This window comes from Podarcis pityusensis (genome assembly GCF_964106645.2).
Source record: "Podarcis pityusensis genome assembly, chromosome: 2".
Classification (NCBI taxonomy): domain Eukaryota; kingdom Metazoa; phylum Chordata; class Lepidosauria; order Squamata; family Lacertidae; genus Podarcis; species Podarcis pityusensis.
In genome coordinates this window covers 122,681,688-122,825,866 of record NC_138029.1, presented here as the reverse complement: position 1 = coordinate 122,825,866, position 144,179 = coordinate 122,681,688, and the positions used below count along the sequence as shown (strand labels likewise).

General features: G+C 42.3%; 7 protein-coding genes across 7 annotated transcripts in view; 1 reads left to right on the top strand and 6 right to left on the bottom strand.

Annotated features, from left to right (window-relative positions):
• Window positions 1–10,588: 10,588 nt before the first annotated feature.
• LOC308469369 (uncharacterized protein) lies at window positions 10,589–17,585 on the bottom strand (the record flags this gene model as incomplete). The annotated part of the gene is made up of 6 exons (XM_080991706.1): window positions 10,589–12,238; window positions 13,186–13,269; window positions 14,609–14,735; window positions 14,844–14,947; window positions 15,067–15,193; window positions 15,963–17,585. The coding sequence occupies 6 exons, from the start codon at window positions 17,583–17,585 to the stop codon at window positions 11,661–11,663; spliced, it is 2,643 nt and encodes an 880-aa protein (XP_080847832.1). The 3' UTR covers window positions 10,589–11,660.
• Window positions 17,586–33,441: 15,856 nt separating this feature from the next.
• LOC308465398 (vomeronasal type-2 receptor 26-like) lies at window positions 33,442–82,051 on the bottom strand (the record flags this gene model as incomplete). Its single annotated transcript, XM_080985383.1, has 5 exons — window positions 33,442–34,340; window positions 34,916–35,042; window positions 35,649–35,876; window positions 81,033–81,324; window positions 81,717–82,051. 5 exons carry the CDS (start codon window positions 82,049–82,051, stop codon window positions 33,442–33,444), a joined length of 1,881 nt encoding a protein of 626 aa, XP_080841509.1.
• LOC308471928 (vomeronasal type-2 receptor 26-like) lies at window positions 66,832–70,490 on the bottom strand (the record flags this gene model as incomplete). Its single annotated transcript, XM_080996240.1, has 4 exons — window positions 66,832–67,730; window positions 68,307–68,433; window positions 69,030–69,257; window positions 69,741–70,490. 4 exons carry the CDS (start codon window positions 70,488–70,490, stop codon window positions 66,832–66,834), a joined length of 2,004 nt encoding a protein of 667 aa, XP_080852366.1.
• An 8,615-nt stretch (window positions 82,052–90,666) lies between the features above and the next one.
• LOC308465390 (vomeronasal type-2 receptor 26-like) lies at window positions 90,667–96,857 on the bottom strand (the record flags this gene model as incomplete). Its single annotated transcript, XM_080985370.1, has 5 exons — window positions 90,667–91,565; window positions 92,400–92,526; window positions 93,093–93,320; window positions 95,959–96,250; window positions 96,634–96,857. The coding sequence occupies 5 exons, from the start codon at window positions 96,855–96,857 to the stop codon at window positions 90,667–90,669; spliced, it is 1,770 nt and encodes a 589-aa protein (XP_080841496.1).
• Window positions 96,858–99,817: 2,960 nt separating this feature from the next.
• On the bottom strand, window positions 99,818–108,107 carry LOC308465385 (vomeronasal type-2 receptor 26-like; the record flags this gene model as incomplete). Its single annotated transcript, XM_080985357.1, has 4 exons — window positions 99,818–100,716; window positions 101,293–101,419; window positions 102,025–102,252; window positions 107,817–108,107. 4 exons carry the CDS (start codon window positions 108,105–108,107, stop codon window positions 99,818–99,820), a joined length of 1,545 nt encoding a protein of 514 aa, XP_080841483.1.
• A 12,461-nt stretch (window positions 108,108–120,568) lies between these two features.
• LOC308465383 (vomeronasal type-2 receptor 26-like) lies at window positions 120,569–127,453 on the top strand (the record flags this gene model as incomplete). The annotated part of the gene is made up of 6 exons (XM_080985354.1): window positions 120,569–120,903; window positions 121,303–121,594; window positions 123,704–124,516; window positions 124,909–125,136; window positions 125,721–125,847; window positions 126,432–127,453. 6 exons carry the CDS (start codon window positions 120,569–120,571, stop codon window positions 127,328–127,330), a joined length of 2,694 nt encoding a protein of 897 aa, XP_080841480.1. The 3' UTR covers window positions 127,331–127,453.
• Window positions 127,454–136,943: 9,490 nt separating this feature from the next.
• LOC308465382 (vomeronasal type-2 receptor 26-like) overlaps window positions 136,944–144,179 on the bottom strand; it is a gene marked incomplete at its 3' end in the record, with an annotated part of 9,232 nt that continues 1,996 nt past the window's right edge. The window contains exons 3-5 of the mRNA XM_080985353.1: window positions 143,068–143,295; window positions 138,422–138,548; window positions 136,944–137,842 (exon numbers count right to left, since the gene is read on the bottom strand). Of these exons, the coding sequence (XP_080841479.1) occupies window positions 136,944–137,842; window positions 138,422–138,548; window positions 143,068–143,295 (1,254 nt within the window). The remainder of the gene's footprint in view (window positions 137,843–138,421; window positions 138,549–143,067; window positions 143,296–144,179) is intronic.

Sequence of the window (144,179 nt, the reverse complement as noted above, 5' to 3'; positions counted from 1 at the left end):
CCTGACGTTGTGCTTTTAGTATCTCCCTCTTAACAAACTCCCAGCCATCATGAACTCCCTTTCCTTTTAGTATTACTGTCCATGGGATCTCACCCAGCACTTCCCTAAGTTTTATGAAGTCGGCTTTCTTAAAGTCAAGAAATTGAGTCCTAGTATGCTTGGCTGCTCCTTTCCGCTGTATAGTAAACTTCAGAAGAGCATGATCACTCGCGCCTAATGATCCTTCCACTTCTACCCCACTAACCAGGTCATCAACATTGGTTAGGACCAGATCTAAAATGGCTGTTCCTCTTGTTGCTTCTCCCACTTTCTGGACAATGAAGTTGTCTGCAAGGCCAGTGAGGAATCTGTTTGACCTTATGCTCTTGGCTGAGTTTGACATCCAACAAATATCCGGGTAATTGAAGTCCCCCATTACTACTATCTCCCTTCCTTTTGCATGCTTGGCCATCTGTTCCAGGAAGGCATCATCTATGTCCTCCGTTTGGCTTGGGGATCTATAGTAAACTCCCACAATGAGGTCACTGTTATTCTTCTCTCCCTTAATTTTGACCCAAATGCTCTCACTTTGGCTTTGAGGTTCTAAATCTTGGATCTCTTCACAGGTATACACATCCCTGACATATAACGCCACTCGTCCTCCTTTCTTGTCTGGTCTGTTTCTCTGAAATAGATTGTATCCCCCCATTATTACATTCCAATCATGGGACTTATCCCACCAGGTTTCAGTGATGCCTATTATGTCATATTTAGTTTGCTGTACCAAGAGCTCAAGCTCATCTTGTTTATTTCCCATGCTTTGCGCATTAGTGTACAGACATTGAAGTCCATTAATCATTCCCCCGTGACTCTTATTTAAGGATTTTTTCCTCCCACCACTAGGTCTGCGTGCTGTTTGCTCCATTTGGTCTATGACATTTGGATGATCATCTTCATCAATTGATAGACTCCTACCTTCAGGAGCACTGTCTCCCTCCCCCACATTAGTCAGTTTAAAGCCCTCCTGATGAGGTTTCTGAGATTTTTGGCAAAAACATTTCTCCCAACCGTTGTGAGGTGCAGCCCATCGCTTGCCAGAAGTCCATCTTCAAGAAACTGCAGTCCGTGATCTAAGAATCCAAACCGTTCCTGTTTACACCATTTGCGAAGCCAGCTGTTCACTTCCACTATTTTCCCCTCTCTCCCTGGGCCACGTCGTTCAACTGGGAGGACAGATGAGATCACAATTTGTGCATTTAATTGCTTCAATTTCCTGCCCAGAGCCTCGTAGTCTCTTTTGATCTTCTGGAGGCTATTGCTTGCAGTGTCATTGGTTCCCACATGAACCAAGAGGAAGGGGAGCACCCCAGAGTTAGTGTGCTGTGTGGGCCTTGCCCGCCTAGGAAAGTGGAGAGCTTAAAAGCTCTTTACGTACCTGGTGGATCTGGTGCAGAAAGCGCTTTTTAGCTCTCCGTCTTGCTTGCATTTAACGCATGCAATTTCAGCTAGCTCGCCTACAATTGCATATAACTGAAATCACGCAAGTTAAATGTGCATGTTCATCTCCACGTTATTTGCCAATGGATTTTTTCTGCCATGGAAACAAAGAACATGGATTTGAGCGCTGAACTTGTGCTATATTCCCATATATTTCCAGAGGTGGTTTTTTACGTCGTGAGGAAGTTCAAATATAGGATGGAAATTACCGGTAACTGTGAGCAAAAAGTTGAGAAAACAGATTTAGCTGCTGTGTGAATGCAAGCCTGAGTGATGAAACCAACAAGCTTGAGATTGTGGGACTTGACTTTGCCAGAGAAATGTCCCATCCTTTGACCACAAGGTTTTGCAAATGCTCTGAATGGACTTCCCCATCAGTATTTCCTGGCAATGGCCACCTCTGGTTGAGGATGCTTGTGCGACCAATAGACTAAATTTGACGAGGCTAAATAATTTCCACAGCATTAATTCAATAGAAGTAGCCATTGTGTATGCCCCTGCTTTGTTCAATTAATTACCCAATTAATTAATTAAATCTATATCCTGCCCTTCCTCCCAAAGGAGCCCAAAGCAGTAAACAAATATATTCATCATCATCATACGTAACACATTTTACATTTTATAAAAACGGTCAAGCAACAAAAATGAAATTTAAGAGCAGGTGTTGTTGGAGAAATTAAAAGGGGGTTCCTAGACTTGGGGTATCCTTCCCAGAAACCCAAAAGGTGCATAGAGACAGCCTCAAAAATAAGGAGGAGGCTGTAAAGAATCCCATTCAAAGCAATGTTTTTACACACACGTGATTACTATTCACCAATCAAAGGATTCTTAACAGATGCAACACAGCATTCTTAACAGATGCAACCCAATGTCATCACCTTGAACCAACCAAAATCACCTGGCTCTTTAGATCAGCCCTTACCATAATATCATGCGATGACATATAACCATTTATTCTTTCTTTCTTTAGACTTTGACTAATTTTCCTATTCATTAAATGCCTCCCAATATCCTCTTTCATGTGTCTACAAAACAATTCAAGATGAATCACAATTGCCATGCCTAGCCGATTCTCCTTCCATGCAAACAGCGGTCACCATAGATCCCAACAGATTGTTCTTTTCAGTGTTCTGGAACGGACATTCGCTATGTGCAGTACCTAAAAGCAGCTAGTTCTGAAAGCAGGCAGGAATGCGCCAGGCTTTTCAGTTTAGCTAGGCCATAGGCTCAAAAGAAAATGGAATAATCAAAATGGTTGTTGTTGTTTAGTCATTTAGTCGTGTCCGACTCTTCGTGACCCCATGAACCAGAGCACGCCGAAGAATTGATGCTTTTGAATTCTGGTGCTGGAGGAGACTCTTGAGAGCCCCATGGACTGCAAGAAGATCAAACCCATCCATTCTTAAGGAAATCAGCCCTGAGTGCTCACTGGAAGGACAGATTGTGAAGCTGAGGCTCCAAATACTTTGGCCACCTCATGAGAAGAGAAGACTCCCTGGAAAGGACCCTGATGTTGGGAAAGATGGAGGGCACAAGGAGAAGGGGACGACAGAGGACAAGACGGTTGGACAGTATTCTCGAAGCTACCAACATGAGTTTGATCAAAATGGTACAGTTTGTGAAATTCTTATTTTCTCCATCAGGGTAACCAAATCATGTGTCTGGGCAGACCTGCCAAAGGAGAAACGCTTTCAGGAGGCGTCTAAAACAGTACAATGATTCTAGTCCAACCCCCTTCAATCACAGAATAGAGATAAGGAGAGGTGCAAGTTCTGCAGACTGAAGTGATCAAGTTGGTACATAAGGGGTAAGGCGATCTCTTAAGTAAATAAACTCCAGCCTGATTCTAGCCTGATGAAGAGATTTGGTGCAACCTAAAGCTTGCATACTTTTTAGTAACACTTTAGTTGTTCTGAAAAAGTATATATATATTTCAAAGTATTCATTTAAACAACCTTAAATCAATGACTTCCCTTCTTCCCTTTCCGTGGTTCATTTTGCATACCATACATCCCTGCATATTTTACATGAACTAAACCATTGTTATATCCATCAAAACTTATTTACACTGTTGAACTTATCTTAATGCTACCAGCGTTTTTAAATAAACACAATTTTCACCCATATATTCAGGAAACATTTTCCAGTCTTCTTTTTGTTAGGAGTCTTTTTTGTTAGGGATAATTCAGAGGGAAATTCCCAGGTTTCAAAAAAGACTATTTATGTATGCTACTACTGTGGCCCGTGTTTTGTTAGCCCCAGAATGGAAAACGAGTGAGGTCCCAGCTAAAGAAGAATGGCAACTTAAACTGATGGAATACGTGCAGCTCACAGATTTAACTTACAGAATAAGAGAACAAGAAGAATATACGTTTAAAGAAGACTGGTCGTTTTGAAAAAGTTGATGCCCTGATAATAATGGATTTTGGAAACTTACGTTTTCTGTAATGTGTGTATGCTGATGCTTTTCAGCTAAACAAACCCTGGAATTCTTCAAGTGCAATCCTATGCAGAATACTTGATTAGGTTGTGTTGAATTTGAAGGGTAAGTAGGTCTTGCAAAACAATTTTAAAATGCATATATTAGACTTATTACAAAAGCTCCTTACCAGCCTCAGGAGGAAGGGAAGGGCAAGAAATGCTTTAAACATAAACTGCTTAATGCCTTAGTGACAGATACAAGGGAGTTAACTGGCTCTGACTTCATCCTTCCTGGCATTTGTGGGGAAAGGTCACTGAGTCAGCCAGGTACGTGCCTTTTCTTGGGCATCACCTGAGGATGAAGATGCAGCTTTCGCTAAGAGGTGGGTTGTGAAAGAGAGAGGGGCAAGGAAGGAGAAAGGAAAAAGGATAGCAGAACTGAAAGCAAATGAAAGATCGGGATACAAGAATTAAAAACTAAAACCCTGCCAAACAGCAACAGCTGCATGGCTGAAATGGGCCCAGCACTGGAGATATAATTCATTGCACTCTAAAGGGATGGTGGAATAAGGAATGGCAAGTGTAAAGGTAAAGGTAAAGGACCCCTGACTGTTAGGTCCAGTCGCAGACGACTCTGGGGTTGTGTGCTCATCTCGCTCTTTAGGCCGAGGGAGCCGGCATTTGTCCACAGACAGCTTCCGGGTCCTGTGGCCAGCATGATGAAGCCTCTTCTGGCGAACCAGAGCAGCGCATGGAAATGCCGTTTACCTTCCTGCTGGAGTGGTACCTATTTATCTACTTGCACTTTGACGTGCTTTCGAACTGCTAGGTGGGCAGGAGCTGGGACAGAACAATGGGAGCTCGCTTCGTTGCAGGGATTCGAACCGCCAACCTTCTGATTGGCAAGCCCTAGGCTCAGTGGTTTAGACCAGTCGCAGTAAAAGTCATGGAGTATAACAGACAATTTAGATCTAAAGTGTCATTTTCAGTTATTTGGTTTTCATTTGTTGCATTTGTTTTGTGACAACAGGGAGCTGTCCTATCTTGCCCCATCCTGAATCTCCACCCTCCATTATGAACTGATATTGCTGAATAGTGGGTAGACAATTTTTGGCATTTAGCGTGAAAAGGTATAAATTATCTGGAGACAAATGGTTATAAGAAATTGTAACTATAGTCACAGGTCTGTAAATCTACCCACATGTGCATTGTAATGGTTAACTAAACACATCTATTAGGTTTGTTATTGCATAAGAATTTTAAAAATCTCTTGGTTTAGCCTTGGTTTTCCTGCATATTGTGATTTACTGGTTCTAAAAGTATACATTGCTGTCCTCTTTATTCCTAGGCTTTGTTCTTAAGATTTAACTCTCAGCATTTAAAGTTATTGCTAAATTAGTTCTGTCTGACAAAGTTTGAAAACTTTTAGCAGACGTAAAATGATTTAGTGGGTATTTTTAGCTATTGCATGTAAAAACTATGGTGAAGGTTGCACAAAGAGTCCTTGCAATTTAATTTTCTGCAAGGTATCTCGGATGCAAAAAGAAGTATTTGTATTATTATTTACATCTTAAACTGGTTTATGCATTCTTAAAAAGAAATATATATATAAATTATATTTATTGGCCTTTCCTATTGGTGTTTCTACATCTTCTCCATTATTATTTGTGCCCCCACCCTTCTTTCTGTGTGTTTACAATTGGCACTGGGATTACGTTCATGGTCAGGTTTCGTTATCTGTGTCTCATCTGTTATTATGTATGCTTTCGTTTATCTGAAAATTTCAATTAAATTAAAAAAAATTAATAAAGTGGAAACACTAGACGTTCACTATTCCTCAATGCTGAGGTTTTAGGACTTTGGATAGATACTGTATTTTTTGCTCTATAAGACGCACCAGACCACAAGACGCACCTAGTTTTAGGAGGAGGAAAACAAGGAAAAAAATATTCTGAATCTCAGAAGCCAGAACAGCAAGAGGAATTGCTGCGCAGTGAAAGCAGCAATCCCTCTTGCTGTTCTGGCTTCTGTGATAGCTGCGCAGCCTGCATTCGCTCCATAAGATGCACACACATTTCCCCTTACTTTTTAGGAGGTAAAAAGTGAGTCTCATAGAGCAAAAAATACGGTAATTCCAATCTGCTGTGGCGACACTGGACCCAGCAGTCAGTCACATCAGGCACCCCACCCTGTAACTTCCCAGAGTTCAGGTAGACAGGACTACATGGAGAAAGGAGTAGGAAAACGACAAAAGTCCAGTTGTGTGAGCAAAATTAGCCTACAGACAGCAGCTTGGGTGATTTCTGCCCTTCAGCTGCCATTGGGGTTATCTTTATACCATTCTACCTGGAGACATTCCAAATTTCAGAGAGCTAATATCACATTGCTGGGAACAACCAAAGTCCTCTTACCATCGCCAGTGTTGTGATGCTCAAAATGTTCATGCCTGTGTGCACTTTGCTACAACTCTGCTCTATGAGCCAGAGAAGCAAATTGGCTAATGGCACCGGATGTGTACAGGATGTGCATGCGTCAGAGAGGATTGGGGTCAGCTAGGGGTCCCTGCTGTGCTCCAAGGTGGAGCGGGGAATGGAGGACATACGAACTCTACTTCTCTCTATGATCCATGGTGAGAAAATGCAAATTACTTCTGGAGCCTCTCCAGCTTCCTTAAGTCTCCACTGACGGCTTACACTGCATTGACTCCTGGCAACCACCCAAGACAGATCAGGAGTGGCTGAAAGGAGAAATAATTCAGCCAATAGGAAAATGTGCTCTGGTCCATACTGCCTGTTGTTGTTGAGTAGGTCCAGGGCTTTTTTCCCGGGGGAAACCCACCAGAACTAAGTTCCGGCGCCTCTCAGGTAGGTTCTGGAACCTCTCAGGTGAGTTCCAGCACCTCTTATGTGGGTGCCATTGCCATTCTAAGACAAAAAGGGAGGCGTTCATGGTGAGTTCTGGCACCAGTGTGGTGTAGTGGTTAAGAGCAGTAGACCCGTAATCTGGTGAACCGGGTTCGCGTCTCCACTCCTCCACATGCAGCTGCTGGGTGACCTTGGGCCAGTCACACTTCTCTGAAGTCTCTCAGCCTCACTTACCTCACAGAGTGTTTGTTGTGGGGGAGGAAGGGAAAGGAGAATGTTAGCCGCTTTGAGACTCCTTCGGGTAGTGATAAAGCGGGATATCAAATCCAAACTCTTCTTCTTCTTCTACCTCTTTTTCTGGAAAAATAGGGTAGGTCTCTGATCCGATCTGGGAAGTCAAATCTTTGCTCAGTCTTCTGAGCAGTTTTGACTGGGAGTGGCCACCAAGACCATATAACAACGGTCCTGAAACACCTTCATTGGCTCCCAGTACGTTTCCAAGCACAATTCAATGTGTTGGTGCTGACCTTTAAAGCCCTAAACTGCCTCGGCCCAGTGTACCTGAAGGAGCATCTCCACCCCCATTGTTCAACCTGGACACTGAGGTCCAGCTCCGAGGGCCTTCTGGCGATTCCCTCACTGCAAGAGGTGAGGTAACAGGGAACCAGGCAGAGGGCCTTTTTGGTAGTAGCACCCTCCCTGTGGAATGCCCTCCCATCAGATGTCAATGAAGTAAACAACTATCTGTCTTTTAGAAGACATCTGAAAGCAGGTGTGTTTAGGAAAGTTTTTAATGTTTGATGTTTTATTGTGCTTTTAATATTCTGTTAGGAGCCAGCCAGAGTGGCTAGGGAAACCCAGCTAGATGGGTGGGGTATAAATATATTATTATTATTATTATTATTATTATTATTATTATTATTATTATTTTAGCAGCAGTTTCAGCTGATGGGTGGTGGGAGAAATGCAACCATCAGGGACTCAATTTAAGCTCTTGGTTGTTTCTTTGAAGCCCTGCCCTGCCCACATGAGATGTTTTGTGACTTGCCCAAAATGGACTTGTGGCCCACAGGAGAAGGCCTGGCAAACCAAGTCTGGCTCACCGGCCAGAGGCTTCCAACCCCTGGTCTATGCAGAAGTGGGGACCATGCCAAAACAGATGCCCAGGCACTGAGCTTTGGCCCTCTGCTTTAATAGGAACATAGCAAAGTGCCTTATACTATCCATCTGTCCAGCTCAGTATTTTCTGGACTGACTGGCAGTGGCTGTCTAGAGCTGGAACTACACTCACCTTTTAAAAGTTATTAGAACGATATTAGAAATATCATTGTAACAAAGACTTATTAGAAAACAAGACCCCAAGGTGGTTGTCACCAATGGAAGCTAAGGCCCGGAAAAGACTCAATATGGAGGCCAAATGGCCGAAATATTGGGAAATATTAGAAAAAGATGGAGATACTTGGAGATTGCAGAGTTTGGAGAAATTAAAGGATAAAGTGCGAGATTGGTTACACTATGCTCAGATTAAGGAGGTTTTTAATTCGGACAAAAAGATAGGATTCCAGGTGGAAAAATCGAAACTAGAAACAGAACTGTTAGAACCTAAGACTAAGGTACTTTCAAAAATGTACAACTTGCTGTTAAAATGGAATACACAAGATGAAACGGTTAAATCAGCTATGATAAAATGGGCACAGGACATTGGGTACAATATTATGTTTGCTGACTGGGAAAGGTTATGGACCACCGGTGTGAAGTTCACGGCATGTAATGCCTTGAAAGAAAATGTTATGAAAATGATATATAGGTGGTACATGACCCCAGTCAAGCTTGCAAAAATATATCACCTGCCTGATAACAAATGTTGGAAATGTAAGGAAACTGAAGGAACATTCTTTCACCTCTGGTGGACTTGCCCTAGGGTTAAGGCTTTCTGGGAAATGATATATAATGAATTGGAAAAGGTATTTAAGTATACCTTCTCTAAGAAACCAGAGGCCTTCCTTTTGGGTATTGTTGGTCAGAGGGTGTTAAAGAAGGATCGAACTTTCTTTATGTATGCAACAACAGCAGCAAGAATACTTATCGCAAAATATTGGAAGACCCAAGATTTGCCCACCGTGGAAGAATGGCAGACGCAACTGATAGACTACATGGAACTGGCAGAAATGACTGACAGAATCCGAGACCTGGGAGAAGAGGCAGTGGAAGAGGACTGGAAAAAGTTTAAAGACTATTTACAAAACATTGTAAATTGTATGAGTGTTAAGAAGGATGCAGGACTGAAAACAACACGGCACCAGCAATTTAGTTGAAAGAAATATGAGAATAAGTGAGATCTGAGAAAAAGATAAATTTTGGAATAACATTATGTCTAAATTAAGTATTTAAGTATTTGATAAAAATATTTAAAGTCGGAGACATAATATTTGAAAATTACAAAATAGGAGTTGAAACAAGGTGATAAATTGCTGTTTATAATTTTATAATTGGGAACGCAGGAATGGGAGATGTGAGGAAGTCCAAAAGGCTAAGAAAATATGGTTGTTGGATATTTGATTTTGTTGTATGTTTTCTATTATATGTTAATCTCTTTGCTTTTTTCTGTTTTTCTTTGTTTGTTGTATTTGGGTGATGGTTTTATATGTGTTTGGTGAACTTAATGTTTAAAATCCTTAATAAATATCTTTAAAAAAAATAAAATAGAAATATCATTGTAAAAAGTCAAGGCAGCAAAAGTCCCCTTTGGTTTCGCTTTCCCTCCCTGGTTTCTGGTTGCTCTGCAGCGCCCTCTGGTGTCACATTTTAATAATGCATTATGAATCGTTTTTTAAAAAGTCGTGTGGTTATATGATTGTCAGAATAATTCCTTAACTCCTTTTTAGCGTTAAAAACCTTAAGTGTAGATCTACACCAGGATTTCAGGCCAGGAACATCCATAGCCCTACCAATTTCCTATGACTGTAAGAGGTGTAAAGACTCTCTCAAGGCAAATCTTTAAAAAAATGTAGTATAAACACCAACAATTGTGAAATACTGGCCTTCGAGCACACCAATTGGAGAACAGCCTTTACCAAAGGTGTCCTGGACTTTGAAGATGCTCAAACTCAGGACGCAAGGGAGAAACGTGCTAAGAGGAAGGCACGCTTGGCAAACCCTCACCATGATCAACTCCCACCCGGAAACCTATGTCCCCACTGTGGAAGGACGTGTGGATCCAGAATTGGCCTCCACAGTCACTTACAGACCCACTGTTAGAACCGTGTTTATGGAAGACAATCTTACTCAACTATGAGTGCTCACCAAAGCAGCAGCAGCAGCAGCAGCAGCTTTCACTTTTAAAGAAGTACAGTGGTACCTCAGGTTACAAACGCTTCAGGTTACAGACTCCGCTAACCCAGAAATATTACCTCGGGTTAAGAACTTTGCCCCAGGATGAGGCAAAGAAATGGTAGCGCAGCAGCAGCAGGAGGCCCCATTAGCTAAAGTGGTGCTTCAAGTTAAGAACAGTTTCAGGTTAAGAATGGACCTCCGGAACGAATTAAGTACTGAACCTGAGGTACCACTGTAGTAAGGTCCTATGTCCTCTAGGAGAAACCATATAAGCCTACATTGATTCCTGCACATTTGTTTAAAGCAATGTGAAGTAAAGGAGTCTGAACTAAAGAGTTCTGTCATGGATGCTGGGGTCCCTTCCAACTTTGTAATAGTGTTTTAAAGGTATGGTGTGAATGGGAGCTATCCCTTTAATGGGAAGCCCACTGCAGGACCTGAATGCAAGAACAACCCTCCCCAAAATTTTGTTTCATTAAAAAAAACGTTTATTTGCAAATTCAACAGATAAAAAAATCTTATATAACAAATACAAATAGTAACAAAATAAGAATACACACAACACATTATATACATAGTGCTCATCACATTAAGGACCCTGCTAGGCTGATAAAGAAAGTGTTGTGTGTGCAATATAACACTGTGCCACCAGATGGCGCTGTGAAGTCCCATTTTTCCCTCCCGGATTTCCCTGTTTAAATTTACAACACGTTTAACTGAAACTCTTCTTTGATGTGTTCCAAATCCAGTCTAGATATCCAAAAGGCACCAGCACAAAACTGGCATCTCCAAGACATATTTTCAAATGTCGCCAAGGCAAGGCAAAAGGTCGTTATTTATCAAAACATGTGTGCTGTGTACAAAACTAAGCAGAAATAGCTCATTGCATTGAATTTGTAGTTTAGTATGCTCGCCTTTCTGCACTGCTACATATAAGGCAGCCCAGTAGCCACAGAAACAATGAAAAACCTCACATCCTACCGCAATGCAATGCCAGTAAGTCATAATGAGGGGAAAACGTGACTCTAGAAATAAACAAGTCAATCAAAGTGCTGTCCAGTAGCTCCTTTCAAACACAACAGGACAGTGATAAATGAATATTCAAAAGTATCGAAGCTCCAGGCTGGTGCAAATCCTATGTGGCTGTTCTGTATTTTGGTGGGAAGGTGGATTTTTGCTACAAAATACAAAACACCACCCATGTTCTTTGGGGGAACCCAGTGGCTGTGATGCACGCGGCCGATGAGAAGTGTAGTCCAAAACATTTGGAGGGCACCAGATTGTGAAGGTTGCTGTTAATTGTTCATGTGCTTTCTCCTGAAGGGATACCAGAATATCCATGCTCCACTATCCAGGCATAGGCAAACTTGGCCCCCCAGGTATTTTGGAACTACAACTCCCATCATCCCTAGTTAACAGGACCAGCGGTCAGGGATGATGGGAAGTGTAGCCCCAAAACAGGTGGAGGGCCGAGTCTGCCTATGCCTGCTCTTAGCCGTTGAGTTTCTCCCAAGTGCAAGTTTTGTAATGCGAATTAACGTATGTATTCCACAAAAAGCTCGATGTTTATAAAGTGCGTTCACCTCCGTGCATTCTCTGGTGAAGTTTAAGGCTTGATCCGTGACGGAAACTCTTCTGACACTGGGAACATTGATACGGCTTCTCCCCTGTGTGGATTCTGTGGTGCCTGTTCAGGTTTCCACTCCAGCCGAAGCTCTTTCCGCACTCGAAGCATTTGTACGGCTTCTCCCCTGTGTGAATTCTTTTATGCACTCTCAGGTACGTGCTCTGAACGAAGCTCTTTCCACACTCTGAGCATTTATAGGGCTTTGTGCCAACATGGAATCTCTGGTCTGAGCTCCGAGAGAATGGCTTCCTGTTCTCTGAATATTCATGTGGTTTTTCTCCCATGTGGATTCTCTGATGTTTAGTAAGGTTCATCCAGCCAATAAAACCCTTTCCACACTCTGAGCACATCAACAGTCTCTCTCCATTCTCAATATTCCTTTTGTTTCCTGCATGACGTTCTGCCAGTATTGGAACTTCACGGAAGCCAGCCCCTACAGAAGTCAAGCGCTGCTTCTGCTTTTGTTCAGTTTTCTTTCTTTGGGGACTGTTTTCTTCATCACTATCACTCCCATCACCTGAAAGAATCGAGAGAGAAATCAGAACAGGTCCTCAAATCAGGAAGGAAACTCAATGAAAACAAAGAAAGCAGAAAATACGGTAAGTGGGGAGGCAGATGCCTTTCAATTCCATCAAACAGCCTCTGATGGTGAAAAGGAAATAATAACTGATACTGTTGCACATGCCACATAATATGTTCCGCATTTTTGGGAAATTGATATTTTAGTATGGCAGTCTCTATACTTCGGAACTCCCTGCATATTGTGCCTTCACTGTACTCTTTTTGGTGCCTGCTAAAAACGTTTTTGCTCAGGCAAGTCTACCCAGATATCTAGAATACTGATGTGTTTGCAGTTTATTACCATTTTTAATTATTTGAATTTACCCTTGATTTCTGTTTTAACTCTGAAGCACAACCCAAATCCTGCAAGGAAATAGCTGTAGTTCGATGATACAACATGTGCCTTGCTTTGAGGTTTTTCTATAATCAAGTGCTAAGTATTTTTGTGTGTGAAATAAGAAGCATAAATTATTAGCATTAGTAAATCCATTACGCACCCTCTGCCAAGCAGGTCCTGGGGTGGTTTACAACAATCTAAAATTTGTAATTTTAAAAAGAATTTTAAAAATTACAGTCCTGGGAAAGGGGCAGGCTCTTAAAACATGTCTCAGGTCTCAAGGCCAGGGTAGAGAGCTACCTCTTCAGCATTCAGTTACAGGTAAGAGAAAACAGGTAAGCTTTTATAAAGACTTTCTTAAACTGAGGGGAGCTCCCGTTGTATATCTTTCAGAAGTGAATTCCAGAGTGCAGGAGACACTACCAAAAAGGTCCTGCCTGCCTCTGGTGCCCACCAGTTGAATAAAGGAGGGCACGGGAGTCTGGCCACACAGAAATCAAAATGTCTGCCAGGTGTCTGCATAGCTTGCTAGGCCGAAATGCAGGAGTCCCATGTCAATTACCTACCTGCTAATTTCTCTTCAGAGCCCTCAGTGAATGCATTTTCCCATTCTTTCTGCAAAGCGATGTCAGATCTGGAAATTGGTAGTCCTTTTTTGAGAGAAAGAAGATGTTATTATTTATTAAATTTATATACTGCCCTTTATCAGGGCGTCGTACAACGTTAAAACACATTACACAGCATCAATGACACAAACATAGTAAAGAGCATACCGACAGACAACCTAATTAGAATAATAGTCCCCACACTTTTACAGGTCATAGATTGATTAATTAATAGCCACAGGCCTGGGTAATGTTATAATGCTGCCTTAAATGTATAGCTTGGATGGGGCCAGAGCTTATTTAACTGACTATTTATTTATTTGAATTTTTTTGATTTGCACTTTCATAGCATATATCAAGGCAGCTCGTGGCATAAATACAATTAAATCAGTCAATAAATATCTGTAAAATGGTAAGCCAGTAAGCTTACTGGGAAATGATAAATAATGAATTGAAAAGGATGTTCAAAATAATCTTAGTTTAAAAAAAAAACCCAGAAACTTTTCTTTGGGGAATTTAGGGACAGAACTACCTAAATTGTATAGAAATTTATTTATGTATGCGACTACAACAGCAAGCATGTTACTCGCCCCAAAAATGGAAAGAAGCAGAAGTCCCAGCAAAGGGAGAATGGATGCAAAAACTTATGGAATATGCAGAAATGGCAAAATTTACCGGAAGAATAAGAAATCAAGATAAACTTTTTATAAAAGAATGGAAATGGTCTAGTGAATATTTACAGATAAATTGCAAACAGATAAAAACATTGGCAGGATTACTGCAATAACCTGCAGTTTCATACGAGTTTATATTTAACGTAGATAATTAAATGAGCAAATTAAATGAATTTGGATATGCAGAAGATATTAAAAAATAAATTTAAGGAACGGCAGAAGGGGGGGGGGGGCGGAGGAAGCCAAACTTTGAAATGTTAAAATTATTGTGAAATTAATGAAATGTATGAATTTGAAAAGTATAAATAAACTTTAAAATAATGAAAATAAATATCTGTAAAACGTGTTTACAAACATCAGTAAAACAGCAACAGATACTAGCTGGCTGAAGGGTGGGGGGAATCCATATTGTAAAGATGTAACTAAAAAGTAAAGTTTTTAAGAGAGACATAGCTGTCATCGTTTCCCTTTTTTAAAGGGAAATTCCCTTATTCCGAATAGGATTCCTCGCAATAAAAAGGAAATGTTGACAGCTATGTAGACGTCTGAAAGAAGGCAGGGAGTTCCACAGGGTGGAGCCTGCCACACTAAAGGCCCTGTCAGCTACTGTCACACGCCGTGACGTTTCCCACAATGCACTGCCGCATACAAAGAGCAGCAACTATTCCTGCTTTCAGGATCTATTGGCCAAAACCAAGGAGGAGCCTTACCTAGAGATACCAGACTCGCATAATTCTCCTCCATGACTTCTTTGTGCAGCGCTCTCTGGTCCGGATCCAGCAGAGCCCATTCATCCTCTTTGAAACGCACTGCCACCTCCTCAAGGGACACGGGAGCCTGAAAGAAGGATGGCCGCCCATCAAATCCCACACCTCTCGCTGGGTCTGAAAAAGGAACCTGGGTGGTCCCTTGCCCGTCTCCCCAACAATTCCGCCCACCCCGTACCTGTTCCAACTGGGCAGAAGCCATTCCCAGTCCACCACAAAGAGGAGGAGGCCTAGAAGGAACCTCCGGGGCCATCTCGCGGTCTCCAAACGTTGTTCGACATCCTATGGGGAAGACAAAGAAAACGGGGAGGCATTTTAGGCTCCGTAATTTAACCACAGGATCCAGGCATATTCAAGAGAAGGAGAGACTATGTTGAAGCCTGCTCCGTTATGGTCCTTACCCAGAGAGGTGGTGCCCATGTCAGCCTCCTGCTTGATCTCCCTGAACAGTGGCCTCTCGGTGGCATCTGGCAGGGTGCTCTCTGCCTCTATGAAATGCGAGGTTGCTTTGGATGACATCTCCTGCGCCTGAGATAGGAACCCATGCAAGAAAGTGGAGGGGGGGGGGGAGACAGGAAACAGGTCAGGCAAAGGCCAGGGGTGCCATTAAATAACGCAAGATGAATAAATGTTCAAGTATTAAGTTATTATTACCGTATTGGCCCGTATATAAGCCGCACTTTCCCCCCAAATTCCGACCGTGAAAAGTTAAAGTGCAGCTTATATTCACGACCTTACAAAAATTATCCAGTATGCAGCCAGGAGCACAGCAAAGTGGTGCCTGTCCCACACGTAGTCCCCCGTCCTCTCCCCCAAGGCCGGGAAGGGAGAAAGCGGGGAAGGGAGCAGCTTATATTCGGGCCAATACGGTATCATCATCATTATTAATACCCTCCCTTTCACTCTAAGGTCCCAGGGCAGGTTGCAGCATTAAAACACAATACTAAAAACAATTCAAAAATTGGATTCATAGAAGTAAGGAGAGTCCTAAAAGCATACACCTCAAAAGCCAGGGTAAAAATGAGCGCCATCAGCATTCGCTGGAAGCCGTATAATGTAGGTACCAGATGTACCTCTGTGGGGAAGGAGTGTCACAGCTTAGGGGCCACCACAGAGAAGGCCTTCTGCCACCCACCAAATCTCTGAGGGTGCAGGAACTACCAAGAGGGGCCCATATCAGCACCTGAGAGGGTCTAATTTATCAGCTAGAAGATTGGTCAGCACTTCCTGAGGCAGTGAATCCAAATGCAACCAAGGATTGGGGCCTTGGAATTACCAAAGCAAAACAGTCTCTCACCTCAGCCTCCTTCTGGTCTTCCGCTTGGCTCATGAGAAAACCTTCAGCCAGGGCCACTGCCTCGGCGCAGGTCTCCGGCCCACAATCTCTGACCCAGCTTTGCATCTCTGGGGGGAGGGCAGCCAGGAACTGCTCCAGGATCACCAGGTCCAGCATCTGAGCCTTGGTGCGTCTCTTCGGCTTCAGCCACTGTTGGCAGAGGCGGTGGAATTGGCTGCAAACCTCTCGGGGCCCCTCGGCCTCCTGGTAGCGGAAATGCCTGAAACGTTGGCGCCGAGTGTCAGAGCCAAGGACGTCCTCCTCACCCAGGATCTCCTGTGCGGTTCTCTTTGAGGCTGTCACGCTGCCCCTCGCCTGGACGAAGTGAGGAGATACCCCTGCTCTTTTCCCTGCGTCAGTCGCCACAGAGTCTAGCTCTTCCATCTTTCCTCCACAGAGCCGGTCATTTGCCTTTTCTTTCTGCCTAGGAGGGAAGGAGCGTGTTGTACTGCTGCTTCTTTCGGCCTTGTCAGCCACATCTCTGTGCCATTTCATGAGGTGACTGTGCATTGTGGTGGTTCCCACCTGCTGGCAGCCGCTGGGCTTCCCAAGACTAACAGTTTGACTGGAACGGGCCGCAAATTTGCTATTGGCATCCTTGGCGAAGAGTTTCCACACAAAAGACTTTTCCCCACGATGGGCTGATGGTTCCATGTTGGCGGCAACCTTTTGAAGTGGGTTCTTTCGGGGCCTTTTGATGCCAGAGGCTCCTCCTTCCTTGAGTCCTGGTAGTGCCCTTTCCTTTGCACAGTCCTCCTGTACCAGCACAGCGTTGCCATCTCTGGACTCAAAATCTTGGCTGCTGTTGCTCTCTAGCAAAGTGAATTCCATTGGCTGGCATGCCACACAGGTCAGCGGAGTGGACTGCAATCTAGAACTGCCTGACATGGACCGAGTGTGAGGCCTGGAGGGTGTCATCTGGCCACTTCCTGCTACCTCGTTAAGAGCGGAGTGAGACCCCAAGGTGCCTGAGACAGACCGGGTTCGAGGCCTAGAAGATGCAGTCTTGCCACTTTCTGACGCCTTGTCAAGGACGTCTCTGTGCTTTCTCATCATGTGACTGTGCATTGCAGTGGTTCCCACCAGCTGGCAACCATCAGGCCTCCCAAGGCGAACGGCCCTATGGCAGACACGGCACTGGACCACAAATTTGCTTGTTGTCGTGAAGTACCTCCACACGAATGAGACCCTCTGCCTTTTTGCTGGTGGCTCCATAGTGGTGGTGTCCTCTGGCTCAAGGGACGTGGAGGAGGACTGTCTTAGGAGGCGCCTGCTTCTACGCAGCTTTGGGGCCTCGCCTGGGGTGCTGTTCAGGGGAACTTGGACACAATGTGCTTCTGCTTGCGCTGGAAGGGGCAAGTTCAGCACGTCAGAACTGGACGCTTCCTTCTCTTCCTCCATGCTGCTCTCCAATGCCAGAACGAAATTCTCATCATCCAACTCGAAAAGATCCTCTTGGGAAGGCTCCAGTGGAGATTCTTCCATAGGGTTTTGGGAACCACTCCATGCCTCTTTTACGCTGAACTGTGGTCCCAACCAGTTCCTTTCGTTTGTCCTCTCCATCTTATTCTGCAGGTTGCCCATTGTGCAAGAGGCAGTCACTGCGAAGCAATCCAGCAGAGTCTAGTTTTTTCTGGTGGGAGAGAAAGAGAGAGAAAATCAATCACTGCTTTTCAATAGAAGCACCCATTGAAATTTAATGGAAGGCAATTTGTATGAGCTTAAATGTGCACTGTAGTTTTTGGATTCATCCAAGTTGCTGGAAGCTCCTTATTTCCCAAGTCAGAACCTGCAGGTTCTGTACTGATCCCCAAGGTCTTTTGGACCTCATAGTGATTGCAACTCACAACAAGGTGCAGATGATTTGCAGAAAAGTTGATTTTATTCTCTGCAAGTTTGTCACTTACTCTTCTCCAAACCATGTGTTCCCCCCCCCCCACAAATTTTTCCCTTAGCCTGCACTGTTGCTGCACTTTCTTCCACAAGCAAAAGCCTCACATCAGAAATAGGAAACATGTGTGGTCATGGCACTGTTTCAGAAACTATTGGAAATATAGCATTAATTTATTTCATAGAATTTCTATACTGCTTGGGTTTTTTTGTGTGTGCTTTTTAAAAGCCTCAAATCAATTAAAAAAAGATAATACTGTAATATCAAGGGAGGGAACCCCATTGTATTTTGAAACATTTTTTTGAAAAAACTAAAACTTATTAAAATTCCCTCAACTTCTAAGCCGTAATAGCGCTTTATCAGAAGGCAAGTAGAGTAGGTGCTGCAACAATAAACAAGGCAGGATCTACATTTCTAACCTTCCTTTCACATTACAGAACAGGCAACTGTGGTGTGATTGAAATTTAGAATGGTGTAACATTATTAAATGTCTGGATGTGAAAAAAGAACATTTTTAAAAAACACAGAACTTATAACTCCCATGATCCCTAGTTAGCAGGACCAGTGGTCAGGGATGATGGCTATAATCTGTAAATCTAACCAAATAAACCCGATGTCCAAAACATCTGGAGGGCTGAGTTTGCCTATGCCTGTTCTAGGGATCCCAGTTTGATGTATTACTATGAACCAGGGGCAAGTCAATTACACGGTTCAGGGGCAGTGCGAAAGGATTGCAAAACTTTGGCACCAGTTTGGAGGGGCCCCAAAATTTCAGGGTTTGCGGTTAATGAAGCTCCAGAGCATGTTTTGCAGTGAGTCTGCGTATAAGCACCTATTTAGCTACTAAGAGGACAAATAGCACCAGCACTTTGCAGTGGTGAGGCAGAAGTCGCTTTTGGGGTGCTGGGGTTCCTAGGATGCTGTCTTGGGGACCCTGCTCCCCAAAACCTAATGGGTCTACCACCCACTCGCCCCCTGCAACCCCAGACAACTGCACCCCAGATGAGACTGACCAATGGCCCCTCCCAAAAATATACATAGAACAATTTAAATATGGGTGAGCTAAATTGATGAAGCGTGTGGCAACACCTAAACTTTGGAACTGCCTGTCTATTGACATCAAACAGGCATCCTTGCTGTATTATTTTCAGCACCCACTTAAAACATTTTTGTTTAGGCAAGCCTATCCAGACATTTATTTTTTTTAATAAAGAAAGATAAAAATGACTGGTTTTTTGCAGTACATTTCTAGAGCTAATTTAAATTTACCTCAGAGGAAAACCATTTGTTGAACATCTTTTTTTCACCCTTAACTTTATGTGTAATGCATTCAGCAGGGAAAAAACCAACAAATTTTTAGAAATTTTCCATTAATTTCTGTAACACACCATGTAATACTGACATGTATAAGTGTTTTCTTTCTTACTAACTGCCCTGGATTTTAATCTTCTGAATGTTTTCAATATTTGCTTTTAACTACAGTGGTACCTGGGTTTGCAAACAGTCTGGTTTGCATACGTTTTGGATTATAAACACATCAAACCCAGAAGTGTGTGTCCCAGTTTGCAACCTTTTTTTGGATTACAACCCTTTTTTTATTATTACGAGGAAAAAAATTTGGAGGCCCCATTGGCGAAAGCATGCCTTGGGTTACAACCTGTTTTGGTTTACAAACAGACCTCCGGAACAGATTATGGTTGTAAACCAAGATACCACTACAAGTTTGTTTGTTTTACACACTCGAGCTGTGTATACATTTTGTATTTACACTTACACACAAAGGCACACATAACCTCCATTACACAATAAATAATAATAGTGCCAAAGCAATTAGCAACTAACTTAAAAATATGGCGTTGTGCCCAATGCTAGTCCTACTCAGAGTAGGCCCCACAGAAGTTCATAGGTTTCTTAATTTCAGCAGGTTTACTCAGAGGAGACCTGCTGAAATTAAGAATCCTATGAACTACTTGTTCTTAGTTGGATACAAACTGGAGTAATAAAAATGGACACTAGCATGTTTAAAAGTCAGGATGGGAATATAATATCATGAGAAGGGTTCACGCCTTTGATCGAGGGGGAGCTGACTATGAAATAGCTCTAAAGGGGGGGGGGGGGGAGCAAAGATCTTTCCTGCTTCTAATTGAAAGCTGCCCATTCAGTTTTCTCCCAACGGGATGCAAAAGGGGTTTCTCAGTGTTCAAGGGCAGAACATCTTAAGAGAGGCGTCAGCAAACCTTTTCAGCCGGGGATCGGTCCACTGTCCCTCAGACCTTATGGGGGGCTGGACTATATTTTTTGGGAGGGGGGATGAACGAATTCCTGTACCCCACAAATAACCCAGAGATGCATTTTAAATAAAACTGCACATTCTACTCATGTAAAAATACGCCGATTCCGGGACCGTCCGCGGGCCGCATTTAGAAGGCAACTGGGCCTTAAGTTTGCCTACCCATGTCTTAAGATGTCAAAGAGCGAGAAACAGAGCCTAGATAGGTCGCGTGCATGAGCGAGGGGGGCCGAAGGGCTGTCGTTATGCAGAAGTTTCCCTGAAGCATTTCCTTTTCAACCCTACAATCTGTTGCATTTGCATGCATGGGCGCAGCCGGCGTGGGGGGGCAGCTGCCCGAACCCAAGCAATAAAAATGCATAGCAAACAAAAATCCTGACTACGCCCATGATTGCAGACAGTTTTTCCCAGGGCTTTCGCATTTGTGTGCACGCACACACAAAACCTCCCCGCTTTCCAAACACACATTTTTACAGCTTCTTGCTGCTGTGCCGCTTTGCCCGTCTCCTTCCCGTCCTCTCCCCTGCTTGCTTGCTTGCCTGCCTTCTCCAACCGGGAGCGCGCAGCAGCAGCTCTCGCCTTCCCCTGACTGTAGGCGCGGGAGTCACGGGCAGGCGGTGCGCAATTGCCCCGCGCTCAGGGCTGGAGGAGGCAAGCAAGCAAGCAAGCAAACAGGGAAGGAAGCCGGATCGGTGGGTGCGCGCGCGCGCGCGCGGCTATCCCGCGCCTGGGAGCGCACTCTCCGCGCCCCTCGGAGCGCGCACCCCGCGCCCCTTGGGAACGCGCCTGCCCTGGGCAGCGACGGCATATGCTGCGCCACTGACCCTTCTTGCAGTGCAGTCCGCCCCTGATTCCCCAACGTGCAAAAGATCCCTTTTTGGCGACGGCGGTGTCGGGAGAGAGAGAGAAAAGAGTTTCTGGTTGCCGGCAAAAGTTTTCAGAAAACTCCCCTCTCTGTCCAGGCCCGCTCTGGACCCCCAATCCCGCTACTCCCATCTCTATTTGATTTTTAAAGATCGGATCTATCAATTGGGACAGAGCCACACACACTCCGCTTTTCCCGGGAGCAAATCCCTGCTTCCACGGGAGCGCACACCAAGTTGCTAGACCTCTGGAGGTTTCGCATTAGGAAAGGTACTGTAGTCGCAATCATCGAAAGGGCAAGCCGATGCTGTTATTGCAGAACATAATTTCAAATAACTGCATCGGCTTGCCCTCTGGATGTTTTGGACTACCTTTCGTAATGCGAAAAAATATAACATTTTACTAGGTTTTATACAAATATCACAAGAATAAAAACACACAGTAACAAAAATGAAAAATACAAAAATATACTAAAGCAATATTAAACTGCCCGCCCCCCGGGATTCCCTGAATCCCGTGACTTTCCTCCACCCCCTCTCCTGGTTGCTTTACCATATTTTTTTCTACTGCATATCTTATTTTTCCTTCAGTTTTTCTATAGTGTCCCTAAAATTACAAGTTACAGGTAGGTAGCCGTGTTGGTCTGCCGTAGTCGAAGCAAAATAATAACAAAAAAATCCTTTCAGAAGTAGCACCTTAGAGACCAACTAAATTTGTTATTACTAAAATTACAAGTGTTCTTAAAATCCTGCCAATGCGTTAACGTGTTTACAGTGCGCAATTGTGTTTCTCAAATCGCCGCTGCAGCCATGTCTCGCTTAAACCCAGCACAACCAAGCGGTTTAAGCTAAATCTGGCTGCGTGGGCAATTTGAAAAAAAAAAGACTTCATAGCAATAGTAAAAAGGAACCAACCTCAGGGTTTTAGGCAGACGATCCTACTCTCTGTAGCCAAAGGGGCGCTGCTGGAAGCTGGACGAAAGATGATTTCCAGTACAGTAATCCACACGTTCCCCAGAGGAGAAAAGACAGCGATCTCTCCACGACCCTGCAAACGCGTGTGAGAAAGCTTTGCAAACTAAGGGTATAAATAGTCACGGCTGCGGAAAAGAAGGGTGGGGTCGTGCAGGGCAGGGCAGGAGGCGTGGCGACCTCCCAAGTCGTCGTCCCCTCTCCTGCCCCCACCCAACCACAGGATGGAGAGCTTTGACCTTGTTCGGATCAAAGCGGGAGAATTGAGAGAGTTTAACGCCTCCGGCTAGTTTTCAGATCCTGAGCACGCTTTTTGAAAAATAGGGGTACTGCTTGTTTATTGCATTTCTCTAATTCACTTCTCTCTTTTTTTTCCATCCAAGGAGCTTCTTGTAGGTGAATTAAATGAGCCTTTGGTTCCAACGCTGCAATCCGATGATTCTGTGAATATCAGTTGCCAGGAATTGCAGATGGGGAGAGGGGTGTTGGGCTCAGGAACCATTTGCAGACAGCACTGGGGGGGGGGAGTCTTTATTTATTTACTTATTGTATTTATTTCCTGCCTTTTCCTCCAAGAAGCAAAAAAGTTGGCATGCAGGCAGTGGCTCTTTCAATCATAGAATCATAGAGTTCTAAGGGGTCACCAAGGGTCATCTAGTCCAACCCACTGCAATGTAGGAATCTCAGCTGTGGTCTAAAAACCACTGAGGCCAAGGCTTGCCGATCAGAAGGTTGGCAGTTCGAATCCCCGCGATGTGGTGAGGTCCTGTTGCTCGGTCCCTGCTCCTGCCAACCTAGCAGTTTGAAAGCACGCCAGTGCAAGTAGATCAATAGGTACCACTCTGGCGGGAAGGTAAACGGCGTTTCCGTGCGCTGCTCTGGCTCGCCAGAAGCGGCTTAGTCATGCTGGCCACATGACCCGGAAGCTGTACGCCAGCTCCCTCGGCCTGTAAAGCGAGATGAACGCCGCAACCCCAGAGTCGGTCACGACTGGACCTAACGGTCAGGGGTCCCTTTACCCTTTACCTTTACAGCTGAAGCATCCATGACAGAGGGCCATCCAGCCTCTCCTTGTAAACCTCCATGGAAGCAATCCACAACCTTCCGAGGTAGTCCACTGCTGAACTGCTCTTACTAAGAATTGCAGAGTTGGAAGGGACCATGAGGGTCATCTAGTCCAACCCACTGCAATGCAGGAATCTTTTGCCCAAGATGGAGCTTGAACCCAAAACCCTGAGATTAAGAGTCTAGAGCATGGGTAGGCAAACTAAGGCCCGGGGGCTGGATCAGGCCCCATCGCCTTCTAAATCCGGCCTGGGAATCAGCATGTTTTTACATGAGTAGAATGTGTGCTTTTATTTAAAATGCATCTCTGGGTTATTTGTGGGGCATAGGAATTTATTCATATTTTTTTTCCAAAATATAGTCCGGCCCCCCACATGGTCTGAGGGACAGTGGACCGGACCCCTGCTGGAAAAGTTTGCTGACGCCTGGAGCTCTACCAACCAGTGGCGTAGCGTGGGGGGTGCAGGGGGGGCGGCCGCACCGGGCGCAACATCTGGGGCTCTCTGCCCCCTGCTAAAATCGCACTCGCAGCTCTCTGCCCCCTGCTAAAATCCACGGGTTAGGGGGCGCAAATTACTTGCCTTGCCCCGGGTGCTGACAACCCACGCTACGCCACTGCTACCAACTAAGCTGAAGTTTAAGTCAGAAGCTTCAGGCACAGTGACTCTGTCACTAAGCATAAAATAGCTCACACGGTGAACAAAGCTTAGAATCATAGAATCATATTGTTATTATAGTCATACCTCGGGTTACAGCCGCTTCAGGTTGCGTTTTTTCGGGTTGCGGACCACCGAAACCTGGAAGTACCGGAACGGGTTACTTCCGGGTTTCGGCGGTCGTGCATGCACAGAAACGCTAAATCGCACTTTGCGCATGCGCAGAAGCGCAAAATCATATGTGCACAGATGCACATATGCGGGTTGCGAACGCGCATGGATCATGTTCGCAACCCGAGCGTCCGCTATATTCTTCTGCTTTGGGAGGTCACTTCAGTACTGCTATTGCAGCAGTTTGACTTCAGCCCTGCAAGCACACTCCATTGTCTTTCGAGTTAGACGGATGCCAATGACAAACAAACTTAGTTCCTGGTTGCGGGCTTCCACCGTGAAAACTAGATGGGCCACTGGCCTGATCCAGCAGGCATTCCAGCCTTTCACTGGCCTGATCCAGCAGGCATTCCTGCATTGCAGGGGGTTGGACTAGATGACCCCCTGGGGTCTCTTCCAACTCTACAATTCTATGATTCTTCCTACCTTCTTATGTGTGTTTGTGCTTCTGGTGTTTGTTTGTATATTTATTGCCTCTGTTCATACAACTTCTCAGGAAGGTGATTTATTTGCATGAAAAATAAATAATTGCAAATTCCACAAAGAAATAATAATGCTACATGAGTAATGGAATGTCACCATCAGTTCACATTATGGATACAGTAAGCATAAATACAAGCCCTTTAATCTGCCCAAATATGCACCTACATGAAATTGACCTCGATATTAAATATTTCCAAATGCAGCCAGGTCAGTGAAAAATGCCATTGCTTATTTAATGTGTGTGTTGAATAAATATTCTCTGTTAACATTCCTTTACAAAACTAAAAGGAAATATTTCATTTCATTTTTAATTTGTATACTTCTACGCTGATGTATGAAAGGCAGTCTATAAGCCCCAGAAATGGCAAAATTTATATACCACTTGTTTGACACAAAAACCTCACAGAGTGGTTTACAAGAAGAATAAAATAATGTTCTGATGACCTGTAGCCCAATAACACCTGGAATGTTGAAACGTCTTTTTTTATATAAAATTTTTTTATTCATTTTTCTTTTTCATTCAAATTCTTTACATTTACTATGTATTCCTTCCTCCCTCCCCTCCAGGGCTTCCCCCAACTTCCGCTTCTGGTTTGCTTCTCCTTTCACCCACTTTGCTACCTCCTTACGGAAAAAGTTATTAATAACATAACATCAAACCTAAAAACATAAAAGTAAAAGTAAATACACCATAATATTTCTCTATCTTCTACACGTTTTCTAACACTAATAGTGTGAATGTTTAAATCCTGCCATCAAGTCTTTCGACTTTCTTTGTTTCTGCAAGTATAATATAAATGGTTCCCATTCTTTTTCATAGTCTCTGTTGTCTTTTTCTCTTAATCTATCTGTTGTTTTTGCCAGTTCTGCATAGTTCATCAACTTCTCTTGCCATTGTTCTTTAGTTGGTATTTCTCCAGTCTTCCAGTTTTGTACAATCAACATTCTTGCTGCTGTAGTGGCATACATAAATAAAGTCCTCTTTTCTTTTGGTATGTCTTGGCCAAAAATACGTAGTAAGAAAGCTTCTGGGGTTTTTTACAAAAGTTATTTTCAATATTTTCATCAGTTCATTATATATCATTTCCCAATAGGAAATATTTCATTTCATTTTTAATTTGTATACCTCTACACTGATGTATGAAAGGCAGTCTATAAGCCCCAGAAATGGCAAAATGATTCATTTCTCAAAATTTATATACTGCTTGTTTGACACAAAAACCTCACAGAGTGGTTTACAAGAAGAATAAAATAATGTTCTTATGACCTGTAACACCTGGAGTGTTGAAACTTCAAACATATCCTGCCTTGCAGAGGGTAGAAAGAATCTTCAGTTATATCCAGACACACTCCTGACTAAACTTAAAAGGACATCCCAGGTTGGCAAAAGCTATGAGGGTGTAGCTGTGAAACTGAACTAATCCAATTAATCACTAACTTGACACCTGGGGGTCTGGATGGCAACAAGTCTTGAGGGCAGAAAAGTAGGTCACCAGCCTCACCTTAATCTGCTTAACAATGGGGAATACCCTGGGCAATTACCTGGCTTGATGGGCTTCATTTGCAAATGTAAAAGGCGTGGGGTGGGGAAAGGAAAGAAGCCAAGGCTGGCAAATCCTATGCAATCTATATGCATGTATCTACAGTAGCAATTGAAATTATTCAACCACCCACTGAAAATCAAGTTGATTATCAACATTTACAGACTTTCAGCTGTTTGCAATGAGCAAATAAACAAATGCAATGGAAATGTCACAACACAAGGGATGCTTCAAGTGGTTCCCCCAAATTCAGCTGAAATTGCAATGTATATATGCAATGCCATATATATATATATATATATATATATATTGCACAGAATTATAGAACTGCGGAGTTGAAAGGGCTGCAAGGGATCACGTTCTGATTCCTGCATTGCATGAAACTTTATTTCACAAATCTTATATACCGCTGGATTCTAAACAAGTTCAAAGGGGTTTACAGAGAGAATGAAACAATGAAATAATCAGTAAAAGCACTTGAAACCAGCTGTTTAAAACATTAATAAATTAATTATAAGCAACAATAAGGGGGAGACAGTTTAAAAGACACATCAACATCCTACATATTCTGGGTTGTCGTTATTTGACCCAGAGCATGCCTTGGAAACTCTTACTTTCTTCTCAAAGCTTCTCCTTTTTTATGTCCATGGAGTTTTCATGGCAAAATACTGGAGTGGGTTGTCAGTTCCTTCTCCAGGTGGATCACATTTAGTCTAAACTCTCAGCTATGACCTGTCTGTCTTGGGTGGCCCTGCACGGCATAGCTCATAGCTTCTCTGAGTTATTCAAGCCCCTTCGCCACGATGTTCTGGGTAAAGGTAAAAGGACCCCTGACCATTAGGTCCAGTCATGGCCAACTCTGGGGTTGCGGCACTCATCTCGCTTTATTGGCCGAGGGAGCCGGCATATAGCTTCCACGTCATGTGGCCAGCATGACTAAGCCGCTTCTGGCAAACCAGAGCAGCACATGGAAACGCCGTTTACCTTCCCGCCGGAGCGGTACCTATTTATCTACTTGCACTTTGACATGTTTTCGAACTCCTAGGTGGGCAGGAGCAGGGACCGAGCAACGGGAGCTCACCCCGTCGCGGGGATTCGAATCACCGACCTTCTGACTGGCAAGTGGTTTAACCCACAGCGCCACCCATGTCCCTATATACTGGGTAGGCTAGCCTAAACAAAAATGTTTCTAGCAGGCACTGAAAAGAGGAGCCTGCTGCATATACCTGGCAGTTTGGTGTAGTGGTTATAGTACTGGACTAAGACTGGGGAAGAGAGCACACCACAAATCCCAGTTTAATGACTGGGTCCCCACCCTCAAATGCGCAGCAGCAACAAAAAAGCGTATATTCCTTGAGGTGCCAGGTTGCCCGAAGGCCAGCTGGGAGGGGTTTCACAATGGTTCATTCCCCACATTTGAAAATACCCTTGGAGGAAACATTCCCATCACCTGCTAGGAAAATCTACCCAGTGTAGCATCAACCGGATTCGTTGTTAGCCAGCACACTGCCTTAGTATGGTAAGTTTCTCTCGATTCCCATTTCCACCTGTCAAGGAATCTGTACATGTTTTACCTATGAATGGAGACAGACCTGGGACACGACTGGTTGTTTTAAACAAACAATACAATGAACTACGGGCAAGGGGTGAATACCAGTTGCTGTAAACTGCAGGAGGGAAGAGTGGGGCTTGTGCATGGGCCTTGCTCCAGGGTTTCCCACAGGCATCTCAGTGGCAGCTGTGATGCTGGAATAGATTAACCCCTGGCCTGATTCAGGCTCTTATGTCCTGTGCATGCACACGAAAGCGCATACCAAAAACAAACTTGTTCTTATGTCACTAAGACAAAGGACAGTGCCAGCCCAGACCTTGTGGCCTACACCAGAGGTCCTACAGTATGTGTCTCAATTGAGGGAGATGATGAAGACAACCACATGAGAACCGACTTCCTCAGTGGTGGCCCCCTGTCTGTTGAACACATTTTTTAGGAAGGCAGGAAGCTGCCTTACACTGCCACAGTCCTGTATACCTGAAGGAGCATCTCCACCCCCATCATTCAGTCTGGACACTGAGGTCCAGCTCCGAGGGCCTTCAGGAGGTTCCCTCGCCTCAGTCTCCCCTCTCCCAAAACTGCTAACCCAAGACATCATGCGAGGGCAGGGCAACTCGGGCCCAGCAGCTATGAAACTCAGGGCTAGCCAGTGGGGCCCAATTTGAAGCTCTGGGGCCCAACTTGGAATCTTAGAGATATAAATAAAATCCATCTAGATTGCCCTGGTGTGGCCCACAGGGCGCAATTTGGCCCAATTGCTCCAATGGCCTTAAGGCCAGCTCTGATGAGACTGTGTAGGGGTTGGTCCCTGGTGTCACTATTCAGGGTACAGATTCAAGGACTTGCAATGGAAATAAAGGGGGGGGCACTTACTGGAAATCACTTTTGTCCTCTCAACACCTCTCCTCCCTCAAAACCCGGGACAATGAGCCTTTGCACTGTTGACTGTCCAGAACTACCTGTAGAAGGCAGGAGGCCAGGCTGCAGGTTGGTAACTGGACCTCATCCTGACTCTGACGTTAATGGGAAGGGAGAGACCAGGCTCTAAGCTAACAATCTTTTGCAGAAAATGGAAGAACTGGAATTTGTGTTTATGCTGCATTTTTGGACCTGTGCGCTAGGTCATTTGCACAAGGTCAGCAAAGCCCTTTGAAAATCAGACCTGTTACTGAGCTCTTGTGCAAGTTTGTACAAGTCACTTCTGGATTTTTAAAGGAAAATTAGAGGTGATTTTGATGAGCTTGAGAAACAAGCAAAAGCCACCTTGCCAAATGTCAACTACAAAACATGAAGACAAAGAGTGAGGGAAAGGCAAAGAAATGGCAGGAGTGCACCTGATGCCTTAAATGCACTTTCTACAAGTGATAGGTTTAGGATAAAATCCTATATTAGATGCACTTGAAGCCAATTTAAAAAGAAGTACTGTGTGCAGTGATGTTGCATAATTGTTTGCCATTCTTGATGATTTGACAACAACTAAGCAAGAAATTCAGCAAGGTGTTGAACTGTTGATGGAAGCATACCCAGAAGATATTGACCTGAAACTTATTGATGAACTTTTGCACTTGTTTTTGATAATTTTCCTATGAGGAAGGCTAGGAGGGGAAAACATTTTAGCCTTACTGTATTTGATGGTTGTAGTTTACTTCTTAATATGTATTTTAAAACTGACTTTTTAATGACAACGTAAAGTAAATTCTAGAAGTGCCACACTGTCAGGTAATCATGATCATATTATTTACACTTCCCGGGCAATATAATTTGTAAACTCAATGTGTGTTTTTTTAAAAAAAGAATAACATTACAACTTCATTTTCCTAAAAAATAATGCTTCTTCCACAAAAGGTGTACGAAGTTCAGTTACTGCAAAAGTTTTTCAGTGTTAATTTTATACATTATTTTAAAATCACCATGGTGTTTAACAATAACATCTTATGTCCTTTGGAGGAGAAATTGAGAATTGCAGAATTTTAAATACCCTTCAGCATCCTTGTCTTCACTCAGTTCTGTTTATAACACTCTTTCATTTTCTTTTAGCTGTGAGGGTGGGGGTGGGGAGGGGCCTCACAGGTGGAGTAGCCCAGCGCCTCTCTTCTTCTAAATCCGGCCCTGATTAACTGATTGCTTTATCTCTAGTAGCTAACCTTTCATCATGTGATGAAAGTATTTCAGCCACCAAAGGTGTTTTTTCCCCCCAAGCGGGTGCCTTCTATGGTGCTGCTCATCTTTTAATCAGGTGGGGTAGGATTTTTTTAAACCAATTTTATTTTTTATATTTTTCAATTAGATTTATATGTCATCTCTCATCAAAAGATCTCAGGGCAATTCTGGGATAAAATAAAAATAAAAGCAAACTATAAATACAAGATCCATAAAGAAGGCTGATCGCCGAAGAATTGATGCTTTTGAATTATGGTGCTGGAGGAGACTCTTGAGAGTCCCATGGACTGCAAGAAGATCAAACCTCTCCATTCTGAAGGAAATCAGCCCTGAGCGCTCACTGGAAGGACAGATCCTGAAGCTGAGGCTCCAAGACTGTGGCCACCTAATGAGAAGCGAAGACTCCCTGGAAAAGACCCTGATGTTGGGAAAGATGGAGGGCACAAGGAGAAGGGGACGACAGAGGACGAGATGGTTGGACAGTGTTCTCGAAGCTACCAGCATGAGTTTGACCAAACTGCGGGAGGCAGTGGAAGACAGGAGTGCCTGGCATGCTCTGGTCCATGGGGTCACGAAGAGTCGGACACGACTAAACGACTAAACAACAACAAAATAAATACAAGATAAAAGCATGGATGTTGCCGGATGAGCATTTTAGGTGTTTTTAATTATCTGGTTTTATCTGTTTTAGTTTATCTGGTTCGGTCGCTTTGAGACTCTTTTTTTCCACTAAGAAAAAGTGTCTGACAAATGCAGTAAATATAACAACAACCCCAAAATAGAGTGATTACATTTAAAATGGTTTTGATCCAGCAACTGAGAGATAGGAGTGTTGGTAACAGGCAATCCTGAAGACCAAGGGCAAGGTTTCCAGGAGATAAGGAAGCTCAAAGGGGAAGGGATAGAGAAGGAAGGAATGTCCTTCTCTTCTGAAGATCAAGGGCAAGAGAATGTGTTGCAAGAGAATCTAGCCTGTGGACCGTCTTGCCAGAGTGGTGCATGCTCTGGTTATCTCCAGCTTGGACTACTGCAATGCGCTCTACGTGGGGCTACATTTCAAGGTGACCCGGAAACTGCAACTAATCTAGAATGTGGCAGCTAGACTGGTGACTGGGAGTGGCTGCCAAGACCATATAACACCGGTCCTGAAAGACCTACATTGGCTCCCAGTAGGTTTCCAAGCACAACTCAAAGTGTCGGTGCTGACCTTTAAAGCCCTAAATGGCCTCGGTCCTGTATACCTGAAGAAGCATCTCCACCTCCATTGTTCTGCCCGGACACTGAGGTCCAGCTCCGAGGGCCTTCTGGTGGTTCCCTCCCTGCAAGAAGTGAGGTCACAGGAAACCAGGCAGAGGGCCTTCTCGGTAGTGGCTCCCACCCTGTGGAACGCCTTTCCATCAGATGTCAAGGAAGTAAAAAACTATCTGACTTTTAGAAGATATCTGAAAGCAGCCCTGCTTAGGGAAGTTTTTAATGTTTGATGGTTTATTGTGCTTTTAATTCTGTTGGGAGCCAGCCAGAGTGGGTCCAGTCAGTTGGGTGAGGTAATAATAATAATAATAATAATAATAATAATAATAATAATACTTTATACCCCACAAGGTAATTTTTTAATTGTGGACCGTCTCGCCAGAGTGGTGCATGCTCTGGTTATCTCCAGCTTGGACTACTGCAATGCGCTCTACGTGGGGCTACCTTTGAAGGTGACCCAGAAACTTCAACTAATCCAGAATGCGGCAGCCAGGCTGATGACTGGGAGTGGACTTGGGTGCACAAAGTCATCATTTTCTCTCACTTTAATCCTCTGTGTGTTAATGGTCCAAAGAAATGGCCTCATGTTACACCACTTCTTTGCAAAATTGAATAACGTGATATATATATTGTATATTTAATCTGCAATTGCAAGTACATTAGGGACTCAGATATACAGCAGCAAATAAAATGTTTTAAATGCAATATACAATGTGACACTAGATGGTGATGGTGAGCCTTATGGAAAATTCAATGTATTTTTAAGAACGCTTTTTAAAAAGCATTTTCAGATTGGTTTTTATATGTGTGTAGATTCCACCTAGGTTAAAACTTTTTTTAAATTTTGGTTGTTTATATTTATCTGTATTTGTTTAAAGCAAAATACAAATAATTTATTTTGCTTTAAACAAATACAGATAAATATAAACAACCAAAATTACAGAAAAAAATCCTTAATAATAATAATAATAATAATGGAAAAGGCTAAAAAACTACTAAAAATATCAAAGTATGTGGCATAGAATATAAGCCATTATGGGAAAGAAAAAGGGAAGAAGAAGGAGAAAGAAGAAAGAAGAAGAAAAAAGGGGGGAGAGGAGGGGAAAAGGGAGGAATGAGGCAAAACACAAGAAGGCTTGTCTATTTTACGCTTCCATCAAGGTCACAACAGGCCATTATTCTTATCAATTCTCTCTATCTGCATTCCATAGAATCCCTCATCCTGGTATCAGGGAACATGATGTGGTATCATTCTAAACATAACCAGGTCTTTATTGATGAACCCTTATCTCCTAGATAGTTATTTAAACATTCCCATTCTTCTTTCACCATCTTTTTAGGTTTATCTCTTATTGAATCTGTCAGCTTCGTGAGCTCCAAGTACTTGCACAATTTGACTACCCATTCATCTTTATTGGGTACATTATTATCTTTCAAGTGCTTTGCCTCTATAACGCTTGCTGCTGATGTTTCATAAGTAAATAACCTGGTTTTGTTTTGGGGAATATTATCTGAAACAATTCCTAGTAAAAATTCTTCCGGTTTCTTGCTAAATTTAATTTTTATCAGTTTCTTTATCTCTTCATAAATCATATTCCAAAATCTTTGTATTTTTAGACAGGACCACCACATATGGTAGTATTCCTATCTGTTCCTTACATCTCCATCACTTGTTATTATATGATTTATTTATTTTTGCTAGTTTTACAGGGGTCAAGTACCATCTATAGTACATTTTCATAAGATTTTCCCTTATAAGGAAGCAAGCCGTGAATTTTACATTTTTAGTCCATAATTCATTCCAAATATTGGGTTTGATCGTATGTCCCAGGTCCCTCTCCCATTTAACTGTAATTTCTTTGATATCCTCCTCCTTTCTTTGCCAATTCAAAAATAGTTTGTACATTTTTGAAAGTGTCTTTTGATTATTATATAATATATCCTTCTCCAGGTTAAAACTTAATGTTCTTTAAACTTTAAACAGAGAGTGTCCTACGTAGTTCTTATAGTTTTTATAGGAGGGAAAAAGAGAACTAATTTAGGTGTAAAATTTTCCAGAATATTTGAGGACATGACTTGTGCACCTATTGTCCATCAATTGCTATATAAATGTTTTTCACCTTGTACCATGTAAAGAGTACCCGTGGCATCAATATGCAAATTGATTCTCTTGATAAACGTATCAGGAAATAACCAATATACCAATGGGATTTTTTTTCCTTTTTTTTGAAAAAAACAAAGGGTAAGTAATTTGCAATACTAAGAAATTTTTATTTTCTTAATTAAATAGCATTCATTATTATTGAATTGTGATAAGGATTTCCTATTAGTCCTCAGAAAAGGATTCATAAATAAGGTTTAGCCAGGTGAAAAATGAACAGTGGTAAGGATGGCAGATATTTTAAATTATAATTTGGTGTTCTAATTTCCAAAACAATAGCTTTTAAAGAACTACGTTCCAGAGTCATGTATCCTGGCTTTATTGCTACCATGCTAGCTATCAATTGCAAAAACCAAAAAGATAGTTAAGGAATGAGGTGTCATGTTAAGTCTTTGTAGTCAGGTGCTCCTTTGTATTCAGACTAGGCCTGAGTACAATAATGTAGCACTTGGGAAGGAAGATGCAGCCCAGAAGCCCAGCACTGGAGGCCAACATAGAGAAGATCTGCACGGCCACCATGTACTTCCCCTTGGTGCTCAGGTAGGTGGGAACAAAGGACACCCAAACACTGCAGAAGACCAGCATGCTGAAGGTGATCAGCTTGGCCTCATTGAAGGCCCCAGGCAGCTTCCTGGCTAGGAAAGCCACTGTGAAGCAGATGGCAGCCAGGAAGCCCATGTAGCCAAGGACAGTGTAAAACATGGCAGCAGATCCTTCATTGCATTGCAGGATGATCTCTCCAGCCTGGGAGTGCATGTCAGAGTCTGAGAATGGAGGAGAAGTACCCAGCCAGATGACACAGATGAGAATTTGGATACTGGAACAGGAAATGACAATGGAATTAGCCAGACTCTTTCCCAGCCATCTCCTCACCCTGTTCCCTGGCTTAGTGGCCAGGAAGGCCAGCACAACGGTAATAGTTTTTGCTAACAAAGAAGAGACAGCAACTGAGAAGATGATGCCAAAGGCTGTCTGCCTTAGAAAGCAGGTCACTTTCCTTGGTCGGCCTATAAACAGAAAGGAGGACAAAAAGGAAAGGAGGAGGGAGACAAGGAGGATGTAGGAAAGGTCCCTGTTGTTGGCTTTGACTATGGGAGTGTCAAGATATTTAATGAATATTCCTAAAACAAGGCCTGTGATTAAGGCCAAAAACAGGGCAGTGGAAGCCAAGAGGGTCCCCAGATATTCATCATAGGACAGGAAGGTGATAATCTTGGGGATGCATTGATCTCTGTCCTTGTTAGGGTGTTGATCTTCTGGACATTTGGTGCAGTGGTCTGCATCTGGAAAAAGAAGAGTGTCTGCTTGAACATTTTCCTGCAGACTAGCAAAAAAAGCAAATTATTTTGCATCCAGCCAACCCCTACAAATGGAAACAGTGATGGGACTTGCAAGTTCTGCTAATCCACCCAAAGAGATGGTCCTTTCTGTGCAGTTCCCTATTGCAGATACCCGCTTATTTACCCCCCAAGGAAGAGCTTGGAGTGATCACAAGCTCCGAGTTGTTAATTGCAGCTACATTTGATCTCAATACCAGGTGTTGTCAGATGGGTGTAATTTACAGATAAAAAAGTTCCTTGGAGGAGCATGGACTGGAACTCTTGCCTACCAGTACAAACCAAACACCCCAACTACTTTACCATACTGACTGGTCAAGGGAGCCTACCAGATGCAGCAACACTGCCTAATTCTTACATACTCAAGGCTGTCTCAGTGGTACCTGGAAAGCTTTATTAAGACTGAGTAAATCACTGTTGAAACTTTATTAAATTCAAAATAAGATTGTTCCGGAATATTCATAAAAAAAAGGACATATATTATTGTACTTTTTGCTGTGCATTCCTCTGAAGTCTCCTACCTTCCTGAGTGGAGATCATCCCTTCTGCACATGGAGCACAACCATGGCAGCAAATCGGTTCCCCTTCCTGAACCTTCTTGGCATATCCAGGGCAACAGCTTTTGGTACACCTGGACTGAGGAAGGGTCTGACCAAAAAGAGAAAAAAACATCAACGAAAGACTGTTGCCAAGTAACTTCTGGGCCAGTGTACAGTCTCAGTCTATGTGGAATAGACACGGCTATGGTGTTTGATGCTTTTTTTGATCCATGGGACAAAATAGAGGGTCATAGTCCTTGGGACACAGTTGGGGCAGAAAGAGATAATCAAGAAGAAAGAATTACATGGAGACTGTATTGCCCTTGGATTTAGGAGTCAGAGCCGTCTGCCATTATTACAAAGGTCTAGTAAACACACTACAAATCTGCAATCATGGAAACCATTTACAAATATCAAAATCCAGAGAAAGAAACAAGCTGAAACAGAAAGGTATTTGGAGCAGCCATGTTGTGCTCAATTCTGAAGTCTGGCATGCTTCCTGACTGCTGCAAAAGCCATGCCCCAGTCATATTCTAACCTGCTTTTCCATTTTCATGTTTCTTATTTTGACTTTCCTCCATTCATCTCCTCCCCCGTGTAGTTTTAGCCCATTACTTGGATAGGTATAAGTTATATTATTGTTTCTCCCAACAGAGTATCAGAGCTCAACATATCTCTAAAAGGGAATACAATGCAATGAATGGGTTTTCCAAACCTGATTGAACAGTCTGGACCACACAAGAGCCTCTTGGTCAATGGTGAATTTTGGGCCTGAGGATCCCTGTCTGCTTATGCTCCCAAATTTCACAGCACCAAAGGACTTGTTGGGAAATGGCACCCAGTTCACAGCGTCAGATTCGACTGTCAGCTGCCCATTCTCATCCAAATAGACTCCTTCCATGGAAGTATTGTAAAACTGGGAGCTTCCCAGGAATGGGTGAAGCTAGAACAGGAAAGAAAGCATGCACATTTAGAAAAGAATAAAATTATCTAGATAACATAGCCTAATTGCTGAAGATCTTTGTACAGACTGACACTGTGTGTGTGTTTGGGCAATGGATCTTTAGCCCATTGTTTCTGCTTCAGCTTTTTGGGACAGACTAAAGCCATGAGATACATAAGCTTTATTCCGCACCCTCAGAAGAATTCTGCAAGGATTAGTTTCCTTGGCTGGTAATAGCATGAAGCCTTGCTAAGGAATCAGGTGGTAAAGTGGAGGCAGATTGTCTTCTCAGCAGCAAAATTAAGATATGGGTAACAGTACAGTACAGTGGTACCTCGGGTTACAGACGCTTCAGGTTACAGACTCCGCTAACCCAGAAATAGTACCTCGGGTTAAGAACTTTTCTTCAGGATGAGAACAGAAATCGCCCGGTGGTAGCGCGGCAGCAGCGGGAGGCCCCATTAGCTAAAGTGGTACATCAGGTTAAGAGCAGTTTCAGGTTAAGAACGGACCTCCAGAACGAATTAAGTTATTAACCAGAGGTACCACTGCAAATGGAGGCAAAGTAAAGTCAAGTCTGAATAGAATACACAGCACCCATGCCTGTTCAGCCTGTGAGGAAAACAGCAATACCTGCCAAGACTGTATCCTTTGATATTTCAGCCTCTTTTTACCCTTTGCCACCATCTGATTGGATTTGGAGGAAAGTGCAGCCCTCAAGGCCCCTGCCAGAGCAAGGACAAGATTGTAAATACTGTAACTATCCAGAGACAGGGTTTTCTCAATCACTTTGTCAGGTGGGGACTCCAGAGTGTCAACTTCCCTGCACCTTTTCCTTCCTTTTATAGACAACCTGTGCTTTGAATATGAACATTTAAATGATTTCACCCCAAAGCGTAATGCAGGATTTATAAATGTTTCAAAATCGTCATAGTTTGGCCTTTTAATATGAGTTAAGAAAGAGAAAAACCCATGGATGTGCAGGGGAGAAAGCAGATCGTAAGACAAATTCAAGGTGAGATCCCACAAAGCTGTTGTGATCCAGACTTTCCCCACAATGGGTCTTATATAGTTTTCAACCACATTTTGCAAAATATGTATTATACTAAAGAAGTAGCGCATCTCTCCATAGTAGACTAATACATTTACTTTCTTCCACATGAAAGATATTTTAGAAAGCGACTGTAATTCCGACTTCTGTATTGGGATGCTAAGAGAGAAGGCAGCACAAATTGTGTTCCTGGTTAGCAGTGGCCTCAAGGTCTTCATGAACCTCTCTCCATTGTTGGTGTCTGGAGCAACGAGGCCAGTCCAAGTCCAGTTGAAGTGCAGGAGCAGTTGGACTATCCCCAGATACTGATGTTCCTCTTTGGGGACCATTCGGTAGATAAAAGGGAACTGAGTTTTGTCATTAAGAGTGTCAGAAACAAAACCATAACTGACCTAGTAAAGAACAGAAGAGGTTAGTGTCGTCACCCCCAACAAAATCCCAAATCTAGTACTTTGTACTTGCCTTGGTTATAACTTTTCTCTGACACAGGAAACAGAGAAATGACACAGTTTCACGGGGCTAAGGAGTTTAACACTATCCCATATTTCGTTGTTTGCTTTCAAAAAATGGTGACAGAGTCTTTGGAATGGGTTGCTTATGCTTTTGCTTTAGGTTATGCCCTGATTGCATTTTTTTATTTTTTTTTTAAATAATATTTATTAAGATTTTCAAAAATACAGAAAGTAAAGATTAAAGTACATTCAAAGCCTTATTTTCATACATCCACTTTCCGGGACTCCCCCCTTCCCCCACCCCTACCATATTCCCCTTTCATATTGTTGGCTCCACAAGCTCTCAGTTCTAATTGAAACTTAATTTGTTTAGACCATTATTCGAATTTAAAATTTATACACTCCTCATCAATACCCCTAATAAAAGACAAAAATTCTCTCCCCAGGGCCCACCCCATTTTCATTCCACGATTTCCCTTTTTTTAATAATAAAGACACCCCACACAATAGAAATATAAGAAATAAGAAATAAAAAGTATAATAGATGAGAAAGAGCCAATTCAGAAAAAAAAGTTGACAAGCCTTTGGATTTTAGTTCTCCCCCCCCCTGTCCCCGGTTTAATTTCCCCCTGACCACCAAACCATGTTATCTGCCTGGAATTCTTAAAGTCCATAAATCACCTATTTCCCCCAACTCCTTGCTGGCTTTTTCTTTTTATAATTATTTTTTAAAACATTTAACTTCAAATCTTTAATAAAACTCCCCCCATTGTTCTTTCCAAGTTGTAGTCCAGTTTCCTCTTGTTCCGCTGCTGAAACGTTCTAATTCAGAAGTTTAGTAACTCTACAGGGATTATTGTTATTCAGGAACAAAAACTTGCGTTCAGTCCCTTCCTTTCTTCAATAGAAAATTCTATTGTCTCCTTTAGCTGAACACCCTGTAGACAAAATATTATTTCCGTTTTGCAGCTTTCCCAGAAGATAACCAGTCCTGTAAAATTCCAATGGTATTTTTCCACTTACGACCATCTTTGTAATGTCCCGAAATTCCTCTAGGGGGATTGTTGTAACTTTGTTTTCTCTAGTCCAAAAGTCCGATTGTTATCCATGTTTTCGCCATTTTGTATCCAAATTTTAACGAGTTATAGCAAATTGTAACAAATTTAACCAGCAAAGTTCTCATAATAAAATCCTCTCTACTTTCCGACTTTGACAGCTACTTTGACAGCTGTCAAAATCTCCGACACTTTTCACCAGGCTCTCTCTTCAATCACCCCGGTTCCCAGGGGGGGGGGGTTACGTTTCCCTTCTCCCTCAATTCTTCCTCCAGCACAGTTCTTGTAGTTCCCCATCGTGGAATTCTTAGTTTTTATCAGCAATACAAATCTTTTTGGACCTTGGTTTCCCCATCCTTGTTTTGGAAGGTTTACAGTAGGGAGGGGGACTGACTTCCTTTTTGGATCCCCCCCCGCTCGTGTCCAATCCAAAAAAAAAAAAATTCTTTTTTTTTTCTCCTTTTGAACCCGGTTTCCAAATTACTCACGGGCTGTTGTTAAGAAGTCCGAATTTTCAATGGAAGAAGTCAGCGCTCTCCGCCGGATGGCATGCGGCTTCGCTCGGCAGGGATAGCAGAGGACTCAAAGCACCACGCTTCTCCCCGGCACCCGATCCGTAGCCTTTAAAAAGGCTCCTTCACGAGTCGGGAGGGCGCTAGCGGTGCCAGCCGAGTCTCCATGTCCACGGCCCCCGTGGCCGTGGTTTTTAAGGGTCCCCGCATCGCCGGTGCGGTAGGACCCAGCCCCTGCCGAGCAGGCTCCCTCCGGAGCTCGGAGGGAGTCCGCCATTCGGCGATGGCGCCAACCCGGAAGTCTTCCTGATTGCATTTTTTTAACCGCTTTTAGAATATGTATCTTGTAGCAGTTTTATTTAATTGTATATGTTCTCATCCTTATTTATTCATTAAAGTGTCACATATAAGAAAAAAGAACAGATTTTGTTAAAAAGGAAAAAGCTCACACACAATTGCAATGAACATTTTTAGCTCACATTAGACCTATAATAGCCATCAGCTCTTCTATATAAAATTAAGCTCTAAAGTTAGTTGCTATAAACCCTACAGATGTCTAAATAGATTGCTGAGGTATTTGTAGTAGAAGAAACCTGCCCGTTGCTTGTACAGGATAAAAGATATGCTTTGTGGCATAAACTCGTATCTTGAAGATGCAATCCTTCTCCTGATATCATCCGCTCACTTTTCTTAAGTGAGAAATGTGTGCAGATTTATCCCAAATAAAAGTACAATCTTTGGAGAATAAATATAGATTGACTATAACCCCACATTTCATTTTGTGTTTATGATGGCACAATGCAAAATCATAACTATTTACTGACTTATTTCTGTGTTCCATTTTCAAATATTAGAATTATTATTAGAATATTAGAATTCATTTGGGTTCTCCTCCCATTTGTTTCTCCTCTAGTTGGTTCTGCATTTTTATACTGCATTCCCTGTATTTCATCGTGGTCTAAACCACTAACCCTCTTGGGATTTCTGATCTGAAGATCAATGGTTTGAATCCCCATGATGGAGTGAGCTCCGTTGCTCTGTCCCAGCTTCTGCCAACCTAACAGTTCAAAAGCACAGCAGTGCAAGTAGAAAAATAGGTACTGCTGCATTGGGAAGGTGCATGGAAATAGTGTTCTGTTGTGCCAGGAGTGGTTTAGTCCTGCTGGCCACATGACCCAGAAAGCTGTCTGTGGAGAAACGCCAGCCCCCTCAGCCTGAAAGTGAGATGAGTGCTGCACCCCATAGTCACCTTTGACTGGACTTCATCCAGGGGTCCTTTACCTTTACCTTCCTAGATACAATACTAGTGAATCACAGAATTGTCGCATAGGGAGGGACCACAGGGCCATCTTGTCAAACCCCCTGAAATGCAGGAATCTTATGTGGCTAGAGTTCTAATTAAGACTGAAAGCATATTACAAGAATAGATCATTTCAAGGGGTGTGTGACCCTACAAAAACACTTAGAACATAGCTCCCACTCCTGGGTGCCAAAATTTGTGAAGACGTTTAAGAATTGTTCTCCACCCTGTACTCTTCAAAACCTCACCTTCAGAAATGACCCCCCCTCCCCAGTATCTAAGCAAAACAGAAATACCAACTGTGAAGGAAGCAGAGGCAAAACATAAAGAAGGGGGAATTATGGAAGGGTCTGTTCAGATGGGGAGAGGCCACCTTTTTAAAAGTTTCTTTTCCTTTCATTTTTATTTATTTATTTTTTGAAAATATTTCAGTTAAAAAAAGTAAAATGATAAAAAGGTTCATAAAAAAGGGGAAACTATCATTTTATACATACAGTACTTATATAAGACAGTGGTATATAAATGATGATTCTAATGTATATACAATTGTTGATAGCATACTATTTTTAATGAATGCTTTCCAAACATCATAACATATGTCCATAAACAGTCAACATCTATAAGCTATCTGTTCATATATTGTATAGTGTCCAGGTCAAGGGTAATAATAGTACCACTCTATTCTATGCCTTGGTCAGACCACACCTGGAATACTTTGTTCAGATCTGGGCACCACAATTGAAGAAGCATGTTGACAAGGTGGAATGTGGGCAGAAGAGGTCAACTAGGATGATCAAGGGTCTAGGAGTCAAGCTTTATGAAGAATGGCTGAAGGAGCTGGGTGTGTCTAGCCTGTAAAAGAGGAGACTGAGAGGAGATATGATAGCTGTACTCAAATATCTTAAGGGCTGTCACATATAAGAGGGAACATGTTGCAGGGGGTTGGACTAGATGACCCTTGAGTTACTTCCAACTCTAATATTCTGTCATTCTGTGATTCTAAGAGTTGCCATGTCTTCTATTCTTTGATTAAAGGGGGCCATAGAGGGGACGCATAGAGAGAGCCTTCTATGCCATTAATTCTAAGTGATCCAGTTATTTTTCATGAAACTAATCATCTTTCATGAGTCAAGGTAGTATATGAATATGTAAATAATAAGCAGGACCACATTAAGAATGTAAGTCTCAAGCTTTTCCTTTACTGTAAATTGCTCTTACTTTTACAGGTTTGTCTAAGGTTTGCTTAGCCTGAGCTCACAGAGTTTGTTTCAAAGGATGACATTCTATTGCCTTGTCATGCACTTTTTGTATTTTGCCTCTTGTTTCTTTAATGTTTCCTTTTGCATATTTGTTCATTTGCATCTCACACAGCACTTGCTTTCATTACCTATTCCATTCTTCTGCCTTAATTTTGACAATTTCCTCAAATATCCTTCTCCATAAAACACAGCATTTGCACCTGTGGGATCTTGTAGATTTAACTAAGGGCTTATTGACACTTCCCTTATTCCATTGCTTTTCCAATTTAGAGTGGGTTTTCTGTGGGAAAGGATTAGGGTGAGGGAGAAATGGCTTGGACCCATGCCTACAAAGCACAGGTTAAATGGAAAGCCACTCAGACCCTTGCTTTCTAGCCATGGGATGGGAGGAAGTGTGGACAAACCCAGAATCCCCTTAGTCATCTTTGTTAAGAGGTGGTTGAGGCCAAATTCTCCTTCTGCCTTAGAATCATAAACGACATTTTCACATCTTTCCAAAGAAATTGCAATAACTTTCTGGGATTTTTTCCTTCCTTCCTGACGTTCATACCTGTGGGGTTTTGTAGATGCTTGACATGATTGAAATATCTTTGGATTTGTCAGAATCAGTCCCTTCAATAACGGCCAATGCTTTATTCCATGGTCCACAATAATAGTTTGGGATGTTTGCCTGCCCAGGGCAGAGCAGGTCCAGCAGGGCACCAGAAGTCATTCTGGCATCGTAATAGTTGTCATAGACGTCGTAGCCCAGGGTGAGGTTGGCGGAAAGCCTGTGGTTCCGGTTGACCTCCCGAACGGCAAACAAGAAGGAAAAGATATACCAGTATGTCTGGGGTCCCATCCTGGGGAAAAACTGTATGTCAAATTGACATCCTGTTTCTTTCCACACAGAGACAATATTGTGTCATCCTTACCTGTGATGGCCGGGGGGGGGGCAGAAATCATGAAATGGGTCTGCGCACCTGAGATCCATAGACCCCTTCCTGTCCAAATATTAGAAGAATGGGGTATTCTAATGCAAATGTCATAATAGTGTGGTGAAAGCACACAGTTTGCAGTAGATGAGTATCTAACATTCAGAATGAATCTGAACATTTTCCTCCAAAGGGAAGAAAATAGAAGACATGATTTACCAAACAAAAGTACCAGCAATGAGGAGACGTGTCTGGTAGCATGCCCTAGCCAAGGGGAGACAGGAAGGGTAGCTGCCCCCCCCCCATCAATAAAAATAGTTAACTATCTGAGCCTCTGCCCACTCAAACAAAAATCCTGGCTACACTCATGCCTGGTAGACAAGGACTTAGGTGTCCATGAGGTCTTATTCAGTTTGCATAAAGCTTTTACAACAGTAGGCGCATAAGGACTTACCCATAAATTCTGGTAAAGGGAGACTCATTGAAGATGTTTAGTTTCAATACAGGAGATGCTGCGGATATGACCCCACTAATATGGTAGTCTCCTCGCCTGTACCAATTCAAGGGTGCATTGGGATCCCTTATCAAAGTCAATGGACATTTTGAGCTCAGCATCTCTGGTGTTGCTTCAGGTAGTAGCAACAGGAACAGCAGAAGCGTACTTATTATATGCTTGCCTTTAACCCCCACCTCCTTCTTGAGTGCTATCAGCTACACAGCCAGCAGATTACCAGCAGCTAAAATCTGCTTGGAAGACCCAGGCTGTATTGACTTAATCACAGGGAACATGCCTGGCATACACGGCTTGAGAGCCAAAGAGGATTCAATTCAGCCCCACGTAGGCAGCATAACCCCACCCCACCCTCAGTGGCACAGTGGAGAAGTATTTATGTACCAGTCTCTTCTGGCTGAGTCTGATGAAGTTGCATCATGTTGTTGTTCACTGTTGAACTCAAATATGATTTTATTCCTCTTGAGCTTTGGCAAGAGGATGACAAAGAAATCACCATTATTTTTAATAATTATATTTGCCTTTGCACCATGTTGAACTCCGTTTATAGCGCCATTCCTGAAGGAATACATGTTCCATAGAATCATAGAGCCATAGAATTGTAGAATGGGAAGGGACCCTGAGGGTCATTTAGTCCAACCCCCGGCAATGCAGGAATCTCAGCTAATGCATCCATGAAAGATGGCCATCCAACCTCTAGTTAAAAACTTCCAAGGTAGAGGAGTCCACCACCTCCAGAAGGAGATTTACATTGTCAAGCAGCTGTCAGGAAGTTCTTCCTAAAGTTTAGTCTGAATCTCTTTTCTTGTCACTTGATCCACTGTTTCAGGTCCAACCCTCCAGAGCAGAAGCAAACAACCTTGCTTCATCTTCCATGTGACGATCCTTTAACTGGAACGTGTCCAGAGGAGGGCAACCAAAATGGTCAAAGGCCTGGAAACGATGCCTTATGAGGAATGGCTAAGAGAGCTGGGCATGTTTAGCCTGGAGAAGAGGGGGTTAAGGGGTGATATGATAGCCATGTTCAAATATATAAAAGGATGTCACATAGAGGAGGGAGAAAGGTTGTTTTCTGCTGCTCCAGAGAAGCGGACACGGAGCAATGGATCCAAACTACAAGAAAGAAGATTCCACCTAAACATTAGGAAGAACTTCCTGACACTAAGAGCTGTTCGACAGTGGAATTTGCTGCCAAGGAGTGTGGTGGAGTCTCCTTCTTTGGAGGTCTTTAAGCAGAGGCTTGACAACCATATGTCAGGAGTGCTCTGATGGTGTTTCCTGCTTGGCAGGGGGTTGGACTCGATGGCCCTTGTGGTCTCTTCCAACTCTATGATTCTATGATTCTTTAGATATCTCAAGAACTTCCCACTGCATTGTGGTTCTACTTGTGACATGGGTCAGAGAGGGGCACGGGAGGTTGGCATGACCTTCCCTAGCACTTCTGAAAGACTGGGCCATGGTCCAGCAGTGGGCCTCAGTGCCACAGCCCACCCAGTGCCTCCTAATTCACCCGTCCTGCCCCTGGGCCACACATAGCTCTTTGGTTGGACCAAGGGCATTACTGACAGTTTAAAGGGGCATAAAGGTGTCCAGGAGACAGAGAGGCTGAAGGAGGGCAAGGGTTTAAAGAAGGAAAGGAGATCTCTATGGTCTGAGGGAAAAGGCAAGAGGATGTGTTGTGGGAAATTAGGATGAGTGATAAAGGGTTAATATCTAGAATTACAACAACCTGGGAAAAAAGAGTAAAGGAATAAGAGAGGGGGAAAGGAAGAAAAAGAATATAAAATGAGTAGGGAAGAAAGATAAAAGTTTTTGGAGGAATATGATACAAGCTGTGAAAAGAAGACGGAAGACAAAACAAGAGTAGACAAGTAAAATGTGAGGCATGCCGGGTGATATGAAACAAGAAGCCTTTTCCGCTTAGGGCTTTTGAATGCACAGATTCTGCTTAACTTGTGGAGACTGAGTCGCAATACTGGTCCCTGACTCACTAATTGCTGCTTGATTATGCCAAACTCTGCCTCCATCTGCCACAGTTTTGTCACTGGCTCATCCGGCGGACCTGCCATTTTGTCACTAGTAGACCTCATTAAGTTTCAGCCCTGTGATTTGGCCCCTACATGAAAGTCCGGAAGGATGACTGTTTCTGGAGCTAAGCTGTGGAATGCTCCCCCTCCCCAAATGTTCTTGCTGCCATCATTCTCCATTTTAGGTGGCAGGTTAAGACACTTCCATCTATACATGCCTTTGGTAAATAAGCTGGCCGTGACCGTGGTGCTGAACTTTTAGTGGGATGGGGTAGGATTTCTTATTATTATTACTGTGCTGTTGGTTGAGCATTTTAGGAATTCTTTTTTGTCACTGGCAACAGGAGCTAACTCCATCGTGTGGATTTGAACCGCCAATGTTGCGATCGACAAGCCCAAGAGGCTCAGTGGTTTAGACCACAGCTCCATCAGCTGTTTCAGAATCCATTGGCCAGACTGATGACCAGGGCAGGGCAATCTGAGCATGTAACACCAATTCTGTCATGACTGCAATGGCTACCGAGTAGTTGACGGGCTCTATTCAAAGTGCTAGTTTTGACTTTAAAAGCCTTATGAGGCTCAGGAGTCCACCACCTCAAGAACTACCTCTCCCCACATGAATAGACCCAGGTCCCGGATCATCACCAGAGGGTCTTCTTCAAGTTTTCCCTTTGCCACTGTGGAATGCTCTCCTCAGCGAGTCTCACCTGGGGCCATATTTATTTATCTTTAGCCACCAGGAAAAGACTATTCTTCTACCTGGGCTTTTGGCCTTTGATTTGAAAGGCGGCACTGCGGCATCTTTTAGTGGGGCAGGATTTCTTAGTCCCACGTTGTAATTGGATAGCTGTGTTTTTAGGCTGTAAATTGCTTTGGTTAACTCTGTGGAAAACTCTGAAAAAAGTGAATAATAATAATAATAATAATAATAATATGCACAGCTCTCTGGTCTTCTTCTTTGGCGATCACTCATAGCCGAGTAAGATTGTCTTCCATAAACACGGTTTTAACAATGAGTCTGTAAGTGACTGTGGAGGCCAATAGCAGCCCTTTAGTTAACAGAAAGATGGAGGGCATAAGGAGAAGGGGACAACAGAGGACGAGATGGTTGGATAGTGTTCTCGAAGCTACCAGCATGAGCCTGACCAAACTGCGGGAGGCAGTGGAAGACAGAAGTGCCTGGCATTCTCTGGTCCAGGGGGTCACGAAGAGTCGGACACGACTAAACGACTAAACAACAACAACAAAGTTAACAGAACCATTGCAACACAGTGTCTTCTCCCAACTCACACAGCCTTCATAGGATTAACTACCAATAGGTCCTGGAGAATGAACAGGGCAGAACCCTCACCAGAAAATGGTGATCAAAGTGACCAGGTTTTTCCCAGTCTGCTATCCAGGCCTAAAGCCAGACTGCAATGGGTCCAGACTGGGAATGGGGAACCTTTGAACTCCCAGTCTAACTGAATGTTGGGAGATTCAGAGTAGATAAGAGAAAATATTTATCCGGGCATTGCTTAGCTAAACTATAGAACCTGCTCCCACAGGAGGCAGTGATGGCCATCAGACCAAGATGGCTTCAAAAGAAGATTAGACAATTTCATGGAGCAACAAGAAGCCTTTTTGATGGCTGCCGGTGGGTCTTCTCTGTCTCCACAGTTGAGGCAGCAATGCCTCTGAACACCAGTTGCTGGAAACCACAGGAAGGTGAGAGGCCTCTTGTGCTTGAGCCCTGCTTGTGCGTTTCCCGTAGGCTTCTGGTTGGCCACTGTGAGAACAGGATGCTGTGCTTGATGGGCCGTTGGCCTGATCCAGCAGGCTCTTCTTATGTTCAGGTGTTGCTGAACTACAACTCCCATCAGCCCCAGCAAGCATGAGCAATGGCCTGTGGATGATGGGAACTGTAGTGCAGCAACAGGTGGAGGGCCACAGGTTCCCCATGCCTGGTCTAGATAAATTTGCTTCATCCATTTGGCCACTGTGGGAAATGGGATGCTGGACCACACTGGCCTTTGGCCTTGAAGTAGAGCACCTCTGATGAGTTCTTGAGAAGTTACTTTTTCATTTAGGCCTTGGTTCTGACTTTACATTATCAGTTACAAAGGCAATCTTTGCAGAGAAATCCCTGGAGATTTGGCGAGAAGACTATAATTACATAATTAAACATCTCCTCCTGTAATCTCCTGGATTGATCAATGAGCAGGAGCAGAACTTGAGGAAAAACATGTTTGTGAGAAATCGCCACTGTGTCCCATAGCCTGACACTTGACAAAACTTGCTAAAGAAACACCTTTGTAGAGAATCCGTAGAGATATAATTTGTTAATGAATATTTGAACTATCAAATATCTGCACCCCATGGATGGCCGGATGGGGCCGCCCATCCTCCTCTCCTTTTTTTGTAGGTGACCCCACCTTCTCTGCCCTACCAGTAAACCTAAGATCATTAACTTTGATATTAGGGAGGGGCGGACTAGGATTAACAGTCACAAAATACGGATTTGTTACACCTGTACACTCGAATATTTACGCATTTTACTTTTTTTTTTTTTTTTGGCATGGATAAGGTCCCAGGTTCAATCATACATGAGTCTTCTCCTCCCAGTGTATTTTCATGGCAGCCCTGTTACACTGAGAGGCAGTGACTGCTCAAGGTTACCCAGTGAGCTTAATGGCTAAGCGGGGATTTGAACTCCAACTTGGATGACTTTAAGAGAAGAATAGACAAATTCATGGAGGAGAGGGTAGCTGTATGCCTCTGAATCCCAGTCGATGGGACTTTCAGAGTTCTCTTGTGCTCATGTCCTGCTTGCTAGTTTCCCACAGAGATCTAACTACATATTTTCCAAATCTCCCATTTTTACAGGGACAGTCTGTCAGAGCCAGCCGTTACAAGTGGCGGAGTTTAGCATAAAATAAAGACACAGAGAGCCAGCAATATTTTCATGATGGTAGGAGCAGCTCCTTTCGAACTTCCCTCTCCTCCGGTAACTTTTTTTATTATCCTTTGTCTCTCTCCAGCCGCATGGCCCTTTGCCAATGTCTCACGTTACCTCATCCGGTCAAGGCTTTAACCCACCCACAAACATTCCAATACATTGTAAAGCTCAGAGTGCTGGTCAGCCGAGGTCAGGGGGCACCCTGCAATATTACAAGCCTTTGCCGTGGCTTTATGACTCCCACATGCCCTCTTTCTTTACTTTATTAATCAGTACCAATACGGTTATATCGAGCGCAATAAGCGACTCTTTGACACCGGAAGCGGGCCGCGGACTGGAGAACCATGCAGTACATATAGAAATTAAAGAAGGAATACATTGGATACAGCAACACAAAATAATGCAAATAACTACTATAATGATCACTAAAATCAATAAATGTCGAAGCCAACTTCCATCCGGAAGCCAAGAATATAAGAATTCTGATTCCAAGCTGCATGGTAGGCTTCCTGTAAGAGAACAAGAGCTATTAAAAGTGAAATTCAATGTATATTGACAGTTTGGATATATGCCCCATGATTCTCTCCCCTCCTTAATTTGAAAACAAATGGGGGGAGGCTCATGGAGGGTCAGTTGTACTGGAGGCCAAAAAGTTTGCTTAGGGGATATAATATTAGTAAATTGAAAAGATCCATTGACAGGCACACCATGAAGCATTATGCCTGAATGACTGGCATACACACCCAACATTTAGAAGCATGCAATAAACTGGCAAACATAATCATATCTTGTACAAAAATATTATCCCTCCATATCTTATGATAATTTTCTCCCCTAAAAGTCTTATTCAACAACGCTGTTCTTCTAGTTCGAAAGCGGCTGAGCCGTGGATACTGCCAGCCAGAGTAGGAAGCTGACAACAGCTGCTTGCCAGCCGATGAGGTGAAATATGGTGGTTTCAACTGGACTGGTCGTCTGCTGGATCCTTGTATAACGGTGCAGCAAAGGATGGCAAGGCAAATGGTGAGGAAGGCAAACACTGCCAGATGCAGCTCGTGTGCAGCACCTCTAGGTGGCGCATGCGGAAAGGTTTCAATGCTTCACCCACAAAATGTTGACAAAGTGTAGTGGAGTTCCGCATGCCTTGAGGCAGGACAACCCACTGATATCGCTGGGTGGGCTGCGAATTGTTATATGCTGGCAATGTAAAAGCAAACCGTTCCCTGTCTGCTGGAGCCAGTGGGATGAAGATGGTTCAGTGTGGCCGAAAGTCAATTGTTCAGAGATAAGCTGGTCAGAGATAGCTGGTGCCGCTGCTGCGGATTTTTCTTTTGGTAGAGGCCACTGTTCTACCCCCACTGGGGTATCGGTGATCCTGGTTTGCCACACTGGAAACAAGTTGTATTGGTGGCTACAGGCTGGTTTTCATTTAGCGCTGCTGCCAGCAGATAAGCCTTGTGGCTGGCTGTTCCGACAGACTGACAAATGCGAAGCATGGCTGCTGTGTCTGTGGCAGGATTGTGTATTATCGGTCGTAACGCAAGTTTACAATCCTCATTGGCATTTTCAAAGGCCAATTGTTTGATAATTATTTGTTTGGCTTCATGATTTTCAATTTGGCGACTCACTGCTGTAAGCAGCCTATCCATAAAGGAAGAATATGATTCTCTTGCCTCTTGCCTGATTGAACCCCACCTTGATTGAATACTGGGTTCTGGGATTTTTCTCATTGCTTGTTTAGCAGCAAGAGCAGTGTCCCTCAATAAGATTTGCAGCAGTGTGGCTTGCACTGAAGCTTGAGCGAAGGGACCACGCCCCAACATGGCATCTAAGACATCTGCGAGGGTAACATTTGGATTATTTCCTCTGACTTGTTGTAACAAGGCTGGAGCATAAGCACGGCAGGCAGTTTCCCATTCGTGGGCAAACAAAAGACCAGCTGATGGGGGCAACACTGTATGGGCCAAAAGCTTGATGTCCTCTGGAACCAAGAGCTGGGCTAATGTGGCTTCTAAAAGCGCCTGCGTATATGGGGCTTGGAGTCCATTGGCCTTTACTGACCGTTGCAGCTCTTTCAAAATCTTAAAGTCAAAAGGTTGGTGTTGGGCTTGGGTGCCTGCCGGGGCACCAGCAGGGGGCACAATAACAGGGAATGCCATAGTATCCTGAATTAAGGAACAGGCAAGGACTGCACGTTGAAAAGGTTCTGGTTCTGGTTCTGCCGCTGAAAGAGCAGGATCATTGCCAGCCAGACCACAGTATTTTTGCAGGATTGGGTCCTCAGGTGAGGAACTGTAGTCCGGAGGTTTGGGGTCTGGAGCTGCTGGCAAAGCAAGTATTGGAACAGACGCTAACACAGCAGGCTGAATTAAAGAAGCTGAAGGTTGTGTTGGCAATGCAGCCATGGAGATATTTTTTGGTGATAAAGAGCCCATGGCGTAACGAACCTTGCACCATGCATTAAGAATCCGAACACTTATGCTGGGGTGCCCATGAAAATGTGCCCCAATCTTGTCCCAAAGTTTTAATTCCCAAGTCCCATCTGCAGGAAACCAGGGGGAATGCTCTTCGATGGCCAGAATGAGCTGTATTAAATCACCCTCCGGAACTTCCAATTTGTTGGAGGAGAGGAGAAATTTTAAGTCTTTTAAAAATTTCTGTTGGGGAATAGACAGAGAGCTGCCCATTTTTCTAAAATCAATATAAAAAAAAGGGGATCAAAACTCACCGGGATCTTTTTAAGATGATTTAGCGCTATGCAACCCTGGCCGGGCGTGGTGAGCAGATGATATCCTTTGCTAGGATCGATAAACCTCACACGGTTTCCTTTTAAAATCCTCTTAGTCTGCCTCAGACTGTTTTCTTTAAGTTGCCTCACACGGTTTCCTTTTAAAAGCCTCAGACGTATTCTTTTATTCAGCCTCACACGGGGCACCACTTGTCGGAGCCAGCCGTTACAAGTGGCGGAGTTTAGCATAAAATAAAGACACAGAGAGCCAGCAATATTTTCATGATGGTAGGAGCAGCTCCTTTCGAACTTCCCTCTCCTCCGGTAACTTTTTTTATTATCCTTTGTCTCTCTCCAGCCGCACGGCCCTTTGCCAATGTCTCACGTTACCTCATCCGGTCAAGGCTTTAACCCACCCACAAACATTCCAATACATTGTAAAGCTCAGAGTGCTGGTCAGCCGAGGTCAGGGGGCACCCTGCAATATTACAAGCCTTTGCCGTGGCTTTATGACTCCCACAACAGTCCTGGAATTACAAAAGCAACCCAGCTTCTCATTTGATCCCAGAATGTCCTTATTTCTCCCACCAGTGCTGCCGCTGCCGAGCCTGGGGAGGCGGATTAGCCAGGGCTTCTTCCAAGCAATGGCGATGGCGGCTGCTGCAATGGAGCACCCCATGGCCTTTCCGTGACCTCTCCATGGCTGCTGCTGCCAGCCTCCTCCCTTGGTCAGCTTGTAGTGGCTGTGACTGCCACTATATTGGCTCTGAGGGGCAGGCAGATGGCAGGGCCACCCTGGGCAGGAAGAAAGAGGAGTGGAGCACAAGGAGTCCTGATTTTGTTTTTAAAAATGCTTTGTGCATCTGCATCTAATCTTGTGCCTTTCTGGCATTTATTTATCAGGGTGTGTTTTTCCTTTTTGTAAATCTACCAAAGAATAAAGTAAATTAAAACATGAATTAAGGGTTTTCTCAGGACAGTGTGTGTGTGTGTGTGTGTGTGTGTGTGTGTGTCCTGTTGGTGTTAGTGGTGATAGGATATGCTCAGGGGTGGGGTGGAAATGAGAAATGTCCCTATTTTCATCTGAGAAATGTTGGAGGCTATGTAACTGGCCACTGTGAGAACAGGATGCTGGACTAGATGGGACACTGGACTGATCCAGCAGGCTTCTCTTATGATAGAAGGCTCAGCAGCACAGCCCATCTCATTCTGGGCAACCAGCAACTGCCTCCTTTTCTGCCTTAGCTGGGCGTTATCTCCTCAGTGGTGAAGCTACATGCCTGGGGGCGGAGAGCAGCAGGGGCATGGCTGGCGCGCATTCCAAGGGCGTGGTGTGCATCCTAGGGACGTGGTGCGGTGCCCATGGGGGCATGGCACTCGTCACGGTGGGGGGTGCGCGGCGCATATCTGGGGGCAGGCGTGATGGTACCCCCCTCCCCGATGGTGCCGGGGGTGGTGCTCTCCCCCTGCCCTCCTGTTCCCCCACCAGTGTATCTCCTTCCCCTCAGGGCACTTCCAAAACTCCCCATCCTGCTTTCCCTCACTTCCTCTCCCTCCCTGATGATACAAGAATTAGAGACCCCATTAAAACCTTATTTTAATCATGTTTCTCTTTGATTGTATTTAACCTTTCAGAATGTATTTTGGAACATTTTAGAATGCATTAGACTTTAAACAGAGTGTCCTACGTATGGCATATATTTTAAATTATAATTTTGTGTTCTAATTGCCAAAACAATAGCTTATAAGGAACTACATTCCAAAGTCATGTATCCTGGCTTTATTGCTACCATGCTAGCTATCAATGGCAAAAACCAAAAAGATTGTTAAGGAATCAGGTGCCATGTTAAGCCTTTGTAGTCAGGTGCTCCTTTGTATTCAGACTAGGCCTGAGTACAATAATGTAGCACTTGGGAAGGAAGATGCAGCCCAGAAGCCCAGCACTGGAGGCCAACATAGAGAAGATCTGCACGGCTACCATGTACTTCCCCTTGGTGCTCAGGTAGGTGGGCACAAAGGACACCCAAACACTGCAGAAGACCAGCATGCTGAAGGTGATCAGCTTGGCTTCATTGAAGGATCCTGGAAGCTTCCTGGCTAGGAAAGCCACTGTGCCTGCTGCATATACCTGACAGTTTGGTGTAGTGGTTATAGTACTGGACTACGACTGGGGAAGAGAGCACACCACAAATCCCAGTTTAATGACTGGGTCCCCAACCTCAAATGCGCAGCAGCAACAAAAAAGCGTATATTCCTTGGGGTGCCAGGTTGCCTGAAGGCCAGCTGGGAGGGGTTTCACAATGGTTCATTCCCCACATTTGAAAATATCCTTGGAGGAAACATTCCCATCACCTGCTAGGAAAATTTACCCAGTGTAGCATCAACAGGATTCGTTGTTAGCCAGCACACTGCCTAAAATTAACCTGCACCATTGTTAGTATGGTAAGTTTCTCTCGATTCCCATTTCCACCTGTCAAGGAACCTGTACATGTTTTACCTATGAATGGAGACAGACCTGGGACACGACTGGTTGTTTTAAACAAACAATACAATGAACTACGGGCAAGTGGTGAATACCAGTTGCTGTAAACTGCAGGAGGGAAGAGTGGGGCTTGCGCTTGGGCCTTGCTCCAGGGTTTCCCAAGGCATCTCAGTGGCAGGCTCTTATGTCCAGCTCTTATGTCCTGTGCATGCACACGAAAGCGCATACCAATAACAAACTTAGTTGGTCTCTAAGGTGCTACTGGAAGGAATTTTTTTATATTTTGTTTCTTTATATAAAAAAGTTTGTTCTTATGTCACTAAGACAAAGGACAGTGCCAGCCCAGACCTTGTGGCCTACACCAGAGGTCCTACAGTATGTGTCTCAATTGAGGGAGATGATGAAGACAACCACATGAGAACCGACTTCCTCAGTGGTGGCCCCCTGTCTGTTGAACACATTTTTTAGGAAGGCAGGAAGCTGCCTTACACTGCCACAGTCCTGTATACCTGAAGGAGCATCTCCACCCCCATCATTCAGTCTGGACACTGAGGTCCAGCTCTGAGGGCCTTCAGGAGGTTCCCTCGCCTCAGTCTCCCCTCTCCCAAAATTGCAAACCCAAGACTTCATGCGAGGGCAGGGCAACTCGGGCCCAGCAGCTATGAAACTCAGGGCTAGCCAGTGGGGCCCAATTTGAAGCTCTGGGGCCCAACTTGGAATCTTAGAGATATAAATAAAATCCATCTAGATTGCCCTGGTGTGGCCCACAGGGCGCAATTTGGCCCAATTGCTCCAATGGCCTTAAGGCCAGCTCTGATGAGACTGTGTAGGGGTTGGTCCCTGGTGTCACTATTCAGGGTACAGATTCAAGGACTTGCAATGGAAATAAAACGGGGGGCACTTACTGGAAATCAGTTTTGTCCTCTCAACACCTCTCCTCCCTCAAAACCCGGGACAATGAGCCTTTGCACTGTTGACTGTCCAGAACTACCTGTAGAAGGCAGGAGGCCAGGCTGCAGGTTGGTAACTGGACCTCATCCTGACTCTGACGTTAATGGGAAGGGAGAGACCAGGCTCTAAGCTAACAATCTTTTGCAGAAAATGGAAGAACTGGAATTTGTGTTTATGCATTTTTAGACCTGTGCGCTAGGTCATTTGCACAAGGTCAGCAAAGCCCTTTGAAAATCAGACCTGTTCCTGAGCTCTTGTGCAAGTTTGTACAAGTCACTTCTGGATTTTTAAAGGAAAATTAGAGGTGATTTTGATGAGCTTGAGAAACAAGCAAAAGCCACCTTGCCAAATGTCAACTACAAAACATGAAGACAAAGAGTGAGGGAGAGGCAAAGAAATGGCAGGAGTGCACCTGATGCCTTAAATGCACTTTCTACAAGTGATAGGTTTAGGATAAAATCCTTTATTTCTATATTAGATGCACTTGAAGCCAATTTAAAAAGAAGTACTGTGTGCAGTGATGTTGCATAATTGTTTGCCATTCTTGATGATTTGACAACAACTAAGCAAGAAATTCAGCAAGGTGTTGAACTGTTGATGGAAGCATACCCAGAAGATATTGACCTGAAACTTATTGATGAACTTTTGCACTTGTTTTTGATAATTTTCCTATGAGGAAGGCTAGGAGGGGAAAACATTTTAGCCTTACTGTATTTGATGGTTGTAGTTTACTTCTTAATATGTATTTTAAAACTGACTTTTTAATGACAACGTAAAGTAAATTCTAGAAGTGCCACACTGTCAGGTAATCATGATCATATTATTTACACTTCCCGGGCAATATAATTTGTAAACTCAATGTGTGTGTTTTTTAAAAAAGAATAACATTACAACTTCATTTTCCTAAAAAATAATGCTTCTTCCACAAAAGGTGTACGAAGTTCAGTTACTGCAAAAGTTTTTCAGTGTTAATTTTATGCATTATTTTAAAATCACCATGGTGTTTAACAATAACATCTTATGTCCTTTGGAGGAGAAATTGAGAATTGCAGAATTTTAAATACCCTTCAGCATCCTTGTCTTCACTCAGTTCTGTTTATAACACTCTTTCATTTTCTTTTAGCTGTGAGGGTGGGGAGGGGCCTCACAAGTGGAGTAGCCCAGGGCCTCTCTTCTTCTAAATCCGGCCCTGATTAACTGATAGCTTTATCTCTAGTAGCTAACCTTTCATCATGTGATGAAAGTATTTTAGGCACCAAAGGACTCCCCCCCCCCAAGCCGGTGCCTTCTATGGTACTACTCATCTTTTAATCAGGTGGGGTAGGATTTTTTGTAACCAATTTTATTTTTTATATTTTTCAATTAGATTTATATGCCATCTCTCATCAAAAGATTTCAGGGCAGTTCTGGGATAAAATAAAAATAAAAGCAAACTATAAATACAAGATCCATAAAGAAGGCTGATTGCCGAAGAATTTATGCTTTTGAATTATGGTGCTGGAGGAGACTCTTGAGAGTCCCATGGACTGCAAGAAGATCAAACCTCTCCATTCTGAAGGAAATCAGCCCTGAGTGCTCACTGTGTAGCACCCTGCTTGTGGTTAACGCTTAGCTGGAATGAAATATTCAACGCAGCAATAGAGAAATTAAAATAATAATTTATTTGTCAGACAAATAAATGAGAGGCACAGTGGTATATGGTTACCAAGCTCTGGCCTGGTCTCCTGCCATTATGGCCAGCACTTATATTCCCTCAGTCCAGCCCCCTTGCTCCTCCTTTGGCTGCCTCTGTCCAATCAGCCTGGTTGAATTTCCTATTGGCTGATTGCTATAACCAATCCTAAAAGATACACCCATTTCCTATTGCCTTTTATGGGATACAAAAAGCTATATATTCTTCTATCTATAAATGACGAATAAGTAGTCATATATCTTACATTTGTCTCAACAAGGAACCTTAATTACCAGCTCACCTCTTGCCCTCCTTGCCCTATTGCCCTCCAAAACAGATGGTTAATAGTTTTAAATTTTTATCTTAAACAGATGTCAGAGATCTTGGGTTCACATTCTCATACATCATCAATGAAAGATCTCCTTTTTGAAGGTCTTTAAACAAAGGCCTGACAACCATATGTCAGGAGTGCTCGATGGCGTCTCCTGTCTGGCAGGGGGCTGGGCTCGTTTGCCCCTCTGGTCTCCTACAGCAATATGATTCTATGAAATAAGAATTTAACATTTCTTTCTTTCTAGATCCTTTGCATAATTACATTTAAGCCAGTATATTTCATACATTATCATAGATAGCTTTTTAGAAGAATAAACCTTCTCAAAGTAACAGGAAGGAATCAGTTTACAGCCTCAAAATAAAATAGGAAAGAAGCCTCTTCTTCTGTTTACACTCCCCTTTCTTTTCCATTTGCTCTTGGCCTTTAACCTTAGAAAGATATGGCTCAAGTTTAATGGTTTTACTATTTACCAACTCTTAATTATGTAGGGTGGTGTAACCTTGCTCTCAGCCTGTAATTCCCTTTTACGACTTTGAGAATTGTTTTCTGCTATAAATCAGGGGGCCCCCTTGTCCAGGAGGATAAACATCTTGCCAAAGTACTTAGGCAGCTGGTCTTCTGCCTGGCATAAAACATTTGAAAATCTTTAAGCTCATTTTAAAATACAGACCCTAATCAAACTATAAGCCTTGATAAAAATGCAGGCTATGATTAGATGCCTCATTCCCCCCTTTCAAGCTCAAGGACCTTCATCCCAAGTGTCCTTGATAGCTTGACCTTCATCATATTCCTGAGGTAAAGCTCTATATAGGGCCATGATATGAGGTAGAGTTTCATTCGAAATCATCTTGCTAATTGTACTTCTAAAACATGAAATGATACATGGCACCATACATAAAACCATTATTACTACCGTCAAGAAAAACAAGCAAGACAATAGTATCCCTTTGAGTCCCGCAACATTAGGTAACCAGTTGGTGAGCCATCCCATATCCCATCCTTCCCATGTTTGTACTGGGACATGTGCTATACTCTCCATCTTTGTGGCCAACACACGGATTGCCTCACCATTATCAGAAATGTTAAAGCAACAGGCATTCCCTGTCAAGTTCAAGACTCCACATAGGCCTCCCTGCCTGGCAAGTACATAATCCATTCCCATTTTCAGCTGCAAAATGGCGGCTCTACTTTCATCCAGCTGTTGTGCAATAAGTCTCAAACTCTGGGCCGTTGCATTGGTTACAAGTTCCACTACTGCTTACAATCGAATTATTCTGTTTAGATTATAAATAGGATCCCGTGCCCCTTGTATGAGCTCACCAGGATTCCAGGAGGCAGGCTCATAATAGGCTATAATGCGCTCTGGTGGCCAATCATCAGTATCGCTCCAACTTTGGGTACTTCCTCCTGCTATATGAGAAATATCAGCGTTTCTTCATGTACGCTTGGCCGAACTAGTGGGCATAATCCACATTGGTGGTAATACCCATCCCAGGAAACAAGTCCCACTCCATTTGGAAGGGAGCTTCTTGTATGCCCATTCTCCACATATCCACCACAACCATCGGGTCTGAGGTTTTTGGTACGTGGAGTGCAGAAGACGAAATATCAAAAGGGGTATAGAGTTCACAGTGCAGTATGTTAGATTGCCTTTTTCTGTCACAGTTATGTTCCATACCACTTTCCATGCATGAATAAAAGGAGGTGCACAGGGCAAGGTATTCCGAGTTCGATAGGTAGTACCGTTTACCCAGGTTTGACTATTCTTAATATAATCCCAAGTATAGTGGCAATGAGAAGAGCCTATCATGGTAGAATCAGCTGCATCTGATGATTTATGTACACAGAATTCCCCTTGCACAGGTATAACTCGTATTGGTTTAGTTGAGTTCCATCCGGGGAAATTCTGTACTTCTGTTTGGTGTGGCATTTCGCTTACCATACCAATGGCATTTAATGGTATCGGTAATAAGGGCATACCTCCCTCTGAATCATCTGGCCCAAGAGAGCAAACAAGGCAATTGGTCCTATTTGCAACATTGGCTACCATCTCAGCTAAGCCTACCCACATATTGTGGTCATGGCGGAATCCATATTTAGTAAATTTGGTCAGATTCAAGGACCCTTCCCCTTCCCAAGGGATCAGGATTAATAATAAAATCATGTTGATGTGTAGTATATGCATTCCTTCCACAAAAGATTACCTTATTGTGATAGCATAAAAATATTAGCCCCAATATAATTCCCCCAGTGACAGAAATGGGGAACCACCAAGACCAAAACATATATCCCAAGGATCCCCAATGAGTAATATCTCTGATAATTGTTCCACAAGGGGGGGGGGCAGTCAATTAATTGTATTAGAGAATCTTCCCGTTCACAATCGCTGGTTTAGACGCTCCTCAAGCTTCAGGCGTGCGCAGGTCAGCCAGCTTCCAGGTTGTGGCTGCAGCAGGCCGGTCGTCTAATGTTGCCCGTGACCTAGCCCGTTCCCCGTAGGGCTAGATACAGGGGTTTTTGGAGAGAGTCAGTTTTAAAGGATTAGAGGGGTCACCTTTGCACGTCCAACTGCCTTCGGACTTCTTCAAACGGGAGTGATGAATCCAGGGGGTCACCTCAGCTACCTTCACCGCTGTTGGAGTAGAGAGCAAGACGGTGTAAGGTCCACGCCACTTAGGTGCAAGTGGATCTCGTTTCCACTCTTTCACCCATACGCTATCGCCAGCCTGGAACTGATGAATCGGCTCGGCAATGCTGCACGGCGTGCGCTCGAGGGCCCACCTGTTAAGAGAAACAAAAACACGGGAGAGAGATTGCACTTGTTCCTGTGTCACATGGTCTCCTATTTGTTTGAGGTCAGCTGGAATATCCTGAACAAAGGAGGGCGGCCTCCCATACAGGAGCTCAAAAGGTGACAACTTAAGTCTTTTTGTGGGTGCACACCGAACACGAAACAGTGTTATGGGTAACACATCCACCCATCCCAATCCCGTTTCCTGGGTTAATTTTGCCAATTGGGTTTTCAGAGTCCGATTCATTCTTTCAGTTTTCCCTGAACTCTGAGGCGTATATGCTGCATGCAGTCTCCATTTCACTTGTAGGACTCGACATACTTCTTGTACTACTTGATCAATGAACGCTGGCCCATTATCACTTCCAATGCATCTAGGTAACCCAAACCTCGGGATCAATTCAGTGAGGAGTCTCTTAGTTACCTCTCGTGCCTTTTCAGTTCGGGTGGGAAAAGCTTCAACCCATCCGGTAAGAGTATCTACAAACACAAGCAGATACTTGAATCCCTTAAAAGGGACCAGCTCTGTGAAGTCCACAATTAGGCTTTCCATGGGGACATATCCCACATGTTGGATTCCAGGAGGTTGTACCGGTCCCTGCCTGGGATTGTTTTTAGCACAAAGAACACATTTCTGTGAAATGCAAGTTGCTAATTGTGATAGGTTAATAATATACAACTTCCGACTGAGACTCTCTCTGGTTGCAGTACCGCCAAGGTGAGTAGATTCATGATAATTTCTTACAATTGTGCCTGCTAGGTGATGAGGTACATAAATCCTATTGTCCGGCAGGATCATTCAACCGTCCTTCACAACCGCTCCTTCCTGTTCAGCCCACTTCCTCTCTTCTGGGGTATAGTGAGGTTTAACTTCTTCTGGAACTACCTCTGGTATGAGGGCTGCTATAAATCCTCCCACAGGCTTTTGGGCTGCCTCTCGGGCTGCTTTGTCAGCAGCATGATTTCCTTTGGTTATTGGATCCCTTCCTCGTCCATGACCTTTGCAGTGCATTACAGCAATCTGTTCTGGAGCCCATACTGCTTCCAACAGGATTTCTACTTCAGGTCCATATTTCAAGGCCTTCCCGTGGGCTCCTGGAAGCCTAACTTTATGGAGTCCGGTCGTTCCTAGTCTTGGGTAAAATCCTCCTCTGCCAGTCCAATGAAATTGTCTCTACTCTGTCCTTGTCCAGATCTCTGATATCTTCCATCTCGGATCATTCCCCGTCCCTGTCCCTGGTTTCTTGGGCCGGAGCCTGGGCCTGGGCGTACTTCTTCCAACCTCAGGGGTTCAGGACACTCCCGCTTCCAATGACCCTCCTTCTTGCAATTCGCACATTGATTCCTTCCCAGTGGTGGATTCCTTCCCCGCCCTCTCCCTCCATTTAAGGGGCGGTAGTCTTGCTTCACTGCTGTGGCTAACATCACCATCTTTTCCTTCTGCCACTTCTTCTTCTCTTGCTTCTCAGCCTCATCCCTATTCCGATAAACTCGGCGTGCAATGGCCATAATTTGGCTCATCAGCATCCCTTCCCATCCTTCTGATTTCTGAATTTTCTTACGAATGTCAGAAGCGCACTGGGCCACAAATGTAGCAGTAATCATTCTGCTGTTTTCAGGGGCTTCAGGGTCAAAAGGAGTCCATATACGATAGGCTTCCTGCAGCCTCTCTAAAAAGTCTCCTGGACTCTCATTTGGTTTCTGTTCTACTTCTGAGACTTTAGACATATTAGTGGGCTTCTGGCATGCCCTGCGGATACCTTGCACAAGCGTTTGGCGGTAGGTGGTAAGCCTGGCCAGGTGAATTACATTGTTTGGATCCCAATTAGGATCTTCCAAGGGAAAGTTGTCCCGGAGATGACGGTCAACATTTAAAATATTTCCCACTCTGGCCTGCTCACGCAAATATATCTGTGCCTTTTCAATTATGTCTCTCCTTTCCTCAGTGGTGAACAGAGTATTCAGGAGCTGGCGGCAATCTGTCCAAGTAGGACTATGAGTATTTATTATTGAAGTCACCAAGTCCATCATAGCCTGAGGTTTTTCTGCGAAAGATGGGGTGTGTGTTTTCCAATTCATCAGATCCGTAGTTGTGAATGGAATGTACTGGAGGGTCGAAGTTCGAGGTGGCCGTGGTCCGAGTTGCCCGTTAACCAGCACAGGCTCCTCAAGTGCATCAAATACTCTTCTGAGAGGGGCTACTACGTGATCTTTCTCTTCGCTTTGCTCTAGGGGCCTCAAATCATAGGGGATGGTATTTGTCCCAAGGCGTTCTTTTAGCAGCCTTATACGCCTGGCTGTATTGCTTGCTGACCGATTAAGGTCTCCCTGTAACTTCTGTAATAATTCTCTAGGACTTGGATGTACAGGGGTTTGGGGTAGGCAATCAGTTGTTCCACTAAAAGAGACTGTAGATGGAGTTCTACTGGGACTCACAGGTGGAATAACCACTTCTGCTTGGGCTTTATTATAGGCCTCCAATGCCTCCTGAAGATATTTATCATAATCTATCAAGGAATCAAGTTCTGTGACTCCAGCCCCATTATTCATTCCACTTTCTTGCCTTGGGGTTACAACTGGTGGAGTGTTTGGATTAGGCTCCCTTCGATGTGGAGCATAGGGTGGAGGTGGAAGCACCTCTTCCTCTGGTCCCTCAAAAATGGGTTTGAGTTTATTTGGCAATATTCCTTTCCTAGCTTCGGCTTTTACAGCCAATAATTTGCATCGTTTGACTTTGCATTCCCTTATCCATGGAGGATTTTTATTTAATGTGCTCAGCCAAGAATCTATATATGAAAATTGTTCTGGGCACCCTCCAGTTTCTTTGGCGATGTTAGACCAAAGTTTGCTTACTAAATTTATATCAAATGTTCCCTGAGATGGCCATTCAGTATTTTGTTTCGGCCACTCTAATTCACATAACGTTCTCAAGTGTTCTGGCGTCATTTTGACTCCATATGCCCCTGAGAAGGCTTTCTTAAAATTATTTAACATACATTCAAGAGGTGTATTTTCCCCCTTTGAACCCCCAACTCCCATTGTCTGGCCCTGTGAAGTATCCACTCAGTCACTCACACACTCGTTTTCACACTCAGGTCAGCTGCAGATTGTACTTTCTCACACATACAATGCGCTGGATACTTCACCATACTCTACCTCCCAACCTTTCCCTTTCCCTACACCAGATCACCATCTGATGTACCCAACCACCTAGCGTACTCAGTTCCCCTTTACTGAGACGCAGAAGTTTGATCAAGACTTCTCTTCCTCCCAATTAATTGGAGGGCCAAAAACCCCTTAGTGCACTTACCCTTAGTTGGTTGCCTGTTTATTTCTCTGGTTCCCCCCGGTCCGTCGCCGTCGGTGGGCAGGGTATCAGACAGACGAGACTTCTGCGTTCCCCTGGAAAAAAACTTTCCAGTGCGCGCTGGGTAAGCAGTGAGTGGTCCTCTCTCTTGTACCCTGCCCAGTAAGGCGAAGGGGCTGCGTTCCAGCAGACCACTTATCCGAGTCACAGGGGCACCATAAAATGTAGCACCCTGCTTGTGGTTAACGCTTAGCTGGAATGAAATATTCAACGCAGCAATAGAGAAATTAAAATAATAATTTATTTGTCAGACAAATAAATGAGAGGCACAGTGGTATATGGTTACCAAGCTCTGGCTTGGTCTCCTGCCATTATGGCCAGCACTTATATTCCCTCAGTCCAGCCCCCTTGCTCCTCCTTTGGCTGCCTCTGTCCAATCAGCCTGGTTGAATTTCCTATTGGCTGATTGCTATAACCAATCCTAAAAGATACACCCATTTCCTATTGCCTTTTATGGGATACAAAAAGCTATATATTCTTCTATCTATAAATGACGAATAAGTAGTCATATATCTTACATTTGTCTCAACAAGGAACCTTAATTACCAGCTCACCTCTTGCCCTCCTTGCCCTATTGCCCTCCAAAACAGATGGTTAATAGTTTTAAATTTTTATCTTAAACAGATGTCAGAGATCTTGGGTTCACATTCTCATACATCATCAATGAAAGATCTCCTTTTTGAAGGTCTTTAAACAAAGGCCTGACAACCATATGTCAGGAGTGCTCGATGGCGTCTCCTGTCTGGCAGGGGGCTGGGCTCGTTTGCCCCTCTGGTCTCCTACAGCAATATGATTCTATGAAATAAGAATTTAACATTTCTTTCTTTCTAGATCCTTTGCATAATTACATTTAAGCCAGTATATTTCATACATTATCATAGATAGCTTTTTAGAAGAATAAACCTTCTCAAAGTAACAGGAAGGAATCAGTTTACAGCCTCAAAATAAAATAGGAAAGAAGCCTCTTCTTCTGTTTACACTCCCCTTTCTTTTCCATTTGCTCTTGGCCTTTAACCTTAGAAAGATATGGCTCAAGTTTAATGGTTTTACTATTTACCAACTCTTAATTATGTAGGGTGGTGTAACCTTGCTCTCAGCCTGTAATTCCCTTTTACGACTTTGAGAATTGTTTTCTGCTATAAATCAGGGGGCCCCCTTGTCCAGGAGGATAAACATCTTGCCAAAGTACTTAGGCAGCTGGTCTTCTGCCTGGCATAAAACATTTGAAAATCTTTAAGCTCATTTTAAAATACAGACCCTAATCAAACTATAAGCCTTGATAAAAATGCAGGCTATGATTAGATGCCTCAACTGGAAGGACAGATCGTGAAGCTGAGGCTCCAATACTTTGGCCACCTCATGAGAAGAGAAGACTCCCTGGAAAAAACCCTGATGCTGGGAGAGATTGAGGGCACAAGAAGGACAGAGGACGAGATGGTTGGACGGTGTTCTCGAAGCTACAAACATGAGTCTGACCAAACTGCGGGAGGCAGTGGAAGATAGGAGTGCCTGGCTTGCTCTGGTCCATGGGGTCACGAAGAGTCGGACACGACTAAACAACAACAAAATAAATACAAGATAAAAGCATGGATGTTGCTGGATGAGCATTTTAGGTGTTTTTAATTATCTGGTTTTATCTGTTTTCGTTTATCTGGCTTTGAGACTCTTTTTTTCCACTGAGAAAAAGTGTCTGACAAATGCAGTAAATATAATAACAACCCCAAAACAGAGTGATTACATTTAAAATGGTTTTGATCCAGCAACTGAGAGATAGGAGTGTCGGTAACAGGCAATCCTGAAGACCAAGGGCAAGGTTTCCAGGAGATAAGGAAGCTCAAAGGAGAAGGGATAGAGAAGGAAGGGATGTCCTTCTCTTCTGAAGGGCAATAGAATGTGTTGCAAGAAAATCTAGCCTGTGGACCGTCTCGCCAGAGTGGTGCATGCTCTGGTTATCTCCAGCTTGGACTACTGCAATGCGCTCTACGTGGGGCTACCTTTGAACGTGACTCGGAAACTGCAACTAATCCAGAATGCGGCAGCTAGACTGGTGACTGGGACCACCAAGACCACATAACACCGGTCCTGAAAGACCTACATTGGCTCCCAGCACGTTTCTGAGCACAATTCAAAGTGTTGGTGCTGACCTTTTAAGCCCTAAACGGCCTCGGTCCAGTATACCTGAAGGAGCGACTCTACCCTCATCGTTCAGCCCAGACACTGAGGTCCAGTGCCAAGGGCCTTCTGGTGGTTCCCTCACTGTGAGAAGTGAGGTTACAGGGAACCAGGCAGAGGGCCTTCTCAGTAGTGGCGCTCGCCCTGTGGAATGCCCTCCCATCAGATGCCAAGGAAATAAACAACTATCTGACTTTTAGGAGACATCTGAAGGCAGCCCTGCTTAGGGAAGTTTTTTATGTTCGATGGTTTATTGTGCTTTTAATTCTGTTGGAAGCACCCAGAGTGGGCCCAGTCAGATGAGTGAGGTAATAATAATAATAATAACAACAACAATAACAACAACAACAACAACAACAACAACAACAACAACAACACTTTATACCCCACAAGGTAATTTTTTAATTGTGGACTATCTCGCCAGAGTGATGGATGCTCTGGTTATCTCTCGCTTGGACTACTCCAATGCACTCAACGTGGGGCTACACTTCAAGGTGACCCGGAAACTTCAACTAATCCAGAGCGCGGCAGCTAAACTGGTGACTGGGAGTGGACTTGGGTGCACAAAGTCATCATTTTCTTTCACTTTAATCCTTTGTGTGTTAATGGTCCAAAGAAATGGCCTCATGTTACACCACTTCTTTGCAAAATTGAATAACGTGAGATAGATATATATATATATATATATATATATATATATATATATATATATATCGTATATTTAATCTAAAATTGCAAGTACATTAGGGACTCAGCTATACAGCTGTAAATAAAATGTTTTAAATGCAATATACAATGTGACACTAGATGGTGATGGTGAGCCTTATGGAAAATTCAATGTAGTTTTTAAAACACTTTTTTAAAAGCATTTTCAGATTGGTTTTTATATGTGTGTAGATTCCACCTAGGTTAAAACATTTATATATATATGTGTGTATATATATATATATATTGCTTTAAACAAATACAAATAAATATAAACAACCAAAATTACAAAAGAAAAATCCATAATAATAATAATAATAATAATAATAATAGAAAAGGCTAAAAAATTATCAAAGTACATGGCATAGAACATAAGCCATTATGGGAAAGAAAAAAGAAGGAGAAAGAAGAAGAAAAGGGGGGGGGGAATGAGGCAAAATACAAGAAGGCTCGTCCATTTTACGCTTCCTTCAAGGTCGTAACAGATCATTATTCTTATCAATTCTCTCTATCTGCATTCCATAGAATCCCTCATCCTGGTATCAGGGAACATTTCCCTATGCGGTATCATTCTAAACATATCCAGGTCTTTATTGATGAACCCTTATCTCCTAGATAATTCTTTAAACATTCCCATTCTTCTTTCACCATCTTTTTAGGTTTATCTCTTATTGCATCTATCAGCTTCGCAAGCTCCAAGTGCCGTATTTTTCGCTCTATAAGACGCACCAGACCACAAGACACACCTAGTTTTTGGAGGAGGAAAACAAGAAAAAAAATATTATGAATCTCAGATGCCAGAACAGCAAGAGGGATCGCTGTGCAGTGAAAGCAGCAATCCCTCTTGCTGTTCTGGCTTCTAGGATAGCTGCGCAGCCTGCATTCGCTCCATAAGACGCACACACATTTCCCCTTACTTTTTAGGAGGGAAAAAGTGAGTCTTATAGAGCAAAAAATACGGTACTTGCACAACTTGACTACCCATTCATCTTTAGTGGGTGCATTTTTATCTTTCCAGTGTTTTGCCTCTATAAACTTTGCTGATGATGTCGCATACGTAAATAACCTGGTTTTGTTTTTGGGAATATTATCTGAAACAATTCCTAGTAAAAATTCTTCCGGTTTTTTGCTAAATGTAGTTTTTATCAATCTCTTTATCTCTTCATAAATCATATTCCAAAATCTTTGTATCTCTAGACAGGACCACCACATATGGTAGTATGTTCCTATATGTTCCTTACAACTCCATCACTTGTTATTATATGATTTATTTATTTTTGCTACTTTTACAGGGGTCAAGTACTATCCATAGTACATTTTCATAAGATTTTGCCTTATAAGGAAGCAAGCCATGAATTTTACATTTTTAGTCCATAATTCATTCCAAATATTGGGTTTGATCGTATGTCCCAGGTCCCTCTCCCATTTTACTGTAATTTCTTTGATATCTTCCTCCTTTCTTTGCCAATTCAAAAATTGTTTGTACATTTTTGAAAGTGTCTTTTGATTATTATATAATATATCCTTCTCCAGGTTAAAACTTAATGTTCTTTAAACTTTAAACAGAGTGTCCTACGTATGGCATATATTTTAAATTATAATTTTGTGTTCTAATTGCCAAAACAATAGCTTATAAGGAACTACATTCCAAAGTCATGTATCCTGGCTTTATTGCTACCATGCTAGCTATCAATGGCAAAAACCAAAAAGATAGTTAAGGAATCAGGTGCCATGTTAAGCCTTTGTAGTCAGGTGCTCCTTTGTATTCAGACTAGGCCTGAGTACAATAATGTAGCACTTGGGAAGGAAGATGCAGCCCAGAAGCCCAGCACTGGAGGCCAACATAGAGAAGATCTGCACGGCTACCATGTACTTCCCCTTGGTGCTCAGGTAGGTGGGCACAAAGGACACCCAAACACTGCAGAAGACCAGCATGCTGAAGGTGATCAGCTTGGCTTCATTGAAGGATCCTGGAAGCTTCCTGGCTAGGAAAGCCACTGTGAAACAGATGGCAGCCAGGAAGCCCATGTAGCCAAGGACAGTGTAAAACATGGCAACAGATCCTTCATTGCATCGCAGGATGATCTCTCCGGCCTGGGAGTGCATGTCAGAGTCTGAGAATGGAGGAGAGGTACCCAGCCAGATACCACAGATGAGAATTTGGATACTGGAACAGGAAATGACAATGGAATTAGCCAGACTCTTTCCCAGCCATCTCCTCACCCTGTTTCCTGGCTTAGTGGCCAGGAAGGCCAGCACGACGGTAATAGTTTTTGCCAACAAAGAAGAGACAGCAACTGAGAAGATGATGCCAAAGGCTGTCTGCCTGACAAGGCAGGTCACTTTCCTTGGCCGGCCTATAAACAGAAAGGAGGACAAAAAGGAAAGGAGGAGGGAGACAAGGAGGATGTAGGAAAGGTCCCTGTTGTTGGCTTTGACTATGGGAGTGTCAAGATATTTAATGAATATTCCTAAAACAAGGCCTGTGATTAAGGCCAAAAACAGGGCAGTGGAAGCCAAGAGGGTCCCCAGATATTCATCATAGGACAGGAAGGTGATAATCTTGGGGATGCATTGATCTCTGTCCTTGTTAGGGTGTTGATCTTCTGGACATTTGGTGCAGTGGTCTGCATCTGGAAAAAGAAGAGTGTCTGCTTGAACATTTTCCTGCAGACTAGCAAAAAAAGCAAGTCAATTTTGAATCCAGCCAACTCCCACAAATGGAAACAGTGATGGGACTTGCTATTTCTGCTAATCAACACAAAGTTGGTCCTTTCCATGCAGTTCCCTAGTGCAGATACCCCCTTATTCACCCCCCAAGGAAGAGCTTGGAGTGTTCTAGAAGCTCCAGGTTATTGCAGCTACATCTGATCTCACCCCAACACCAGGTGTTGTCAGATGGGTGTAATTTACAGAAAAAAGTACCTTGGAGGAGCATGGACTGGAATTCTGGTCTTCCCAGTACAAACCAAACATCCTAGTTACTTTGCCACACTGACTGGTTCAAGGGTGCCTACCAGATGCAGCAACACTGCCTAATTCTTACATACTCAAGGCTGTCTCAATGGTACCTGGAAAGCTTTATTAATATTATGTACATTACTATTGAACCTTTATTAAATTCAACCATAAGACTATACTTGAATATTCATCAACAAAGGACATGAATTATTGTACTTTTTGCTGCACATTTCTCTGAAGTCTCCTACCTTCCTGAGTGGAGATCATCCCTTCCGCGCATGGGGCACAAGCATGGCAGCAAATGGGTTCCCCTTCCTGAACCTTTTTGGCATATCCAGGGCGACAGCTTTTGGTACACCTGGACTGAGGAAGGGTCTGACCAAAAAGAGAAAAAAGCATCAATGAAAGACTGTTAGCAAGTAACTTCTGGGCCAGTGTCTATGTGGAATAAACACGGCTTTGTTGTGGGTGCTTTTTTTGATCCATGGGACAAAACAGAGGGTCATAGTCCTTGGGACACAGTTGGGGCAGAAAGATATAATCAAGAAGAAAGAGTTACATGGAGACTGTATTGCCCTTGGATTTAGGAGTCAGAGCCGTCTGCCATTATTACAAAGGTCTAGTAAACATGCTACAAATTTTCAGTCGTGGAAACTGTTTAAAAATATCAAAATCCAGAGAAACAAACAAGCTGAAACAGAAACATATTTGGAGCAGCCGTGTTGTGCTCAATTCTGAAGTCTAGCCTGCTTCCTGAGCACTGCAAAAGCCATGCCTCAGTTGTAGTCCAAACTGCTTCTCCATTTTAATGTTTCTTATTTTGACTTTCCTCCATTCATCCCTCTCTTCCTGCCTAGTGTTAGCTCATTAATTGGATAGGCAGCAGTTTTATTGTTGTGTTGCCCAACAGAATATCACATCTTAACTTATCTCTAAAAGGGAATACAATGCAATGAATGGGTTTCCCAAACCTGGTTCAAAAGCCTGGACCACACAAGAGGCTCTTGGTCGATGGTGAATTTTGGGCCTGAGGATCCCTGACTGCCTACGCTCCCAAATTTCACGGCACCAAAGGACTTGTTGAGAAATGGCACCCAGTTCACAATGTCAGATTCGACTGTCAACTGCCCATTCTCATCCAAATAGACTCCTTCCATGGAAGTATTGTAAAACTGGGAGCTGCCCAGGAAATGGTGAAGCTAGAGTAGCAAAGAAAACATGCACATTTTTTAAAAAAGAAAACCATCTGGATAACTTGGCCTAATTGCTGGAGATCTTTGTACAGACTGACACTGTGTGTGTGTTTGGGCAATGGATCTGTGGCCCATTGTTTTGCTTCAGCCTTTTGGGACAGACTAAAGCCATGAGATACATAAGCCTCATCCCTCATCCTGGGAAGAATTCTGCAAGCATAAGCTTCCTATTTGTCAAAGCAAATTTGTTGGAAGTGGTGTGTAGACTTTAGATTCCTTGGCTAGTATAGCAGGAAGCCTTGCTGAGGGATCAGGTGGTAAAGTAGAGGCAGACTGTTTTCTTAGCAGCAAAATGAGGATGTGGGTAACAGTACAGTAAATGGAGGCAAAGTAAAGCCAATGTTGAGGCAAGCCTGATTTAACCTGAGAATGGAATTCACAGCACTGATTCCTGTTCAGCAAAGATATCTGTGAGGGAAACAGGAATACCTGCCAAGAATGTATCCTTTGATATTTCAGCCTCTTTTTACCCTTCGCCACCATCTGAGTGGATTTGGAGGAAAGTGCAGCCCTTAAGGCCCGTGCCAGAGCAAGGACAAGGTTGTAAATACTGTAACTATCCAGAGACAGGATTTTCTCAATCACTTCGTCACGCAGGGACTCTAGAGTGTTATCTTCCCTGCACCTTCTCCTTCCCTTTACAGACAACATGTGCTTTGAATATGAACACTTAAATGATTTCTCCCCAAACTGCAACATAGGATAGTAAAATGTTTCATAATTATCATAGCTTGGCCTTCTTTTAATACGAGTTAAGAAAGAGAAAAACCCATGGATGTGCAGGGGAGAAAGCAGTTCATAAGACAAATTCAAGGTGAGATCCCACAAAGCTGTTGTGATCCAGACTTTCCCCACAATGGGTCTTATATAGTTTTCAACCACATTTTGCAAAATACGTATTATATTAAAGAAGTAGCGCATCTCTCCATAGTAGACTAATACATTGACTTTCTTCCACATGAAAGATATTTTAGAAAGTGACTGTAATTTCGACTTCTGTATTGGGATGCTAAGTGAGAAGGCAGCACAAATTGTGTTCCTGGTTAGCAGGGGCTTCAAGGTCCTCCTGAACCTCTCTCCATTGTTGGTGTCTGGAGCAACGAGGCCAATCCAAGTCCAATTGAAGTGCAGGAGCAGTTGGACTATCCCCAGATACTGATGTTCTTCTTTGGGGACCATTCGGTAGATAAAAGGGAACTGAGTTTTGTCATTAAGAGTGTCAGAAACAAAACCATAACTGACCTAGTAAAGAACAGAAGAGATTAGTGTTGTCACCCCCAACAAAATCCCAAATGTAGTACTTTGTACTTGCCTGAATTATAACTTTTCTCTGACATGGGAAACAGAGAAAAGACACAATTTCACGGGGCAAAGGAGCTTTACTCCAGGGAGTTTACGAACACACAATATTTAGTTGTTTGCTTTCAAAAAATGGTGACAGAGTCTTTGGAATGGGTTGTGTTTGCTTTAGGTTATGCCCTGACTGCATTTATTTAACCACTTTTAGAATATGTATCTTGTAGCAGTTTTATTTAATTGTATATGATCTCATCCTTATTTCTTCATTAAAGTGTCACATTTAAGAAGAAAGAACAGATTTTGTTAAAAAGAAACGAGCTCACACAAAATTACAATGAACATTTTTAGCTCACATTAGACCTATAATAGACATCAGTTCTTCTATATAAAATTAAGCTCTAAAATTAGTTGCTATAAACCCTACAGATGTCTAAATAGATTGCTGAGGTATTTGTAGTAGAAGAAACCTGCCTTGTGGTATTACACTGTAATCCTCCTCCTAATATCATCAGCTCAATTTCTTTAGTGAGAAATGTGTGCAGATTTATCCCAAATAAATGTACAATCTTTGGAGAATAAATATAGCTTGACAACAACAACACATTACATTTTGTGTTTATGATGGCACAATGCAAAATCATAACTATTTACTGACTTATTTCTGTGTTCCATTTTTAAATATTAGAATTATATTATTATTATTATTATTATTATTATTATTATTATTGAATATTAGAATTAATTTGCGTTCTCCTCCCAGTTTTTTCTCCTCTAGTTGTTTCTGCATTTTTATACTGCATTCCCTGTATTTCATCGTGGTCTAAACCACTAACCCTCTTTGGATTTCTGATCTGAAGGTCGACGATGTGAATCCCCATGATGGAGCGAGCTCCTGTTGCTCTGTCCCAGCTTCTGCCAACCTAACAGTTCAAAAGCATACCAGTGCAAGTAGAAAAATAGGTACTGCTGCAGTGGGAAGGTGCGTGGAAATGGTGTTCTGTTGTGCCAGAAGTGGTTTAGGCATGCTGGACACATGACGCAGAAAGCTGTCTGTGGACAAACGCCGGCTCCCTCAGCCTGAAAGTGAGATGAGTGCTGCACCCCATAGTCACCTTTGACTGGACTTAACAATCCAGGGGTCCTTTACCTTTACCTTCTTAGATACAATACTAGTGAATCACAGAATCGTCAAATTGGAAGGGACCACAAGGGCCATCTAGTCCAACCCCCTGAAATGCAGAATCTTATGTGGCTAGAGTTCTGATTAAGACTGAAAGCATATATTTGACCTTGAAATTCCTGAGCAACTATGAGTGTGGACAAAGCAGATAAAGGAGCAGTAAGACGAGGCTCTAGAAGTACAGCTTTTGAGGATAATGTGATGCAACTGTTGCCAGAAATTAAAGATGATATAAAACACAATTCACAGGGTATTGAAAAATTGAATAAAATTTTTGAAGACTTGAAAGTGGAACTGAAAGAGGTGAAGACTGAGGTCACAAGCCATGAGACAAGATTGACACAGCTTGAGACAGAGTGACAGATTTAGAAAGATTACAGTATGAAAATTCAAATTCGATTGCATTTCTTCAGATGAGGGAACGGGAATCTCATTTAAGATTGAGAGGTGTGCCTCAACAGGAAGAGGATCGGCTCAGGGAGCGGATGATAGATCAACGGGTGGTGTGGTGGGATTTGAAAAAAGATGAAGTTGACTCTTGGATAGAAAAGGCCTACAGATTTGGTCCCAAAAAAGATTCAAAAATCACCTATGACTGCATAGTGGTCTTTAAGACTAAAGAACAAAGAGATACCATTTGGGGCCTGCATTATAAAAATAGGTTTAAAAATACAGGATAAAGAGATTCCTTAACACTTTTTGAGCTTGAGATCCAACTATACAGACCTGACAACCATTTTGAGGAGGAAAAATATTTTCTTCAGGTGGGAATTCCCAGAGGGCCTTTCCTTCAAATTTGAAGGAAGAAAACAAAGAAATAAGACTGTTGGAGAGAAAGATAGATTTCTGCAAAAGCATTCAGTCAAACTTGGATTGGAAAGCCCGCAGCTTCCAGGGGTGGGAGCAGCGACCCCGTAACTTATCACGATGGCTTTAAGAATTTATTCTTGGAACGTGAATGGTTTAAATTCTCCTCAGAAAAGGAGGAAGGTTCATCATGTTTTAGCAAAACAGAATTTGGATGTAATTTGTTTACAGGAAACACTCATTACAAGACTACATAGAAAAATCGTATTGAATAAGAAACTTGGTCAAGAATTTATTTCTTCAGACAAAGTGAAAAAAAGAGTGGTTTTCTACGTTAAAGAAAAATGGAATCCAAATTTGATTTTTAAAGATGAGGCAGGAAGATACATAGCAGTGGAAATTACAGCACAAGGCGAAAAATACTTGCTATTGGGAATCTATGCACCCAATGATGGTAAGGCAGATTTTTTAAAAAAACTGGAAACAAGCCTCTTGGAACACTTAGGTTATAAATTAATCTTAATGGGAGATCTGAATGGAGTGGCATCCACTTTAATGGATAGAACTCAGAGACAAAAAATATTGAATGCTGGCAGACTACCTAAGACTTTTTTTTATATATAACTAATAAATTTGACCTGTCAGATATATGGAGAGTCAGAAATCCAACTGAAAAAGACTTCACATTCTATTCAGATACAAATCAATCATTTTCGAGAAGTGATATTTATGGTTATCCAGAGACTTGGTTCCCAGAGTAACAAAAACAGAAATTTGCCCTAAAACTTGCTCAGATCATAATGCAGTATTTATGGAAGTGAAATTATCTATACAGGGATCTTTCAGATGGAGAATAAATGATGACTTGCTGAGGAGTGAGCAAATTGTAAATAAGGCCCCAAAAACCTTAAAGGGCTATTTTGAGATTAATATGAACCAGGGCGTGGAAAAAAGGGTTATTTGGGACCCCAGTAAAGCTGTAATGAGAGGATTCCTCATTCAACAAAATTCAATTAGGAGAAAGATACAGAATGAAAAGAAAGATAAAATTTTGGACCAACTAAAAGATAAAGAGAAGATCCTTAGAGGCAATCCAAAGAATTTGCAGGTACAAAAGGAAATTAAAGCTTTACAGACTCACTATTCACAGATTATCAATCAAGAAATAGAATGGGCATTAAGAATGATGAGACAAAGGAACTTTGAATCTGCAAATAAATGTGGGAAACTTTTAGCTCAGCAATTAAAAAAGAGGCAAGAACAAAGTACTATTACAAATATTGTATCAGATGGAAAGTCTGTAGAGAACCCTGTGGACATAAGAAAATGCTTTCAGAAATATTACAAACAACTGTATAAAGAGAGTAAAGAAGATAAAGTTAAAATTGAGCAATTTATTAGAACTAATGGTTTGCAGAAGATTCCCGAAGGTAAAAGGATCCTACTAAATGGATTAATTACAAGACAGGAGGTTGAAAATGCAATAAATTCAATGCAACTTGGCAAGGCCCCGGAACCAGATGGTTTGTCAGCAAAATATTATAAGATCCTGAAAGACTGGCTCATTCAGCCATTGTTAGAAGTTTGCAACAAGATTATAGGAGGGGACAAAGCACCCGAAACCTGGAAGGAAGCTTACATTACTCTGATTCCAAAACAAGATCAAGATAGATCTAATGTTAAAAATTATAGACCAGTCTCCTTACTCAATGTGGATTACAATTTTTTTGCCAATATATTGGCCAATAGGCTGAAGTAGGTCTTGTCAGAATATATTCATAAGGACCAGGCAGGTTTTCTGCCTGGAAGACACATGAAAGATAATATTAGGAATATAGTAGATATTTTGGAAAAATTGGAAGCAAGAAAAAATTGTAAAGCAATGTTAATGTTTATTGATGCGGAGAAGGCCTTTGACAATGTATCTTGGAGTTTTATGACACAAAATTTAGAAAGCATTGGGGTTGGTCAGGAGATTTTCAATGGTATTAATGCGATCTATCATGAACAAAAGCTAAAATTATATAAATAATGTGGTATCTGAGGAAATAAGAATTGAGAAGGGTACCAGGCAAGGGTGCCCACTTTCCCCTCTGATTTTTATTTCCGTTCTCGAGGTCTGGTTAAGCATGATAAGGAAAGATGAACAAATTAAAGGTATATCAGTAGGATCAAAACAATATAAATTAAATGCCTTTGCTGTTGATTTGGTGCTGACACTTCAAGACCCAGACTCCAGTTCAGTAAAAGCACTGGAGATGATACAGGAGTGTGGACAGGTAGCAGGATTTAAGTTAAACAAGAGCCAAACCAAAGTGCTAGAGAAAAATTTGGACAATGAGGAAAGGAGATTATTACAAGAAAAGACGGGCCTAGTCTTTGTGAAAAAAGTAAAATATCTGGGGGTTAATTTGTCGGTGAAAAAACTGAATTTATATAAAGACAACTATGAGAAATTGTGGAATGAGATTAAGCAAGATCTTGAGAGTTGGTCGAATTTAAAATTATCATTAATGGGTCGGATCTCAGTATTTAAGATGAATGTATTGCCAAAGATGTTGTTTTTGTTTCAAGACCTCCCAATTATTGACAACGTGAAATGTTTTAAAGAATGGCAGAAAGTTTTGTCTAGATTTATCTGGCAGGGGGGAAAACCCAGAATTAAATATAAATTACTAACAGATTCTAAAGAAAGAGGGGGGTTTTCCCTGCCAGATTTGAGGATTTACTTTGAAGCCACAGCTCTCTGTTGGGTTAAGGAATGGATACAACTAGATAACGTGGATGTTTTAGATTTGGAGGGATCTGACAATGTGTTTGGATGGCATGCTTATCTATGGTATGACAAGATAAAGGCCCATAATGGTTTAAAAAATCATGGAGTTAGAAAACCCTTATATAATGTTTGGATAAAATACAAAGATCTTTTAGGAAGGAAAACACCCAGATGGCTTTCGCCAATGGAGGCAAAGGCCCAGAAAAAGTTAAATATGGAAACTAATTGGTTGAGATATTCAGATCTATTACTGCAAGAAAAAGGATTTAATTTAAAACCATTTGATCAAATTAAAGATAAAATAAATTGGTTACATTACCATCAGATCAATGAATTGTATAAATTAGATAAGAAAAATGGATTTACATCAGAAAAAAACAAGTTGGAAACGGAGTTGTTAGATTCTAAAATTAAAAATTTATCTAAAATGTATAATCTATTGTTGGAGTGGCATACAAAGGACGAACAAGTTAAATCTGTGATGATAGATTGGGCAAGAGATGTTTGACATAACATAATGTTTGAAGACTGGGAAAGGTTGTGGAGGAAAGGGGTTAAGTTCACTGCATGTTCGGTGTTAAAGGAAAATATTATGAAAATGTATAGATGGTACTTAACTCCTGTAAAATTAGCAAAGATTTATCACAATAGTGATAATCTATGTTGGAAATGTAAAGGAAAAAAGGTACCTTTTATCATATGTGGTGGACCTGCCCCAAGCTAAAATTCTTCTGGGAGAAGATTTACAATGAATTGGGAAAAAATGTTGAAATATACATTTATTAAGAAACCAGAGGCCTTTCTTCTTGGAATAATAGGTCCAGAATTGCCCAAGAAAGATGTTAGATTGTTTATGTATGCCACAACTGCTGCAAGGATTTTGTTAGCCAAGAATTGGAAAACACAAGTAGTGCCAACAGTGGAGGAATGGCAGATGAAGATGATGGACTTTTGGGAGCTAGCCGACCTGACCGGAAGAGTCCGCGACCAGAAGGAGGAGGAGTACCAGGAAGAATGGATGAAATTTAAAGAATATTTAGTTAAATATGCTGAGATAATTTAAATAGAAATGCTTGCAAATACCAAATTGGCTTAGGATTTAAATATGTGATTTTATATAATAATATGTTTAAAGTTTATATGAAAAGTAAGAAAGAAGTTAATTGACTAAGTAAATTTTATGAGAAATTAGTTTTGGAAAACTGTTACAATGATATACATTGAAATTCAGCCAGGGGGATTTGAGGAAGTCACCTAACAATGTTAATAATAGTGGAATAATTACAGTTAGGATTTGTGTGTGTGTGTGTGTGTGTGTTTATTTATAAATTTGGAAAATCAGTAAAAAATTTGGGGGGAAAAAGACTGAAAGCATATTACAAGAATAGATCATTCCAGGGTGTGTGGCCAGACAGAAAAACTTAGAACATAGCTCCCACTCCTGGATGCCAAAATTTGTGAAGATGTTTAAGAATTGCTCTCCGCCCTGTACTCTTCAAAACCTCGCCTTCAAAAATGATTTTTTTTAAAAAAAAAAAACAATCCAATCACAACACAAATACCAATTGTGAAGGAAGCAGAGGCAAAACATGATATAGGGAGTGGCTGCTTTTTAAAAAGATTTTTTTCCTTACTTTTAAAATTTTATTTCTTATTGAAAATATTTCAGTTAAACAAAGTAAAAAGAAAAAAGGGGTTCATAAAAAACAAGGGGAAAACTATAATTCTATACATGCATATATAATACAGTGGTATATAAATGATGATTCTAATATAAATGAAATTATTTATAATATACTATCTTTTTTTAAAATCCTTTGTAAACATCATCATATATGTCCATAAACAGTCAAAGTCTATAAGCTATCTATTCATATGTTGCATAGTGTCCAGATCAAGGGAAATAATAGTACCACTCTATTCTGCCTTGGTCAGACCACACCAGGAATACTGTGTCCAGTTCTGGGCACCACAGTTTAAGAAGCATGTTGAGAAGCTGGAACGTGGGCAGAAGAGGTCAACTAGGATGATCAAGGGTCTAGGAGCCAAGCCTTATGAGGAATGGTTGAAGGACTTCAGTATGTTTAGCCCGGAAAAGAGGAGACTGAGAGGAGATATGATAGCTGTATTCAAATATCTGAAGGGCTGTCACATAGAAGAGGGAACATGTTTGTTTTCTCCTGCTCTGGAGGGCAGGACTCAAACCAATGGCTTCAAGTTGAAGGAAAGGAGACTCCAATAAAACATAACAGAAAAACTTTCTGACTGTAAGCACTGTTTGACAGTGGAACGGTCTCTCTCGGAGGTGGTGGACTCTCCTTCCTCAGAGTTTTTTAGGCAGGGGTTGGATGGCCATCTGTCATGGATGCTTTAGCTGAGATTCCTGCATTGCGGGGGGTTGGACTAGATGACCCTTGGGTTTCTTCCAACTCTAATCTTCTATCATTCTGTGATTCTAAGAGTTGCCATGTCTTCTATGTTTGATTAAAGAGGGCCATAGAGGGGAAGCAAAGAGAAGCCATTAAAGCTGAGTGATCCAGTTATTTTCCATGAAACTAATTATCTTTCATGAGTCAAGGTAGTATATGAATATGTAAATAATAAGCAGGACCACATTAGGGGAAAGTACTTTTTCGATCCTGGGTGTTTAGTATGAGAGACTTTCGGACTTCCGGGTTGGCGCCATCGCCGAATGGCGGACTCCCTCCGAGCTCCGGAGGGAGTCTGCTCGGCAGGGGCTGGGTCCTACCGCGCCGGCGACGCGGGGACCCTTAAAAACCATGGGCACGGAGCCCGTGGACATGGGTGACTCGGCTGGCACCGTTAGCGCCCTCCCGACTCGTGAAGGAGCCTTTTTAAAGGCTACGGATCGGGTGCCGGGGAGTAGCGTGGTGCTGTGAGTCCTCTGCTTTCCCTGCCGAGCGAAGCCGCATGCCATTCGACGGAGAGCGCTGACTTCTTCTATTGAAAATTTGGACTATCAACAACAACCCGTGAGTAATTCGGAAACCGGGTTTAAAAGGAGAAAAAAAAGAATTTTTTTTTCGGATTTGGCATGAGCGGGGGGGATCCAAAAAGGAAGTCAGCCCCCCCCCCTATCGTAAACATTCTAAAACAAGGACTGGGTAACCAAGGTCGAGAGAGAAGCGTATTTCTGACAAAAATTAATAATTCCACGATGGGAAATTACAAGAACTGTGCTGGAGGAGAAGAGTGGAGGGTGAGAAGGAAAATGTAACCCCCCCTGGGAACCGGGGCGATTTGCGAGAGAGCCTGGTGAAGAGAGACGGAGACTTTGACAGCTGTCAAAGTAGCTGTCAAAGTTGGAGAATTTAAAGAGGACTTTGCCATGAGGACTTTGCTAGTTAATTTTGTTACAATTTGCTACAATTTGGATATAAACTGTCGAAAATAAGGAACAACAATCGGACTTTTGGATCAGAGGAAACAAAGTTATCACAATCCCCCTAGAGGGGTTTCGGGACATTACAAGAACGGTCGTAAGTGGAAAAATACTCTTGGAATCGTACAGGACTTGTTATCTCCTGGGAAAGCTGCAAAACTGAAACAGTATTTTGTCTACAGGGGTGTTTATATTAAAGGAGACAATAGAATTTTCTATTGAAGAAAGGAAGGGACTGGACGTAAGTTTTTGTTCCTGAACAACAATAACCCCTGTAGAGGTACCAAATTTCTGAATTAGAACGTTTTAGCAGCGGAACAGGACAAGAAACCTGAGAAAGTGAGAAAAAAAGAACAAAGGACTGACTACGACATGGAAAGAACAATGGGGGGAGCCTTAAAGACCAAGGAAGCTAAAGGCCCTTTGGGGCCGTTTTTAGATTGGATGCTTGAAGTTAAATATCATAAAAATAAATAAATTAAAAAACTGGCAAGGTGGAACTGGGGAAAATCTGATTATGGATCTAAGATTTCCAGGCTGACAACAGACAGACTGATGGACATGGGGAATTCAAACCGGGGAAGGGGGGGGGGAGATTTAGAATCCAAAGGCTGTGTAACTACTTTTTGAATCCTTTTATATTTTTTATTTTTTCTATCTTTATATAGCTTTTTGTATATCATCTTATTTTGACTGGACGTGTTTATTAAAAAAAGGGAATTCGTGGAAGGAAACTGGGGCGGACCTCGGGGAAAAAATCTTTTTTTCTTTCTGTTAATGATGAGGGATGGTGGAATGATTGTATAATTTAAATTTGAATAGTGGGTTAAACAAATTAAGTTTTAAATTGGGAGTGAGAGCTTGTAGAACCAAATTAATGAAAGGGGAATACGGTAGGGAGGGGGATGGGGGAGTCCCAGAAAGTTGGTAATGAAAGTAAGGTTTCAAATGTATTTTATTTTTATTTATTTTTTTGGTATTTTTATCTTTTGTATCTTGGAAACTTTAATAAATATGATTTTAAAAAAAAAAATAGTATGAGAGACTTTCGAAGAAACCGGCTGAAAGGGACTGAAAGAGACTTGAGAGCCTCGGACGTAAGATCACCAGGCTAAAAAGATGGACTAATTGGATCTGGGATTGGGATTGAAACCGGGGAGAGAAGGGTGGGGTTTAGAAGTCCAAAGGGGGTTTTGATTTTTGTCTTTGCAGTGTAAACACTATATGCTTTTTATTATTACAAGAATAGGGAATCCGTGGAGGGGAAATAGTGGCAACCTTAGGAAGTGTATCTTTATAACTTTATTTCTATATATTTGTGTTCTTTTTTCATATTGGGCTAAGGTATATATTTTATTAAATCAAATTAAGGTATAACAAAGAATTAAGGTTTAAATTTACTATAAAGAATTATTTCAATATATTAGGGTCAAGTGAATTTAAATAAACTATGTTTAGGACATTAAGGGGAAAACTTGTTTGAATAAACAATTGGAGTTGGAACACAATAAGGGGAGACGTGGGGAAGTCATGAAAAGAAGTTATTGAAAATGAGTGTAAAAAGGTGGAAATCTTTCTTTTCTTGCTTTTTATGTTTTTTCTTGGTTTTCTTTTTGCTCTGTTTTTCTTTTTTTCTTTTGTTTTGTTGTTTGTAACCTTTTGAAAATTTAATAAAGATTATTAAAAAAAAAAAATCACATTAGGAATGTAGGTCTCAAGCTTTTCCTTTACTGTAAATTGCTCTTACTTTTACAGGTTTGTCTAAGGTTTGCTTAGCCTGAGCTCACAGAGTTTGTTTCAAAGGATGACATTCCATTGCCTTGTCCTGCACTTTTTTTGTATTTTGCCTTTTGTTTCTTTAATGTTACCTTTTGCATATTTGTTCATTTGCATCTCACACGGCACTAGCTTTCATTACCTATTCCATTCTTCTGCCTTAATTTTGACAATTTCCTCAAAGATCCATAGCCATAAAACACAGGGCTTTCCCTGGGAAAGGAGTAGGGTAAGGGAGGAATGGCCTGGGTCCATGCCTACAAAGCACATGGGAAATGGAAAGCCACTCAGACCCCTGCTTTCTAGCCATGGGATGGGAGGAAGTGTGGACAAACCCAGAATCTCCTGAGTCATCTTTGTAAAGATGCAGTTGAGGGCTAATTCTCCTTCTGTCTTAGAATCATAAATGACATTTTCACATCTATCCAAAGAAATTGCAATAACATTCTGGGATTTTTCCTTCCCTCCTGACATTCATACCTGTGGGGTTTTGTAGATGCTTGACATGGTGGAAATATATTTGGATGTGTCAGAGTCAGCCCCCTCAATAACGGCCAATACTTTATTCCATGGTCCACAATAATAGTTTGGGATGTTTGCCTGCCCAGGGCAGAGCAGGTCCACCATGGCACCACAAATCATTCTGGCATTGTAATAGTTGTCATAGATGTCATAGCCCAGGGTGAGGTTGGGGAAAAGCCTGTGGTTCTTATTGACCTCCCGAATGGCAAACAAGAAGGACAGGATATACCAGTATGTCAGGGTTCCCATCCTGGAAAAAAGGGTGTGTCATCTTGACATTCTCTCCACACAAAGACCACATTGTGTCCTCCTTACCTGTGATGGGGGGCTTAAATCATGAGATGCGTCTGCAGCACCTGTACACCTGAGATCCAAAAACCGCTTCCTGTTCAAATATTAGAAGAACGGGCTATTCTAAAGCAAAGGGTGGGTGAAAGCACACAGTTTGCAGTAGATCACTTTCTGACATTCAGAATAAATCCGACCATTTCCCTCCAAAGGGACAAAAATAGAAGACATGATTGACCAAGCAAAGGTACCAGAAATGAGGAGACATGCCCGGGAGACAACAACATTTGGTCTCCATGAGGTCACATTCAGTTTGCATAAAGCTTTTACAACAGTTGGCACATAAGGACTTACCCATAAATTCTGGTAAAAGGAGGCTCATTGAAGACACTTAGTTTGAACACAGGAGATGCCGCGGATATAATCCCACTAATATGGTAGTCTCCTCGCCTGTACCAATTCAAGGGTGCATTGGGATCCCTTATCAAAGTCAATGGGCATTTTGAGTTCAGCATCTCTGGAGTTGCTTCAGGTAGTAGCAATAGCAACAGCAGAAGGTGAGTTATGACGCACCTGCCTTTTACTCCAATCTCCTTCTTGAGTGCTATCAGCAACAGAGCTAGCAAATGACCAGCAGTCAAAATCTGCTTGGAAGACCCAGGCTGCAGTGACTTAATCACAGAGAACATGTCTGGCGTACATGGCTTGAGAGCCAAAGAGGATTCAATTCAGCCCCATGTGGGCAGCATAACCCCACCCCACCCTCAGTGGCAAAGTGGAGAAGTATTTATGTACCAGTCTCTTCTGGCTGAGTCTGATGAAGTTACATCATGTTGTTGTTCAATGTTGAACGCAAATATGATTTTATTCCTCTTGAGCTTTGGCAAGACGATGACAAAGAAATCACCATTATTTTTAATAATTACATTTGCCCTCGCACCATGTTGAACTCCCTTTATAGCGCCAGGTGTAGGCCTGAAGAAATACATGTTCCATCGAATCATAGAGCTATAGAATTGCAGAATGAGAAGGGACCCTGAAGGAGATTTACATTGTTGAACAGCTGTCAGAAAGTTCTTCCTAAAGTTTAGTCTGAATCTCTTTTCTTGTCACTTGATCCACTGTTTCAGGTCCCACCCTCCAGAGCAGAAGAAAACAACCTTGCTTCATCTTTCATGTGACGATCCTTTAGATATCTGAAGAACTTCCCACTGCATTGTGGTTCTACTTGTGACATGGGTCAGAGAGGGGCATGGGAGGTTGGCACTTCTGAAAGTCCAGCAGTGGGCCTCAGTGCCACAGCCCACCCAGTGCCTCCTAATTCACCCGTCCTGCCCCTGGGCCACACATAGCTCTTTGGTTGGACCAAGGGCATCACTGGCAGTTTAAAGGGGCATAAAGGTGTCCAGGAGACAGAGAGGCTGAAGGAGGGCAAGGTTTTATTTTTTTTTTTTAATAATATTTTTTATTGCTTATTTTCCAAAGTCAGAATCCATCATCAATTTACACAACAAAAGCAGTTTTACAAAGAAAAGAAAAAGTTAGAAAAAAGAAAATTCACATTTCCACATCTTTTTTCATATTCAACTGGACTTCCCCAAATCTTCCATCCCTGCATTCTTTACAATAAAAGAGTATTATACAGCAAATTAATACCTTGTTTCGTATGTTTTTGTACTTTCATCTATTTATATATTCCAAATTAAAACTTTTCACCGTTATAACTTAGTTTCAATCATTTTCGATTCTCAATACTGAAGCATGTTTTCCTCAAAACTTAGCAAATTCTCAACTTTCATATAGCTTATAATGTTTTTGTAGATAGTCCTTAAATTTTTTCCAGTCCTCTTCCACTGCCTCTTCTCCCAGGTCTCGGATTCTGCCCGTCATTTCGGCTAATTCCATGTAGTCCATCAGTTGCGTGTGCCACTCTTCCAGTGTGGGTAGCTCCTGTGTCTTCCAATATTTAGCTATAAGAATTCTTGCTGCTGTAGTTGCATATAAAAAGAAAGTTCTATCTTTCTTTAACACTCTCTGGCCCACAATGCCCAGGAGGAAGGCTTCTGGTTTCTTATTAAAGGTATACCTAAATACCTTTTTCAACTCGTTATAAATCATTTCCCAAAAGGCCTTCACTCTCGGACATGTCCACCAGAGGTGAAAGAATGTTCCTTCAGCCTCCTTACATTTCCAACATTTATTGTCTGACAAATGGTATATCTTTGCAAGTTTGACTGGGGTCATGTACCATGGGGGTCATGTTTTTAGGAGGGCAAGGTTTTAAAGAAGGAAGGAAAATCTCTCTGCTCTGAGGGAAAAGGCAAGAGGATGTGTTGTGGGAAATTAGGATGAGTGATAAAGGGTTAATATCTAGAATTACAACAACTTGGGAAAAGAAAGAAAAGGAATAAGAGAGGGGGAAAGGAAGAAAAAGTGAATATAAAATGAGCAGGGAAGAAAGATGACAGTTTTGGGAGGAATATGATACAAGCTGTGAAAAGAAGACGGAAGACAAAACAAGAGTAGACAAGTAAAATGTGAGGAATGCCGGGTGATATGAAATAAAAAGCCTTTTCCGCTTAGTGCTTTTGAATGCAAAGATTCTGCTTAACTTGTGGAGACTGAGTCAAAATACTAGTCCCTGAGTCATTAATTGCTGTTTGATTATGCCAAACTCTGCCTCCATCTGCCACAGTTTTGTCACTGGCTCATCCGGCGGACCTGCCATTTTGTGACTAGTGGACCTTATTAAGTTTCAGCCCTGTGATTTGGCCCCTACATGAAAGTCAGGAAAGACGACTGTTTCTGGAGCTAAACTGTGGAATGCTCCCCCTCCCCAAATGTTTTTGCTGCCTCCATTCTCCATTTTAGGTGGCAGGTTAAGACAATTCCATCTATACATGCCTTTGGTAAATAAGCTGGCCTTGACCGTGGTGCTTAACTTTTAGTGGGATGGCGTAGGATTTCTTATTATTATATCTGTGCTCTTGGGTTGAGCATTTTAGGAATTATTTTTTGACACTGGCAACGGGAGCTCACCCCATCATGTGGATTTGCACCGCCCTTGTTGTGATCGACAAGCCCAAGAGGCTCAGTGGTTTAGACCACAGCTCCATCAGCTGTTTCAGAATCCATTGGCCAGACTGATGGCCAGGGCAGGGTGACCTGAGCATGTAAAACCAATTCTGTTGTGACTGCAATGGCTACTGAGTAGTTGACGGGCTCTATTCAAAGTGCTACTTTTAACTTTAAAAGCCTTATGCGGGTCAGGAGTCCACCACCTCAAGAACTACCTCTCCTCACATGGATAGACCCAGGCCCCGGATCATCACCAGAGGGTCTTCTTCAAGTTTTCCCTTTGCTGCTATGGAATGCTCTCCTCAGCGAGTCTCACCTGGTGCCATCTTTATTTATCTTTAGCCACCAGGAAAAGACTATTCTTCTACCTGGGCTTTTGGCCCTTGATTTGAAAGGCGGCCACTGGGAATGGGGAACCTTTGAACTCCCAGTCTAACTGAATGTTGGGAGATTCAGAATAGAATATTTTCAGAAGAGAAAATATTTATCCAGGCATTGCTTAGCTAAACTATAGAACCCACTCCCACAGGAGGCACTGAGGCCCATCACACCAAGATGGCTTCAAAAGAAGATTAGACAATTTCATGGAGCAGCAAGAAGCTGTTGATGGCTGCTGGTGGGTCTTCTCTGTCTCCACAGTTGAGGCAGCAATGTCTCTGAACACCAGTTGCTGGAAACCACAGGAGGTTGAGAGGCCTCTTGTGCTTGAGCCCTGCTTGTGTGTTTCCCGTAGGCTTCTGGTTGGCCACTGTGAGAACAGGATGCTGTGCTTCATGGGCCGTTGGCCTGATCCAGCAGGCTCTTCTTATGTTCAGGCGTTGCTGAACTACAACTCCCATCAGCCCCAGCAAGCATGAGCAATGGCCTGGGGATGACGGGAACTGTAGTGCAGCAACAGGTGGAGGACCACAGGTTCCCCATGCCTGGTCTAGATAAATTTGCTTCATCCATTTGGCCACCGTGGAAAATGGGATGCTGGACCGCATTGGCCTTTGGCCTTGAAGCAGAGCACCTCTGATGAGTTCTTGAGAAGTTACTTTTTCATTTTGGCCTTGGTTCTGACTTTACATTATCGATTGCAAAGGCAATCTTTGCGGAGAAATCCCTGGAGATTTGGCGAGAAGGCTATAATTACATAATTAAACATCTCCTCCTGTATTCTCCTGGATTGATCAAGGAGCAGGAGCAGAACTTGAGGAAAAACATGTTTGTGAGAAATCACCACTGTGTCCCATAGCCTGACATTTGACAAAACTTGCTAAAGAAACAGTTTTCAGAGGCTCAATAGATATATCATTTATTAATGAATATTTGAACTATCACATAATTGCATCCCATGGATAGCAGGATGGGGGCAGTCTGTCCTCCTCTCCTTTGTTTGTAGGTGACGCCACCTTCTCTGCCCTACCAGCGAACCTAAGATCACCAACTTTGATATTAGGGAGGGACAGACTAGGATTAACAGTCACAAAATATGGATTTGTTACACCTGTACACTTGAACATTTACACATCTAGGAAAGGTCAGTGGTAGAGCATTTTTATTTTTTGCATGGATAAGGTCCCAGGTTCAATCATACATGGTTCTTCTCCTCCCCAGTTTAGCTTCATGGCAACCCTGTTACACTGAGAGGCAGTGACCGCTCAAGGTTACCCAGTGAGCTTCATGGCTAAGTGGGGATTTGAACCCTGGTCTACCAGGTCCTAGTCCAACAGACTAACCACTACACCACAGTGGCTCATACATAAACAAACAGCCAGAAGGATGGGGTATAAATAATATTATCATTGTTATTATTTATTGCCCTTCCACGACATTCAAAATCAGTTGTTTGAGGTGCCCAATGCTATCTGTCTAATGACAAAGTTGGGGTTTTTCTCCATGAATCACTTCTGGGACTTTGAGACAGAAGCTGGGCTTGTCTTGCTCACAAGCGGTGGTGGTGGCGGCTGCTGCAATGGAGCACCCCATGGCCTTTCCATGGCCTCTCCATGGCTGCCGCTGCCAGCCTCCTCCCTTGGTCAGCCTGTAGTGGCTGTGACTGCCACTGTATTGGCTCTGAGGGGCAGGTAGATGGCAGGGCCACCATGGGCAAGAAGAAAGGAGGAGTGGAGCACAAGGAGTCCTGATTTTGTTTTTAAAAATGCTTTGTGCATCTGCATCTAATCTTGTGCCTTTCTGACATTTATTTATCAGAATAAATTGTTTATTTATTAACAATAGAGTGATTTACAAAAGAATAGAGTAACATGAAAACACAATTCTGTTACATGACACCCCAATCTCTGAGGTGTGAGAGATTCAAGGTGTTCCAGCACTTGACCAGAGTCCAGTTTTCTTGGAATGAAGGACAGGGGAGACTGTGGCTTCTTTAGGATATATGGTTTTATTTACACATACATAGCACCTGAGCATAGCACTGAGGGACTGACAGGGCATTAGCACTTCATTAGTCACAGAGGGCTTATCAGGGGGAAGAACTCAGTTCCAGCACCTCTCAGGTGGGTTCTGGCACCTGTCATGAGGGTGTCACTGCCATTCTAAGAGAACAAGGCAAGTGTTCACAATGAGCTCCGTCACCACATTTTATAGAAAAATAGCACAGTCGTACCTTGGGTTACAGACACTTTAGGTAGCGTTTTTTTCGGGTCACGGACCCGCCGAAACCCGGAAGTACCGGAATGGGTTACTTCCGGGTTTCGGGGGTCACGCATGCGCAGAAGCGCTATATCACACTTTGCGCATGTGCAGAAGCGTTGAATCACAACCCGCGTGTGCGCAGATGCTCTGCTGCAGGTTGCGAACATGCATCCCGTGTGGATCATGTTTGCAACCTGAGCGTCCACTGTACTGGTCACAGGTATGAATCCAGTACAGATCAAGCATGTAACTATGTATTTGGCTTCTGGCACAACTCACACGTACTGCTCTGTCTATTGTACTCCTTCCTAGCAACTACATGAGTGTGGGGAGCGGGGAAGGTCCACCTATTTTTTTCTATGGCACAGCAGCTTCTTTCACTATGCTTCCAGTTGAATGACGTGGCCCAGGGAGAGAGGGGAAAATAGTGGAAGTGAACAGCTGGCTTCACAAATGGTGTAAACAGGAACGGTTTGGATTCTTAGATCACGGACTGCAGTTTCTTGAAGATGGACTTCTGGCAAGCGATGGGCTGCACCTCACAATGGTTGGGAGAAATGTTTTTGCCAAAAATCTCAGAAATCTCATCAGGAGGGCTTTAAACTGACTAATGTGGGGGAGGGAGACAGTGCTCCTGAAGGTCTTGACTATGCTACCACTCAGTGGATTTGTAGCTGGCTGACTGACCGAACCCAAAGGGTGCTCATCAATGGTTCCTCTTCATCCTGGAGAAGAGTGACTAGTGGGGTGCCACAGGGTTCTGTCTTGGGCCCGGTCTTATTCAACATCTTTATCAACGACTTGGATGATGGACTCAAGGGCATCCTGATCAAATTTGCAGATGACACCAAACTGGGAGGGGTGGCTAACACCCCAGAGGACAGGATCACACTTCAAAACGACCTTGACAGATTAGAGAACTGGGCCAAAACAAACAAGATGAATTTTAACAGGGAGAAATGTAAAGTATTGCACTTGGGCAAAAAAAATGAGAGGCACAAATACAAGATGGGGGACACCTGGCTTGAGAGCAGTACATGTGAAAAGGATCTAGGAGTCTTGGTTGACCACAAACTTGACATGAGCCAACAGTGTGACACGGCAGCTAAAAAAGCCAATGCAATTCTGGGCCTCATCAATAGGAGTATCACATCTACATCAAGGGAAGTAATAGTGCCACTGTATTCTGCTCTGGTCAGACCTCACCTGGAGTACTGTGTCCAGTTCTGGGCACCACAGTTCAAGAAGGACACTGACAAACTGGAACGTGTCCAGAGGAGGGCAACCAAAATGGTCAAAGGCCTGGAAACGATGCCTTATGAGGAACGGCTAAGGGAGCTGGGCATGTTTAGCCTGGAGAAGAGGAGGTTAAGGGGTGATATGATAGCCATGTTCAAATATATAAAAGGATGTCACATAGAGGAGGGAGAAAGGTTGTTTTCTGCTGCTCCAGAGAAGCAGACACGGAGCAATGGATCCAAACTACAAGAAAGAAGATTCCACCTAAACATTAGGAAGAACTTCCTGACAGTAAGAGCTGTTTGACAGTGGAATTTGCTGCCAAGGAGTGTGGTGGAGTCTCCTTCTTTGGAGGTCTTTAAGCAGAGGCTTGACAACCATATGTCAGGAGCGCTCTGATGGTGTTTCCTGCTTGGCAGGGGGTTGGACTCGATGGCCCTTGTGGTCTCTTCCAACTCTATGATTCTATGATTCTAGTGTTGGCAATTTTGATTTTTCTGTTATACTGTGTTCATTGAAGTAGTTGTACTACTAGGTACATTACTTGTATTATTATTTCCCCAGCCCCCAGCCCCATGGAACATTTCATTTCATTTCATTTCATTTCATTTCATTTATTGGTTGTTTTTTTTAAAAAAAGTTTTACTCCAGTTACAAAAGTACACTCATCGTCTTTCTTCATATCATACATTCCTTTCTATAGATCAGTTATATTTGATGAAGGTTTTAATGCTGTATATTGTATAAGGTTGTGGGAGAAGAGAGGTAGGGAGAGAGAGAAGGGAGGAGAGAAGTGGGGTAGTAAACTTTCATTCTTCTACATAGTGTATGTGTGAGGTTTTGTATCAGCATCACATGGGTACTACACAACACAGACCTTAACACCACCATACACTTACAACTGAGCTTTGCAAGGACATCTGCAATATTCAGGCAACTGGGCCTCACGTGTAGACACATCTGTGGCTGAGAGACCCTACTGTCCACTTCAAGCTAAATTATCCAGTTATTTTTCACAAAACTAATGATCTTTTGAATATTTATATAGCAAATAAGGATACATTAGGCATGTAAACCTCAAGTCTTGCCTTTACTGTAAATTTCACATACTCTTTTCTCTTATCCTGAGCTCCCAGAGTTTGTCTCAAAGCTTAGGACACTTCACTGCTCTATCATGTACCCTTTTAATTTCACCACTTTAGTCTTTCATATTTACATTATATCTCATGTGGCACTAGCTTTTATCACTTCATTATTTGTAATTTCTGTTTGCAATCTCCTACATGAATGTTGACAAGTTCCTCAAAGACCCTTCTCCATGATCCACACCATTTATACCTGTGGGATCTTGTAGAATTAGCAAAAGCTCATCCACGCTTCTCCTTGTCTCACTGCTTTCCACTGGGGAACAGCACAAATTGCTGTTTTTCCGATATAGAAGAAGAGAACAGGTTTTCTGTGGGAAAGGAGTAGGGGATGGGGGAAATGGTTCAGATCTGTGCCTAAAAAGGGTGGAACAAGTGAGAAACAGCTCTGACTCATGGACAAGCCCAGAATCTCCTGAATCAACTTTGTTAATAGAAGGTTGAGGGCTCTTTCTATCTTAGAAGCAGGAATGACATTTTCACATCTCTCCAAAGAAACTGCAAGAATATTCAGGATTTTTCCTTCCCTCCTGATATTCATACCTCTGGGGATTTTGTAGATGCTTGACATGGTTGAAATATCCTTGGATTATTTCCAAATAATCCGGCAAAGCAAAATAAGGACTAGACAAATTGATTAGAAAGGTCAAATCTATTTTAATAACTTGCTAATATCTCCTTGCATATTTTGAAATTATCCAGTATATTTTGGGCATGACTCATGCCTATGTGTGTCAACTACTTTAAAAATGTTTTGCACCTTGCACCACATGAAGAACACCCCTGGCACCAACAATCAATGTGACTCTCTTGATATGCACAACAGGAAATAAAGAGATACCAATGGAATGTGTTTCTTTCATGTTGAAAAAAAATGCATAAGTAATTTATTTGTAATATCATCTAAGAATTTTTTATTTTCTTAATCAACAGATTCATTATTATTGAATTGCAATAAGGATTTCTTATTAGGAAAAATATAAAACAGTCTTCAGATAAGAATTCATCAATAAGGTTTAGCAGGAGAAAAATGAACAGTGGTAAGGATGGAATATGATTAAAATGATAATTTTGTGTTCTGATTCCCAAAACAATAGCTTTTAAGGAGCTACATTCCCAACTCATGTGTCCTGCCTTTATTGCTACCATGCTGGCTATCAATCGCAAAGACCAAAAACATATTTTAGGAATCAGGTGCCATATTAAGCCTTTGTAGTCAGGTGCTCCTTTGTATTCAGAGTAGGCCTTAGTACAATAATGTAGCACTTGGGAAAGAAGATGCAGCCCAGAAGCCCAGCACTGGAGGCCAACATAGAGAAGATCTGCACGGCTACCATGTATTTCCCCTTGGTGCTCAGGTAGGTGGGAACAAAGGACACCCAAACACTGCAGAAGACCAGCATGCTGAAGGTGATCAGCTTGGCTTCATTAAAGGCCCCAGGCAGCTTCCTGGCCAGGAAAGCCACCGTGAAGCAGATGGCAGCCAGGAAGCCCATGTAGCCAAGGACAGTGTAAAACATGGCAGCAGATCCTTCATTGCATTGCAGGATGATCTCTCCAGCCTGGGAGTGCATGTCAGAGTCTGAGAATGGAGGAAAGGTACCCAGCCAGATGACATAGATGAGAATTTGGATACTGGAACAGGACATGACAATGGAATTAGCCAGACTCTTTCCCAGCCATCTCCTGACCCTGTTTCCTGGCTTAGTGGCCAGGAAGGCCAGCACGACAGTAATAGTTTTTGCCAACAAAGAAGAGACAGCAACTGAGAAGATGATGCCAAAGGCCGTCTGCCTGAGAAGGCAGGTCACTTTCCTTGGCCGGCCTATAAACAGAAAGGAGGACAAAAAGGAAAGGAGGAGGGAGACAAGGAGGATGTAGGAAAGGTCCCTGTTGTTGGCTTTGACTATGGGAGTGTCAAGATATTTAATGAATATTCCTAAAACAAGGCCTGTGATTAAGGCCAAAAACAGGGCAGTGGAAGCCAAGAGGGTCCCCAGATATTCATCATAGGACAGGAAGGTGATAATCTTGGGGATGCATTGATCTCTGTCCTTGTTAGGGTGTTGATCTTCTGGACATTTGGTGCAGTGTTCTGCATCTGGAAAAAGAAGAGTGTCTGCATGAACATTTTCCTGCAGACTAGCAAAAAAAGCAAGTCAATTTTGAATCCAGCCAACTCCCACAAATGGAAACAGTGATGGGACTTGCTGTTTCTGCTAATCAACACCAAGAGTTGGTCCATTCTGTGTAGGTCCCTAGTGCTGATAACCTCTTATTTACCTCCCAAGGAAGAGCTTGGAGTGTTCTAGAAGCTGCAAGTCGTTAATTGCAGCTACATCTGATCTCACCCCAACACCAGGTGTTGTCAGATGGGTGTAATTTACAAAAAAATGTTCCTCGGAGGAGAATGGACTGGAATTCTGGTCTTCCCCGTACAAACCAAACACCCCAGCTACTTTGCCACACTGACTGGTTCAAGGGAGCCTACCAGATGCAGCAACACTGCCTAATTCTTACATACTCAAGGCTGTCTCAATGGTACAGTGGTGACTCGCAGGACGAAATTAATCCGTTCCGCGAGTCTCTTCGTCTTGCGGTTTTTTCGTCTTGCGAATCACGGCTATTAGCGGCTTAGCATTTTTAAGAAAAAGGAAACAAACTCGCAAGACGTTTCGTCTTGCGAAGCAAGCCCATAGGGAAATTCGTCTTGCGGAATGACTCAAAAAACGCAAAACCCTTTCGTCTAGCGAGTTTTTCGTCTTGCAAGGCATTCGTCTTGCGGGGCACCACTGTACCTGGAAAGCTTTTTAAGACTATGTAAATCACTGTTGAAACTTTATTAAGTTCAGCCATAAGATTATACTTGAATATTCCTCAACCAAGGACATATATTATTGTTCTTTTTGCTACACATTCCTCTGAAGTCTCCTACCTTCCTGAGTGGAGATCATTCCTTCTGCACATGGAGCACAACCATGGCAGCAAATTGGTTTCCCTTCCTGAACCTTCTTGGCATATCCAGGGCGACAGCTTTTGGTACACCTGGACTGAGGAAGGGTCTGACCAAAAAGAGAAAAAAGCATCAATGAAAGACTGTTAGCAAGTAACTTCTGGGCCAGTGTACAGTCTCAGTCTGTGTGGAATAGACACGGATTTGTTGTGGATGCTTTTTTTGATCCATGGGACAAAACAGAGGGTCATAGTCCTTCGGTCATAGTTGAAGCAGAAATAGACAATAACAGAGAATTACATGGAGACTGTATTGGCCTTGGGTCTAGGAGTCAGAGCTGCCTGTCATTATTACAAAGTTCTAGGGAACACAGTACAAATCTGCTGTCATGGAAACCATTTACAATATCAAAATCCAGAGAAACCAACAAACAGACTGTGTTGTGCTCAATTCTGAAGTCTGGCATGCTTTCTGACCACTGCAAATGCCATGCCCCAGTCATAAGCCAACCTGTTCCTCCATTTTAATGTTTCTTATTTTGACTTTCCTCCATTTATCTCCTCCCCCGTTTTGTGTTAGCCCATTAATTGGATAGGCATAAGTTATACTGTTGTTTCCCCCAACAGAGAATCAGAGCTCAACATATCTCTAAAAGGGAATAGAATGCCACCAAACCTGGTTGAGCGGTCTGGACCACACAAGAGTCTCTTGGTCAATGGTGAATTTTGGGCCTGAGGATCCCTGTCTGCTTATGCTCCCAAATTTCACGGCACAAAAGGACTTGTTGAGAAATGGCACCCAATTCACAACGTCAGATTCAACTGTCAACTGCCCATTCTCATCCAAATACACTCCTTCCACGGAAGTATTGTAAAACTGAGAGCTGCCCAGGAAATGGTGAAACTAGAGTAGCAAAGAAAACATGCACATTTTTTAAAAAAGAAAACCATCTGGATAACCTGGCCTAATTAATGAAGGAGTTAGTAAAGACTGACACAGGGTGTGTGTTTGGGCAATGGATCTGTGGCCCATTGTTTCTGCTTCAGCCTTTTGGGACAGATTAAAGCCATGAGATGCGTAAGTTTCATTCCACACTCGTGGAAGTACTCTGCATGCATAAGCTTCCTATTTGTCAAAGTAAGGTTGTTGGGAGTGGTGCGTAGACATTAGCTTCCTTGCTACTAATTGCAGGAAGCCTTGCTAAGGGATCATGTGTCAAAGTGGAGGCAGATTGTCTTCTCAACAGCAAAATTAGGATGTGGGTAACAGTACAGTAAATGGAGGAAGCTGAGCCAGTGTTGAGGAGAACCCGATTTAACCCGATAATGGAATTCAGGGTACTGATCCCTGTTATCAGCAGATCGGTTGAGACCACTGCAGTAATCAACAACAAAAACAAAAACAACTGGCTTTGAACAGGTGATTGTCCTGGTCAGCAGAGATATTGGTGAGGTAAAAAGGAATACCTGCCCAGACTGTATCCTTTGATATTTCAGCCTGTTTTTAACCTTCGCCACCATTTGATTTGATGTGGAGGACAGCGCAGCCCTTATGGCCCGTGCCAGAGCAAGGACAAGGTAGTATATACTGTAGTTATCCAGAGACAGGGTGTTCTCAATCACTTTGACAGGCAAGGATTCCAGAGTGTCAACTTCCCTGCACCTTTTCCTTCCTTTGACAGACAGTATGTGCTTTGAATATGAACACTTAAATGATTTCTCCCCAAACTGCAATATAGGATATAAAAACGTGCCATAATTATCATAGTTTGGCCTTCTTTTAATACGAGTTAAGAAAGAGAAAAACCCATGGATGTGCAGGGGAGAAAGAATATTGTAAGACAAGTTCCCAGTGATGTTCCACAAAGCTGTTGTGATCCAGATTTTCCCCACAATGGGTCTTACATGCTTTTCAACTATGAATTGCAAAATAGATATTGAACTATAGAAGTAACGATTCTCCCCATAGTAGACTAATACATTGACTTTCTTCCACATGAAAGATATTTTAGAAAGCGACTGTAATTCCGATTTCTGTATTGGGATGCTAAGTGAGAAGGCAGCACAAATTGTGTTCCTGGTTAGCAGGGGCCTAAAGGTCCTCATGAACCTCTCTCCATTGTTGGTGTCTGGAGCAACGAGGCCAATCCAAGTCCAGTTGAAGTGCAGGAGCAGTTGGACTATCCCCAGGTACTGATGCTCTTCTTTGGGGACCATTCGGTAGACAAAAGGGAACTGAGTTTTGTCATTAAGAGCATCAGAAACAAAACCGTAACTGACCTAGTAAAGAACAGAAGAGATTATTACCTACAGAATCCCAAACATAGTACTTTATATTGGCCTGAATGATAACTTTTCTCTGACATTGAAAACAATATCCCAGGGGAGCTTAACAATATACCATATTTCATTGTTTGCTTTCAAAAAAAAGGTGACAGTGTCTTTGCAATGGGTTGTGTTTGCCCTGATGGCATTTTTGTTATTGCTTTTACAACATGCTTCTTGTAGCAAATTTATCTAATTGTATTATATGATTTAATCATTATTTATTCATTAAATCATCAAAAGTTATGAAAAATAGATACTGTTAAAAAGGAAAAAGCTCACACACAATCACAACGAACATTTGTAGCTCACATTAGACCTATGATAGCTAAAGTATCGATTCTCCACACGAGTCAGTTTCGTGTTTGGAAATTGGTCAAGTTTATTTTTACTAGACATTATATTTCAGCTCTTTCTAGGCATTCCTTGAAGTATTGCAAAACTCAACAGTTATCCCATGTGTTGGAAAGGATGTTCCACTACAGGGACATATCAACACATGGGTTTGAAGTGTCACAAAATGAAAAGTTATGGGAAAATGTGTTTACAGAATTATCCCTTCTTCTAAGGCAGACAGTACTCATGACCCCAGGACTGGCTCTGTTTAACTTGTATAGACACGATATGTAGCAAATTAGAAACCAAGTATTTTGCCTCATGTTTATTGAATGTTTCCTTTTGCATAATTGCTCATGTATATCACACATGGCACTAGCTTTTATTACTTATTTATTGTTATTTCAGTTTTGATGGCTAGGAATCCACATAACTGAAAGATTCCATTCTCCTGCACAAATTTTGACAATTTCCTCCAAGACCCTTCTCCATGATTCACACCATTTATACCTGTGGGATCTTGAAGACTCAACTAAGGGCTTATCCACACTTCCCCATGTCCCATTGCTTTCCTTGGGCAAAATCACACATTGGTGCTTTTTTCTGGTTTAGAGGGAAAGAACAGATTTTCTGTGGGAAAGGAGTAGGGTAAGGGGGAAATTCTCAGATCCATGCCAAAAAACCACAGGGCAAATGGAAAGCCACTCAGACCTTTGCTTTCTAAGTGTGGATGAGTCCAGAGTCTCCTGAGTCATCTTTGCTAACAGGTGGTTGAGGGCAAATTCTCCTTCTGCCTTAGAATCATGAACAACATTTTCACATCTTTCCAAAGAAATTGCAATAACATTCTGGGATTTATCCTTCCCTCCTGACATTCATACCTGTGGGGTTTTGTAGATGCTTGACATGGTGGAAATATCTTTGGATGTGTCAGTGTCAGCCCCTTCAATAACGGCCAATACTTTATTCCATGGTCCACAATAATAGTTTGGGATGTTTGCCTGCCCAGGGCAGAGCAGGTCCACCATGGCACCACAAGTCATTCTGGCATCGTAATAGTTGTCATAGATGTCATAGCCCAGGGTGAGGTTGGCGGAAAGCCTGTGGTTCTGATTGACCTCCCGAACGGCAAACAAGAAGGACAGGATATGCCAGTAGAGCAGGACTCCTCTCCTGGAAAAAAGTGTGTGTCATCTTGACATTCTTTCCACACAAAGACCAGATTGTGTCATCCTTACCTGTGACGGGGGGCAAAAAATCTGCAGCACCTGTACACCTGAGATCCATAAACCGCTTCCTGTTCAAATATTAGAAGAACGGGCTATTCTAAAGCAAAGGTCTCACTAGTGTGGGTGAAAGCACACAGTTTGCAGTAGATGACTTTCTGACATTCAAAACAAATCTGACCATTTCCCTCCAAAAGGATGAAAATGGAAGACACGATTTACCAAGCAAAAGTACCAGAAATGAGGATAGCAGACAACAACATTTGGTCTTGATGAGGTGACATTCAGTTTGCATAAAGCTTTTACAACAGTAGGCACAAAAGGACTTACCCATAAACTCTGGTAAAGGGAGGCTCATTGAAGACGCTTGGCTTGAACACAACAGGTACTGCAGATACAACCCCGCTGATGTGGTAGTCTCCTGGCCTGAACCAATTCAAGGGTTCATTTGGATCCCTTATCAAAGTCAATGGGCATTTTGCTTTTGGCACCCCAGATTTTACTTCAGGTAGTAGCAACTGCAACCACAGCAGAAGCAGAAGAAGTCGACACATTCTGGGTCTGCTTGCTACCCCTCCCTTCCTATAGGCTGCTATCAGCAACAGATCTATCAAAGTACTAGCAACCAAAAGCCCAGCTGCCATGATGTAATCAAAGAGAGTATACGTAGCTTGAGAGACAGCAAGGGTTCATTTGAGCCTCACAAAGGCAGCATAGGTTGCCCACCCTTGGGGGCCCAGGAGAGAGGTATTTATGTCCACTTTCTTTCAGGCAAAGTTTGTAGAACTTACATTACGTTCCTTGTGATTGGACTCTAATATGACCTTATTTCAAGGGTGCTGGTGGGGAGTCTCTTGAGCTTTGGTAAGAAAAGGAGTAAATCACCATTATTTTAAATAATTGTGAAGGAGAGGATTGCCTCTGCAGCCTCCTGGACTCTCCTGGTGGATCCAGGTGCAGAACGGGAGAAAAACATGTTTCTGTGAACTTGTCATTGTAGTTCTACATTGTGACATGGGTCAGAAATCGGGCAGTGGAGCTTGGCATGGCCTATCCCAGTGTCTCTGAAAGAGTCAGCCAAGGACCATCAGTGGACATCAGTTCCACAGCCCAACCAGTACCTCCTGACTCCCCCATCTGTGACCATGCATAGTCCCTTTGCCTAGACCAATGGCAGTACTGCCAGTTTAAAGTATGCTGAATACAGGTTTCCAGGAGATAAGGAAGTTCAAGGGGGAGGGATAGAGAAGGAAGGGATGTTCCACTCTTCTGAAGGCCTAGGGCAAGAGAATGTGTTGCGTGAAATTAGGTTGCGTGATGTAAGGTTAATATCTTAAATTGTCATCCTAATAACCTGGCAATAGAGAGGAAAGAGATAAGAGAGGAGAACTGTTATGGGAGGAGGAAGTGAATGTAAAAGGAGTGGGGAGGATGTATGGAAGTTTTTGGAGTAATATGATAGAAGCATTGAAGGGAGGAGGGAAGATGAAATGAGAGAAGACAAGTAAAATGAGAAGTTTGGAGGTATATAGAGTAAAAAGCGGGATAACAGTCTCAGCATTCAAGGTATTTGAAAGGAGAAATGAAGAGAAATGAAATACTGAATGAACATTTGGGGAGGGACCATGGCTCTGGGCTTAGACTCTTAGAGTGCATGATTTGCATGCGGAACACTCCGTGTTTCATCCCCATCATTTCCAGGTACGGCTGGAAAAGGGCTCCTGCCTGGAAGTCTGGAGAGCCACTCCCAATCATTGTGGACAAGGGATCTCCAATGCTCCTGATGTTTTTAGACTTGGGTGCAGAGACCCATGGTTGGACAGTGTTCTCGAAGCTACCAGCATGAGTCTGACCAAACTGCGGGAGGCAGTGGAAGACAGGAGTGCCTGGCGTGCTCTGGTCCACGGGGTCACGAAGAGTCGGACATGACTAAACGACTAAACAACAACAAGCAGAGACCCAACATTTCCCACACTTTGATCCTCTGTGTGTTAATGGTCCAAAGAAATGGCCTCATGTTTCATCAGTTCATTGTAAAATTGCATATCATTATATATATATAATTGCTCCCTTCTGTTGTTGTGTTGTTGTTGTTGTTGTTTTATTATTATCATATATATATTATTCAAAGGGACGTTGGTGGCACTGTCAGTTAAACAACAGTGTCTAGGACTTGCCAATAGAAGGTCGGGGGTTCGAATCCCTGCAACAGGGTGAGCTCTTGTTGCTCTGTCCCAGCTCCTGCCAACCTTGCAGTTTGAAATCACATCAAAGTGCAAGTAGATAAATAGGTACCACTCCAGCAGGAAGGTAAACGGCGTTTCTGTGCACTTCTCTGGTTCACCAGAAGCGGCTTAGTCATGCTGCTCACATGACCCGGAAGCTGTACGCCGGCTCCCTCAGCCAATAAAGCGAGATGAGCGCCACAACCTCAGAGTCGGTCACAACTGGACCTAATGGTCAGGGGTCCCTTTACCTTTATATTATTCAAAAGTTACAATACAGTTCTCTCCACTGCCATAGTATCACATAATGATCACTCCAATCCTCAATCCCATTTCACTTGTTGACTCACCAGATAACCTCACAAGGAACCCAAACACAAATCTGGTTGGCTCCCTTCTCAGCATGATTGGTTCAGAAAGGGCCAGGGCAAGAGGAAGCTGCTATGGGCACTGCTGGGCTGCAAGGGCTGGATGTCCCTGTTGTCAGACATTTTAAATGTGTTATAACATGCTGACACTAGATGGTGCTGTGGAGTTCCAGCTTTTGCCAACGTGTTTTCCCATTGTGATGTTTACAACATGTTTTCCTGAAACCCCTTTTTGATGTGTCTAGATCCAATCTAGAGAGGATATAATGCTTAGTTATGCTCGAACAGCAAGGATAATGTTGTGTAACAATGTTCTAACAGGGGTATCCACAGACAGCCGGCAAAGCAAAAAAAGTACTAGACAAACTGATTTGAAAGGTACAAACCAATTTTAATAACTTCCTAATATCTTTTTGCATATTTTGAAATTATCCAGCATATCTTGGGCATCACTCATGCCTATTCTGTGTCAACTGCTTTAAATATGTTTTGCACCTTGCATCACATGAAAAACACCCATGGCACCAAAATTCAAGGTGACTCTCCTGATATGCACAGCAGGAAATAAAGAGATACCAATGGAATATGGTTCTTTTCATTTTGAAAAACAATGCATAAGCAATTTGTTTGTAATACTATCTAAGAAATTTTTATTTTCTTAATGAACAGCATTGATTATTATTGAATTTTGATAAGGATTTCTTATTAGGCAAAATATAGAGACACCTCAGAAAAGAATTCATAAATAAGGTTTAGCAGGATAAAACTGAATGGATGGAATATGATTCAAATGATAATTTTGTGTTCTGATATCCAAAACAATAGCTTTTAAGGAGCTACATTCCCAACTCATGTGTCCTGCCTTTATGCTGGCTATCAATTGCAAAAACCAAAAACATATTTTAGGAATCAGGTGCCATATTAAGCCTTTGTAGTCAGGTGCTCCTTTGTATTCAGACTAGGCCTGAGTACAATAATGTAGCACTTGGGAAGGAAGATGCAGCCCAGAAGCCCAGCACTGGAGGCCAACATAGAGAAGATCTGCACAGCCACCATGTACTTCCCCTTGGTGCTCAGGTAGGTGGGCACAAAGGACACCCAAACACTGCAGAAGACCAGCATGCTGAAGGTGATCAGCTTGGCTTCATTGAAGGCCCCAGGCAGCTTCCTGGCTAGGAAAGCCACCGTGAAGCAGATGGCAGCTAGGAAGCCCATGTAGCCAAGGGCAATGTAAAACATGGCAACAGATCCTTCGTTGCATTGCAGGATGATCTCTCCAGCCTGGGAGTGCATGTCAGAGTCTGAGAATGGAGGAGAGGTACCCAGCCAGATGACACAGATGAGAATTTGGATACTGGAACAGGACATGACAATGGAGTTGGCCAGACTCTTCCCCAGCCATCTCCTCACCCTGTTTCCTGGCTTAGTGGCCAGGAAGGCCAGCACAACGGTAATAGTTTTTGCTAATAAAGAAGAAACAGCAACTGAGAAGATGATGCCAAAGGCTGTCTGCCTTAGAAGGCAGGTCACTTTCCTTGGCTGGCCTATAAACAGAAAGGAGGACAAAAAGGAAAGGAGGAGGGAGACAAGGAGGATGTAGGAAAGGTCCCTGTTGTTGGCTTTGACTATGGGAGTGTCAAGATATTTAATGAATATTCCTAAAACAAGGCCTGTGATTAAGGCCAAAAACAGGGCAGTGGAAGCCAAGAGGGTCCCCAGATATTCATCATAGGACAGGAAGGTGATAATTTTGGGGATGCATTGATCTCTGTCCTTGTTAGGGTGTTGATCTTCTGGACATTTGGTGCAGTGGTCTGCATCTGGAAAAAGAAGAGTGTCTGCTTGAACATTTTCCTGTAGACTAGCAAAAAAAGCAAGTCAATTTTGAATCCAGCCAACTCCTACAAATGGAAACAGTGATGGGACTTGCTCTTTCTGCTAATCCACCCAAAGAGTTGGTCCTTTCCATGCAGTTCCCTATTGCAGATACCCCCTTATTCACCCCGCAAGGAAGAGCCTGCAGTGATCACGAAGCTCCGAGTTGTTAATTGCAGCTACATCTGATCTCACCACTAACACCAGGTGTTGTCAGATAGGCATAATTTACAAAAAAAAAATCCTCGGAGGAGCATGGACTGGAACTCTGGTCTTCCCAGTACAAACCAAACACCCCAGCTACTTTGCCACACTGACTGGTCAAGGGAGGCTACCAGATGCAGCAACGCTGCCTAATTCTTACATAGGCTGTCTCAGTGGTACCTGGAAAGCTTTATTAAGACTGAGTAAATCACTTTTGAAACTTTATTAAATTCAAAATAAGATTGTACCATAACCTTCATCAACAAAGGACATATATTATTGTACTTTTTGCTGTGCATTCCTCTGAAGTCTCCTACCTTCCTGAGTGGAGATCATCCCTTCTGCACATGGAGCACAACCATGGCAGCAAATGGGTTTCCCTTCCTGAACCTTCTTGGCATATCCAGGGCGACAGCTTTTGGTACACCTTGACTGAGGAAGGGTCTGACCAAAAAGAGAAAAAAGCATCAATGAAAGACTGTTGCCAAGTAACATCTGGGCCAGTGTACAGTCTCAGTCTGTGTGGAATAGACACGGATTTGTTGTGGATGCTTTTTTTGATCCATGGGACAAAACAGAGGGTCATAGACCTTGGGACACAGTTGGGGCAGAAAGAGATAATCCAGAAGAAAGAATTACATGGAGACTTTATTGCCCTTGGATTTAGGAGTCAGAGCTGTCTGCCATTATTACAAAGGTCTAGTAAACACACTACAAATCTGCAATCATGGAAACCATTTACAAATATCAAAATCCAGAGAAAGAAACAAGCTGAAACAGAAAGGTATTTGGAGCAGCTGTGTTGTGCTCAATTCTGAAGTCTGGCATGCTTCCTGACTACTGCAAATGCCATGCCCCAGTCATATTCTAACCTGCTTTTCCATTTTCATGATTCTTATTGTGGCTTTCCTCCATTCATCTTCTCTGCTGTATAGTTTTAGCTCATTACTTGGATAGGTATAAGGTATATTATTGTTTCTCCCAACAGAATAGCAGAGCTCAACATATCTCTAAAAGGGAATACAACTCAATGAATGGGTTTTCCAAACCTGGTTAAACAGTCTGGACCACACAAGAGCTTTTTCGTCAATGGTGAATTTTGGGCCTGAGAATCCCTGTCTGCTTATGCTCCCAAATTTCACGACACCAAAGGACTTGTTGGGAAATGGCACCCAGTTCACAACGTCAGATTCGACTGTCAACTGCCCATTCTCATCCAAATAGACTCCTTCCATGGAAGTATTGTAAAACTGGGAGCTTCCCAGGAAAGGATGAAGCTAGAACAGGAAAGAAAGCATGCACATTTAGAAAAGAATAAAATTATCTAGATAACATAGCCTAATTGCCGAAGATCTTTGTACAGACTGACACTGTGTGTGTGTTTGGGCAATGGATCTTTAGCCCATTGTTTCTGCTTCAGCCTTTTGGGACAAACTAAAGCCGTGAGATACATAAGCTTTACTCTGCACCTTTGGAAGAATTCTGCAAGGATTAGTTTCCTTGGCTAGTAATAGCATGAAGCCTTGCTAAGGAATCAGGTGGTAAAGTGGAGGCAGATTGTCTTCTCAGCAGCAAATTAAAATGTGGGTAACAGTACAGTACAGTGGTACTTCGGGTTACAGACGCTTCAGGTTACAGACTCCGCTAACCCAGAAATAGTACCTCGGGTTAAGAACTTTTCTTCAGGATGAGAACAGAAATCGTGCGGTGGTAGCACGGCAGCAGCTGGAGCCCCCATTAGCTAAAGTGGTACGTCAGGTTAAGAGCAGTTTCAGGTGAAGAACGGACCTCCAGAACGAATTAAGTTATTAACCAGAGATACCACTGTAAATGGAGGCAAAGTAAAGTCGAGCCTGAATGGAATTCACAGCACCGATGCCTGTTCAGCCTGTGAGGAAAACAGCAATACCTGCCAAGACTGTATCCTTTGATATTTCAGCCTCTTTTTACCCTTTGCCACCATCTGATTGGATTTGGAGGAAAGCGCAGCCCTTATGGCCCCTGCCAGAGCAAGGACAAGATTGTAAATACTGTAACTATCCAGAGACAGGATTTTCTCAATCACTTTGTCAGGCGGGGACTCCAGAGTGTCATCTTCCCTGCACCTTCTCCTTCCTTTTACAGACAACATGTGCTTTGAATATGAACACTTAAATGATTTATCCCCAAACTTCCACATAGCATCGTAAAATGTTCGATAATCGTCATTGTTTAACCTTCTTTTAATATGAGCTAAGAAAGAAAAAAACCCATGGATGTGCAGGGGAGAAAGCAGATCATAAGACAAATTCAAGGTGAGATCCCACAAAGCTGTTGTGATCCAGACTTTCCCCACAATGGGACTTAAAAGTATTTCAACCATATTTTGCAAATAACGTATTATACTAAAGAAGTAACGATTCTCCCCATAGTAGACTAATACATTGACTTCGTTCCACCTGAAAAATGTTTTGAGAGGCACTGTTAGTCTCATATCCTGTACTGAGGTGCTAAGTGAGAAGGCAGCACAGATTGTGTTCCTGGTTAGCAGCAGCTTCAAGGTCCTCATGAACCTCTCTCCATTGTTGGTGTCTGGAGCAACGAGGCCAATCCAAGTCCAGTTGAAGTGCAGGAGAAGTTGGACTATCCCCAGATACTGATGCTCTTCTTTGGGGACCATTCGGTAGATAAAAGGGAACTGAGTTTTGTCACTAAGTGTGTCAGAAACAAAACCATAACTGACCTAGTAAAGAACAGAAGAGATTAGTGTTGTCACTCCCAATAAAATCCCAAATCCAGTACTTTGTACTTGCCTAGATTATAACTTTTCTCTGACACAGGAAACAGAGAAACGGCACAGTTTCATGGGGGCTAAGGAGCTTTACCTCAGGGAGCTTCACAATATCCCATATTTTGTTGTTTGCTTTCAAAAAACGCTGACAGTCTTTTGGAATGGTTTGCTTTTGCTTTATGTTATGCCCTGACTGCATTTTTTTACCCCTTTTAGAACATGTATTTTGTAGCAGTATTATTTAATTGTATATGATTTCATCATTATTTATTCATTAAAGTGTCACATTTAAGAAAAAAGGACAGATTTTGTTAAAAAGGAAAAAGCTCACACAAAATTACAATGAACATTTTTAGCTCACATTAGACTAATAATAATAACAATAATTTATTATTTATTCCCCTGCTGTTAGAGTGGGAATTGAAGGATGAAACAACTAAAGAAGTAATGATAATGTGGGCAAAGGATTTTTGTCATACAATCCAATTGGAAAATTGGGAAAGGTTGTGGAAGGTGGATATCAATTTCACAGCCTGTTATACGATAAAAGAGAACATGATGAAAATGTTTTACCGCTGGTACCTCACTCCGGAAGAATTGGCAAGGATTTGCAAAAAGTAGTCAAACTAATGCTGGAGATGTAAGAAGGAGGTGGGAACCTTTTATCACTCATGGTGGGGATGTAAAATTGCCAGAAAATTTTAGAACGAGGTATATGAGGTGCTGAAAAAAATCAATCAAGATTTTGTTTGCCAAAAACCCAGAGGCATTTTTGTTAGGCCTAATATTAAACGACATTCCCAGAGATAAGCAAAATGTATTCCTTTACGCGACAGCAGCACCCGCCAGAATACTGATCGCAAAGAACTGGAAGGGGGAGAAAATACCATCATTATTAGAATGGCACAGTAAACCCTGTGAGTTTTTGGAAATGGCAAAATTGACGGCAATTATTAGAGGCCATTCAAATCAGAGAATAATTAAAGAGTGGGAGGGAGTGAAGGAAAATATGAAAAAATATGGTTCCAGAACTGGAATATTAATAGATAACGGGTAAAACGTGCAGGGGAAAGCAAGGAAATAGTAAAAGAATCAGCTGAACAATGATTAAATTACAACAATACAACAAGATGGAAGAAGCAAAATAAATAAATAAATTGAGATCACACATGGGTGAAGGGGAACGGGAAGTATAGGGGGTACAGGGGAATTTGAAATATTATTTATAATATAAAAGTTTGAATCTAATATTTCCAACTGTGTTGTATTTGTATATAGCAAAGAGAAGTTTAGAGTAATTAGGTATATCTTAATTTAGTTAATTATGTAATCGGTTTATGTTTAAAATGAATATGGATGTTGAATTTGATGTTTGACATTTTTCCTTTTTTGGTTTTGGAATCTATCCATCTATCTCTATCTATATCTATCTATCTATCTATCTATCTAACATTTTAAGCTCAGATTAGACTAATAATAATAATAATAATAATTTATTATTTATACCCCACCCATTTGACTGGGTTTCTCCAGCCACTCTGGGTGGCTAATAATAGCCATCAGTTCTTCTATATAAAATTAAATCATAAAATTATTTGCTATAAACACTACATGGGTATCTATCTAAATGGGTATCTATACTAGATTGCTGAGGTATTTGTAGTAGAAGAAAATTTCCTGTTGCTTGTACATGAAAAAAGATATGCTTTGTGGCATAAACTCATATCTGGAAGATGAAATCCTCCTCTTGATACCATCAGCTCAATTTTCTTAAGATTTATCCCACATAATTGTACAAAGTGTACTACTAATCTTTGGAGAATAAATATAGTTTGACAACAACACATTTCATTTTGGGTTTACAATGGCACAATGCAAAATCATAACTTTTTCCTGCCTTATTTATGTTTCATTTTTAAATCTTAGAATTCATTTGGGTTCTCATCCCAGTTGTTTCTCCTCTAGATGACACTGCATTGAGCTCTTGTGGAGATAGACAAATCCTTCCTCCATTCGCTATCAAGATCTGATTACTGTGCTTTGAATATGAACATTTAAATGCTTTCCACAGAACCACAAAAGTGTGGTTCTGCATTTTTACACTGTATTTCCCCTGTATTTCATCTCCTGTATTTCATCAACACTAGATACAATACTAGTGAATCACAGAATCGTCAAATTGGAAGGGACCACAAGGGCCATCTAGTCCAACCCCCTGGGATGCAGGAATCTTATGTGGCTAGAGTTCTGATTACGACTGAAATCATGTAACAAGAATATATCATTTCAGGGTGTTTGTGGCCAGACAGAAAAACTTAGAACAAAGCTCACATTCCTGGATGCCAAAATGTGTGAAGACATTGAAGAATTGTTCTCTGCCCTGTACTCTTCAAAACCTCACCTTCAGAAATGATTTAAAAAAAAAAAAAAAAATCTAAGCACATCACCGATACTAGCTGTGAAAGAAGCACAAGCAAAACATAAGGAAGGGGAAATTATAAAAGTCAGTTCATATGGGGAGAAGCCACCTTTTTAAAATATTTTTTTCTTACTTTTTAAATTCTATTTTTTATTGAAAATATTTCAGTTAAACCAAGAAAAATGAGGAAAGAAAGGTTCAAAAAAAAAACAAGGGGAAAACTATTATTCTATACATACCTATATAATACAATGGAATATAAATGATGATTCTGATTTATATACAATTGTTTATAACATACTATATTATTTATGAATGCTTTCCAAACATCATAATATATGTCCATAAAGATATGTTGCATAGTGTCCAGATCAAGGGAAATAATAGTGCCACTCTATTCTGCCTTGCTCAGACCACACCTGGAATACTGTGTTCTGTTCTGGGCACCACAGTTTAAGAAGCATTTTGATAAGCTGGAATGTGGGCAGAAGAGGTCAGCTAGGATGATCAAGGGTCTAGGAGCCAAGCCTTATGAGGAATGGTTGAAGGAGCTGCGTGTGTTTAGCCTGGAAAAGAGGAGACTGAGAGGAGATATGATAGCTGTATTCAAATATCTTAAGGACTGTCGCATAGAAGAGGGAACATGGTTGTTTTCTCCTGCTCTGGAGGGTAGGACTCAAACCAATGGCTTCAAGTTGCAGAAAAGGAGATTCCAGTGGGAAAACCTTTTGACAGTAAGCTCTGTTTGACAGTGGAACGGTCTCCATTGGGACGTTGTGGACTCTCCTTCTTCAGAGTTTTTTAGGCAGGGGTTGGATGGCCATCTGTCATGGATGCATTAGCTGAAATTCCTGCATTGCAGGGGGTTGGACTAGATGACTCTTGGTTCCCCCCCCCAACTCTAATATTCTATCATTCTATTATTCTAAGAGTAGCCATGTCTTCTATACTTTGATTACAGGGGACCATAGAGAGGGGCCATAAGGGGGGCATAGAGAGACCCTACTGTACCATTAAAGCTAAGTGACCTTGTTATTTTTCATGAACCTAATAATCTTTCATGAGTAAAACATATAAATATGTAAATAATAAGCGGGACCACATTAGGAATGTAAATCTCAAGTCTTTCCTTTACTGTAAATTGCGCTTACCTTTACAGGTTTATCTAAGGTTTGCTTAGCCTGAGCTCACAGAGTTTGTTTCAGAGATGATGACATTCCATTGCCTTGTCATGCACTTTTTTTTGTATTTTGCCTCTTGTTTCCTTTTGCATATTTGTTCTTTTGTATCTCACATGGCACTAGCTTTCATTACCTATTCCATTCTTTTGCCTTAATTTTGACAATTTCCTCAAAGATCCATTGCCATAAAACACAGGGCTTTCCCTGGGAAAGGAGTAGGGTAAGGGAGAAATGGCTTGGACCCATGCCTACAAAGCACATGGGAAATGGAACGGTGCTCAGACCCCTGCTTTCTAGCCATGGGATGAGAGGAAGTGTGGATGAGTCCAGAATCTCTTGAGTCATCTTTGCTAAGAGGGGGTTGAGGCCAAATGCTCCTTCTGCCTTAGAATCATGAACGACATTTTCACATCTTTCCAAAGAAATTGCAATAACATTCTGGTATTTTTCCTTCCCTCCTGACATTCATACCTGTGGGGTTTTGTAGATGCTTGACATGGTGGAAATATCTTTGGATGTGTCAGAGTCAGCCCCTTCAATAACGGCCAATGCTTTATTCCATGGTCCACAATAATAGTTTGGGATGTTTGCCTGCCCAGGACAGAGCAGGTCCACCAGGGCACCAGAAGTCATTCTGGCATCGTAAAAGTTGTCATAGATGTCATAGCCCAGGGTGAGATTGGGGAAAAGCATGTGGTTCCGGTTGACCTCCCGAACGGCAAACAAGAAGGAAAGGAAATGCCAGTATGTCAGAAATGCCATCCTGGGGAAAAACTGTATGTCAAATTGACATCCTGTTTCTTTCCACACAGAGTCAATATTTTGTCATCCTTACCTGTGATGGCCGGGGGGGGGGGAGAAATCATGAAATGAATCTGCACACCTGAGATCCATAAACCCCTTCCTTTCCAAATATTAGAAGAATGGGGTATTCTAATGCAAATGTCATAATAGTGTGGTGAAAGCACACAGTTTGCAGTAGATGAGTATCTAACATTCAGAATGAATCTGAACATTTTCCTCCAAAGGGAAGAAAATAGAAGACATGATTTACCAAACAAAAGTACCAGCAATGTACTGGTAGCAGCCCTAGCCAAGGGGAGACAGGAAGGGTAGCTGCCCCCCCCCCCATCAATAAAAATAATTAACTATCTGAGCCTCTGCCCACTCAAACAAAAATCCTGGCTACGCTCATGCCTGGTAGACAAGGACTTAGGTGTCCATGAGGTCTTATTCAATTTGCATAAAGCTTTTACAGCAGTAGGCATATAAAGACTTACCCATAAATTCTGGTAAAGGGAGGCTCATTGAAGACGCTTGGATTGAACCCAACAGGTGTAGCGGATATGACCCCACTAATATGGTAGTCTCCTCGCCTGTACCAATTCAAGGGTGCATTGGGATCCCTTATCAAAGTCAATGGACATTTTGAGCTCAGCATCTCTGGTGTTGCTTCAGGTAGTAGCAACAGGAACAGCAGAAGCGTACTTATTATATGCTTGCCTTTAACCCCCACCTCCTTCTTGAGTGCTATCAGCTACACAGCCAGCAGATTACCAGCAGCTAAAATCTGCTTGGAAGACCCAGGCTGCATAGACTTAATCACAAAGAACATACCTGGCGTACACGGCTTGAGAGCCAAAGAGGATTCAATTCAGCCCCACGTAGGCAGCATAACCCCACCCCACCCTCAGTGGCACAGTGGAGAAGTATTTATGTACCAGTCTCTTCTGGCTGAGTCTGATGAAGTTGCATCATGTTGTTGTTCACTGTTGAACTCAAATATGATTTTATTCCTCTTGAGCCTTGGCAAGATGATGACAAAGAAATCATCACTGTTTTTAATAATTACATTTCCCTCACACCTTGCTGCCTTCATGGCTCCAGGTGTAGAGCTGAAGAAAAGCATAATAGAGCCTTAGAATCGTAGAACTGGAAGGCACCTCAAGTGTCATCTAGTCCAACCCCCAGCAATTCAGGAATCTCAGTTAAGCATCCATGACAGGAAGCCATCCAACCTTTGCTTAAATACCTCCAAGAACGGAGAGTCCACAACATCCTGAGGGAATTCATTCCACTGTTGAACAGTTCTTACCATCAGAAAGTTCTTCCCAGTGTTTAGTCTGAATCATCTTTCCTGTATCTTGAATCCATTGTTTCAGGACGTACCCTCCACAAAGCTTCCTCCATCTTTTATGCAACAGCCCTTTAGATAGTTGAAGAATTTGCCACTGCAATGTGCTTCTACATTGTGGCATGGGTCAGAGAGAGGAAGGGGAGGTTGCCTTGACCTTACCAGCATTGCTCCCAACTTTTCCAGCTACAATCTAAGGTCACTGAATGTCCTTGGAGATGCTGACCTGAAGCAGACACCTTCTGGGTTTCAGAGCACCTACATACTGTTGTGTTTACAAAGTAAAGGAAGGATTGAACTCTGATTAATAAGAATACACACAGAGGCTTGAACCAGCAAGACTCTGGGAAGGGTGCGTATAATTGTGTCTCTCTGTGCTTGTCCGAATGCAGCCCCCTGGTCCAGGCCGTTTTTATTCACAAAAAAGCTTTTTACAGAGCGTTCAAAAGAACCAATCAGATTTCTTCTGAGCATTTCCACAAACCCACGTGGGGTGAAAGTTAATCTATAAACACTAGTTATCCATGCGTACTTTTGGGGTAAATAAGTTGAGAACTACAAAGGGGAGCATCTGGCAACCCCGGTGGTAATAAACAATCAGTACACATGATAAGGAGGATGGCCAGGAGGATAGCAATCAGTATCACCTTTATGTGAGATCTGTTTCCTGGCCCTAAGATTAACATCCTAAGGTTAATATAAGAAACTACATCAAAGAACTTGCCTACTATCTTTATGGCCCAGGAAGCCTGCCTGGCGAAGCAACTCCTGTGTACGTGACATGTGAGGAAGAGAGGAATGGAACGGGGATGCAGGGGTGTAGATTGATCAAGAATCATATAAAAATAGTTTAAACCCAGTCAACACAATGCTTTCATTGCTGACACAGATGGCTTAGTCTATATTTGCTATAATTCCTCATAGCAATCCCACCTGATCACTACACATACAACTTCATCTTGGCCATATAGAATCATAGAATTGTAGCGTTGTTGGAAACCTCCAGGGTCATCTAGTCAAACTCCCTGCAATGTAGACATCTCAACTACAGTATCCATGACAGATAGCCACCCAAGCTCTGCTTAAAACCCTCCAAGAAAGGACAGTCCACAGTCTCCTGAGGGAAATGGTTCCATTGTCGAACACCTCTTACTGCCAAAGTTTCCCCTGATGCTTAGTCAGAATCTCCTTTCTTGTAACTTGAAGTCATTGGTTCAAGTTCCATGCTCCAGAACAGGAGAAAACTAATTTGTTCCCTCTTCCATGTGAGAGCCCTTAAGATATTTGAAGATGACTATCATATCTTCTCTCAGTCTCCTCTTTTCCTAGTTAAAGATACTCAACTCTCTCCACCATTCTTCATAAGGCTTGGTTTCCAGACCCATGATCACCTTGGTTGCCCTCCATTCCACAGGTTCCAACTTGTCAACATGCTTCTTAAATTGTGATGCTCAGAAATGGACACAGTATTCCAGGTGTGGTCTGACCAATGCAGCATAGAGTGGTACTTTTACTTCCCTTAATCAGGGCTCTATAAACCTGTTGATGCAGCCTAAAATAGCATTAGCTTTTTCTTGCTGTTGCGCCACACTGTTGACTCATGTTAAGCTAGTGGCCCACTAAGATCCCTAAATCCTTTTCACATGAACTGCTAGTAAGCCAGATGTCCCCCATCCTATATTTGTGCGTCTGGCCCTTCCTGCCTAAGTGCAGAACATTTCAGCACCTAAGTGCAGGTTCTCTAACACCCGCCCTCCTTGTTTACACACACACACACACACACACACACACACACACACACACAGCCCTTCTAGTCTGCTTTTAACACACATACCCTTGTGTGTGCACATTTTTTTGGTTGAAAGGGAATCTCAGTTTTGTAAAAATTCACCTCTACACCACCTTGTTTGTTACCCAGGTGAGGAACCTTTTGAATAAACCACAGAACCAAGGAAACTATTTCCAAGTCCAGCATCCGGATTTGGGAACCCAGCGTTTATTATAGCTATTGCAATAGGACAGAGCTCACTCAACTCAACGTGCCAGTCGAGAACGTCTGCCCTGAGGCAACTTCAGAACAAAAGCTCATATAGTAGTTCAAACACAGCAAACAGTCATAAAACATCTTCACATAGATCAGGAAATGTTACAGGTCATGAGAAGTAAAGCACACATGGCTCCATCCTGGTATCTTCACCCCCCACATCACCTTGGGGTGGCCCTGATGTGACCAGGCCATTGGACCATTTTATGTCTTGGGTGTCTAGCATTATCTTGGCAACCTAGCCTTCAGTGAGGGAAGAGCATGATAAAATCCTCTTCCTGGGTCTCAGATAGCTTCAGGGATAGCTGAGTTACACTCTGGTGCTAAAACATCCTGCCATTTATACCAATTTCAGAGGTAGATCAGGAGAGAGGAGAGAGCAGCATAGGAGGGAGACTCACAAATGCAGAACACACAAAAATCAAGCCTAATACATTCTAAAATGTTCCAAAATACATTCTGAAAGGTTAGATACAATTAAAGTGAAGCATTGAAACATGATTAAAATAAGGTTTTAATGGGGTCTCTAATTCTTATATCATCAGGGAGGGAGAGGAAGTGAGGGAAAGCAGGATGGAGAAGGAGATACACTGGCGGGGGAACGGGAGGGTGGGGGGAGCGCACCACCCCCGGCACTATCTTTTTTTTAAAAAAATGATATTTATTAAAGTTTCAGATAAAAAGAGACACATCAATAAAAAAGAATTTAAAAGTAAAAAGAAAAATACACAATACAAAATACAAAAATAAAAAGAAGAAAAAACAGTTAAAAACAATTCCATCTTTTCATCACTACCTTTGAATTTACTTATTTTCTGGACCTCCTCATACCTCCCTCTTTTGTATTCCAATTCAGTTTATTTGTCCAGCAATTCCTTTCCCTCTTTTTTAATCCCAATCCTTAATCTTAATATAATATAACATTAAATTTTTATCTATTAATAGCCAATTTTCCATTCTTTTAACCTTTTTATTCCTAATCCAATCTTAATCTATATATAACTTTAAAGCCTGTGCAGCTAGAAACTACTTAATTTCAATCCATCATCACTCTAACATTCTTTAATTTTACAATGTTTCTGTAGGTAGTCTTTAAATTTCTTCCAATCTTCTTCCACCGACTCTTCTCCCTGGTCACGGATTCTACCAGTCATTTCCGCCAGTTCCATATAGTCCATCAGTTTCATCTGCCATTCCTCCAGTGTGGGGAGCTCTTGTGTCTTCCAATACTTTGCGATGAGTATTCTTGCTGCTGTTGTTGCGTACATAAAGAAAGTTCTATCCTTTTTTAACACCGTTTGGCCGACTATGCCCAGGAGAAAGGCCTCTGGTTTCTTCAAAAAGGTATATTTAAATACCTTTTTAAATTCATTATATATCATTTCCCAGAAAGCCTTAATCTTTGGGCACGTCCACCAAAGGTGAAAAAATGTACCTTCAGTTTCTTTACATTTCCAACATTTATTATCGGGCAAATGATAGATTTTTGCAAGCTTGACTGGGGTTATGTACCACCTGTATATCATTTTCATAATATTCTCTCTTAAGGCATTACATGCCGTAAATTTCATACCTGTGGTCCATAACTGTTCCCAGTCAGCGAACATAATGTTGTGTCCAACGTCTTATGCCCATTTAATCATAGCAGATTTCACCGTTTCATCCTGAGTGTTCCATTTCAACAGCAAGTTATACATTCTTGACAAATTCTTAGTTTTGGGTTCTAACAGTTCAGTTTCTAATTTTGATTTTTCCACCTGGAAGCCAATTTTCTTGTCCAATTTAAATGCCTCCATTATCTGAAAATAATGAAGCCAGTCTCGCACTTTGTTTTTTAGTTTTTCAAAGCTCTGCAATTTCAGTCTATCTCCATCTTGTTCCAAAATTTCCCAATATTTCGGCCATTTGACCTCCATATTGAGCTTTTTCAAGGCTTTCGCTTCCATTGGTGACAGCCACCTTGGAGTTTTGTTTTCTAATAAATCCTTGTATCTTATCCAAACATTAAACAGTGCTTTCCTGACAATATGGTTTTTAAATGCTTTATGTGCTTTGACCTTATCATACCGCAGATATGCGTGCCATCCAAATACATTGTTAAAACCTTCTAGGTCCAAAATGTCAGTGTTTTCAAGAAGCAGCCATTCTTTCAACCAGCAAAAAGCTGCTGATTCATAATAAAGTTTGAGGTCTGGCAGGGCAAATCCACCTCTTTCCTTTGCATCCGTTAGTATTTTAAATTTTATTCTGGGCTTCTTGCCCTGCCAGACAAATCTAGAAATATCTTTCTGCCACCTCTTGAAACAATCCATTTTGTCCACATTTTGCAAAGTTTGAAACAAAAACAGCATTCTAGGCAATACATTCATTTTTATCGCAGCAATACGGCCCAGCAGTGAAAGCTTCAAATTTGACCAAATTTCTAAATCTTTTTTCACTTCAGCCCAACATTTTTCATAGTTATCTTTAAATAAATTCCCATTTTTTGCTGTCATGTTGATCCCCAGGTATTTAACTTTCTTAACCACTGTTAAACCTGTCACATTCTGAAACCTCTCTCTCTCCATTGGTGTTAGATTTTTCTCTAAAACCTTAGTTTTTAACTTGTTCAATTTAAATCCTGCCACTTGACCAAATTCTTGAATCAGTTCTAAAACCCTTTTAGTACTAGATTCTGGCTCCTGTAGCGTCAACCCTAAATCATCTGCAAATGCTCTCAATTTGTACTGTTTAGTTCCGACCTGTATACCTTTAACCAACTGGTCCCTTCTAATCATGTTCAACAAAACCTCCAGGACCGAAATAAAAAGAAGTGGGGAAATTGGGCAACCTTGTCATGTCCCTTTTTCTATTTTAAGTTCTTCTGTCACCACATTATTTACAATTAATTTAGCCTTTTGTTCTGAATAAATTGCACTTATACCATTCTCAAAGCCTTGGCCTACCCCCATGCCCTGTAGATTCTTCTTCATAAAATTCCAAGAAATATTGTCAAAAGCTTTCTCCGCATCCACAAATATCAAAACTGCTTTAGTGTTTATATTCACTTCTAGTTTTTCCAGAATATCAATTATATTCCTCAAATTGTCAGACAAATGTCTTCCTGGGAGAAAGCCCGCTTGATCTTTATGAATCTCTTCCATCAACACTTTTTTAAATCTCTTAGCCAAAATGTCAGCAAAAATTTTGTAATCCACATTGAGTAATGATATAGGGCGGTAGTTCTTAAGCTGTGTCTTTTCAGTCTCTGTTTTCGGTACAAGTGTAATATATGCTTCTTTCCACGACTCTGGTGCTCTTTTCCCCTCCATTATTTCATTGCAGACCTCTTTCAAAGGTTGTATTAACCATTCTTTCAAAGATCTGTAATATCTAGAAGTCAATCCGTCCGGTCCTGGAGACTTACCCAGTTGCATATTTTGAATGGCACCTTCTATCTCCTGTTCAGTTATTTTATAGTTCAACATTAGTTTGTTTTCTTGAGATATTTTTTGTAGTCCATTTGTTTTCAAAAATTGATCTAGATCAGTTTCTTTCAGTGGCCCTTGTGTATATAGTTGTTTAAAGTACCTCTGGAAACAATTTCTAATCTCTGCTGGGTTCTCACCCCCAGCACTATCAGGGAGGGGGGTACCATCACGCCTGCCCCCGGACACGCGCCGCGCATCCGCCACCGCAACAGGTGCCACGCCCCCACGGGTGCTGCACCATGTCCCCGGGATGCACACCATGCCCTGCAGCTGGCGCACCATGTCCCCGGGATGGATGCTGTGGTGTAGTGGTTAGACTGTTGGACTAGGAGCTGGTAGACCAGGGTTCAAATCCCCGCTTGGCCGTGAAGCTCACTGAGTAACCTTGGGTGGTCACTGCCTCTCAGTGTAACAGGGTTGCCATGAAGCTAAACTGGGGAGGAGAAGAACCATGTCTGATTGAACCTGGGACCTTATCCATAAAAAACACACTCTACCACTGACCTTTCCTAGATGTGTAAATGTTCAAGTGTACAGGTGTAACAAATCCATATTTTGTGACTGTTAATCCTAGTCCGCCCCTCCCTAATATCAAAGTTGGTGATCTTAGGTTTACTGGTAGGGCAGAGAAGGTGGGGTCACCTCCAAAAAAAGGAGAGGAGGATGGGCAGTCCCCATCCAGCCATCCATGGGGTGCAGATATTTGATAGTTCAAATATTCATTAATAAATGATATATCTATTGATCCTCTAAAAACTGTTTCTTTAGCAAGTTTTGTCAAATGTCAGGCTATGGGCCACAGCGGTGATTTCTGCCAAACATGTTTCCCCCCAGTTCTGCACCTGCTCCTTGATCAATACAGGAGAATACAGGAGGAGATGTTTAATTATGTACCTAATTATGTAATTATAGTCTTCTCGCCAAATCTCCAGGGATTTCTCTGCAAAGATTGCCTTTGCAACCGATAATGTAAAGTCAGAACCAAGGCCTAAATGAAAAAGTAACTTCTCAAGAACTCATCAGAGGTGCTCTACTTCAAGGCCAAAGGCCAGTGTGGTCCAGCATCCCATTTCCCACAGTGGCCAAATAGATGAAGCAAATTTATCTAGACCAGGCATGGGGAACCTGTGGTCCTCCACCTGCTGCTGTATTACAGTTCCCATCATCCACAGGCCATTGCTCATGCTTGCTGGGGCTGATGGGAGTTGTAGTTCAGCAACACCTGAACATAAGAAGAGCCTGCTGGATCAGGCCAACGGCCCATCAAGCACAGCATCCTGTTCTCACAGTGGCCAACCAGAAGCCTATGGAAAACGCACAAGCAGGGCTCAAGCACAAGAGGCCTCTCCCCCTCCTGTGGTTTCCAGCAACTGGTGTTCATAGGCATTGCTGCCTCAACTGTGGAGACAGAGAAGACCCACCGGCAGCCATCAAAAAGGCTTCTTGCTGCTCCATGAAATTGTCTAATCTTCTTTTGAAGCCATCTTGGTCTGATGGCCATCACTGCCTCCTGTGGGAGCAGGTTCTATAGTTTAGCTAAGCAATGCCCGGATAAATATTTTCTCTTATCTACTCTGAATCTCTCAACATGCAGTTAGTCTGGGAGTTCAAAGGTTCCCCATTCCCAGTCTGGACCCATTGCAGTCTGGCTTTAGGCCTGGATAGCAGACTGGGAAAAACCTGGTCACTTTGATCACCATTTTCTGGAGAGGGTTCTGCCCTGTTCATTCTCCAGGACCTATTGGTAGTTAATCATATGAAGGCTGTGTGAGTTGGGAGAAGACACTGTGTTGCAATGGTTCTGTTAACTTTGTTGTTGATGTTTAGTCGTTTAGTCGTGTCCGACTCTTCGTGACCCCCTGGACCAGAGAACGCCAGGCACTTCTGTCTTCCACTGCCTCCCGCAGTTTGGTCAGGCTCATGCTGGTAGCTTCGAGAACACTATCCAACCATCTCGTCCTCTGTTGTCCCCTTCTCCTTATGCCCTCCATCTTTCTGTTAACTATAGGGCTGCTATTGGCCTCCACAGTCACTTACAGACTCATTGTTAAAACCGTGTTTATGGAAGACAATCTTACTCGGCTATGAGTGATCGCCAAAGAAGAAGACCAGAGAGCTGTGCATGTTATTATTATTATTATTATTATTATTATTATTATTATTCACTTTTTTCAGAGTTTTCCACAGAGTTAACCAAAGCAATTTACAGCCTAAAAACACAGCTATCCAATTACAAGGTGGGACTGAGAAATCCTGCCCCACTAAAAGATGCCGCAGTGCCGCCTTTCAAATCAAAGGCCAAAAGCCCAGGTAGAAGAATAGTCTTTTCCTGGTGGCTAAAGATAAATAAATATGGCCCCAGATGAGACTCGCTGAGGAGAGCATTCCACAGTGGCAAAGGGAAAACTTGAAGAAGACCCTCTGGTGATGATCCGGGGCCTGGGTCTATTCATGTGAGGAGAGGTAGTTCTTGAGGTGGTGGACTCCTGACCCTCATAAGGCTTTTAAAGTCAAAACTAGCACTTTGAATAGAGCCCGTCAACTAATCGGTAGCCATTGCAGTCATGACAGAATTGGTGTTACATGCTCAGATTGCCCTGCCCTGGTCATCAGTCTGGCCAATGGATTCTGAAACAGCTGATGGAGCTGTGGTCTAAACCACTGAGCCTCTTGGGCTTGTCGATCGCAACATTGGCGGTTCAAATCCACACGATGGAGTTAGCTCCTGTTGCCAGTGACAAAAAAGAATTCCTAAAATGCTCAACCCAAGAGCACAGTAATAATAATAAGAAATCCTACCCCATCCCGTTAAAAGTTCAGCACCACGGTCAAGGCCAGGTTATTTACCAAAGGCATGTATAGATGGAAGTGTCTTAACCTGCCACCTAAAATGGAGAATGATGGCAGTAAGAACATTTGGGGTGGGGAGCATTCCACAGCTTAGCTCCAGAAACAGTCATCCTTCCGGACTTTCATGTAGGGGCCAAATCAAAGGGCTGAAACTTAATGAGGTCTACTAGTGACAAAATGGCAGGTCCGCCGGATGAGCCAGTGACAAAACTGTGGCAGATGAAGGCAGAGTTTGGCATAATCAAGCAGCAATTAGTGAGTCAGGAACCAGTATTGTGACTCAGCCTCCCCAAGTTAAGCAGAATCTGTGCATTCAAAAGCACTAAGCAGAAAAGGCTTCTTGTTTCATATCACCCGGCATGCCTCACATTTTACTTGTCTACTCTTGTTTTGTCTTCCGTCTTCTTTTCACAGCTTGTATCATATTCCTCCAAAAACTTTTATCTTTCTTCCCTACTCATTTTATATTCTTTTTCTTCCTTTCCCCCTATCTTATTCCTTTTCTCTCTTTTCCCAAGTTGTTGTAATTCTAGATATTAACCCTTTATCACGCACCCTAATTTCCCACAACACATCCTCTTGCCTTTTCCCTCAGACCATAGAGATCTCCCTTCCTTCTTTATTTTTTTTTTAATAATTTTTTATTAAGGTTTTAAACAAAGAAAAAAGAAAAACAACACACACAAAAAACAATACAAAATTTAACAATAAAAACACAAAACATAACAATTAAAAACAAACTCTCTTTTCCTTTTCCAATTTTAAATTACTTATTTTCTGGACTTCCTCATACCTCCCTCTTTTGTATTCCAATCCACATTATTTGTCCAGCAGTTTCTTTTCCACTTTTTTAATCCCAATCTTTAATTTAATAAAATGTTAAAATATATAACTTCAACTTTTTTAAACCTAATCCTTGATCTTAATGTCATATAGCTTTAAATTTTTCCCTTTTATTATCAAATTTCCATTTCTTTAAACATCTTTAATCTTGATCTTTAATCTTAATCTATCCTTAACTTTAACCTGTACAGCTGGAAACCACTTATTTTCAATCCATCATCACTCTAACATTCCTTAATTTTGCAATGTTTCTGAAGATAGTCTTTGAATTTCTTCCAGTCTTCCTCCATCGACTCTTCTCCCTGGTCACGGATTCTGCCAGTCATTTCCGCCAATTCCATATAGTCCATAAGTTTCATCTGCCATTCCTCCAGCGTGGGAAGTTCTTGTGTCTTCCAATACTTTGCGATGAGTATTCTTGCTGCTGTTGTTGCATACATAAAAAAAGTTCTATCCTTTTTTAACACCATTTGGCCGACTATGCCCAGGAGAAAGGCCTCTGGTTTCTTGGGGAAGGTATACTTAAATACCTTTTTTAATTCATTATATATCATTTCCCAGAACGCCTTAATCTTTGGGCACGTCCACCAAAGGTGAAAAAAAGTACCTTCAATTTCTTTACATTTCCAACATTTGTTATCGGGCAAGTGATAGATTTTCGCAAGCTTGACTGGGGTTATGTACCACCTGTATATCATTTTCATAATATTCTCTCTTAAGGCATTACATGCCGTAAATTTCATACCTGTGGTCCATAACTGTTCCCAGTCAGCAAACATAATGTTATGACCAACGTCCTGTGCCCATTTAATCATAGCCGATTTTACCGTTTCATCTTGAGTATTCCATTTCAGCAGCAAGTTATACATTCTTGACAAGTTCTTAGTCTTGGGTTCTAACAATTCTGTTTCTAATTTGGATCTTTCCACCTGGAAGCCAATTTTCCTGTCCAATTTAAATACCTCCATTATTGAGATCTCCCTTCCTTCTTTAAACCCTTGCCCTCCTTCAGCCTCTCTGTCTCCTGGACACCTTTATGCCCCTTTAAACTGCCAGTAATGCCCTTGGTCCAACCAAAGAGCTATGTGTGGCCCAGGGGCAGGACGGGTGAGTTAGGAGGCACTGGGTGGGCTGTGGCACTGAGGCCCACTGCTGGACCATGGCCCAGTCTTTCAGAAGTGCTGGGAAAGGTCATGCCAGCCTCCCGTGCCCCTCTCTGGCCCATGTCACAAGTAGAACCACAATGCAGTGGGAAGTTCTTCAGATATCTAAAGGGTCGTCACATGGGAGATGAAGCAAGGTTGTTTTCTTCTGCTCTGGAGGGTAGGACCTGAAACAGTGGATTCAAGTGACAAGAAAAGAGATTCAGACTAAACTTTAGGAAGAACTTCCTGACAGCTGCTTGACAATGTAAATCTCCTTCTGGAGGTGGTGGACTCCTCTACCTTGGAAGTTTTTAACTAGAGGTTGGATGGCCATCTTTCATGGATGCATTAGCTGAGATTCCTGCATTGCCGGGGGTTGGACTAAATGACCCTCAGGGTCCCTTCCCATTCTACAATTCTATGGCTCTATGATTCTATGGAACATGTATTCCTTCAGGAATGGCGCTATAAACGGAGTTCAACATGGTGCAAAGGCAAATATAATTATTAAAAATAATGGTGATTTCTTTGTCATCCTCTTGCCAAAGCTCAAGAGGAATAAAATCATATTTGCGTCCAACATTGAACAAAAACATGATGTAAGTTCATCAGACTCAACCAGAAGAGACTGGTACATAAATACTTTTCCACTTTGCCACTGAGGGTGGGGTGGGGTTATGCTGCCCACATGGGGCTGAAGTGAATCCTCTTTGGCTCTCAAGCCATGTATGCTAGGCATGTTCTCTCTGATTAAGTCGCTGCAGCCTGGGTCTTCCAAGCAGATTTTGACTGCTGGTCATTTGCTAGCTCTGTTGCTGATAGCACTCAAGAAGGAGATTGGAGTAAAAGGCAGGTGCATCATAGCTCACCTTCTGCTGTTGCTATTGCTACTACCTGAAACAACTCCAGAGATGCTGAGCTCAAAATGCCCATTGACTTTGATAAGGGATCCCAATCAACCCTTGAATTGGTACAGGCGAGGAGACTACCATATTAGTGGGATCATATCCGCAGCATCTCCTGTTTTCAAACCAACCGTCTTCAATGAGCCTCCCTTTACCAGAGTTTATGGGTAAGTCCTTATGTGCCTACTGTTGTAAAAGCTTTATGCAAACTGAATGTGACCTCATGGAGACCAAATGTTGTTGTCTCCCGGGCATGTCTCCTCATTTCTGGTACTTTTGCTTGGTCAATCATGTCTTCTATTTTCGTCCCTTTGGACGCAAATGGTCGGATTTATTCTGAATGTCAGAAATTGATCTACTGCAAACTGTGTGCTTTCCCCAACTCTAGTGAGACATTTGCATTAGAATAGCCCACTCTTCTAAGATTTGGGCAGGAAGGGGTTGATGGATCTCAGGTGTACAGATGCTGCAGACGCATCTCATGATTTCTGCTCCCCCATCACAGCTAAGGATGACACCATCTGGTGTGTGAAAAGAATGTCAAGGTAACACACACTTTTTTCCAGGAGAGGAGTCCGGGTCTACTGGCATATCCTGTCCTTCTTGTTTGCCGTTTGGGAGGTTAATCAGAACCACAGGCTTTTCCCCAACCTCACCCTGGGCTATGACATCTATGACAACTATTATGATGCCAGAATGACTTCTGGTGCCCTGGTGGACCTGCTCTGCCCTGGGCAGGCAAACATCCCAAACTATTATTGTGGACCATGGAATAAAGTATTGGCTGTTATTGAAGGGGCTGACACTGACACATCCAAAGATATTTCCACCATGTCAAGCATCTACAAAACCCCACAGGTATGAAAATCAGGAGGGAAGGAAAAAATCCCAAAAAGTTATTGCAATTTCTTTGGAAAGATGTGAAAATGTCGTTCATGATCTACACCCCCCTTGAAATGATCTATTCTTGTAATATGCTTTCAGTCTTAATCAGAACTCTAGCCACATAAGTTTCCTGCATTTCAGGGGTTCGACAAGATGGCCCTGTGGTACCTCTCTATTTGACAATTCTGTGATTCACTAGTATTGTATCTCGGAAGGTAAAGGTAAAGGTAAAGGATCCCTGAATTGTTAAGTCCAGTCAAAGGTGACTATGGGGTGCAGCACTCATCTCAGTTTCAGGCTGAGGGGGCTGGCGTTTCTCCACAGCCAGCTTTCTGGGTCATGTGGCCAGCAGGACTAAACCACTTTTGGCACAATGAAACACTATTTCCATGCACCTTCCCACTGCAGCAGTACCTATTTTTCTACTTGCACTGCTATGCTTTTGAACTGTTAGGTTGGCAGAAGCTGGGACAGAGCAATGGGAGCTCACTCCATAATGGAGGTTCACACCGTCGACCTTCAGATCAGAAATCCCAAGAGGGTTAGTGGTTTAGACCATGATGTAATACAGGGAATGTAGTATAAAAATGCAGAACCAACTAGAGGAGAAACTGTTGGAAATCAAGCCTTTATCAGGAGAAACTGGCAACACTCCCAGGCACCCGGCTTGGTCTCCTGTTGACCTCCCTGTCTGCATTCCCCAGCAAGATCCAGGCAGAGGTCGCGATAGGCGATCCTTCTCAGCGTGAGAAGAACACACACCCTCTTTGTTGCCCCCCCCCCCCGCAGGGGAAGGAGATAGACAGAAACGTATTTACATGCCTTTATTTCTGTCTTTGCAGCGTTACAAAAAACATGACTGCTCTCTTCAAGCTCCAGCAGTCGAGAGACAAACACTTCCTGTACAGCTCATATTACACTCTGAGCTAATTCCGGTGCTTCGCACTGTGAATTGACTGTCCCTCTGTTTCCCACGGACAGTCCCAACATTCCCATTATGTTTTGCTTTCAAGCTAGCAGCTTGCAGCTGCATTGCTTCTATATCGTAACAGAAACAACTGGGAGGAGAACCCAAATGAATTCTAATATTCTAATATAATAATAATAATAATTCTAATATTTTAAAATGGAACATAGAAATAAGTCACTACAGTGGTACCTCAGGTTACATACGCTTCAGGTTACAGACTTCGCTAACCCAGAAATATTACCTCAGCTTAAAAACTTTGCTTCAGGATGAGAACAGAAATCGTGCTCCGGCGGCACAGCAGCAGCAGGAGCCCCCATTAGCTAAAGTGGTGCTTCAGGTTAAGAACAGTTTCAGGTTAAGAACGGACCTCCGGAACAAATCAAGTACTTAACCCGAGGTACCACTGTATATAGTTATGATTTTGCATTGTGCCATCATAAACACAAATGAAATGTGTTGTTGTTGTCAAACTATATTTATTCTCCAAAGATTGTACATTTATTTGGGATAAATCTGCACACATTTCTCACTTAAGAAACTGACCGGATGATATTAGGAGGGGGATCACAGTTTATTACACAAGGCAGGTTTCTTCTACTACAAATACCTCAGCAATCTATTTAGACATCTGTAGGGTTTATAGCAACTAATTTTAGAGCTTAATTTTATATAGAAGAACTGATGGCTATTGTAGGTCTAATGTGAGCTAAAAATATTGATTGTAATTGTGTGTGAGCTTTTTCCTTTTTAAGAAAATTTGTTCTTTTTTCTTAAATATGACATTTTAATGAATAAATAAGGATGAGATCATATACAATTAAATAAAACTGCTACAAGATACATATTCTAAAAGTGGTTAAATAAATGCAATCAGGGCATAACATAAAGCAAACACAACCCATTCCAAAGACTCTGTCACCATTTTTTGAAAGCAAACAACTAAATATGGGATATTGTTAAGCTCCCTGGAGTAAAGCTCCTTAGCCCCCATGAAACTGTGTCTTTTCTCTGTTTCCCATGTCAGAGAAAAGTTATAATTCAGGCAAGTACAAAGTACTAGATTTGGGATTTTGTTGGGGGTGACAACACTAATCTCTTCTCTTCTTTACTAGGTCAGTTATGGTTTTGTTTCTGACACTCTTAATGACAAAACTCAGTTCCCTTTTGTCTACCGAATGGTCCCCAAAGAAGAGCATCAGTATCTGGGGATAGTCCAACTTCTCCTGCACTTCAACTGGACTTGGATTGGCCTCGTTGCTCCAGGCACCAACAATGGAGAGAGGTTCAGGAGGACCTTGAAGCCCCTGCTAACCAGGAACACAATTTGTGCTGCCTTCTCACTTAGCATCCCAATACAGCATACAAGTGTACTTGTGCCTTCCAAAACATTTTCCAGGTGGAACAAAATCAATGTATTAATCTACTATGGAGAGATGCGCTACTTCTTTAGTACAATACGTGCTTGGCAAAAATTCGTTGAAAATTATATAAGACCCACTGTGGGGAAAGTCTGGATCACAACAGCTTTGTGGGATCTCACCTTGAATTTGTCTTATGATCTGCTTTCTCCCCTGCACATCCATGGGTTTTTCTCTTTCTTAACTCGTATTAAAAGAAGGCCAAACTATGATAATTATGAAACATTTTACTATCCTATGCGGAAGTTTGGGGAGAAATCATTTAAGTGTTCATATTCAAAGCACATGTTGTCTGTAAAAGGAAGGAGAAGGTGCAGGGAAGATGACACTCTGGAGTCCCTGCGTGATGAAGTGGTTGAGAAAATCCTGTCTCTGGATAGTTACAGTATTTACAATCTTGTCCTTGCTCTGGCAGGCGCCTTAAGGGCTGTGCTTTCCTCCAAATCCAATCAGATGGTGGCGAAGGGTAAAAAGAGGCTGAAATATCAAAGGATACAGTCTTGGCAGGTATTGCTGTTTTCCTCACAGGCTGAACAGGCATCGGTGCTGTGAATTCCATTCCGGCTTGACTTTACGTTGCCTCCATTTACTGTACTGTTACCCACATCTTAATTTTGCTGCTGAGATGAGAAAACAATCTGCCTCCACTTTACCACCTGATTCCTTAGCAAGGCTTCATGCTATTACTAGCCAAGGAAACTCATCCTTGCAGAATTCTTCTGAGGGTGCAGAATAAAGCTTATGTATCTCACGGCTTTAGTCTGTCCCAAAAGGCTGAAGCAGAAACAATGGGCTAAAGATCCCATTGTCAGTCTGTACAAAGATCTCCAGCAATTAGGCTATGTTATCTAGATAATGTTATTCTTTTCTAAATGTGCATGCTTTCTTTCCTGTTCTAGCTTCACCCTTTCCTTGGAAGCTCCCAGTTTTACAATACTTCCATGGAAGGAGTCTATTTGGATGAGAAGGGGCAGTTGACAGTCGAATCTGACGTTGTGAATTGGGTGCCATTTCCCAACAAGTCCTTTGGTGCCGTGAAATTTGGGAGCATAAGCAGACAGGAATTCTCAGGCCCAAAATTCACCATTGACCAAGAGGCTCTTGTGTGGTCCAGGCTTTTCAACCAGGTTTGGTTGCATTGTATTCCCTTTTAGAGATATGTTGAGCTCTGATTCTCTGTTAGGAGAAACAATATAATTTATGCCTATCCAAGTAATGGGCTAAAACTACACGGGGGAGGAGATGAATGGAGGAAAGTCAAAATAAGAATCATGAAAATGGAAAAGCAGGTTAGAATATGACTGGGGCATGGCTTTTGCAGCAGTCAGGAAGCATGCCAGACTTCAGAATTGAGCACAACATGGCTGCTCCAAATACCTTTCTGTTTCAGCTTGTTTCTTTCTCTGGATTTTGATATTTGTAAATGGTTTCCATGATTGCAGATTTGTAGTGTGTTTACTAGACATTTGTAATGATGGCAGACAGCTCTGACTCCTAAATCCAAGTGCAATACAGTCTCCATGTAATTCTTTCTTCTTGATTATCTCTTTCTGCCCCAACTGTGACCCAAGGTCTATGACCCTTTGTTTTGTCCCATGGATCATCCACAACAAAGCTGTGCCTATTCCACATAGACTGAGACTGAGACTACACTGACCCAGAAGTTACTTGCTAACAGTCTTTCATTGATGCTTTCTCTCTTTTTGGTCAGACCCTTCCTCATGCCAGGTGTACCGAAAGGTGTCGCCCTGGATATGCCAAGAAGGTTCAGAAAGGGAAACCTATTTGCTGCCATGATTGTGCTCCATGCGCGGAAGGGATGATCTCCACTCAGGAAGGTAGGAGACTTCAGAGGAACGTGTAGCAAAAAGAACAATAATATATGTCCTTGGTTGTGGAATATTCAAGTATAACCTTATGGTTGAATTTAATAAAGGTTCAATAGTAATGTACATAATATTAATAAAGCTTTCCAGGTACCACTGAGACAGCCTTGAGTATGTAAGAATTAGGCAGTGTTGCTGCATCTGGTAGGCTCCCTTGAACCAGTCAGTGTGGCAAAGTAGCTAGGGTGTTTGGTTTGTACTGGGAAGACAAGAATTCCAGTCCATGCTCCTCCAAGGAACAATTTTTTTGTAAATTACACCCATCTGACAACACCTGGTGTTGGGGTGAGATCAGATGTAGCTGCAATTAACAACTTGGAGCTTCTAGAACACTCCAAGCTCCTCCTTGGGGGGTGAATAAGGGGGTATCTGCAATAGGGAACTGCACAGAAAGGACCAACTCTCTGTGTAGATTAGCAGAAACATCAAGCCCTATCACTGTTTCTGTTTGTAGGGGGTTGGCTGGATTCAAAAGTGACCTGCTGTTTTTGCTAGTCTGCAGGAAAATGTTCAAGCAGACACTCTTCTTTTTCCAGACGCAGACCACTGCACCAAATGTCCAGAAGATCAATACTCCAACAAGGACAGAGATCAATGCATCCCCAAGATTATCACCTTCCTGCCCTATGATGAATATCTGGGGACCCTCTTGGCTTCCACTGCCCTGTTTTTGGCCTTAATCACAGGCCTTGTTTTAGGAATATTCATTAAATATCTTGACACTCCCATAGTCAAAGCCAACAACAGGGACCTTTCCTACATCCTCCTTGTCTCCCTCCTCCTTTCCTTTTTGTCCTCCTTTCTGTTTATAGGCCGGCCAAGGAAAGTGACCTGCCTTCTCAGGCAGACAGCCTTTGGCATCATCTTCTCAGTTGCTGTCTCTTCTTTGTTGGCAAAAACTATTACTGTCGTGCTGGCCTTCCTGGCCACTAAGCCAGGAAACAGGGTGAGGAGATGGCTGGGAAAGAGTCTGGCTAATTCCATTGTCATTTCCTGTTCCAGTATCCAAATTCTCATCTGTGTCATCTGGCTGGGTACCTCTCCTCCATTCTCAGACTCTGACATGCACTCCCAGGCTGGAGAGATCATCCTACAATGCAATCAAGGATCTGTTGCCATGTTTTACACTATCCTTGGCTACATGGGCTTCCTGGCTGCCATCTGCTTCACGGTGGCTTTCCTAGCCAGAAAGCTGCCTGGGGCCTTCAATGAAGCCAAGCTGATCACCTTCAGCATGCTGGTCTTCTGCAGTGTTTGGGTGTCCTTTGTTCCCACCTACCTGAGCACCAAGGGGAAGTACATGGTGGCCGTGCAGATCTTCTCTATGTTGGCCTCCAGTGCTGGGCTTCTGGGCTGCATCTTCCTTCCCAAGTGCTACATTATTGTACTCAGGCCTAGTCTGAATACAAAGGAGCACCTGACTACAAAGACCTAACATGACACCTGATTCCTAAAATATGTTTTTGGTTTTTGCAATTGATAGCCAGCATGGCAGCAATAAAGGCAGGACACATGAGTTGGGAATGTAGCTCCTTAGAAGCTATTGTTTTGGAAATCAGAACACAAAATTATCATTTGAATCATATTCCATCCTTACCACTGTTCATTTTTCTCCTGCTAAACCTTATTTATGAATTCTTTTCTGAAGACTGTTTGTATATTTTGCCTAATAAGAAATCCTTACCGCAATTTAGTAATAATGAATGCTGTTCATTAAGAAAATAAAAATTTATTAGATAGTATTACAAATAAATTGCTTGTGCATTGTTTTTCAAAATAAAAAGAAACACATTCCATTGGTATCTCTTTACAGTGGTGCCTCGCAAGACGAAATTAATCCGTTCCGCGAGAGTCTTCGTCTAGCGGTTTTTTCGTCTTGCGAAGCAACCCTATTAGCGGCTTAACGGATTAGCGCTATTAGCGGTTTAGCGGCTATTAAAGGCTTAAAGGCTTAGGGGATTAGCTGCTAAAAGGCTATTAAAGGCTATTAAAGGCTTAGCAGATTAGATAAAGGGGGGGGAGCGGAAAAAAAATCTCTAGACTCGCAAGACATTTTCGTCTTGCGAAGCAAGCCCATAGGGAAATTCGTCCTGCGAAGCAACTCAAAAACGGAAAACCCTTTCGTCTAGCGGGTTTTCCGTCTTGCGAGGCATTCGTCTTACGGGGCACCACTGTATTTCCTGCTGTGCATATCAGGAGAGTCACCTTGAATATTGGTGCCATGGGTGTTCTTTACGTGGCACAAGGTGCAAAACATTTTTAAAGCAGTTGACACACAATAGTTTATACCAAGAACAAACTTAGAAGAAGAAGAGTTTGGATTTGATACCCCGCCTTTCACTCCCTTTAAGGAGTCTCAAAGCGGCTAACATTCTCCTTTCCCTTCCTCCCCCACAACAAACACTCTGTGAGGTGAGTGGGGCTAAGAGACTTCAAAGAAGTGTGACTGGCCCAAGGTCACCCAGCAGCTGCATGTGGAGGAGCGGAGACGCGAACCCGGTTCCCCAGATTATGAGACTACTGCTCTTAACCACTACACCACACTGGCTCTTTATGTGGCACAAGGTGCAAAACATTTTTAAAGCAGTTGGCACACAATAGTTTATACCAAGAACAAACTTAGTTGGTCTCTAAGGTGCTACTAGACATTTTATTATTATTATTTTTTATTTTGACTGTGTCAGACCAACACGGCTACCTGCCTACTTCCCTGTCAGCCCAAATTTATTACATCATAATTTTTCATAGACTACATGGATTAGAATTTTGTTGTCTTTGCTGCAACAGAATTTGAAAAGTACATATAGGATATGAGTAACAAATTTGTCTCAACACATTATTTGCTACAAAATAAAACTGCAAATTCAATCAGGGTAGCTGTAGGTGCTCCATAAGGCTGGTATTATCATGCATGCATTTTCGCTCTGAGGCCCCAAGACCCCTCCCCCCATAAATAACTTCACACAGACACACATTTTAGTTTAAGTTATTGGGCAAATTTTAGGCCACAACTTTATTGATTACAGAAAAAGTGAGCGGTATTGGCTTAGGCATTGGCAACAGACTATAACTGACTCCCCGCCTCTCTGGCTGGTAGTCTGAAAACACCAAACTAGGGAGCAACATCGATGAAGACCGACCGAAGCTCACCCCGGGGTTCCTGTGGCCCTGGCATGGCCCTAGCCCCTCAAGTGGATTTCGGATGAGATCCAGGACCCCCAGATTCCTTTACTGGAATACCCTATTCCTGGAGGGGCAGGTGATGGCCGCACCTCACCTCCCCCACATTCTAATAAGCCAGTGCCTAACCACCAAACCTTACAAGTTGTGACGATTGCTGAGGGGGTAGGCGAAAACTAAGTGGCTAAAGCCAATCTGCCAAATGGAAAAAAATCCTACCTAGCCCCTGTTCCAAAGCAGGGGACCCAATCCAAAGCAAGGCCAAAGCAACACTGCCTAACATCAGGGAGGGAGGGAGGGAGGGAGGGAGGGAGGGAGGGAGGGAGGGCGTGTGCCCGGCAACACGAGGCAAGTGCCCAAATTACGTCAAGCTGTCTCATTTACAGAGCGCAGGAATCACGCCACCTCACGCGATTGGCCCAAACAGCCTGGCGTCATCCTTGGGTATGGAGCTAAGGCTAGCTATGCTCCTGACAATATTTAAACCTGCGGGGTTGTCCTTGGGACCCGCGCACAGCCAGTACCCTCAATAAGGAGGATCCCATTTAAACAGACCTATAGGTAGAATCAGAAATGGGTAAGATATTTCCAAATCATCAAATCAATGCAACAGGGGCCATTTCAGTGTAATTATGCATGCTTTTCAGCCATCCATAATTACTTACTAATAATATCTAGGAGACAGGAAGAGAGATTTGTTATGACAGCAGCATCTAAGGTGGGTCTTGACCCAAGTGTTTGTTCTTCCAGGGACCAGGTGAAAACCTACCATTTTTCTCCAGGCTTTTAGTGGGTTTGGGCTAAATCATTCTCTTAATATTTTAAGTGGCTCTCTTTATATAATATAGGATAATTATTTAATGTTTTTGTTCATAAGGTATTGTTATGCATTTGGGTGGGTGGGTGTCCAGCTTGACAATGCCTTGAATTACTTCCAATTCTTGGGGTCCTGTATATGAGCGGATAGACATGAGCAAGTTTGCCAAACCAGTCCCTTTATCTAGCCAATGGCTCTGGCTGACACCACAAGCATAGAGAAAGAAGCTGCTCTGCCATAGAAAAAAAAATAAGTGGACCTTCCCCACTCCCTTCACTTGTGTAGTTGCTAGGAAGGAGAACAGTAGACAGAGCAGTTACAGATAGGTAGCCGTGTTGGTTTGCCATAGTCAAAATAAAAAAATTCCTTCCAGTAGCACCTTAAAGACCAACTAAGTTAGTTCTTGGTATGAGCTTTCGTGTGCATGCATGTATCTGAAGAAGTGTGCATGCACACGAAAGCTCATACCAAGAACTAACTTAGTTGGTCTTTAAGGTGCTACTGGAAGGAATTTTTTTAGTAGACAGAGCAGTATGTGTGAGTTGCGCCGGAAGCCAAATACGTATTTTTCGCTGCATAAGATGTACCTGACCATAAGACGCACCTAGTTTTTAGAGGAGGAAAACAAGGAAAAAAATATTCTGAACGAAACAGTGGATGTATGATTTTTGTGGTTCATGCTGTGGCCACAGACATGTGATCTGATGGTGAATTTGGGGTGACCTAATGCAAAAATCCCGAGGATCCATGTGGATCCGTGCTTTGTAACCACATTTTGGCACCATTGCAGCCCCAGGAAACAGTGGGTGCGTTTTTTTTTTGGTGCAGGCTGTAGCCATAGACATGCTATGTGATCTGATGGTGAATTTGGGAGAATTTGGGGTGACCCAATGAAAAAATCCTGAGGATCCATGGGCTTTTACCTCCCCCACCCAGGCAGCCTCCGCTAACATCCCTTATCTCTCTTCCGATCCCACCGATCAGCTGTTTCCTTTCAACACTCCCTTCCCTCTTGTTTGCCTTAGTGTCTTTTCCTTAGCTGGAGCAGCTTTTTGCTCCTCCTTTTCTTCTAATTTCTCTCCTTATTGCTTTAGTCTTCCTGTTTCCCCCCTTTGCAAGTTTGCTGTCTTTATCTCCCCACTCCCAGGCAGCCTCCTTTATCTCTAGCATCCTTTATCTCTCTCCCCGGTCAGCAAATGATCAGCGGCTTTGTTTCAACACCCACTTCCCTCTTTCAAAAAAAAATAAGATCTGCTTTTTGCCCCTGGGCAATTCGGCTCCAGGGACCACGCATTCGCTCCATAAGATGCACAGACATTTCCCCTTACATTTTAGGAAGAAAAAAGTGTGTCTTATGGAGTGAAAAATACGGTACATACAGCAGTTACATGCTTGCTCTGTACAGTGGTACCTTGGGTTACATACGCTACATATGCTTCAGGTTACAGACTCCGCTAACCCAGAAATAGTACCTCTGCTTCAGGATGAGAACAGAAATCGTGCGGTGGCAGCGGGAGCCTCATGAGCTAAAGTGGTGCTTCAGGTTAAGAACAGTTTCAGGTTAAGAACGGACCTCCGGAACAAATTAAGTACGTAACCAGAGGTACCACTGTACTGGATTCATAGCTGTGACCAGTACAATTTTTCTAGGAAAAGAGGTGGCAGAGCTCACCACGGGCACCTCCCGTGTTCTCTTATAATGGCAATGACACCCACATGAGAGGTGTCAGAATACCAGCTGATTCATTCCAAACCAGGGCCAACAATTTGATTCAACAGGACCTGAACTAATTGCAATTTGCCAACACACCCAAGAAGCAGGAGAAGAGATGGTCAGCTGTTCTCTAGATACTGCCTTTGTAAATTAAACTGAAGCCAAAAAAAGGAAAGGGTTCAGAATTAACCTCCCAGTTTGTAGGATACCAAGAGGTCAGTGGGCACTGAGATAATGACTCCCAATCCCCAAAACTTCTTTCAAAGTCAAAAGATGGGCAAAGGAGGGAGAAATGATTTTTAGGGATGGCCAGAAATTAGGTGCTTTCTTTAGCTAATAACAGCAATTGTGAATGTAGGGTGAGTAACATACAGTCACTTACCACATACCATTGTGGTAAAGTCAGGTTTGTAAATTACAACACCTCTTTGATATATGACCCCACTAATGAGGTGGTCTCCTGGCCTGTAATAATTCAGTGGATCATGATCCTTTTTCATATTTAATGGACATTTTGCTTTTAGCATCCCACTGACTCCATGGGGCAATAGCAGCAGAAATAGCAGCAGAAGTACTGAATTTTTCCGTGTATAACACCCCCCCCCATTTTTTTTTACTTCAAATTGAGGAAATGGGGGGAGATTGCCAGGAGTTGTTAAGCTTTTGGGGGGGGGGTTGCCCAGAGTTGTCCAATTAAATATAGCAGACCCACCTCACAGTATACCAGTTAAACGAATGACTACTGTTTCCCACAGGCTATCCTATAGTGGAGTTTTGTTCATGAAAATTTAGTGATTTAGAGTCTAAGGAAGGAGTTCATGAAACAAGAAAATTTTTATTTACAGAAAGAGTTTGTGAAACCATGTTAGGTCTGGAGATGTGTTCTTTTAGGTAGAAGTTGGCTTATTATTTAAACAAAATATAAGGATGTCATAGGCTTAAAGACAGTAGTATATAAACAGCTTTTCTTGAATGTCAGTAGCTAAAAATCAGTGGTACTCTTCAGGCAGATGTTCAAGTTTCTAGAACAGGTGGTAAAATGCTTAACTTAGTATCTCTTACTTCACTTTCATTGCTTTACTTAATTATGACAGGTGTTACAATTAAAATACTATTGACAAAGCACAGCTTCCTTCACAGCTTAATTCTTGATCCAAAGAAGAGGGTAGTTAGTAGTACAGTGGTACCTTGGGTTACATACACTTCAGGTTACATACACTTCAGGTTACAGACTCCTCTAACCCAAAAATCGTGCTTCAGGTTAAGAACTTTGCTTCAGGATGAGAACAGAAATCGTGCTCTGGCGGCGCAGCAGCAGCAGGAGGCCCCATTAGCTAAAGTGGTGCTTCAGGTTAAGAACAGTTTCAGGTTAAGTACGGACCTCCGGAACGAATTAAGTACTTAACCCAAGGTACCATTGTAGTTGTCTTGAAAGATGTGATTTGACCACTTCTGAAAATTTCCCACCTGAACTCATTAGTTTAGCATTGCTACTATCTTGTTGCTAAAACCAGTTATTTGGGAAGTGCAGATGATGGGGAAGTGTGTGGCAAGACAATTTGAAATACTCGGGTCATCTATGATTCTATGACTTAACAGTGTTTCCAGTTGTCCAATTGTCCTGACACAAACCAGTGTAGTGTCCACCTTAACAACGTTATATTTTGTATGAAGCTAAGAATCTTTAAAGGAGCTAAGAATCAAACACCACCTTCACTTTTTGTAGTTAGATGTGCTTTCGTGTTCAGATTGGGCCTGAATATGATAATGTAGCACGTGATAATGATAGTTATCATTATCAGTTATCAATGAGAGTATGATAATGGAGATCTTCATTAACAAGTCCATCAAATTATAAGAGAGATATGGCTGTGTAGGGCTTCTCTGAAAGGCTATTCCAGCATCTTTATGCATTCACTTTCATCATTTATCACTACTTCCTTTTACAATTTTATCTTTTATTTATACTTATTTGATTCCATGCATGGAATGAACAAGTTATGGAATGAACAAGGTCTGAGCCCAAATTGAGATGGAACGTACGACACGACGGCGCATCTGTGCGTGCGTGGGTCACGTTTTGCCACTTCTGCGCATGTGCGTGACATCATTTTGAGCGTCTGCGCATGCGCGAGTGGCAAAACCTGGAAGTAATACACTCTGTTACTTCTGGGTTGCCATGGAGCACAACCTGAAAGCACTCAACCTGAAGCACATTCAACTCAAGGTATGACTGTATTAGGATGCTAAGTGAGAAGGCAGCACAAATGGTGTTTCTGGTTAGCAGAAGCCTAAAGGTCCTCCTGAACCTCTCTCCATTGTTGATATCTGGAGCAACAAGGCCAATCCACGTCCAACTGAAATGCAGGAGCAGTTGGACTATCCCCAGATACTGATGTTTTACTTTGGGGACCATTAGGTAGACAAAAGGGAACTGAGTTTTATCCTTAAAAGCATCAGAAACAAAACCATAACTGACCTACTAAAGAACAGAAGAGATTAGTGCCATTTCCCCCAACAAAATCCCAAATGCAAAACTTTGTGCTTTCTTGAAAGACAACTTTTCTGTTATATGGGAGAGAATAAATGGCCGTTTGATGAAGCTAGGCATCCTTACTCTACTGAGCTTAGCTGAATCTCAGTTAGCTGTTTGGTCGCAGTAACCTGTTTGTCGTGGGTTGTTTTTGTTTTGGGCTATGTAGTGTTGGCAATTTTGATTTTTCTGTTATACTGTGTTCATTGAAGTAGTTGTACTACTAGGTACATTACTTGTATTATTATTTCCCCAGCCCCCAGCCCCATGGAACATTTCATTTCATTTCATTTCATTTCATTTATTTACTTACTTATTATTTTTAAAGTTTTACTCCAGTTACAAAAGTACAGTGGTGCCTCGCAAGATGAAATTAATCCATTCCGCGAGTTTCTTCGTCTTGCGGTTTTTTCGTCTTGCAAAGCACGGCTATTAGCAGCTTAGCGGCTATTAGCGGCTTAGCGGCTTAGCGGCTTTAAGAAAAAGGAAACAAACTCGCAAGAACTCGCAAGACGTTTCGTCTTGCGAAGCAAGCCCATAGGGGAATTCATCTTGTGGAACGACTCAAAAATCGCTAAACCCTTTCGTCTAGCGAGTTTTTCGTCTTGCGAGGCATTCGTCTTGCGGGGCACCACTGTACACTCATTGTCTTTCTTCATATCATACATTCCTTTCTATAGATCAGTTATATTTGATGAAGGTTTTAATGCTGTATATTGTATAAGGTTGGGGGAGAAGAGAGGTAGGGAGATAGAAAAGGGAGGAGAGAAGTGGGGTAGTAAACTTTCATTCTTCTACATAGTGTATGTGTGAGGTTTTGTATCAGCATCACATGGGTACTACACAACACAGACCTTAACACCACCATATACTTACAACTGAGCTTTGCAAGGACATCTGCAATATTCAGGCAACTGGGCCTCACGTGTAGACACATCTGTGGCTGAGAGACCCTACTGTCCACTTCAAGCTAAATTATCCAGTTATTTTTCACGAAACTAATGATCTTTTGAATATTTATATAGCAAATAAGGATGCATTAGGCATGTAAACCTCAAGTCTTGCCTTTACTGTAAATTTCACGTACTCTTTTCTCTTGTGCTTCTTTATCCTGAGCTCCCAGAGTTTGTCTCAAAGCTTAGGATACTTCACTGCTCTATCATGTACCCTTTTAATTTCACCACTTTAGTCTTTCACATTTACATTATATCTCATGTGGCACTAGCTTTTATCACTTCATTATTTGTAATTTCTGTTTGCATTCTCCTACATGAATGTTGACAAGTTCCTCAAAGACCCTTCTCCATGATCCACACCATTTATACCTGTGGGATCTTGTAGAATTAGCTAAAGCTCATCCACACTTCTCCTTGTCTCACTGCTTTCCACTGGGGAACAGCACAAATTGCTGTTTTTCCGATATAGAAGAAGAGAACAGGTTTTCTGTGGGAAAGGAGTAGGGCATGGGGAAAATGGTTCAGATCTGTGCCTAAAAAGGGTGGATCAAGTGAGAAACAGCTCCGACTCATGGACAAGCCCAGAATCTCCTGAATCAACTTTGTTAATAGAAGGTTGAGGGCTCTTTCTATCTTAGAAGCAGGAATGACATTTTCACATCTCTCCAAAGAAACTGCAAGAATATTCAGGATTTTTCCTTCCCTCCTGATATTCATGTCAGGAAAAAGCAGCAATGCAAAAGCCAGCTGCAGGTGGCTGGAATGCAAAACAGGATGTTGATGTCTGGAACTGTACTGTTGGGAAAAAGGGGCAGTCTATTCTCTGTACTGAGCACCGGATGTTAGCTCAGAGTGTCATCTGACCTGTACTGGAAGTACAGGGGTGGAGCTGTGACTCTACTGCCGGAGTCTGGAGGGTACAGACATGTTTCTCTGTACTGCTGAATGACAGGAATAAAAGACACGTAAATAGGACTCCTGTCTGTCTCTTTTCCCCTCCCTGGGGAATGCAGGGAGGGAGAAGGAGGAGGGTGTGTTCTTCTCATGTTTGAGGAGGATCGCCGATTTGTGACCTTGCCTGTATCCTGCCGGGAGACGCAGACGGGAAGGTCAACAAGGATCTCAGCCGGATGCCTGGAGTGAGGCCAGTTACCTCTGACTGCGGCCGAGATTCCTGACAATTTATACCTCTGGGGATTTTGTAGATGCTTGACATGGTTGAAATATCCTTGGATTATTTCCAAATAATCCGGCAAAGGAAAATAAGGACTAGACAAATTGATTTGAAAGGTCAAATCTATTTTAATAACTTGCTAATATCTCCTTGCATATTTTGAAATTATCCAGTATATTTTGGGCATGACTCATGCCTATTGTGTGTCAACTACTTTAAAAATGTTTTGCACCTTGCACCACATGAAGAACACCCCTGGCACCAACAATCAATGTGACTCTCTTGATATGCACAACAGGAAATAAAGAGATACCAATGGAATGTATTTCTTTCATGTTGAAAAAAAATGCATAAGTAATTTATTTGTAATATCATCTAAGAATTTTTTATTTTCTTAATCAACAGATTCATTATTATTGAATTGCAATAAGGATTTCTTATTAGGAAAAATATAAAACAGTCTTCAGAAAAGAATTCATCAATAATGTTTAGCAGGAGAAAAATGAACAGTGGTAAAGATGGAATATGATTCAAATGATAATTTTGTGTTCTGATTTCCAAAACAATAGCTTTTAAGGAGGTACATTCCCAACTCACGTGTCCTGTCTTTATTGCTACCATGCTGGCTATCAATCGCAAAGACCAAAAACATATTTTAGGAATCAGGTGCCATATTAAGCCTTTGTAGTCAGGTGCTCCTTTGTATTCAGACTAGGCCTTAGTACAATAATGTAGCACTTGGGAAAGAAGATGCAGCCCAGAAGCCCAGCACTGGAGGCCAGCATAGAGAAGATCTGCACAGCCACCATGTACTTCCCCTTGGTGCTCAGGTAGGTGGGCACAAAGGACACCCAAACACTGCAGAAGACCAGCATGCTGAAGGTGATCAGCTTGGCTTCATTGAAGGCCCCAGGCAGCTTCCTGGCCAGGAAAGCCACCGTGAAGCAAATGGCAGCCAGGAAGCCCATGTAGCCAAGGACAGTGTAAAACATGGCAGCAGATCCTTCATTGCATTGCAGGATGATCTCTCCAGCCTGGGAGTGCATGTCAGAATCTGAGAATGGAGGAGAGGTACCCAGCCAGATGACACAGATAAGAATTTGGATACTGGAACAGGAAATGACAATGGAATTAGCCAGACTCTTTCCCAGCCATCTCCTCACCCTGTTTCCTGGCTTAGTGGCCAGGAAGGCCAGCACAACCGTAATAGTTTTTGCCAACAAAGAAGAGACAGCAACTGAGAAGATGATGCCAAAGGCCGTCTGCCTGACAAGGCAGGTCACTTTCCTTGGCCGGCCTATAAACAGAAAGGAGGACAAAAAGGAAAGGAGGAGGGAGACAAGGAGGATGTAGGAAAGGTCCCTGTTGTTGGCTTTGACTATGGGAGTGTCAAGATATTTAATGAATATTCCTAAAACAAGGCCTGTGATTAAGGCCAAAAACAGGGCAGTGGAAGCCAAGAGGGTCCCCAGATATTCATCATAGGACAGGAAGGTGATAATTTTGGGGATGCACTGATCTCTGTCCTTGTTTGGGTGTTGATCTTCTGGACATTTGGTGCAGTGGTCTGCATCTGGAAAAAGAAGAGTGTCTGCTTGAACATTTTCCTGTAGACTAGCAAAAAAAGCAAGTCAATTTTGAATCCAGCCAACTCCCACAAATGGAAACAGTGATGGGACTTGCTATTTCTGCTAATCAACACAAAGTTGGTCCTTTCCATGCAGTTCCCTAGTGCAGATACCCCCTTATTCACCCCCCAAGGAAGAGCTTGGAGTGTTCTAGAAGCTCCAGGTTATTAATTGCAGCTACATCTGATCTCACCCCAACACCAGGTGTTGTCAGGTGGGTGTAATTTACAGAAAAAAGTACCTTGGAGGAGCATGGACTGGAATTCTGGTCTTCCCAGTACAAACCAAACATCCTAGTTACTTTGCCACACTGACTGGTTCAAGGGTGCCTACCAGATGCAGCAACACTGCCTAATTCTTACATACTCAAGGCTGTCTCAATGGTACCTTGAAAGCTTTTTAAGACTATGTAAATCACTGCTGAAACTTTATTAAATTCAACCATAAGATTATACTTGAATATTCCTCAACCAAGGACATATATTATTGTTCTTTTTGCTACACATTCCTCTGAAGTCTCCTACCTTCCTGAGTGGAGATTGTCCCTTCTGCACATGGAGCACAACCATGGCAGCAAATGGGCTTCCCTTCTTGAACCTTTTTGGCATATCCAGGGCGACAGCTTTTGGTACACCTGGAATGAGGAAGGGTCTGACCAAAAACACAGAAAACATCAATGAAAGTAACTTCTGGGCCAGTGTAAAGTCTCAGTCTATGTGGAATGGACACGGCTTTGGTTTTTGATGCTTTCCCCCTTTTTTGATAACATTTTTTCCCTAAAAAATAAAAAAACCAATAATAATATTCACATTTAACAATTTAAACCATAAATCTTAACTGACTTCCTTCCACTCCCCCTCCTGGTTCCATTATTTTACTCTTATTCATGCACGTCCTTAAAATCTTATATTCTTGAGAATCAAATTTTTAAACCTTGTTCATCTTATTACAAATGACTTTTCAACTAATGTAAAAACCTATACACAAAGCTTACAAGGTTATGCTTTAAACATTTCCCTTATTTAAAAAAAAGAAGAAAGAAAAGAAAAAAATCAATGTCCTTTTGGGTTTCAAATTGTCTATTATGTCCTGCATAGTTCAGTAAGTTATTTTACAAATCTTCCTTGGCGGTGGCTTCTTCCTTCTATAGGGATGGGCTGGTCTTGCCCTGGTGTCCACCCTCAGGTGCCGGGACAGAGTCTTTCTCCCGTACATCCATCAAGTCCTATACCTTTCAGAATGATAGCTTCTATATTTTTTTTAGACAAAAGTCATTTTCAGCATTCTCTTCAAGTCTTTATATGTTACCTCTCAGGTCTTCCTAATAACTTTACATTGCCACCACATATAGTAGCCTCTCATGCCTTTTACCCTCCCTTCCTGTTTTGTCTCCATCAAAGTCAAAGCCTCCTAAATCAATTCACACAAAGCGCCATTTTTACCATGAACCATCTTTACTTTCCCTTGCATTTTCCTCAAACCTCCCACCTCAACCTTTCCCACCTCGGTGGTTTGTATGTTCACCTCTTTAAATTGTCTCACAGCCTCTGAAAGTAAGTTAGTATTTTCCCGAATTTGAGAAGCTGCCTTATCAACAGTTTCCTTTATCTCGGACAGTTCTCTTTTCAATTCTGAAAGCAAATTGTATAATTCATATGTTATGTTCTTTTGATTCACAGCCTTGTTGGTTTGTTTCAACACTGGGCTTTTTTCTTCTACCATTTCTAATTTAAGATGGAAGTGAGGGGGGTCAAATCTCTCCCTGTTTCCCAGCTTCCTCTCTGAGATTAAATTCCAAAACAAGAAGTCTTTTTCCACCAGCGAAGATATTGTTTTGGCTTTGTCAGTACTTTGTCAAGGCCATTTCACTAAACCCAGTAAAGAAACCAGTACTTCCAGCCTCTTCCTCCCCCTTTTCCACTTTACTCACAAAAACAAATTCTAACAGTTATATATTCCCATCCTAACATCCATTCACAACAAAATAATTTTTAATTACCAATATGAATAAAGCTATAATACTAATATTTTTAAAAGTCTCATTTAGTCCTCTTCTTTCCCCCTTTTTTAATCTTGATTTTTAACCAGCTGGTATATTTTGATGAAATAAGTCCACAACTGCAATTCCTTTTAATTAGATATCTTCAATACTCTGAAAAGTCAAAGATTTCTTTCCCAAAAATAACACAAGATCAGAGAATCAGTCCCAACTTTCTTCTAGAGAGGCATTTTTTTATATTCTCCCATTAAATAACATTGCATTCCTTCTCCAGTTTAGCCTCCATTTTAAGTCAAGTTCAATCACAACATAGTATAATTTCAGGTTCAAATTGATCAGGTCAAGTTCAATGCAAATGAAACATCCAAATTTGAAAAAGAGTTAACCCACAATAAAGGAAAACACATTTCACAAATTTATGATTACTTATTAGAATGTGAAGTAAAAGAGGAACAAGTTGAAGTAGTAATGGTAAGGTGGACACAGGACCTTGCATACAATATTTACATGGAACAATGGGAAAGATTGTGGAGGACAGATATTAAATTCACGGCATGCTACAACCTCAGGGAAAACACTATGAAGATGTTATACAGATGGCATCATACCCCTTTAAAACTCACTAAAATATATAAAGGCAGGTCGCCAACATGCTGGAGATGCAAAACGGACATAAGTGCATACTTTCATTTTTTTATATATATAAATTTTTATTGGTTTTACAAAATTTTTAAAACAATACAAACATATAAAAAGACATACAAACACGAATAGTTTCATGACCTTTTTTTCATAAACCTTCTTTCTCGGACTCCCCCATACCTCCCCTTTCTGCATCCCAATGTCCAAAATTTTCCAGCAACTTCTAAATAGTTCTGTCAAACATATGTCTTCTTGATCTTTCCTTCAATCTAATCTTATATCGCTGTAACCCTTTCTTTCTCAAAACCTCAACATTCTAACATTCATCAAGTTTATAATAGTCCTTAAGATAGATTTTAAATTTCTTCCATTCTTCTTCCGCCGTCTCCTTCCCCTGGTCACGGATTCTGCCAGTCATCTCAGCCAGTGTCATAAAGTCCATCACTTTCATCTGCCATTCTTCCAGAGTGGGTAAGTCTTGTGTCTTCCAATACTTTGCGATGAGGATTCTTGCTGCTGTCGTAGCATACATAAAAAAGATTCTATCTTTCTTTGACACCAATTGGCCGACAATGCCCAAGAGAAAGGCTTCTGGTTTCTTCGGGAAAGTACATTTAAGTATCTTTTTCATTTCATTATATATCATTTCCCAGAAAGCCTTAATCTTCGGGCACGTCCACCAAAGGTGATAGAAAGTACCTTCAGTTTCTTTACACTTCCAACACTTATTATCAGGCAAATGATAAATTTTTGCTAGCTTGACTGGGGTCATGTACCACCTATAGATCATTTTCATAATATTTTCCTTTAAGGCATTACATGCCGTAAATTTTATACCGGTGTTCCACAACCATAAGTGCATACTTTCATATGTGGTGGAACTGTGAGATCCATAATCCGCGAATTTTGGAACAACATCTACAGTGAACATAAATATTATTTACATTTACATTTTAAAAAAGACCAGAGATCTTCCTATCAGGTATATTACCAATAGAATTTTTAAAAAGTATAAGGCCATTGTTTATGTATGCAATCACGGCAGCTAGAATAATAGTGGCAAGAAACTGGAAAAATGAAACACTACCAACGATAACAAAGTGGCAGACCCTTATGCTAGAGTACCTGCAACTAGCAAAACTGACTGGAAGAGTCAGAGGAGTATCAAACCAGAAAGTATATGGAGAATGGGAAATATTGAAGGAATATTTAAAATTGTATTGTACAAACAACAATAAACTTGCAGAACTGGATTGATACTTGTAAGCAAAAAGTGTATTAGATATTTTATCGGACTATATAAAAATAATATGAAATAATATAAATCTGTGCGAGAAAACATGGACAATATAAGCAGTATAATGAGAATGATTGGAAGTTTTACATTTTAACTTTTTATTTAATCACAATATACTGTATTTTCCTTTCCTTTTTTCTTTTCTTCCTTTCTTATTTTGCTTTTGCTTTGTATGACTTGTTATCTATGTGTATATGTTTATGTGGGAAACTAATAAAGATTATTTTAAAAAGAAAAGAAAAGCTGTGTGTAATCTTTTAATCCTTATTGTTCATGAGTTAACTTACCTCCCAAAGTAAACTTCATCAGAACTTCACTTGTATGTACTGTATTTCGTGCTCATCGCACCAGGAACGGGAGCGGATTTCCTTTTAACATTCCTGTTTTTGCCGACTCAATCAAATTAGACCTTTACAATCGGCTTCAATATTTTGGAATGGTACCCGCTTGTGGCTGGATCTGAGGCTTTGCTTCACGGAGCTGCGTTGGTGCCTAGTTTGCCAAAGCTTTCACTTGGCTTCCCCCTCACTCTCCACACCTCTCAGGATGGAGAGCGGAGACTGGCAATGCCGAACCGCCGTCCGTGAAACAGAAGGACCCCAAGACACCCCAATGCTCCTCTTGGGGATTTTGGGGGAGGTGCATGCGCCTTCCCCGGCAGCTCTGTGAAGCCAGATCTGACAAAGCTGTCAGATCTGTGGTCCTACCGCCATGCTGCGGGAGCCCGTGAGTGGTGTGTGATGCTTTTTTTGACCCATGGGACAAAACAGTCGGCCAAATTCCTTGGGACACAGTTGGGGCCGAAAGAGATAATCAAGAAGAGAGAATTACATGGAGACTGTATTGGCCTTGGGTTTAGGAGACAGAGCTGTCTGCCATGAGTACATAAGCACAGTACAAATCTGCAATCATTGAAATTGTTTAAAAATATCCAAAACCAGAGAAACCAACTAGCTGAAACAGAAAGGTATTTGGAGCAGCTGTGTTGTGCTCAATTCTGAAGTCTGGCATGCTTTCTGACCACTGCAAATGCCATGCCCCAGTCATAAGCCAACCTGCTCCTCCATTTTAATCTTTCTTATTTTGACTTTCCTCCATTCATCTTCTCCCCTGTATAGTGTTAGCCCATTAATTGGAGAGGCAGCAGTTTTATTGTTGTGTTCCCCAACAGAGTCTCAGAGGTTAACATATCACTAAAAGGGAATACAATGCAATGAATGGGTTTTCCAAACCTGGTTGAACAGTCTGGACCACGCAAGAGCCTCTTTGTCAATGGTGAATTTTGTGCTTGAGGATCCCTGTCTGCTTATGCTCCCAAACTTCACTGCACCAAAGGTTTTGTTGGGAAATGGCACCCAGTTCACAACGTCAGATTCAACTGTCAACTGCCCATTCTCATCCAAATACACTCCTTCCATGGAAGTATTGTAAAACTGGGAGCTTCCCAGGAAAGGGTGAAGCTAGAACAGGAAAGAAAGCATGCACATTTAGAAAAGAAGAAAACCATCTAGATAACTTGGCCTAATCTATGAAGGTGTTTGTACAGACTGACACTTTGTGTGTGTGTGTTTGGGAAATGGATCTGTGGCCCATTGTTTCTGCTCCATCCTTTTGGGACAGATTAAAGCCGTGAGATCCATAAACCTCATTCCTCACCCTAGGAAGAATTCGGCAAGCACAAGCTTCCTATTTGTCAAAGGTTGTTGGAAGTGGTGTGTAGACATGACCTTCCTTGGCTGGTAATGAAGAAATGAACCTATGCTGCCAATATTCATAGTAGACCAGTATGAAGTAAGCAGCAAAAAGTATGAAGTAAATACACGAAAATCTTGAGGAAGAATTTCCTGAAAAAAGAAATTAAATATTGTAGCTTAAACCAAGAAGGAATGTAACACATGTACTGTAAGTAGAGACTTTTGTACCTGTCTGTTCAGATATTATTTAGAAATTTTATTTAAACACTAATAAGTTTTTGTTTGTGCCACCAGTGAATGTTTATAAATATATCAAAACCATGAGAGAAAATTTACTGAAGAAACCTGAGACTCTTCATGGGCGAAACAGGTAACAAATGCCGGCACCCTGTCTAACTCTCGTGTGTAACATCACGGACACTTCGTTTGATCAAACTTATCTTCGCTGATATCTACAGGTGCCTGACTAAAGGAACTTTAAGGACTGAATGTTCCTTTTGAACACAATTTGAATGAGTTTTCTGTTTGTGGCTTCTGTGGTAGATCTTGTACCTTGCTCTCTCAATTTTTGGATTATTAATATAAGATTTAGAACGTAGGATGGTTTGGTAGTGTTTTGTGTGCCGCTTATGCGCTTCTTACTTCATACT